General features: G+C 31.8%; 17 protein-coding genes across 23 annotated transcripts; 7 read left to right on the forward strand and 10 right to left on the reverse strand.

Moving 5' to 3' along the window:
• Positions 1–1491: 1491 nt before the first annotated feature.
• LOC124533511 (pre-rRNA 2'-O-ribose RNA methyltransferase FTSJ3) lies at positions 1492–9237 on the reverse strand. The gene is made up of 10 exons (XM_047108848.1): positions 9067–9237; positions 8229–8986; positions 7430–7588; positions 4950–5042; positions 4637–4798; positions 3690–3897; positions 2979–3239; positions 2506–2709; positions 2137–2336; positions 1492–1989 (listed from the first exon to the last, which is right to left on the reverse strand). The coding sequence occupies exons 1-10, from the start codon at positions 9131–9133 to the stop codon at positions 1558–1560; spliced, it is 2544 nt and encodes an 847-aa protein (XP_046964804.1). The 5' UTR covers positions 9134–9237; the 3' UTR covers positions 1492–1557.
• A 594-nt stretch (positions 9238–9831) lies between these two features.
• On the forward strand, positions 9832–11681 carry LOC124533758 (probable Bax inhibitor 1). Its single transcript, XM_047109241.1, has 5 exons — positions 9832–10136; positions 10504–10730; positions 10826–11052; positions 11177–11347; positions 11522–11681. The coding sequence occupies exons 1-5, from the start codon at positions 10090–10092 to the stop codon at positions 11552–11554; spliced, it is 705 nt and encodes a 234-aa protein (XP_046965197.1). The 5' UTR covers positions 9832–10089; the 3' UTR covers positions 11555–11681.
• Positions 11682–12560: 879 nt separating this feature from the next.
• Positions 12561–14582, reverse strand: LOC124533920 (palmitoyltransferase ZDHHC11-like). The gene has a single exon (XM_047109508.1). It carries the CDS (start codon positions 14430–14432, stop codon positions 13392–13394), a length of 1041 nt encoding a protein of 346 aa, XP_046965464.1. The 5' UTR covers positions 14433–14582; the 3' UTR covers positions 12561–13391.
• Positions 14583–16668: 2086 nt separating this feature from the next.
• LOC124533759 (tRNA-dihydrouridine(16/17) synthase [NAD(P)(+)]-like) lies at positions 16669–19832 on the reverse strand. 2 transcript variants are annotated; one of them, XM_047109242.1, is made up of 7 exons: positions 19513–19832; positions 19282–19441; positions 18999–19194; positions 18250–18498; positions 17921–18176; positions 17006–17179; positions 16669–16842 (listed from the first exon to the last, which is right to left on the reverse strand). In XM_047109242.1, exons 1-7 carry the CDS (start codon positions 19726–19728, stop codon positions 16690–16692), a joined length of 1404 nt encoding a protein of 467 aa, XP_046965198.1. In that variant the 5' UTR covers positions 19729–19832; the 3' UTR covers positions 16669–16689. The 2 variants fall into 2 exon arrangements, with proteins under 2 accessions (XP_046965198.1, XP_046965199.1); XM_047109243.1 differs by having other exon boundaries at positions 16675–16842; positions 19282–19422; positions 19513–19774.
• A 280-nt stretch (positions 19833–20112) lies between these two features.
• On the forward strand, positions 20113–25562 carry LOC124533674 (sphingomyelin phosphodiesterase 4). Its single transcript, XM_047109094.1, has 13 exons — positions 20113–20391; positions 20477–20776; positions 20851–20953; positions 21279–21495; positions 21656–21827; positions 21909–22201; positions 22399–22579; positions 22874–22986; positions 23067–23284; positions 23579–23709; positions 24116–24226; positions 24310–24432; positions 25199–25562. The coding sequence occupies exons 1-13, from the start codon at positions 20374–20376 to the stop codon at positions 25523–25525; spliced, it is 2307 nt and encodes a 768-aa protein (XP_046965050.1). The 5' UTR covers positions 20113–20373; the 3' UTR covers positions 25526–25562.
• A 2048-nt stretch (positions 25563–27610) lies between these two features.
• Positions 27611–33845, reverse strand: LOC124533349 (DNA-directed RNA polymerase III subunit RPC2). Its single transcript, XM_047108572.1, has 11 exons — positions 33626–33845; positions 33145–33476; positions 32919–33031; positions 32641–32816; positions 32376–32563; positions 31916–32300; positions 31466–31829; positions 30933–31391; positions 29870–30664; positions 29485–29785; positions 27611–27998 (listed from the first exon to the last, which is right to left on the reverse strand). The coding sequence occupies exons 1-11, from the start codon at positions 33695–33697 to the stop codon at positions 27782–27784; spliced, it is 3402 nt and encodes a 1133-aa protein (XP_046964528.1). The 5' UTR covers positions 33698–33845; the 3' UTR covers positions 27611–27781.
• A 315-nt stretch (positions 33846–34160) lies between these two features.
• LOC124533350 (mitochondrial Rho GTPase) lies at positions 34161–38546 on the forward strand. Of its 2 annotated transcripts, XM_047108575.1 has the most exons (12): positions 34161–34552; positions 34636–34844; positions 34916–35068; positions 35142–35273; positions 35351–35547; positions 35649–35838; positions 36352–36487; positions 36584–36714; positions 36928–37155; positions 37270–37463; positions 37808–37846; positions 38238–38546. In XM_047108575.1, exons 1-12 carry the CDS (start codon positions 34360–34362, stop codon positions 38362–38364), a joined length of 1929 nt encoding a protein of 642 aa, XP_046964531.1. In that variant the 5' UTR covers positions 34161–34359; the 3' UTR covers positions 38365–38546. The 2 variants fall into 2 exon arrangements, with proteins under 2 accessions (XP_046964531.1, XP_046964530.1); XM_047108574.1 differs by lacking the exon at positions 37808–37846 and having other exon boundaries at positions 34164–34552.
• Positions 38547–40669: 2123 nt separating this feature from the next.
• On the reverse strand, positions 40670–46490 carry LOC124533346 (RNA-binding protein cabeza). Its single transcript, XM_047108554.1, has 7 exons — positions 46308–46490; positions 46053–46232; positions 45632–45974; positions 43582–43613; positions 42355–42503; positions 41187–41896; positions 40670–41077 (listed from the first exon to the last, which is right to left on the reverse strand). The coding sequence occupies exons 1-7, from the start codon at positions 46315–46317 to the stop codon at positions 41050–41052; spliced, it is 1452 nt and encodes a 483-aa protein (XP_046964510.1). The 5' UTR covers positions 46318–46490; the 3' UTR covers positions 40670–41049.
• A 2203-nt stretch (positions 46491–48693) lies between these two features.
• LOC124533727 (polymerase delta-interacting protein 3-like) lies at positions 48694–52920 on the reverse strand. The gene is made up of 8 exons (XM_047109179.1): positions 52537–52920; positions 51943–52117; positions 51408–51489; positions 50309–50428; positions 49978–50137; positions 49682–49853; positions 49046–49230; positions 48694–48944 (listed from the first exon to the last, which is right to left on the reverse strand). The coding sequence occupies exons 1-8, from the start codon at positions 52599–52601 to the stop codon at positions 48854–48856; spliced, it is 1050 nt and encodes a 349-aa protein (XP_046965135.1). The 5' UTR covers positions 52602–52920; the 3' UTR covers positions 48694–48853.
• A 1039-nt stretch (positions 52921–53959) lies between these two features.
• Positions 53960–56035, forward strand: LOC124533696 (nuclear cap-binding protein subunit 3-like). 2 transcript variants are annotated; one of them, XM_047109141.1, is made up of 4 exons: positions 53960–54104; positions 54194–54327; positions 54403–54697; positions 55030–56035. In XM_047109141.1, exons 2-4 carry the CDS (start codon positions 54226–54228, stop codon positions 56019–56021), a joined length of 1389 nt encoding a protein of 462 aa, XP_046965097.1. In that variant the 5' UTR covers positions 53960–54104; positions 54194–54225; the 3' UTR covers positions 56022–56035. The 2 variants fall into 2 exon arrangements, with proteins under 2 accessions (XP_046965097.1, XP_046965098.1); XM_047109142.1 differs by having other exon boundaries at positions 53967–54104; positions 54136–54327.
• A 4261-nt stretch (positions 56036–60296) lies between these two features.
• On the reverse strand, positions 60297–72840 carry LOC124533529 (MICAL-like protein 1). 3 transcript variants are annotated; one of them, XM_047108875.1, is made up of 14 exons: positions 72405–72840; positions 72136–72320; positions 71984–72048; positions 71503–71851; positions 70359–71026; positions 70154–70281; positions 69989–70069; positions 69717–69912; positions 65535–65676; positions 65018–65188; positions 63990–64104; positions 63758–63857; positions 62583–62721; positions 60297–62130 (listed from the first exon to the last, which is right to left on the reverse strand). In XM_047108875.1, exons 1-14 carry the CDS (start codon positions 72554–72556, stop codon positions 61955–61957), a joined length of 2667 nt encoding a protein of 888 aa, XP_046964831.1. In that variant the 5' UTR covers positions 72557–72840; the 3' UTR covers positions 60297–61954. The 3 variants fall into 3 exon arrangements, with proteins under 3 accessions (XP_046964831.1, XP_046964830.1, XP_046964833.1); XM_047108874.1 differs by having other exon boundaries at positions 65012–65188; positions 72405–72839; XM_047108877.1 differs by having other exon boundaries at positions 65012–65188; positions 72136–72335; positions 72405–72543.
• Positions 72841–74885: 2045 nt separating this feature from the next.
• Positions 74886–76757, reverse strand: LOC124533631. Of its 2 annotated transcripts, XM_047109034.1 has the most exons (4): positions 76499–76755; positions 75936–76046; positions 75736–75840; positions 74886–75172 (listed from the first exon to the last, which is right to left on the reverse strand). In XM_047109034.1, the coding sequence occupies exons 1-4, from the start codon at positions 76678–76680 to the stop codon at positions 74962–74964; spliced, it is 609 nt and encodes a 202-aa protein (XP_046964990.1). In that variant the 5' UTR covers positions 76681–76755; the 3' UTR covers positions 74886–74961. The 2 variants fall into 2 exon arrangements, with proteins under 2 accessions (XP_046964990.1, XP_046964991.1); XM_047109035.1 differs by lacking the exon at positions 75736–75840 and having other exon boundaries at positions 76499–76757.
• A 4088-nt stretch (positions 76758–80845) lies between these two features.
• LOC124533877 (uncharacterized protein DDB_G0283357-like) lies at positions 80846–83104 on the forward strand. Its single transcript, XM_047109425.1, has one exon. The coding sequence runs from the start codon at positions 80981–80983 to the stop codon at positions 82565–82567; it is 1587 nt and encodes a 528-aa protein (XP_046965381.1). The 5' UTR covers positions 80846–80980; the 3' UTR covers positions 82568–83104.
• Positions 83105–84535: 1431 nt separating this feature from the next.
• Positions 84536–87364, forward strand: LOC124533812 (G-protein coupled receptor 143-like). The gene is made up of 7 exons (XM_047109331.1): positions 84536–85019; positions 85106–85217; positions 85300–85394; positions 85500–85678; positions 86050–86209; positions 86532–86699; positions 87073–87364. Exons 1-7 carry the CDS (start codon positions 84867–84869, stop codon positions 87277–87279), a joined length of 1074 nt encoding a protein of 357 aa, XP_046965287.1. The 5' UTR covers positions 84536–84866; the 3' UTR covers positions 87280–87364.
• A 5129-nt stretch (positions 87365–92493) lies between these two features.
• LOC124533717 (A-kinase anchor protein 10, mitochondrial) lies at positions 92494–95149 on the reverse strand. The gene is made up of 3 exons (XM_047109169.1): positions 94941–95149; positions 94765–94866; positions 92494–94050 (listed from the first exon to the last, which is right to left on the reverse strand). The coding sequence occupies exons 1-3, from the start codon at positions 94963–94965 to the stop codon at positions 92564–92566; spliced, it is 1614 nt and encodes a 537-aa protein (XP_046965125.1). The 5' UTR covers positions 94966–95149; the 3' UTR covers positions 92494–92563.
• Positions 95150–100933: 5784 nt separating this feature from the next.
• On the forward strand, positions 100934–102596 carry LOC124533707. Its single transcript, XM_047109155.1, has 3 exons — positions 100934–101305; positions 101578–101936; positions 102447–102596. Exons 1-3 carry the CDS (start codon positions 101153–101155, stop codon positions 102517–102519), a joined length of 585 nt encoding a protein of 194 aa, XP_046965111.1. The 5' UTR covers positions 100934–101152; the 3' UTR covers positions 102520–102596.
• Positions 102597–102726: 130 nt separating this feature from the next.
• Positions 102727–104006, reverse strand: LOC124533706 (malectin-A). Its single transcript, XM_047109154.1, has one exon. The coding sequence runs from the start codon at positions 103777–103779 to the stop codon at positions 102982–102984; it is 798 nt and encodes a 265-aa protein (XP_046965110.1). The 5' UTR covers positions 103780–104006; the 3' UTR covers positions 102727–102981.
• Positions 104007–118226: the final 14220 nt, after the last annotated feature.

Genomic DNA, 118226 nt, shown 5'->3' on the forward strand with positions numbered 1-118226 from the left:
TCGTCCAAATAGGAACCCATTTAGAATTATTTTACAATCTATCGAAACACGAAACCATTATCATACTTCTAATTTTAACTTTGTTAAATAAAATAGGAGGTATGCCTTCCATTATTTTATTAGTCTTGGTAAGTAAGTAACATTTTTAAATCGTATAAATTGGCCGTTTCTCTTCCACTTCCCTTCTACACAAAATTTAATGTAAAATTGATTAATATAGGTTCATTATTAACACTATCGATAAGAGATTAAATAGAATACAATTTACACTTAAATCAGAACGAAAACGTACTCATTGTAGGTAACGAGATGTCCGATGATACATACCAATACCTATACTGTTTCTGGCATGGAAAGGCCTGGAAGAGTACCGAGTGGGGAGAAACATGGCGTTTCAGTGGAACGGCTCTTGTGACCTTGCGAGGGCGAGGTCACCCCCGCGCCCTGCACCTACCTGTTCGCGGACGTCACTAACCGACATGCCTACCTACCGATAACATGTACACACAGCTGTGTCTAATTTATAGACATTAGTCATATTTGTATGCTAAAATATAATACTGCTTAAGACTAAAAAATTGCCTTGTATTGTTTCTGAATGTATAAAAACCTATATAAAAATGTTTTGTTCGCATTAATAATTTTGTAAAGAAATTTAAATTTCAGTAGTAAAGAAAAAAAGACCTATTTAGTAACTTACTGTAATTAAAATAACAGAACATTTTTGATTTACAGGTGGTTAGAAAGCGTTATATAATAGAAGGTAAATAAAACTTTAACAATATTCAATAAAATAATATATTGGATGCGGGTATCGCGGATACGGGTGACGGCGCACAGCTTGGGTCGGGGCGATGACGGCGCTGCGGCCTTGGCCGTGATCGCGCGCTCGATATAGCGCCAACCGCCTCGATCCGCCTACCTACCTAACAAACTCCCTCCCCTACCCCCAACAGTTCTCACTCATACCTACGTACTAAATTTCTGATGCTCTCTGGCTATTTCCGTAATGATAAAGATAACCTAAGTAACCAATTTCTATTGAATACATTTATGACGAAATTCGTATACAGGAAATATACCAAACTAATAAAATTAATCAGCTAAGAATATTTAGAATTCATTCAAAAACAAACGTCAATTACGTTTGTATATATGTAGAAAAATGTTAGTGTATTCAGTAAAATCGGCTTTAAGTCGGTATTAATATACACAAAACCACTTAATAGGCAGACAACGTTGTTGAAACGAATCAGAATAAAACACCAAGGTCGAACAGCGAATGATATCATTTATGGCCTTTCTGTCCCTGAACTCTAGCGAGTGACGCACGAGGACTCAAATATCGCCGACCCTGAACTTATATAAAAATATAGCTTCGGTAATGTCAAACAGCACCCACGCTCAATACTTTACCAGGTCATAATAGTTTCATAGGAATTAATTTCTGTTAAGATTTGAAAATGTTATGATTAAAATTAAATACACAAATTTCATCACATATTTATTTCTCTCAAAATTTAGAATTCTTACAGTAAAGTAAATGATATTTAATAATTATTTTGCTTTTTTGCCCTTCTGCTTAGGGGGCCTTGCTTTATTTGCCTTGCCTTTCTTGCCACGACCTTTTGTTTTTTCCTTGGCCTTTTGCGCGCGTAAATCTTTTTTCATACGCGGATCGACTACCTTATACTGACCCTTTACTCCTGTGGGTCGTTTCATCCGCTTAGCTGTTGTATGCTTCTTGGCAACTACGTACGTAATCTTCTTTTTACCATCAGATTGGGCCTTTTTGTAGAGATGTCTTACCTGTTGCGCCTTTTCTCGTTCTGACATGTCTGCATTTTCCATAACAGCCTCAACCTTCTTCTTTGCGCGTTCCATTTTCTTAATCATACGTTTCTTCTTTCTCGCCTTGGCTTCAATCACTTTCTTTATCGGTCGTGCGTTAATGTCTTGCAATCTGTTCTTGTACTCCTCTGCATATTTCTGTAATAAATATATCGTATTTTAAAGAACATTTTGTATATAATGACTGTTTCATTGGATATATTAATTATTCATTAATACCAAATAAAAAACATTTTAGGATATAAATTTTCAGGCTTCTATTTTTAAAAGCAAATATTTTTTTACCTCAGGCACTGCTATTTCTTTATTCATATGTTTCTTTTCATCTTCAACGAACCAATCTGGTAAATTTTTATCATTAAAAGCATATCGATTCCAGGCATCATCAATTAGATCCCGCTTAAATTTCTTTGAAGTAGCCATCATTGTTCCTAAGGCCAGAGTTTCAGCATCCATTTTAAGTGTTTTCTTCAACCTTTTCAACTCTAAAATTAAATAAAAAAACATTAATTATGATCACATATCAAAATCGTATTAACACATGCTTTATTTTTAACTTTTAACTAATATTATATATAATAATTGATGAAATTAGACTTTTCTGAAAGTATTCACTATGTATTACTTTAAAAGTTTATTAATATTATACTGTACCAGGATCTTGCGACACAACTTCAAAACCATCTTTTTTACTGGTTTTTGCCCCAGTTTTTCCCACTGTAGGTGCAGCAGTCTCTTCAACATCATAATCACTATCAGATGACTCATCATCATCATCATCATCGTCATCATGTTTTCTTTTCGACCCGGACTTTACCTCCGTAGATGGTTCTGAACCACTATCTTTTACTTTCTTGCCTATAAAGTAATTTTCATAAACTAAATACATTTATAAATTTTATTAGGGATTAAGGATTCTCAAATGATTCTTAGTAAGCTGAACACAATTTTTATACAATTATAATGACCATAACAGTTACCTGATAAAATGTAACATGCATGTAACATTATGATATCCATGGATATTTCTATGCTTATGGTTTATAAGCACAATGAAAATATAACATTAAAATGGATTGCAAATTAACTTGTATAATAAATAATATAATATTATTTATTGCCCATACCTTTTTGTCTGTAGAACTCCGCCAACTTGTCTAAATCAACACCTTCATCATCTTCTTCATCAATATCTTTGAAACTATCCTTTTGGAACCAAAGTTCTGCTTTCATTGATCTCTTTGATACAGGGTCAGTATTATCAAGATCAGTGAGTAATGGATTATTTTTTGGAATTGATGGTGTGGTCTTTATCTTGCTGTTTTTTAATGTATTTAATTTTGTTATTTTATCTATTTTTTTAGATTCATTGTCCGAATCTGAGAACGCTAAAAAATATATTTTATTTTAAATTAGGATGTTGGAATATACCATAAAAATGTAAAATCAAAATTATTGGAATACTTGTCCCTAAGACGTGAATGTGACAAAACATTTTTTTTTTTTGTATTAGTGTTGGGAAGATAACTCTAATAGAAAGATGTAGTACGCCACAACTTAGATGTAGAATCGGCAAATTCAAAAAAACCGATTGCTGCCGATTTATATAACCAATAGAAATCCTATCACGCCATTCGACGCTATTTGCCGATATAGATTCTCGCGGCAGTTTATCCCGAGAGCGCAAGTGCATGTAATATGATATTACAAGTTAATATGTATGTGTAGAGACCATATTCACATAACAAATAAGTATTGATAATTTGGGAATTTTAACAATTTTGCCGATGCTACATCTAAGTTGTGTTGTACTATACTTATCGTTAAATTTATGTTACCTAAAGATTCTTTTGCTTCTTCATTGTCGGAATCCGATTCCATTTCTAATTCACTATCTGAATCTTTATAGTAAAGACCAGAAGAATCCAATTTCGATGACTCTACATCATATTTGACATATTTAGGTTTCATTTTCAATTCATCATCAGAATCTTCTTTCTCATCCACCACAATATCAGGTTGTTGATCAATGACCATTTTCAATTGCTGTAAGGGAGACAAAATTATAGAATAAAGGATATCTGTATCGTGAGAAAATAAGTTTTACATTCGATTTAATTGATTTTGTTTAATTTAATTGTGAATTATATATCTTTTTACATTTCAATGACTATACAATTTATTCCACTAATGTTTTATTTATGGCACTTTAGACTATGTGTACCTTATAACATTCCTGTTGACATACATATGCAGGGCCGTATTTAGGGGAGGGCAACCGGGGCAACTGCCCTGGGGCCTCCACATGAGTGGGGGCCGGCCTCCACATGAATGGGGGCCACATCAGTTTTCAACGAGTTAAAAATACCGAGATATAGTCAAATTTTAATAATGTTACTACTTAATATTTTAAAACTTACCGATACAAAGTAATTAAATAATAGCTTACTGATTGAAATAAAAAAAGTAATTAATATAATTATTAGGTTGTTCACGCTACTGTTTGTCTAGGGCCCCCACTGCTTTGTGGCCCGGGGTCCTCCAGACCTTTAAATCTGACTCTGTACATATGGGGTTTGAAATGTTGGCTGGTTGAACCTGTACTTTCATTGTACTAATACGAATTTAAATATAATATTTAATTTCATAACAGTGTATGTAATAATTACATTATTGGTAAATGTATTATTTTATTTCAGGGATCATATATATGTATATCATTTATTGCCTCCTAATATTAAAATTCCCTAGCAGGAATTACATCTTTATTAAAACTTTGTCTTACCGCACCATCCTTGATATCAGCAAGTGTAAACATGTCATGACTTTCCAAAATAGGGCCATCATCACCTTTCAATACCATCTTTAGATTCATTTTTTCAGCCAATTTTTGTCTTTGTTTATTTAACTGTTTCCTTTTCCGCTTAAGTTGCCTCTTTTCTTCTTCCTACATTATAAAAAATATATTATTATCTGATAATGAACTGTACAATTACTACTATTTTTCAGGTATAAAAAATTATATGTGCATTGAAAATATAGTTATTTTGTTTTTGACATGTAAGAGCTTTAATAAATTAAAAAAATATATATATAACCTGTAGTTCGTTGACTTCCGCATCAACTTCATCATTTTCATCTGCTACCTCTTCTTCAACAACTTTTTCTTCTTCCTTAGTTTCAGTTTTGTCCTTTAACATAATTATTGGATTTATGTTTTATTAATTTGAAAATATATTGTAGTTAATATTATAATATAACATAGTTTTACATAGTTTTCTTTTTACCATTATATATACATGTAATTTAATTATTTATTTATTTATTTATTTATTTATTTAAAAGACACACCATCGGCATACACACAATAAAATAGTAGTTAAGAAAAGAACATCAGACTTATTCTGTATGGTACACCATTGCAGGCGTGTACGACACTTGCTACAATAAGAATACAAAAATGAAAACAAACATAAATTAAACACAAATTTTAACGAAAATTACAGCTAACTAATCACACTAAAATAAACTTAATAAAATATAAAAAAAAAACATACAATTGAATTAAAAAAAACTAAATGAGATAAAATTTAAATTAGACTAAGACTAAATAACAGAAATAATTTTTTTCTTAAACTTAGGTAATGTATCGTGGAAGATGTCAACATCATTTGTAGTACCAATTTCATTGTAGGTATTTACTATACGGTTTATAGGTGAACATTTGCCAACATTTGTTCTAACTCTTCTCATTGAAAATGGTTTGGAAATAGGGAAACGGGGGTTAGTACGCGGCACAGATAGGCAAACTTCTGACAATATATCCGGTGCATCTAAAGATCCATGTAAGAGTTTATAAAGTAGCAATAAATCTAAATAATGACGACGACTTTCCAGTGATTTTAATTTAAAGTGAGATAGGCATATTTCATAGCTAGCACGATATGGACATTCCCTATCTTTAAACGCTAGAAAACGACAAAATTTGCGCTGTATTTTTTCCAATCTATTGATGTTTACTTTGTAACTGGGATTCCAAGCTGGGGTAGAATATTCAAGAAGACTCCGTATTAAAAAATTATAAACTGTTAAAATAGTTTGAGTATTTTTAAACTGTTTGCAATGGCGTTTTACGAAACCGAGCATTTTCCAGGATTTCTCAGAGATACTATTTATATGTTTATTAAACGTTAGTTTACTGTCCATAATAACTCCTAAATCTCGGACTTCGGAAACTTCGGTTAAAGATACACCATTTATTAAATAAATGGAAGAAATATGATTTCTTTTCTTGGTAAATTTTATATGGATACATTTATTCACATTTAAAATCATTTCATTATCTTTACACCAACTATTTACAGCGTCTAAATCACTTTGGAGTAGTTTAACATCATCAACACTTAATATTTGCTTATATATTTTCAGGTCATCAGCAAACATTAAACACTTGCTATGCAAAATTTTATCTGTAATATCATTTATGAATATTAGAAATAGAATAGGACCAAGATGGGAACCCTGCGGCACACCTGAACTGGCTACAAATGGACTAGAGCTAAAACCATTGACAATTACTTTTTGCACTCTATTATTAAGATAAGACTCAAACCATTTTAACAGAATGCCATGAATACCATAACTTTGTAATTTTGATTTTAAAATAATGTGATCTACCCTATCGAATGCGTTACTAAAGTCTGTATATATGGCGTCTACTTGTGTCCCATCATCTACATATTTTGAGATATCTGAAACATAACTAACAAGGTTGCTTACTGTCGACCTATTCCTACAGAACCCATGTTGTTTATTTGCTATCATTTTATTTACGAAGAGGGTGAGCTTGTCGCATATAACTTGTTCAAATATTTTTGAAAAATGATTTAAAATGGAAATTGGGCGATAATTACTGACTAAATTCCTATCCCCTTTCTTATAAATTGGTACTACATGCGCCTCTTTCCATTCGGTAGGAAAAGTACCAGTAATTAGGGATCTATCAAAAATTTGTTTTAATGGTAAGGTTAGATATTTATAAACTTGTTTTATGAAGTATTTATGTACTGGTAATATCTGAATGACTTGAATTAATTAATTTACTAAAAATTACTAACTTTAAATCAAATGTAGATCAAAGACTCAAAGGCTTTTTATAAAAGTAATAAGGAGTTCTTACATTACTCAGAAAAGTATTTTTCACAAAACAATATAAGTCCCTCTAGGTGCTGAGTATCGAAAACATGAAGAATATTTTCCCACTATAAATATATAAAGCATTATTCTAAAAATGTTAAGCTACCGAGGACTAAGTGTTGTAAAAGCCCAGATAAGCATATTATAGCCAGCAAAATATTGAATTTCTAAATATCTGTACAACAACATTTTTATAGAGATCCTTTGGGATCTGATGATAATATTAACTTTAAAAAAATGCACAAGTGACAAAGGCAGTCACATAATAAAAAAAAGGCCTTTTCATCCTCTTTTGTTTTAACAGATTTCTACCTAACTAAACCATACAACCTTTTGCTCAAAGGTAAGCATATGATGACTACTATAATATTTTTATATTTACCTCAGCAGTTTGTGATGTTTTCCACTCCTTAATATGTTTAAACCAGCTGAGTAATGCCTTAACATCCTTCCTTCCAAGAACTTTTATATCTTTACAGCATTCCTTTATTTCAGTTGTAGTTCTTGGATGATTTGCAATCTCTTCATCATCCAATATTATCTGAAAATAAAAAAAACAATAATTAAGAAAACATTGGATACATTAAGTATGATCACACCATTTGTAGAATAAATGTAGAAGTAAAATTACAACAATTGTTTTTATCACGGAATTAAGACTGGAACTACACAGTTTTATCCAGATTAAAGAAAATGTTGAGAAATGTACATGAAGAATTTTTTTGATATATATAATGAAGAAATATTTACTATAAATATACATATCTTTTTTCCTTGTTTATTTATTTTATTCCATGCATTAATTATCTTTAAAAACAGTTATATGGTTGAACTACGATAAGTCTCAATATATTATAACAGTCATCAAAAGAAACACAGATCTAGTACTGGCTATACTACATAGGCTAATTAAATTATAGCTTGTGTTAAGGGTAATCAGTTAATATACCTTTATCTTAATTTTCAATAACAAATCTAACATGAAAGAAGACTTAAATTTTAGAAAATTGACATATAGTAAGAAAACACAAATACCATTTTATTATGTAATTGCATAGTGATAGATAGTTTGATAAAAATTTGACAACTTTGTTGGTAACTGTTAATATTGATGGTTAAAGTTGTTTTAATAGAATTTTCATAGAAATAAAGCTCTACTAAATAATGAAAGGCAGATTTACCTCGGAACATCCTTGTAGCAAGTCAATTGGATCATCTTTATCTAAAAATTCAGAAACTGAAATACTATGAAAGGTTGTGTAATCATTTTCTTTATATCCTTCAGCTTTAGCCTTCTTCTGTTTTTCAGGATGTAATATACTGTTGTGTTTCTTCTTCATTATTTCCAAATCCTCAAATACATATTTAGGGTCCAACAATTTAGGATCAATACTATCCGGAGCAATGTAACCTTGGCAGACAACAAAAATTTCAGATGACTCGTTACGAGAGGCTTGAGGCTTTGTTGCATGGACTTTTTTAAAGAACTGCTTAAGAACCCAAAGTAGAGCATGGTAATCTTTAGATCTGAAAACTTTAGTCACAAACCAGCCACCACTTCTTAAAAAATGTGATGCCAATTTCATGGCACTTAAAGTGAGACATGCTTGCTGATAAGCATCATGGATCCAATTTAGACCAACATTGGGTGCACCGTCATGTAGAACAACATCAGCTTTCCATGTTTTTATTTCCTTCTTAATTGCAGTTTTGCATTTCTCAGTCGTGATATCTTCTGTGAGGCTTATGCAGCCAGGGACTTGTTTGATAGGAAATAAATCTACTCCGATTACTACACTGGATACAGGCATATTTTGATGTGCAACCTGCATCCAGCCACCGGGAGCTGCACATAAGTCTATGCATACTCTTGATTTTTGTAAAAACCCAAATTTTCGATTCAACTGAATAAGCTTGAAGGCAGCTCTAGAACGAAAACCTGAAAAAACATTACAATTTACAATGCACATTGTGATATTTCTACATTTATAGATTTAAAAAGTTTTCTTCTAGGCTAACCTGTTTCTTTTGCTAATTGATAATATTTATCCTTCCGCTGCTTTCCTACTTTAGTCTTTTTACCCATTTTGTACGATTTTAGTCTACGACAACGTTCTATTTAACATTATTCAGTATTCACCATGTTTCAAAACTATCATGTGTGTTTTGACAGTCTGAGGGTATGGTCAACACTCAACACTCATTGCTGACTTTTACAGGTTATATTTTTTTTTTTTTTTCGCAATATTTACACAGCCTAACAGCCTTTATTTTACATCCAATGCCAATTGTCAATTAACTATTTGTAGTTATCTAGATTTTAATTATTGTTTACTAAATTTAGTTAATTAATAAGCTATATTATGTTTCTATATAATTTTGTTAACTTAAAAAAATAATACAAAACACAAAAAAATGAATTGCATTTGGCCAATGGCCGTGATCACTTAACCCGTGTTACTTTACTATTGGTTAAAAAATGTGAAAATCGATTTCAAATAAAGATTTAAAAATACTGCATTAAATTCATATACATCATAATATTTTAAATAACTTTACATAAAACGGTAATTTTATAAACTAAGTAAAACTTTTTATTTGCTAAATTTAAAAAAAAAAAGAAAACTTGAAAGAATATTGCTAAAAATTACAAAATTTTAAAATTTCTGTATTTTTTGAATTATTGAATCGTGGGACAAGAATGTAATCTTGCAATAATCGATAACATAATTATTCTCGATTTTCAGTATTCTAAATGTTACTAGTTCAATAATGTACAATTTATTAATTACCTACCTCCTTGCGGAAGTCACAACTCTCAAGTCGTGGATGTGATATATAATATAACAGCGTACTATAGTGTCAGCCATTTGTTCTATAAACCATTTCTAAATTGATTGCATCATACGATATTAAATTTACTTATTGCTCAGTTTTTCTTGTGAATTGTGTTAGATTCAAAGTTTAAGCTTTTTAATTGTTTTTAATTATTGTAGTCCAAATAAAAGTTATTGCTCTAGTTTGGTCAGATCAGTTTTCACCATGACTCCAAATATTCAATCTTTTATCAACAGCTTTCAGAACCGATTGTAAGTACTTTATTTTCATTGTTTTTGATTATTGTATGACGATCTATCTTACATAAAAAAGGCTTAGTTCACAATGCTAATGAAAGATAATTCTAGAACATGTACGTCATTATATTTATAAAGTACAAATAACAAGATAACAACCATCTTAAGTTGTTTTAAAATATAATAAAAACTATAAATTTAAATCAACTAATATGTTTTATAACATTGTAAATCATTTGATGTATATAATCGAAATTTAATTTCGCTCGAAATTATGCCTTGTCATGACTGCTTCGTAAATAAAACTCTAGTAAATAAAGTTTGTCTATAATGAAACTGTATTATAAGTATTGTAATTTATAATAACAATTAAAACTTATAGAGAACCTCCGGTTCGTCAACATCTCAAAAATGTGTATGGAACACTCATGATGACTTGTGGAGCAGCTTCAGCTGGAGTATATGTTGATATGTTCACAAGATTCCAAGCAGGACTGCTTTCAGCGATTGTCGGTGCAGGTCTAATGTTGATGTTAATTGCTACTCCAGATAATGGGAAGAACACAAAGTTAAGACTTGGCTACTTATTAGGATTTGGTTTAACTTCAGGTACAAACTAAACTTTAATGTTCATATAAAAATGAGTAAATAATGATATGTATGATATGAATGCTAAAAACCTCAATTTATTAATTATTTTCCAGGTATGAGCATGGGGCCTCTTTTGGATTATGTTAGCTTTGTTGATCCATCTATAATTGTGACAGCTCTTCTTGGCACAACAATAGTGTTTGTGTGCTTCTCCATTGCTGCTATGCTTGCCGATCGAGGCAGCTGGTTGTTCCTAGGTGGCACACTCATGACATTACTTAGTTCCATGTCCCTAATGACACTTGTTAATATTTTCATGCAGTCTCAATTTCTTTACCAAGTAAGTTACAATTAATATTATGAAGAAAAAAAAATAACTGAAATCAATTATTTTATATGATGAATCAATTATTTTATAAAATGTAGGTTGACGAAATAAGGTAACATGCTTGTAACTATTTCAGGCTCATCTATACCTGGGATTAATGCTGATGTGCGGTTTTGTTCTGTTTGACACTCAACTCATCATTGAGAAGCGTAGAATGGGTAATAAGGACTTTGTGCAACATGCTCTGGAACTGTTCATTGATTTCATTGGAATGCTCAGGAGACTTCTTATTATCTTAACACAAAAAGTAAGTTTTAAATTAAATCAAGGTAATTTAAAAAAGTCCTTTGTTATAAAACTATTTTTAATTTTTACTTCCTTATAATATTATTATTTTTCTATTTTTATTTACTAATATAGTAACAGATATCTATGTAATTAATAACTTTTTCAAATTAAATCTATTTTGTATTTATTTCAGGAGGAACAAAACCGTCGCCGCAAACGTGATTAAATATTTCATTATTTAGAATTAAGATGTTTAAATTACACTGTATCTTGTAACATTTTCTTGTATTTATTTTTGTTATGGGTTCAGAACTTTATAAATTTCATAAAATGAAATAAATTAAAACATATTATATTTGTTTTATTTAGATTTATAATAAACCTTTAAAAACTTAAGTGTAAGAATATGTATATAAAATAATATATTATATAGGTATTAAGGTATAGTTATTCCAGTTGCAGTATATCATTCTAATTTAATAATTACTTGTGACATACTTATTAATTAATTTAAAAGAAAATGGGTGCATTTTCAGAATATTAACGAAGAGGTAAGGATATTATGTTAGGTCAGATTAATTCGGTTTGTGTTGTTTATTAAATTGGTTTTTCTTATAATTCTTGTTCATTCATAAAGAATAAAATAAAATAATGTAGCATTGTTAGCTTTTGCAAATAGGCTATTTGACAATGCGAAAAATTTAGTGTCAATTATTGTAATCAATATATATTATGAGTTTAAAAATGGTAAGTTGAAAATAATAATACAACAAATAATATAAAATAGATTTAAAAAACCAATCAAATAGCCTATTGTGTCAAACGTATACTATGTCGGTGTGGTTAATGGTTGCCTTCCTTCCCCTTTTCTCACTTGAGAACGTATTTACGACGAATAATTTAGTAAAATTGAGACAAAAAAAAATATACTTTTGAATAAACCTTCAATATTTAAGGTGTATAATGCATTTATATTTAATTTTTTCAAACTATAACAGATGAGCCAATGACGAGTAAATTAAAACCATATCTTTGGTTGAGAGCTTGATTATCCTATGATATTCACTATGGATTTGCGAAACAAATTTGAACGTCAGCGAAACTGTTGTCGAAATTTTGAAAGTAAAATGGAACTAGAAATAATTAGTAAAGTGTAACAGTGTTGTACTATTATAAATAAAGATATATTAAACATAAACTCTTAGTAGAGCACAATTGCACAATATACCTGAGTTATTAGCAAATCGCATAAAATACGTAAATCGAAGGTTTGTTTACCTTTTTTCCTACTTCCATTGGAATAGGCTATAGACCCTTATGTTACACCTGCAAAATTAAAATGGGTAGTAGTTGGTAAAAAAAATATTGTTTCTGGAATAGGGTGATTAATGCCGAGAAATGAAATAACCAAATTCTTGCGTATTATATATTTTAAAAAAATAATAAATATATATAAAGTAAATAAGGCACAGTTATAATTGATTTAAATAAGATTGTATATCGTAGCGATTAGACTAAATATTAAACATATTAGACGGTCCTATTTTCTTAATTTATTTCGATAATATTTGATAGAACATTGTACTCATTCATGCAGTTATTATGAGCCGACTTCATGCAACAATCAATGTCATCATAAAAAAGTTCTTATCAGATTGACCATTTTTTTTTTGTATCTATTAAAGATTTATTCATACTATAGTCATATTTTTACATCCTTCTGTTAATTTTACTCATTGTAATCTGGTTTAAATCATTCAACTGAATTTTAAGCTACTTAGTCCCACTGAATATTAAATAAATAAATATTTATCTATCTTTTGGTACTTGTGTTCAAAATATACTCCGAATAAAGAATTATTAAAAAATATTTTGTTTTGTATTGCTCGAAAAATAAACAATTTATGGTACGTTTACAACCGAAACCTAACTTTCAAAATTAGCATATAAATAAAGCTATAAAACAATTAAATTAAGTATGTCAGCTTTCAAAACTGAAAAATATCCTTTTTACATCGTTGTGCGTTTAACAATCATTTTTAACTTATTTGAATATTCTACTGTTAGCTTCTGTCTTCGTTACTAGGATGAATTTTACTTTTTTCGTATAAAAATAATTTTCTTGCTCTATTTATTTCATCGGTAACCAAAGTATTTATAAAGTTTTTCATACTTATTTCATTATCATGTTCTCGCGTTATATTTTCTCTATTTACCCCAGTTTCTGAATTAACAATTGCATTCGATTTTAGTTTGTCCTGATTTATTATATAAAGTCGTCTTATGTTGATTCTACAAGACTTACAACAAACTGATTTAGTGTGAGAGTTTCTCATTATATATTCGTATGTAGATACGCCTAAAATTGAGATATAAATGTGAAAACATAATAAATGCAACAAGGCACAAGCTATCGCTAAGGCTATTGTACAAAACGTGACAAGAAATATTAAAAAATATATAGAACTCTTACAATATTTTTTAGTCACATAATTGTAATCTTCTAATTCTGAACAGTTAATAAAAGTTTGAGCCGCAGAACTTAATTTCTGAGGACTGACAAGGAAAAAATATATATCTATTAAACACAATATCACAGTAAACAGAGTAATTAATAAAGCTGAAACGACGCATAAAATGAATACGGTATAATTTCTTCGACCAACACAGTTGTTTAACCATTTACAGTGATGATCAAATTGATACACGCATTTATTGCATATCCCGCAATGTTTTGTTTTCCTGTCTGTAGTATTAATATTACAGAGATGACATCTTCCATTTTCAATAACATGGGCATGAATTGTACGATCAAACTCTGGGAGTATATATATGTCTCGTTTTCTTAAATCGTCTTCTCCTGGATCCACTAAAGAAGCGGCAAAATGGGCAATCACATAAACTGCGTATATAAAACTATAAATAATGAGTGACGCAAACTTTAAATCTTCAAATTGTGTCGGAGTAAGTAAGAAGAAATTAACTAAAGCAGAGATCACGCAAACTATCCACCCAACAATTTGTTGATAATTTAGAGGAAGTTGAAATCCATTTGTCCTCCTTTGAGGGCTCCGTTTTAGGTGCAGCGAACAACATTTATGCATTTAGATATAAATCCAATAATAAGTATGGTTACCTTAACCACTGAGGCAAACAAATAAATCAAACAGCACAAGGTACGGCTAGATACAATGCGCGCGCAACATTGAAATTATCCAACCTAAGCAAGGTTGGTTAATTTCATGGTTTCTTCATCGACTATCTCATATGTATATCTATATAAATAAAATATAAATCAATAAAAAAAAAAACAATATTAAACAAGGATAATTATATCGTCGGCTTACTCGTGACAATAATAGTTCCTCATTTTATAAAATAATGATAGATAGGTATTCATTTATTTTATATACAATATACCTAATTAATTTAATTCAAATGGTATTCGACATTTATTTAATTTAGACATTCATTATTATTCAAGTAAACTGCATCTTTGAATGGTCAATATTTTACCTATACAATCGTTTCGAAATGTAGCCTCCAGCGAGAAAAACGGAACTGACATAGATGCTCTTTCAAATAAGTAATAAGATTTATATTGATGTTAGTATTAGTGTTCATAATTATTTGTTTACTGGATAAACGCCTGAGGCGTCCTAATCCAAAATTATTCTCTACAGGGGATTACAAGTTTTTTATTATCTTATACTAATAATAATAAACTAAATGAAAATAAGACACCACACTCCAACGGAATAAATACGTTCAGTGACGTCACTCCTGTTATAACTACTTATTTGAGGTTATAGTTGTAAAAAATGGGACATTAAAACTAAAATTAATTGCGTTTTTCGAATTAAAATGGAAGTTGGGTTTATCAAAGCAGACTCCAGATTCCTCTTTTCAGTTTTAAACCTCTTTTAACTCACTTTTGCATCAGAAGGTCCAATCAAAAACCATTTATTTGAAAACTTAATTGAAGTAAATCAACAAATTGGCACAAAACATACGTCTACGAAGCTTTTTTTTCAGAGTATCGATAGTCCGTTTTAAAATTTTTCAAAAAATGTATCTCAAAGGTCTAGGAAAAATCCATAATTATGAAAGCCAGTGAGGACATTTACGATCATAGAGGTAGTGACAGACAGCAGTGACGTCATACAAAATATAGATCCGTTTTTGCGCGAAAATTGAAATTGAAATTTTGAAACCGCGTTTTTTGCAGTAAATTAAGTTATTTAAATACAAAAATAAAAATATTGCATCTTCTCTATTTACCTCGTGGTCAACGTTGAAGGCAAAAATTTTGAAGAAACCCACTTGTACTTTTACTAAAACGTGATACATTAGTACAATATAACTAAACTAACCAAACCAAATTTTTTCTCAAAAGAAAGAAGAAAAAGAGCTTGCTTTACTGTGTATACTTACACATTTTAACATATTTTCATAATTATTTCTTGATCATATGATTACAAAATAGTTATGTGATCGTTGAAATGACTGAACTAAACCATTCAAAGTATATATTTTAGAACTAATCATGCATATAGGTACTTAGTTAAAAATAATTGAAACTAAATCTCATATATTTACACCAATCGCTTATAGAAATATACAACGAAACGAAATATAGCCAAGAAACGATCTTAATATAATTACGTTATTATATGCAGAAAACATTACATATGTTTTTCGTTGGTGGTTACAGTAAAAAAAAACAATAATTTTGTAAACCCATGACTTTATTTTAAAATACCCTTGTCAATTTTTGTTTAAAATATTAATTTTGGTCAATAATTATATTGACCAATGAAACATTAGTTCTTGATCATAAATGCTGTTAAAAAGACAATTTATAATAAATTGATTGACATGCAATGTTTTAGTAAACAGATATGTTATTAACGCGCAAAAAGTGAAGAAGTTATTAGAATATAATTGTTGACATGTTAATTATTTGTTTACTTTGGACCATTTCCAAGATGATATTATTATGGTAAAGATTAGAAAACATTGATTAATGGGAACTCTATTTAACTTAATAAAAATTGTACTAAAGTATTTTACATATTGCGTAAAATTATAAAAAAAACATTTATTTGGAAATATTAACGAATTTTGTTTAATGTCACAATGGTTGCTAGAGTAATGGCGCTGACTCTATTGCAGTCTCACAATCTCTTAATTGCTTTAAGACTACTAAATGAATTCACATTTAACTCTTACATTAGAAAGTACTACAATATTTTTACTTTAAAATTTTTTGATAAAAGATTGTATACAATAGAATCGGCACCAACATTAACTTAAATGTACTTTTAGTTAAATGTAAACTTAAATACACTATGCCATTCTTTAACATACTTCTTGATCTTTCTGTAAAGCAAATTTTTTTGCCATCTCACGTCGCGTATGTACCAATATTCTATGCCCTTTGCAATCTAAGTCTTCTTCATAACATTTGTTTTTACAACATTTCTTACACAACTGATAAACACATTTGCCTCCCTGAAAATTCAAGAAAATCAAAATATATTATCTTTGGCTTTTTACTAACTATTTTATATTTATTATTGAAATGTTATTAAGTTGTGCAATTTGAGTAATATTTGTAAATAATTGAAAAATAATTAAATAGTAATATTAATGTCTAGAATAAAAAGAATATTACGAGAGGATTAGGGCAAGTATTATTGAAACAAATTTCTCCGTTTCTTCTATTATGTTGCTCAAGATCAGGTTTCACTGGCCTTCTCATTATTTTTCTCAATTTTTTCATCTTTTTCCTGGAAATCTTTTCGTCTTCTATGTCATTGCTTGCTCTTTTCTCACCATTATTATTGTTCTAAAACACGAAAAATAAATTTTGTATATAAATAATAGAGCACAAACTAACAAACTAATTTATATTTTTTCAACAATATTTGACTATGTAAATATTTGGATTTGCAATTGTCAAATGTCTTTGTTGATTTTACAGGGCACAAAATGTAGATGTGGATGCTACGACAATCAAATCTTCATGTAAAGATGAAAGTTAAAGAAAATATCTGATTTACTGTTATTATTAATCATAGTGCTTTTATTGCAAAATGCTCCATTCAACACCCAGAAACAATAATAAAAGAGTAGACACTAATCACTTCATGGAAATATGCTATTCATATATTTAATAACCTTTTTGGGCTAGAATGATGACTAACAAAGTGTAAAGGAAATGATTGGTCATGGCCCCTGTTATAAGGCACAAAGAAGTCTGCTGAACAATGCAAAAGCAAATAATATCTTTTTATACATAAATATATCTTCAGATCCCTTAATTAATAGAATGAAATTCAAAAAATTTATGACTATAAAATATTTATTCGCATTTTTTCCTTTTATCTACATTCTTGCATTAATTTCTCTTAAAATGAAAACAAATATAACAAAATAAACATTACATATGTATTCCATAAATATAATCTATTTCTGAATGTGTATATGCCAACAACTCTATATTTATAACTTTGCTGATTGAACTAGTTTATTGTGTTGTTATCTTTTTTCACATTACCTACAAGTTGGAAGCGTTTAAAACAATTACCTGTTTACTACTAAGCCTCTCCATCTTTTGAGTATGTTCCTCGGGTGATATTCTTACATACGGTTGACATATCCAAGGAGGCAAGATTAAATCAAATGCAATCCTCGTTATTCCCTCATCATTATCAAAATTTAATTCACCTTGATGATATAGTAAATATTTATCTCTTATTTTAGTACAAACATTTTTAAAATCTTCTAAATTTTGTGCAGTAGCCAGTAATTGTCTTTCTTCATTATTTTCTTCAAATGTAAAACTATAAGAATAGAATACCTCAATTATATTTTGTTGGTATTGATCAACTCTCTATTGACATATGTTGTACTTACATTTTATGAAATATTTTGAACAAATGACCTCTAATAAAAGATGTAGGGCATGGGTATTTCTCTACTAAATCCAAATACTCAAATGCCATTTCCCATGTAACTGGATTGACTCCTTGAAAAATTGCAGGATTTGTAAGATTACCTTCAGCACTCATAATGCCATCAACATGCGTGTAATCCAAGCATCTTTGGGCATCTTGTAAACATTGTATATTACCATTTGCAAACATGGGTATGGATATAGCTTCCCTAAAATAAATTTTCTTTTTTATCATATCACTGATATGGAGACAGGGAAAACAGTAGAGCCCTGATTATTAAAGATTAATTCTGTCCGAAGTAATGAAGAATATAACATACTTTCTGTTATCTATATATTTATCTTAACATAATACCATATATTATGCATACTATGTTAATCTGTCTATAACTTATTGTCTTTGCTATTATTATGTTATTATTTTTCATAATTTTATATAAGCAATGTATTGAGAAATTGATATTTACATATAGATGTTAAATTAAATTTAAAAATATTTTTCAAATTTAAATTTTTCTCAGAAAATACACATTTTGTTTTTATGATGCAACTTAATTTTTTTTAAAGTCGATTAGTTTCAAACATTCAATGATATGGTATACTTTCATTATTCCTATTGTTCTTTAAATTAGGGATATTTTATATTTATAAGAAAATCAAAGCTCTAAATTAATCAAACATATTTGACGATTTTAGTGCACAAACCAACCTAATAGCTTTAATATGCTGCCAACTGGCTATACCTGTCAAAGGGCCTTTTTGCTCTCTTGTTCTTCCATGTACTGTCAATAATTTGCAACCAGCTTCTTGTAACATTAATGCATATTTTACAGATTTTTCAATACTCTCAAATATTCTCACCTTACACGTAATTGGAATGGAAACAGCTTTAGACATTTCTGAAACTGCAACATAAACATTGCTCTATAAGATTGTTTTTCAACGATGCACCTGTAATTTTAAATAGCTTATTAAGGTAAAGACAGGATTACCAATTTGATGTAAGAGCTGCCAATCATCTTGTAGAAAGGAACCATATCTGCCACGTTTTGCAATAGATTGTGGACAACCAAGATTGATATCAATAGCATCGCAATCTTTTTCCACGAATTTTGCAGCAGTTGCCATTATTTCTGGATTATTACCACAGAACTGTTAAAACAAGGATACAGGTATTGCAAATAAACATTGTAGCGAATATAGCTAAAAGATTTTGTAAATACCTGAACGATTAAAGGGCGATCTTCGGGACAAGTAGTAAAATTTTCTTTTCTATACTTTGGGTCTTTTGTAAATACATTGCTGTGAAGCATAGGAGTATAGCATAATGTTGCACTATGTCTTCTACATAATAATCTCCAGGCCAATTCACTAGCGTCGACCATAGGCGCAACCACATAACGTGGACGCCCTATATTATCAAACCACTCTGAAGCCATTTCACTTTTATCTAAAAATATGGTAAATAGTAATGGTAAATACTCAAATAACCTTAAAAAGTTCAAATGACACAAGTGACACCAGTCACCAGTGGTGACTGCTTGATCTGTCAGACCACAGATTACTGTCAAAGAGTTCTAAGTCAGTGTCGTAAGTTTTGTATATTTATCATTTACATTGATACACTTACCATATCTTACCTATGTAATAATTATTTAATATACTAAATTTTTTTAACCGTATGCAGTGCACGGCTGATCTAAGATATTAAGATAAATTAAAATTAAGTACGTTATATCGTGGCCGTGTGTAGCAGCCATTAATAACAGCAATAATGTAGTTTTAAGACTCTGTGAACTTTATTTTATTGGATTAAAATTTGACATTTTTAAATTTTATTTATATCAAATGAAAATTTAAAAAGTTTTATTTTAGTTGTTGACTTGTAACTTTTTCACCTTTAATGTATAAAATATATAAAAAATTGCTTTAAATATATAATATAAGCATTTTACTCGTATTATCGTAGAAGTTGTAAAATTGTTGTAAACATTTGTAAGATTTATTAAAAAATTTTAAGGTTAAGAGTTAGGCAGTTAGTAGTTTAAAACTAGAAGACAACATCATTTACGAGCTCTAATAAAATGGCACATGATATCATGGTGAATTTAATCTCATAATTCATAAATTTAGACAAATTATTACTTAGTAATACTCATATGTAATTTATGTTTATGTTAATTTCAGAGTCAATTCTATGCTTGCTTAAATTTACCATTTCAAGAAAAACTAATGGAGCTTACTAGACTTATTGATCAGACTGGCCCAAATAAGGATTTACAAGCTTTATTTCCTCAACTTATAAATAATATATTTGCGCCTCTTCATAATGGCTGGGGATTACGACAAATTACTTTTGAAGCTAATAGATATGAATTTGAAGCTCTACTAAGTTTTCTAGAACCGCAAGGACCCATGTTTCGTTTGTGTTATAAATTATTATATGATCCTCAGTTGAAGTATAATCTTCCATTAAACACTTTACCAGTAAGTATAAAAGTATCAAACATTCTTGTTTTCAATAAGTCTTCTTTTATCTATGCTGTCAATTATGTTTTCAGCTGGACTTGCAGATGACTCTTGAAAGAGGGAGATGTCCCCAATTTTATGCAGATATGCTTACAATGGATTCTAATTCACTGAATATTGTTGCTCTAGCATTGAGTATCCTTTAAAACCACTCTACATAGTGTTTGGTTAGGCTGCACACATTCATGGTTAGAAGGTGTGAGAAGACTATCTATTATGGTAGTCCAAATATAGTAAATATATATGATTGTCCAAAACATGACCATCATTGGTCAGATGCCTGAATTAAAGCACTAATGCCTGCTTAGTAAGCCATTTTAATATGTGAAAAAAATTTACAAAAGCTATAAAGCATCTTAGTTATTTCTTTAATAAAAATAAATGTGTTATATATTTAGTATTTACTGTGTTAACTGCTTATGTTTGATATCAATATAATTTCTTACAACAATATATTCAGATCCCTTCGATTATTACATATTCAATTTTGCACTATATTTAATAAACAATAATCAAAATAAAAGCTCTTGGGACAATTGGAATAGTGTATATTTTGCATTAGCTTGTGATTATTTGATGCACTTTCTTCCATCTGACCCTAATGTTTCTGTTTTGCCACACATTCCACATTATACTGGTAAGGTTCCGATGGCTGCACCACTGCAAACAGCAAACAGGTATTTACAAAATGCAAATACCTATTTATTAAACTACTGTATCTTCTTGATAATTGTTGAATTAATTTAAAACAAGAAAAATTACAGTATTATTGTTACCCTTCTGTAAAATTTAATAAGTACAATTAGTCAATAAGATATCCCTGTAATTTTTTTTCAGACCATTGTGTTCACCATCATTGTTAGTGTTGCCAGATCTGTCTGGTATAAGTAATCAGCATAATTCACCACAGACACAATCAAGGAATGAAGTATGGAGATCAGAAACAGTTTTGCAGATATTTATCGATTTGTGGATGAGTGTAGAACCATTTAATAATAGGAGTATTGAGGTAACTTGTAAATAATTGTATCATAAATTCAACTTTAAGTGGCAAAATTGTGTTTTTTATGAATTGATTCTAAATTTTTAGATGTATCAGAGGACCTATAATAATGTGAGCTCAAGCCCAGAAAGAGTTAGGATTGTTCGAGTATTAGTGAAACATATACATTCATTTTCTGCAAAGTATAACTCTGATCCTGCAATTAGGTCTTCAACTCTTCGTAAATATGCAAGACAAATCATGTGTTCACGGGCATATCATTATGTAAAACATTTAGTTATGACTTGGCCCCTAGATGCATCTTTCAGACTAGTAATGGAATTGTGGCTGAGCCTAATACAACCATGGAGATACACAGATAATTCTATAACGCAAGACAGGTACATTATCCATTGTTTTTATTATAAAAATTATGCTGCTAAGTCTATCCTAAGTTTATATAGAAGATATAATTATTCCAACTTTATTTCAAATTTTTAATAAAAATGTTTATAGTTAATAAACATTAAGTAACAAATATATTAAGTTGATATTTTTATGCTAAAAGTAATTAACATCTAATGTCTTCTTCATGAAGATTTCCTAGTACTCAAAGAAACCAAGAAGAAACAAATACTTCTTTAGATGCCAGTTTCACACAATTCATTGCCGAAAATTTTCCATCTTACACATGTATTCTTCAAATGATTCTGCCGAGATTTACAAGATTGGATCTGTCAAGTTATAAAAATGCTGTCATGTTATTTCGTGTGGGAAAGGTAATTATTTATATCCATGTGCTATTGTTCTCTAATATCAGTTATAGTAACAAATATTTGCAGCAACAAAATAAAAAAGAGGGGAATTTATAATGTGACTAGCAGCTTCATTATTAGAAAATTGTAAAATATAAATTGATCATATGTAATTACATATTTTGTTCAAATTTTTTTGTAAATATTATTCCTCTGTTAAAATCTGGTGGTTAAAAATGGGCCCATAGTGTCAGTATCTTTGGGACTATTTATCAAAAAATATCATATAAAACAATTTTCAATTATTGTGTTTTCTAGGTCTTTTCCCAGCAACATCTTGTTCCTATACTGATGAATTTGGAGAAAGCTATTACTGATAGTGTATCTGGATTACAAAGCCCAGATAACAGTGGTGTCAATCTTGATCAAAGGTAACATTGTTATACAACATTAATAATTAATACAACATTTTTTTTCTGAATAATAAACATAAATATCTCTATTCAACCAGTTACACTTACAATGGCGTTGCTTTATCCAAATGGGTGGCCATAGCAAAACAATCTATCTCAGAATTGAACATGGCAGCAACTTTCGAATATGACCCAATATGGAGTGAAAATAAAAATAATTTTATGCTGGAATTTGTCAAAAGGATTTTGTCTGCAAAACATACAGCTGATAAAAATTTAGAGAATTATTTAAATAAATTGAATCAACAAAATCAAGGTTAGTGTAAAATGTATTAACTGTTATTTTTCATTTATTTCTTTTTTACTGCTTTGAATTTATTACAATGGTTGTATGAAATTTTACAAAATGCACCTTTAGTCATTTTAGATAATTTTTACTTACTATAGCATAATGATATAAACATATATAGATCAATTACAGGATCTCTTATCTGATATTGGTATAAATTATATTCAAACAATTAAACTTTACAATATCTACATTTCTTACAACATTTCTTAGTTTCAGAATTATGTTAGGATTTATAATAGAAATATAATATATTTACAGGTTTTTGGAGTTCCATGAAACAATGGCTGATGATGGGGAATACTGAAGAAGAAACAGCATTGTTGGAAGAATATAAAAAAGTTCCTAACTATTTGACCAGTTGCATCCATTACTTTACAAATATTTTTGGAGTAAGCACACCTTTTTATATTATATGTGACTCGCTGGTGCCCAATAACCCGATACCGAGCATACCCTGGTACATCAGAAAACCTACTATAAATCAGCAATCCTCCGTCACTTGGGCAGGCGTCACGGGATAGCTTTCGCACGGCTACCGTGACGGGAGTAACACAACCAGTATAAATAGATTACAGACATTTTATTTAAAAATAATATAAATTGCTACACATACTTGTTTTATGCAAAGCAAAAATATCAGATAAATATTGTATATGCCTCTTTAGTCTAGTTAGCTTAGTTAACTTTCGAAAAATTTGGACAGCCTGAAATGTGGAAGATGGCAGTACCTCAAAAAACTGTTGAAATTAGTCAGGTGGAAATTGTCATAGTTACAAAATCATGTACTTTTTTCAGGTTAGTGAGAACATGTTACTGCCACTAGAAACTGAATTGCTGGACAATTCTATTGAGCATTCTTCCTTTGCAAATTCAACAAACAACTTTACTCTTTCTATCGCTCAAAAAGTAAGTTAAAGATTATAAAATAGAAAAAAAGAAATCTTGTTTCAATATATATAATTTTATGTAATGTTTAACTAAAATTTTAGCTTCGAAACACACCAACCGGTGTTCAGTACATGGGCGATCCAGATCTCACGCCGATAATGTCTTTTGAAAATACAATTTTAGTAAGAATGTTGTACCAAATAGCTTCCAGACTTAATGATATGGTGAGTGTTTTGATAGCTATTCAAATTAAATAAAATCATGTAATTGCGTATGTTCAAATAATATTAATAAATAATTATGCAGCCTAACGTCCGTGTCCTTTTATGAGAAAAATTAAATTCAAGATTGTCACGTCTCAAATTCTCAATTTAAAGGGGACGAACAATGATTAATAATATATAATATATAATTATATTATATATTATTAATCATTATTAATAATTATAAAATATAATTTCCTTATTATGCTTTGGTCCTTTTTTGTAGTAAACAGATATGTTATTAACGTGCAAAAAGTGAAGACTAGAAAACGTCCTAATTGGGACGTTTGCCTATAGTCGTTTTACGTAGTAATACGTTATAATACATCATAATTACGTAGTAATATAGTTTTGTGTAATTAAACATCTAGTTATCCCTTTTCTTATTGTTTTTATCAAGCTATCCTTTTTACTTTTAACGAAATGTAAAAATAAACTAAAATAAACGGTTCCCGGCGCGGTAAACTTATTTCTGTTGTTTAGTACGGATATAACATATCTGTTTATTAGAATATCATTGGGGACGAAAATGTTTCTTATATAAGAACGTTACAGACAAATTATCCGAAACGCGTTGCATTTTGTCATATGAATTTGGTATTATTTAGAAATTACATACGCATTACTAAAAAATCTTATTAGATACTCTCGTTAGTATAGATAAAATAGTAGACGAGACGAAAATATGTCTGTGATTTATTTACTACAATACATATATTTTTTTCAGTATGGAGAAGAATTTTCAATGTTATGGAGACGAAATGATTTTTGGGGATATGTATCTCGTGAAATACTACAGAAACCTATCACAATACACACATATGTTAAGGATGCAAGCTACCACCAGAATATTGTTAATCAAGAGCTACCTCCAAGGTTGTCCCTGCGACGTCTCGGATCACATATGTTTGTTGTGTGGATAAGCTTAGGTTATGTTTTATTCAGGCTATTTTCATATAGTGGTATTATGTATGTTTTTTTCCTTATTATGCTTTGGTCCTTTTTTGTATTATGTCGAGCATCTTTAAAGATATTGAGAATCATAAAAGATTAATATAATAAGAATAATAAATCAATTTTTAATTTTTCAATTTTGTATTATTTTATAGATTGATTTATAAGTTTTTCAGTGAAATTGTGACTGAAAAACTTTAAAATTAAATTCCCTACATAATTTAGTGTCATCTTACACGCAATCTGACAAATATCTCATGAGTTAGGATGACTTGTTTAAGTATTACTTGTATAAAAACCTATTACAAATATATATTTCACACTAAAATAAGTAGGCGGACAAAATTATGCCATGTAAAAATTAAAAACGTAACTGTCCCGAATAAATGGTTTAATTAATTACCACTATCACTTGGAAGATATAAGGATTCTATTAATACACTATATAGCCAAATCTGTTCTATCATTAAAATAATATAGTTGAGAAACTGAAACTGAAAAAGAAACTGAATTATTTGGACATTCTAATAAAAAAATAGTTAAGTATTATATGTCGCAGCCAACTGATTAAATCTGCCCGTTAATTAAGCAGCTAGCCGCTTAATTAAACTCCGGCTCCTAGTTAAAAGGCTAGCCAGCTTGTAAAATGAATTGTCGTCACGAACGTCCAATCACCCGGCTGATTGAATGGTTAGCCCGTTGGTTTAGTCCAGCGGTCGGCAAAACGCGGCCCGCGGGCCGCATGCGGCCCGTGAATATCTTCCTTGCGGCCCGTGAATATCTTCCTTGCGGCTCATCTCAAATACAACCTCAGATATCACACTAAAATTTGTGTAAAGTCGGTTTCGTATTTAGGTCGTTTGTAGCTTTCAAACATATAAACACAATGTAAGTATTATGTGTACGAATTAAAGTCTGTATCTTTTAACAATTTTCAATAGAATTTTTATTTTTTTCTATGGAATATGACTAATTAACACTAATTATATTGGGCTTGTAAGGTTAATATCATAACTGCGGCCCGCCTATTTATTTTGCCATTTTGTGGCCCTTGCCTACCAAAAGATTGCCGACCGCTGGTTTAGTCTAACGTTAAGTCAGGCGGGTGATTTGAATTTAGTACTTTTATTTTTCACCTGCAGCGCTACTGTCAACAAAAACAATATGACGGAACAATACGACCTTGCAGTTCAAGTTACATTATTTTATATATTATTGTTAGGGTGACCATGAATGACAATCAATAAATGTCTGCAATGGAATATTATTGGACGCACAAGTATGAGGTCATGGTAGTTAGGAATGAAGAGCATTTGGTTGCGGTTTAGTAAATTGCTCCAGGCGGTATATGGTGGGGACTATCCTCCCTATACTCCAGTACCATTCCCATCATGCCAATTTTCTCCGTTCTTGAGATATTAGTAAAAACTAATCTTATAATTCTAACCTTAAAACTATATCAACAATTTAGAAACTCAGTGGCCTTCGGCGCTACGGGATGTGCAGCACCCGCCTGCTATAACAAAGCACCAAACAACCACCAAAGCACCACACAAACAGGCACATCGTACCTGTGCTTTGTTACGAAAGGCGAAAGGTTTCATGCCTTCGGATTATTAAAATGCGCTAGGGGTAAGGCCGACGAGACCACATAGAGTCGGAGTAAAAATCGAAACTTATCGAACTTGAAAAAATATGTCACTTAGCCTGCTCTTACACTGATATTACGATCTATTTCACTTATTTCCGCGTGTATAGGTTATGATAGTTTTTCTTAATTTTCTCGAAAATGGTGGAATTTCGCAGGGCACGAGTGGTATTTTGAAATCAGTGACCAATCCTCTAACATATATAATAATTTATTTGCCCAAAGTCGTGGAGGAATTTTCTAAACCCACCCCGAGCTTTTAATATTTAAAAGAAAATCCCCCAATGATCACACGGTTTACACGGTTTAAATTTAACACAAGTGATTATTTAAAATTACTTGGTTTTTTTTCATGCTGCATAAAATCTCATAGTCACCGAGTCCTCTAGATAACCAGACGGCGATATCACGTTCAGCCAAGTGACTGGACCTTGTGTTCAACTGAATGGCTGACTGAAGTTTAGCCCTTTAGTAGGAGCCGGCGTTTAATTAAGCGGCTAGCTGCTTAATTAGCTTATTTACAAAGTAAAAATCACACTTGGTACAAAAACATTTATTCAAAGTAAATTGAATGTTTTTCATATATTAAGAGTGCGCATCACTGTATGTCCACGTTATGACTTAGTACACATTAATCTTACATATTATTTCAAGATTACGAATCGATGAAGTTCGAAGAACTCCATCCGGAATCCCACATTTCCAACCCTAACAGTACTTCTTAAGAGTTAGTTTAGGCACGATGTTCATGGCGGCTAGCTCCTGGAAGAGCAGCTTGCAGGCGTAGGGCATCTCCACGGCGGACACGGCGGCGGAGGAGCGGCACGCGTGGCACCACGCGCGGCTGGCCAGGCGCCCGCACGCGCCGCAGATGTCCGCGCTGAACGCGTCCGACGCCAGCATCAGGCGCTCCATTAGCAGCATGCTGGAACACATTTAGTAATCTATTATGATTTGATATCAGTATTATTACATACTAGCTTTTGCCCGCGACTTCGTTCGACGGACTTCAGGTTCGTCCCGTCTAGTCTAGTAATCGCTTAAAATCGCTTCGTAAGTAAGTCATTATTTCTCGTACAAAGTAAAGGATAAAAAATGGTTATTGTGGGTTATTCCTAAGAGATAAACATATACCATTTTTGTAGACCTTTTTAAGTTGTACAATACTGTAGTACATCGTTTTGATCTATCTTGTAGGATTTAGTCAGCGTTTGCAATGTAAGCGCAAAAAATGAGTTTACGACCTCACATTAGAAACCTCAAAAATTGTAGCCAGTAGTAATGTGTTATTCTGATGTATAAGCTATATTGTGGTAAAGTTTCATTCAAATCCATTCAGTAGTTTTTACGTGAAAGAGTAACAAACATCCATACATCCATACATACAAACTTTCGCCTTTATAATAGTAGTAGGAAGTGATCTGTAATTGTATATCCAACGCCTAACAGAGTTAGCAGAGTGTATTTTCTCAAATCCGGATCAGAAGTTTGGGTTTGTAAGAATTTAATTGGTAGCGTATCCAACGTACCGCACAAATGCCAACATACGCCATTCTGATTTATTCTTTTTTGTCAATTTGTATATAGGCTAATTGAGACAACATCACATACATTACTCTGATCCCAATGTAAGTAGCTGAAGCACTTGTGTTATGGAAATCAGAAGTAACGACGGTACCACAAACACCCAGACCCAAGACAACATAGAAAACTATTGGTAATCTACATCGACTCGGCCGGGAATCGAACCCGGGACCTCAGAGTGGCGTACCCATGAAAACCGGTGTACATACCACTCGACCACGAAGGTCGTCATAATTTGTGTTAATGATGCACTTAATTCTCCCCGATACTATGATGTTACATTAGTAATTAGACCGTCGGCAGTGTGAGTAGATATTTTGTAATGTTTTGTATGTACGGAAAAATATTAATGTTTTTATGAGGAAATGTGATTCTCATAACATTGGTACAAGGAACAAACACAATCTCGTTACTCCTGTTACTCGACTGCATAGAGTCAGTAACTCTTTTGTGGGGCAATGTATACGCTTCTACAACAGGATCCCAGAAAGCGTTCAAAATGCTTCTGTTGCCAAATTTAAAAAAATTGTTAAGGAACGCTTGTGTGCAAAAGGTTACTATACAATTAGCGAGTTTATGTTTGATAGCACACCTTGGGAATGAAACGATCGCCTCCTGGCTATTTCTAATCATATACTACTATGTACCTTATAAATTTGACAAAAAAAAAATAACAAAAAAAAAGACCCGCTGAGTTTCTTTCGCCGGTTCTTCTCAGGTCAGGGTGTTCCTTTTTCCGAACTGGTGGTAGTGTTTATTTGACAATCAATAAGTAAGTGTAATGCTTTTATATTGAATAAAGGAATTTGAGTTTGAGTTTGAGTCACCTGGCCCCGTAGCCGATGAGGCAGTCGCGCTCCATCTCGCCGAGGCGCAGGCCGCCGTCGCGCGAGCGGCCCTCGGTGGGCTGGCGCGTGAGCACGGCGCGCGGGCCGCGTGCGCGCGCGTGCATCTTGTCCTGCACCATGTGCTTCAGCTTCTGGTAGTACACGGGCCCGGAGTATATGTACGCCTCCAGCGGCTCCCCTGTCAAACCCGAGTAAAATATATCCTTCCCGTGGTAATTGTAACCGTGCTTCTCTAACTCGCCGCAGACGTCTCGGACTTTAGATCCACCGAAAGCCGTACCTGAGTAATAAATATGTCATATTTATTGTATCAGAAAGAGGCAATTTTCATGATGCGAAGTTTTTTTTTTTTTTTGGGACATACCGTAATGAAACTTTCCCTCCATCAATCCAGCTTTCCCTGCTAAAAGTTCAATAGTTTTGCCAACGGTCATTCGAGACGGAAATCCGTGGGGATTCATAATCATATCTGGACATATTCCGCGGTCGTTAAAAGGCATATCTTCTTGTTGTACGATTAACCCGGTTACTCCCTTTTGTCCATGACGGGAACTGAATTTATCACCTATCTCTGGCACTCTAGTTTGTCTTAGTAATATTTTAATAAGAAACGCATCTTCCGAGTTTGATGACACCATTACTTTTTCGATGTAAGATTCGACTGGGCCCTTATATGTGACTGGAACATCTTTATAGTCTATTTGTTGCGGTTGACCTTGACTGATCGGATTTAAGGTAGCTGGAGGCATTTGTTTATTGATCAATACTTGACGATTTTCGACCATTTCTCCTGGAGCAGCAATACCATCAGTATCTAATATTTCGTGCGCTTTTATAACTTTCCCTGTATTGGCATCTCTAGATGGACCTAGGATTCTATCCGATGTTTGATTACTGTAACGTTTCATTATTGTTTTTGCACTTTTATAAACCAGACACCGACCATAACCGCGGTCGATAGAAGCTCTGTTTAAAATTAAAGCGTCTTCTATATCATAGCCACTGTAACTCATTACTGCTACGGTCGCGTTCTGGCCGGCCGGTAATTTGTCGAAGTTAGTTAATTCTATTGTTCTAGTTTTTACCATGGGACATTGCGGATAAACTAAATTGTACATCAATGTGTCAATTCTATTTTTCTGATTATAACCAATTGTGCCTGAAAGTAAGAAACATCTATTTAATTAAGAGAATAATGAAAACTTTGTCTGTATAAATATATTTTTTATAAATAATTACTGTTATTGAAAATGTCTTGACATTTACACTTAGGGTACTTATAGATATTAAGATTATTGTGATACATTTTCAGAGTAATTCTTGGTGTTCTCATAGTGGCTGCTGGTAGTATATCATATTCTAATACATATATACCATAAATTAAGAAAATTTTATATAGATATTTTGTTGATAGACATATTACATACCCATAGCTTGTTTTCCCATAGCACACTGGTAGGTGTTTCTAGGACTCTGGTTGTGATGGGGATAGGGTACAAGGCCAGCACAGACACCCAAAATTGTAAAAGGTTCAACTTCCAGATGAGTAGTGACATAGGGATCAATCTCTGCTTCAACGGTTGCAATGTGGCTGTCATTCTCTTCATTCACATCTAAGTATTCGATAAGACCATCTGAGAGAAAGTCTTGGAACTTCCTAATTCCTCTGTTGAGTTCGTTTATATGAGATTGCTGGACTAGCGGATATCCTTTTTCTACTATAATATATGGCCGGCACAGTCTACCCCCGTCACTGCATATATAAACTGTTCTTTGATTATGATTTGGGTAAATGGATACAAAAGCTGATATTAAGCCGCGGCGTCGAAACATTCTAAAAATTTTTATAAGCTTTTTGTATTGTCTAGTTACACCCAATATATTACCTGCAAATTTCATTATTTATTAGTTATATTAGTTATTATTGAATAATTAAAATAACATATAATGTAGAACTTACCGTTAAGAAATACCATATAAACTGCTGGATGATTAATTTCTTCACCTCCTAGTAGTTTTACATCCTCCACACCAGCATTACAAGCCAACCTTGATATAGGTTCCTCAGAACACTCTGTTGTTATATGTGTCATAAGTGCCAGATTCTTAACAAGGCCACATGCTTCCCCTTCAGGAGTATCTGATGGACACAGCATGCCCCATTGTGATGGTTGTAGGGATCGTGGCCCGGAAACTTTTCTGGTTTTCTCAAACTGTGAATTAACTCTTGTCATCATACCCAAAGCTGAAATATAACTGAGTCGACTTAGAACCTGTGTGACTCCATGTCTTTCCATTTTAAATCTCTTGATAGTCCAATTTCCCTAAAAATATATAATGCAATAATTAAATGTTCTGGGACCCATTATATTGTTAGACAACATTATTATTAAAATAAAGTACTACTAACACTAGATATAGCTGTAAAGAGGCCATTAGCAATTAAATCTGGCCTCATATGTTTTACCACATCAAATGGTGCTGCTTTTACTTTGGGTATAATTTTGTCTGCAATGGACTTTAATTCCCAGTTGAATCTTTTGAATAAATCTTCAAACATAAGAGCCAGTAATGACCCGGCTAACTCAAGTCTTTTATTGCCATAGTAATCTGGATCATCAATAGCAGCTTTACTGTTCTCTGCTTCAATAACTCTTTTTACCATAATTGCCAAGTAAATAGCTTTTACATAGAAATTGTAATTTTCTACAGCCACATGAGCAAGTATTGTTGTTGCTAAAAGGTCTCTAGCTTCATCGACAGGAGTTCTGAACTTAGCATTGGGAGTTTGAAATCTTAAAAAGAAAAATATATTTAGTGATAATACAAAAATATATTTCTAGTAATATTTTAATAACTGAGTATATTACCGTTTCACTTTAAGTTTACTGCCAATGTAAGACAGAGCTTGGTTTTGAGTAAAAATCTTCAAATTGTGACAGTCCATTATACATGGAGCCATTTTCTTTACAATTGCATCATCCGTACCCACAAGTTGCATTATTTCTTGATCACTACAAATACCCATAGCTTTAAAAGCTATTGCTATTGGTATATCCTGCAAGTTATAAAGTATTTTTAATTTAAAATTTATAAATGTAATTGAAATTCAAGAATTATTAATTTTTAACATACATCCGACAAGGCATTATGTCTCAGGACATATTTTCCATTTTTCACAATAACATTTGTTCTAGTTTTTTTTTCATGAGTCGAACTTGTAACTTGACACTGAATTGCTCCTTTAAACTCATCCACGATCATTCGGTTCCGAGACAGTTGTTCTTGAATTAAAATAACTTTCTCTTGTCCTAAGTAGAGTATAATATTTTACATTATTCAATGAAAACAAATATTTATTTTAAAGATCAAATAAAACAAAAAATTTTAAATTAATTAAGTATATTTCATACCTCTAATAATGAAGTAACCACCAGGATCATGGGGACACTCGTTCAACTGTGATAATTCAAAATCTGATTTGTTTGTTAAAACACAATTAGAAGACCGTAACATCAATGGCATCCTAGAATAGTTTTATAATTCAAAGTAAAGACTTAGAAAGCATTAAATTTCAGAATGTAGAGATATAATATACATTTATAATGCATATATTTTTTGATTATTTGATGATCTTACCTCCCAATTAACTGTTTATTTTTAATGACCCTTTGATTCCCTCTAATGTATTCAATATCAACTGTAATTGGAGCTGAATATGTCATGTCTCTAAGCCTACACTCATGAGGAGTAGTGGGCTTAGTTACATTGAATCCTTCTTCTAAGTCAGGTGTTCCAACATAGGCATTCAAATATTTAATGTAGAACAAAGGATCTGAATCACAGAACACTTTCTCATTTGCTTGGACGATTTTCTTAATTTCGACATTAATGAAATAATTGAATGAATCAATATGCTGTTTAACCAACCCCTTAATTTGAAGAAATGATGGAACAAGTTTCCATTTGTCCTGTAAACAAATTTCAGTTCGATAATTCTTTTTTTTTAAATTGTTGTAAAAATAATCTCATTGTTAACAGCGATTTTGTTGGTCTTACTCTATGATTTTTATATAAAAAACATAAATCTTAATTTTAAGTCAATGTAAAATAACCTAACCTCTAGTGTCTTTATCGGCTCTCTTAGGCCTTTTGCAGTATCCCATTCGGGATGTTTATTTATTTCCCCCATTATTGTTCAAACATATTAATTATAGGAATATTAAAATATTTTATTCCAATTGATATCAGTCATAAAACCACGTTTGATTACTTTTCATTTTGTAATTTCCAACTTCCAAGATGTTTTGAAATATGAAATTGTTTTGATTTGACATTTGCGTTTTGACATTGAAAATCGGTAAAAAGTATAGCATACACAGACTTTATCACTATATGAATATGATGACCGATGCCACACGTGCAATAATTATCACGTTTGTGTACAATGGATATTGATGATATTTTGAGATAGCGTAATAGATCTCAATCCCTCATTTTTTCAAATTGTTAATTATGATTACCCGATACCAATATTTTTATAACAGCCAGAAGCAATTAAATAATAATATCTTATATGGCAATATAATGGATATAAAGTTTTACGAAGATATCATAGAGTACACTAGAGAATAAAATAAATATATTATGTGATTTTATCTGTTTTATTTGAAGAGATATTTTTTTGTCTATGTGATTATAAAATCTGAAATCGGCTTTTGAGTTTTGGCTAATTTATATTGTACCTAGTTTTTAAGAAAACAATACAAAAGTGAAATAGAAATCGGACATGCGAGTCTTGTACTCAAAAATGTTTACATAATGATTTGAAATATCTGTAACATTAAATTCAAAATGGTTTATGAAACTATTCCCCGAACTGTTCGGATAATCTTGCTTGGTGAACCATCAGTGGGTAAAACATCATTAATACTTTCATTGGTTACTGAAGAATTTGCAGAAAATGTGCCCCCCAAAGCTGAAGAAATAACAATCCCAGCTGATGTTACCCCAGAACAAGTACCGACGAACATCGTCGATGTATGTCGTAAGTACATAAAAATGACGACTATTTGTAATAATTTATGATTGTGCGACCATCATATGTATCTAACACCCCTTTTTTTAAAGTAACCGAACAAACAATTGAACAAGTTGCGGAAGAGATTGAAAAGGCACATGTTATATGTATAGTTTTTTCGGTGGATAGACAAGAAACCCTTAATAAAGTTGCTTCTTATTGGTTACCATTTGTAAGAGACAACTGCCCAGATGACTACCGTAAACCCGTTATTCTCGTTGGAAACAAAATAGACCTAATAGATTATTCCATCATTGATGTAAGTTTGTATTTCATTAAACCTTAAATGTAAAATTAACTCTGGAGATATTAACTAATATAACATTTTAGAACATTTGGGACATTGCTGAAGAATACCCGGAGGTAGACAGGTGCATAGAATGTTCTGCAAAAACACTAACAAATGTTTCAGAAATGTTCTATAATGCACAAAAAGCAGTATTACATCCTATTCACCCTATTTACTCAATAGAAGAACAGGAGGTACAGTAAATAATATACATATATTGTTTTTATTTACACTGAATTATATGTTACACAATTATTTAATTTTTAGCTTACAGAGAGATGTAAAAAAGCTCTAACAAGAATATTTAAGATTTGTGACATTGATGGTGATGGTGTATTAGACGATTATGAAATAACAATATTTCAAAAGAAATGTTTTGATACACCTTTACAATTACAGGTATGAATAACAATATGGATTTAGTTATGGTAAATATGTAGTAATTATATCAATGATTAATTTTAATGATATTTCAGGTTTTAGATGAAGTAAAATCAGTAATTGCACAAAATATAGCTGGAGGTATAGAGAATGAATGTATTACTATGAAGGGTTTCATTTTCTTACATTGTCTGTTTATTCAAAGAGGGAGAAATGAGACAACCTGGACAGTCCTCCGTAAATTTGGTTATGATGAGAGCTTAGAATTGATGCATAGCTATTTATATGCTAAGTAAGTTTGTAATTGCTATTTATGGTGTGCTTCATAATTAATTTAAATGTTTTAATATTCTGTTCAAACTTGTAAATCCATAAGTTTTTTTTATTTCACAGCATAAAAGTTCCTGTTGGTTGCTCTACAGAGCTTTCTTATAAGGGGCAGCAATTTTTGACACAATTGTTTGAAAAATATGATCGAGACAGGGATGGTATGCTAAATCCAACTGAAATAAAAAATGTATTTTCTTGCTGTCCCCGTATACCATGGCACAACTTACGTTATACTGTCCCAACTAATGATAAGGTACTTAATTAATGTTCGTAATATTAGGGTTCATAATCAAGAATGATAAAATTATTGTATAAAGGCCATACATCTTTTTTCAATAGCTATTTTTTTTAACTTTTAATGGTGTCTATAATCTTATGGCATTGTTTATAACAATTGATTAGCTCATGTATGGTGCAATATGATTGATCAGTTTAATTTTGGCAACCACTAACAAACATGAATTAACTAGGTTGTTAGTTTGACGAAATGGTAAGAAGTTGGTAAAAGAAATGAGGACCTAAAAAATATATGAAGCTGATTGCACAACTAATAGCTTATTTCATCATACATAGATTGCATGCATGTTGAACTAAGTTATATATTTTACAAAGAATACAAGGTAATCAAGGTCAAAATCATTTAAACATTCTAATATCATGAAGAATTTGCAATAAAAATATTACATTTTTTATTTTTGGCTTGTGTTATACCGGAAATGCACAATAGAAGAGTAAGCTAGATATCAATATAAATTTTATTTTTCAGGGTTTTCTAACTCTACAAGGTTGGATGTGTCGTTGGACTTTAATGACTTTACATGATTTGCAGAGTACAAGTGCTTACTTAGCATATTTAGGCTACAATTTTCTTGAAAATGATACCCAAAAGTCAGCCATACATAGTAAGTATTAAAACAAATATGTATTAAAATGTATTATTGGTTAATATAACCCTGAAGCGAAACTGATACTAGCTTATAGCTTATGTTTCTTTTCAGTTACTCGAGACAAGAAAGTTGATATTGCTAAAAAACAGTCAAGTCGAAATGTATACCAGTGCCATATTATTGGTCCGAGATCATGTGGCAAAACATCCATATGTCGAAGCTTTTTAGGCATAGCACATAAGGTATGTATTAAATCATTATTCTTTAAATATTAAAATGTGAATGTAGTTTTATATGACCATGAATCATTTTAGGACACCTGAATGCTTATGTGCATGTCTACTATAAAATTATGATCTATAATATGATCAGTTTCTATGTTCATAGCCCCTGTTTGCAAATTAAGCTTTCGTTTTTTCAGTTTATTTCATTTCATATAATATAATTCATTCCAGAAAATAAAACCAACTACATATGAAAGAGGAGACAGTAACACGGAAAATAATTGTTGCATAAATACGGTACAGGTGTATGGGCAAGAAAAATATTTAGTTCTGAGAGAAATTCCCATAACCCGCGTGTCGGATCCACTGCAGCCTCATGAAGTTAACTGTGACGTGGCTTGTCTTGTTTACGATATTGCAGCTACTAGATCATTTGAATATATTGCTAGAATATATATTGTAAGTATTTAAAAGTGCTTGTTGTTTCTTTTTGTTTCAACAGATATTTTATCGTACATTTCTAAATTAAGAACATATAAAATATTTCTTTCTATTTAATGTTTTTTTTTCTAGAAATATTTTGCCGAAAGTCACATTCCTGTTTTAATTGTTGGAACTAAAGGCGAAAATTTAATGATGAGACAGGAATATATTTTACAACCGGACGTGTTTTGTAACAAATATCAGCTTCTACCTCCGCAATTTTTTAATATCAAAGAGAACAAACATGATGTTTTTGTTAAGTTAGCGACTATGGCTGCATTTCCGTAAGTAATGTCTACATACATAAAATATCTTTTACGCTAGATGTGGTCACCCTTGTCCTCTTGGTCTCAGTCTCTAGATTGTTTGGGTCCCTTATGCCTGCAAAATAAATAACTAACTCACCCCTAAAAATAGAAATAAATCTCAGACTGCAGACAACAATAACTGATGTATTTGTGATGACCATCAAGATAGGTCTTTGAAAAGTAATAAAAAAAAAAAAACATTTTTATATAGGAAAGGTATTTTGAATTTCTGCTCTATCTGAATACCTAGAATACGCTTATTTATGTAATATATATGTGTTAATACTTTTAACCTGTTATTTTAATTGTATCTTGGTCAGTCAATTTCAAGCAGCTTGGATTTTATTCAGCAAACACAGGTTGGTCTTACTTTAATTTTCAAATCAACTATAAATATTAATTTGATGTATTAAATGCATTGATTATTTATTATCTTAGTGGCATTTTGTATTCTGTAAATAACTTTAATTTACATTATGGTACAATCTTCTAAATTATAACAAAATTCGTAAGCAGATTTTATACATCAGTATTATAATTTATATGTTTTTTTTTTTAAATCGTGTTTCATTTTGAGTAATATTAATCTAGGAAAACACATTATTCATGAAAAGGCTTTTGCTAATGAGAATTAGTTACCAAATCATATATAATCAAATATAATAATATATCATAATTAATTATGTTAATAGTACTAATATTTTAGACCAACACTACTCATTTACCTTAATGAAAACTTTTGCTTTGCAGACATCTAAAGCATTTTGCGAGTTTGGCGGGAGAGAACTCGTCATGGTGGAAAGCTGGTATCGGGGTCGCCGCAGCGACCATTATGGGCTTCATGCTTCTCAAGATGTTAAATTTCCAACGAAGGTAGATTTTGAAACATGTATTGGATATATTAAAACTTGCCAGTAAAAAAAATAGGCGTGTGATACGTGAGAAATATCTTTAAATAAGTAGATCTTATGACTATCCAATACAAACCAAAGATATGTAATGCAATGCGTTCATAAATTATTATTACTTTTTTGTTGTAAATAAAATGTTTTAATTTAATGGATCTTTTATTTTATCTTTAAGAGGTTGTAATTTAAATAATAAATTTCGTGAAATAAATTAACAAAATTTTAGAATGATTAAATGACAATAGGCTATTTGACAATGCGAAAAATAAAGTGCTAATTTAGTCCAAGATTTTTAGATATCCGCTCTGCATAAAATCCTTCTACGTGATTTTGCGATTGGATTATGTCGGAGGGTGCCCCCCCCCCAAGTATAAAACCTAGTTTCTGTCGCTCGAAACTACGAGCGTTAGCCGCCATCTTGGATACGTGTTTTTGCATATATCTCGGAAATGGTACCTAAGTTCTAGTTAAAAACCGAAGAAATCTTTTTTGTAGAGAACAAAATTTCCCTTTTTTTTATACCCAACTTTTCCCCCTATTGTTGATATTTTCCGATATATTTAAGTATTTAAAAAAAAAAACAATTTTTTTGTTTTTGTAAAGACGATGAAATTCGGCACATGCAGTTTTCCTCACGATGTTTTCCTTCACCGCTGAGCACTAGATGACATATATAGTGGTGCTTGTCTGGGTTTGAACCCGAAATCATCGGCTAAGATGCAGCGTTCTAACTACTGGGCCATCTCAACTAATTAGACGTATCCTTAAATCTACTGGAACATTAATTGATAATATATTTACCAATTGTATACCGTTTTTCTTTGTTAAGTTGCGATAATTTTGTTCAGATATTGTCTTCAAAACCATAATGAGAACTCAAACCGCGATCTCGTTTTCTCTTACATTACATTTTCACAAACCCGAGTTTCTTGCCTACATAGTTACGGAAGAGGTCTGTCTCACTTATATCTATAAAAATACGGCAAATATAAATTTCTTTTGCGATTCTGTTTTTAAATTTGTTGTGTGTCTTTAAGGTATTTTTCGAATATGGATTGATTAACCGCCGCATATTTATAAAACTTGTGAAGCGTCTCCAATACCTTTAAAGTTTCTTATTTTGTTGGAATTCCTTCCAAACTGAAAAAAACACAAAATCCAAAATGTGTGATTAGCTGACTTCATTTTCTCTGTCATTTCCGTCAATACACCATTTCAAGCTATTTCATCGGCTTTATAAGTATTGTTCGGATCATACTCTTAAAGATAAGGCAACTGTTCTGTCTATTGCTTACATACTACCTGGTCATCATTAGCCGTTACAAGTCACTTTTCTATTTTTGTGTCGAAGTCTTTAGATTTTTGTTTCAACAGTAGTTAAGGAAATGTTCTTATCCAGGATTCGTTTAATCAATTCTAACAGGCACTTTTCAACGTTGGGAAACTCAGAAAACCTCGCTTCTCCTCATATTTCTGTTTCCCTCAGAGCACAGAGGTGGTACAATTTTATACTAGATGGATTCTGCTAAGCCAAATTCAGTCCGTATTTGATTTCGTAATTTTCCAGATTCAAAGCATACCCAAGTTTTAGTTTATTACTTAAAGACAACACACATTGAGTTTTCATTTAGTCATTCTGTGTAATTACAGGTATTTTCTTCGTACTTGCATGTTTATGAAGTCACATAAATGAGTTTGACGCGCACCGAGCATATTTGGCTTTCTGAATCGAATGATTTCCTCGAACTATTATAATTACATAAAACATGCATCAGGTCATTCAAATAATGTTAAGTATGTAAGTTGATATATAAGTAATGTAAGTTGATTGAAAACTATAACAGTCGAAAATTTGGTCTGAATTAAATAAGAGTCCCTCGGAACTTAAAATAATTCATAAATGTTCTATGAAAATACTGTAAAAATGGTTTGTCAAACGAGTGTTATAAACAAGCCAAGCCAGCTTATAAAAAAAAAACGTGAAGATTTAAGAGGTTAGAATAACACCTTATACATGTTGAAGTGCAAAAGTTTACAAGTCAATAACTTCAGATTACGATGTTGATGTTATTTTGAAAAATGGGTAAATATGTCAAATCAGGGTACCATACATTTACATGGGACACCATTCGTTAATGATTAAAAACAAAAAAAAAATTGGACCACTTTTGGGCTGCACCATAAAGAACTTAATCTGTTGAATTTGACTTGTTGATATATATTTGACTGTTGGAACAATGAGAAGTTTCATATTTTTCCAAAATAAAACATCGCTTATTTGATTACCACTTTATTTTGTTGACATATTTATAGAAGAACACCACAGTCTAGAAATATTTTAAAAGTAGTAATAATTTTTTTCTTTTACAGATTCATACACACTATATTACTATTCCTATTTTTAAATTATATGTTTTAGTTTATGAACTTTATTTATTATGTATAAATATAATACATAATTATTTAGTAATTTTGAGGTAAAAAAAAGATAAACCCACTTTATATGAATGACTGCAGGAATGGATACATTTGTAATGAAAATTAAAAATATTTTATATTTGTGAACATTTTTGTTTGTAATACGTCAATACATTTAGCATCAGTCACAACAAAATATTAAAACCTAAGTTCAGATTAACACTAAAATAAACTATTTAATAAGGTCTCTGGCGGTCTCTGCCTCTGAAAAATAAAAGAAATCGTTATAAGATATAATAATAATAATAAAAAATATTAGGCTACCATAAAATTATTTAATTCATTTTTAATAAAATTGATTCATAAAAATTACCCTCCATCTCCTCTCATTGCCCCGCCGCCTGCACGGTCTCCGCCACCGCCGGAACCGCGCCGGTCACCGCCACGGTCACTACTGCGATCGGGACGGTTGCCCCAGCCGCCTCCACCTCCGCCGCCGCCTCCGCCTCGTCCACCGCCACGGCCTCCACCGCCACGACCGCCCCTCCCTGGTGGTCCACCTCCACCACCACCTCCGCGGCCGCCTGATGGAGGTCCACCACTACTGCCCCCATTGCCACCACCGTTGCCCCCGCCACCCGGTTTCTCTTCATTGCATCGGTTGCAAGCTTTACGCCACGAGAAGTTAGTATTTCCACAGCTTGGATTAGGGCATCTCCAGTCACCAGCGCGATTGCCTGATGGTGGACCACCGCCTCGACCACCGCCCATGCCGCCGCCACCGCCCCCTCCGCCGCCGCCACCTCCGCCGCCATCACCACCACGGCCGCCGCCACCACCACCTCGGCCACCGCGGAAGCCACCACCGCCACCGCCGCCTCCTTTTCCACCGCCCCAAGTATTCTGTCTTTGTGCTAGTGACACTTTTATCGTTGCTCCATTAAAATCTTTTCCATCAAACCACTGTATAGCAGATGAAGCAGCATTGGAATCCTCATAGGTCACTGTTGCTTCACCCTTAGGTTGACCTGTAGCCTTATCTTTATACATCCACACTTTTGGTCTTTGTGTTTTTTTGTCCGTCTGTAAAAATATATAACACAATAAATTGACAAATTTAAAACAATATTGAAAATACTAAACTTGAACTATGTAGAAACAGGTACGCAAACGTGTGAGCAAACAGAAATCTCTCTATCCTCAGTGTAATAGTCGAATGTGCAAATTCATCCAGACCGATAATAATTTTAACTTCAGGACTACAGGCTCTTACGAGATTTTTTGACAGAAACATCAAAAAAAGTTTTAATTGTATATAGAAAAATTATTGTATACAGGTATAGTTAATAATGTATTTAAACTAGGGCTATATGAAATGCTTAACCTTACTTTAATATTGGAAAGCGTGTTGCATATAGCAATTTAAAAAAGGCTCAATTATGGTATACAAACAATGGTGTGAAAAATTTATCACAGATAATAATTGCACTTGAATTCAATAATTTATTTACATTTTATGTAGCTTAAACTATCTTATTTACCTTTATGATACCTATTGCACCAAAAAATTGACAAAGTTCATCTTCCGTTGTAGATGGGTTCATTCCCTGTATGAAAACAGTATCTTCTTGAGTTATCATATCTCCGCCACCACCTCCTCCTCTATCACCGCCGAATCCACCGCCGCCACCTATAAACAATATAAAAATTAATCTCAATTGCACTACAAAACAAAATATATATGACAATAGACCATTTTCCTATTTCCTTCCTATTTCTAGCGAAATCACTTTTAACTCATACATAACATTATCTTAATGTATGACAAAACCCAATATTGCATGTTGCTTGAGAATTTAAAAACGACAATATGTTGTTGAACATGCAGTTCATTTAAAACTTTTTTTTTACAGTCACACTATCAGAAGAATTGAAGTAATCCACTAAACCACTGTTTACTTTACGACGAAAAACAATGTATCATTCTATTTTAGCAGTGATACATTTAATGAAGTTATTTTAAAGCACAGGGCTGCCAAAATATATACAGTGTTTCTGGTATACTTTAAAGAATACTGTAGCCTATGTTTTCGATATAAGTTCTAAAAAGAATGAAGCACGACAGTATTTACTTGGTATATAAATAACCAATGAATATTATTAAAATACGAAAACACTTATCCAGCTGCTGACAGTTGTAGAACACTCCAAGCGTAAGCTAAAAATTACGTTTGTTTAGTCAATTTTACCTTGCACCCATTAATAGTACATCATAAGTAATACTTTTATACCTTAACTTTAAACCTGACAATAAAATACCCAAACTAACTCATTATCCACCTCTAACAGACCACTTGCAAGTGGAATATTATCAACTTATTTTAATCACCTTAATGAAATATCCTGTGTTAATTGACACTTAAATAATCTAGTGAAGAATTTTTGTTAACAGTAACATTAACTTTATATGCGGGTGTACAATCTAACACTTTTCTCCATGTAAATACCAGAAAATCTGTTTCAAATCCATAGAATTATGGTATATTTAATGACCCATAAATTACTGGGCTTAAAACCTGATGAGTTACACTTACTGTTTTTATAAAACCCACTTTAAAATTATATACTAAAAGTAGTGAAGGAAGACAATTTGTCAACAGCCAAGAAGTGAAGTACATAACATCTAAATTAATTTATTTGGCAGCCCTTAAAATTACAAATTAAAAATATGACAACAGCACCAATCGCTCATAAGCGAGGAGCTTTACCTTTATTATAACCACCCCCCCTGCCGCCGCCACTAAAACAACAAAAACACCATTTAGTTCACACTGGGCAGGCTGGGGGCACACCTTATGATGCACGCAGATTGAAACTAAGGCCATTTTTATGATTGACCATTTTGATGTTGAATCCTTTTCTTTTGCATTATGTAATACCTTGATACCTTGAAAATCTTAGAACAGTTTTTGATGTCAAACACATTTACGCATTCTTTGTAAGTCATGCACATGAAAAATCTTAAAAAAGTGTCTAAGAAACTTAATGAAGTCATTGAAACAAAGTCTTTAATAAATATTTTATATATAAATTCATATTAATAACACTTTTTCAAGATTTATGATTAAGTGATATAAATTCTAAGATTCAACAAGTTTTTATAAATAAGGAAAGTAATGTGTTCATTAACGCACCACAATTTAGCTCAGACAATGTTTATATCAGGAGAGGATACTAGCCATTAATAATATTCTCTTATCTGTAAAAGTGTAAAATCTGCCATTTAAATTTACATTTGCTGATAGTGACAGACATAATGAGGTAAGATGTGACATTAAACCCTATTAAAATGATTTAAAAATTAGTACAATCTCATGCCAATGAAAACAAATAGAACCATAAAATCATAACATTAAATGTACCATATGTCTCATTTTAAGAAGGACAATTATCCTTTATAAGTCCTAAATAACCAAACAAATCTGACACTTTGTAACAGTTTATATAAGTAAAGACCAGAATGTTACTAAAAAGGGTTTTTCTCATTTCCCTTTGCACAAAATTTATCTATAAATAACTTAAACCCACATTTGATATTTATAATCATACCATGTACAGATGTCCCACTCTGATGAATAAAAGAAAATCAGGTTTTATATGCATCAATAAATGCAGGTAAAATAATGATGAAAACAGTGTTGCCTATGCCTAATAATATATTTGAACACCTAATTATGTGAAAATAATGTATCTGCCTAGGCCTCTTTACCTCAAAGATCAATTTATAGAATGCTCCAGACTAAAAAGTGTATCCCAACATTACCAATAAAGAAAATCGTTTACACAAACAAAGTAATAGTTGATATGTTTGTGTACCAAAACCTTTATAATAATAAACCCAAGTATAAACTTTGAGCATAGTAAAACAAATGTAAAATTGCTATTGAAGTTTGCATTAGGTACTATGTACATCGATAATATATTAAGCTCGATCCGTGTCTAAACATTGTGATAATGAGGTGGGCTTGTGACGGTAGCAACATGAAAAAATTAGTAGCATAATTACCATAATTAAAACACACAAAGAGCCCTACTATTATATTATGTGTATAATGCAGTATCACTTAAAATATCTAATTTAACATGTAATATTTCAAATATTACAACAAGTTTTTAGTTACCTCTTTCAATATTAAATAGCAAATCTTAAATAAATTAATGCAATAAGCAAGCCATTTTCAGTATTACAAATTATTTAGATATTCTTAAACATGCACATGTATTTTTCTGATAGTAGTTTGGTTTTTGATAAGAGAAATAAGAATTTCATATGAAAACACCATTAAAACAAAAAAAAATTAATTACATCTGATAACTAAAAAAATTAATACCTTTATTATTATTTTATATGTTAATATTACGATTTTGAAAAATAGCTTGAACTACTCAACTTAATTAGTTTTCATATATAACCATATTCGAAATAAAAGACAGCATTCTAAATTACAATAAAGTGCAACGCCAAGTACATTGTAATTCAACCATAAGTATAATAAGTTTCAATATTCACTTTAATAGTAAATTAATTTTCAAGTGAGTATTGTTTAATTAAATTTTGGACCCCTTTATGTATGTTTTTTGTCTTAACTATAACATTGTTAACCTACTTAGTTCTATAAAGAATTATTGAGACCCTTATGTCTAAATGCTGCTGCTTGTAATTGTAAAATAGTTTTATTTTATTATATCTGTGCTTTTTCGATTTGATAAGTGTTTAATTTAAAAATAAAATTATTAATAATTCAAGAAGATCCTTACCCATAGCCACCATCTCTATTCCCCCCGTCTCTATTGTAGCTTGATCTATCACCTCCACCATATCCTCTGTCACCCCCAGAGTAGCCACTTCCTCCTCTGTCTCCTCCATAGTTAGAGCCACTACCGCGATCACTGCCGCCGTAGTTACCGCTTCCACGATCACTGCCCCCATAACTGCTTCCACGATCGCTGTTACCGTAGCTACTTCCTCCACGGTCATTTCCACTCACGTTGTAGTTGTTACCATTATTCCGGTCGTAGCCCCCGCTTCCATAATTGGACCCAAAATTTTGACCGAAATTGTTATCTTGTTGACTTGCGCCATAATTACTTCCACTCCCACCTATCAGATTATAAAAATATTAAAAAAATATCGTGATAATTATAATAAACGAGTTTATTTACTAATTACTTTACTCACTGCCTGAACTTTGCTGGTTCCAGGTAGGGCCGGAATTTTGCCCAGAATAGCCGCTTGGGTTATAATTTCCTTGTTGCTGTCCTGAATTGTAACTACTCTCGCTCGAGCTTAAAGTCGGAGGCGGAATCGAATATTGAGCGGGATAGCCGCCTCCACCACTATAATCACCAGACGCGTAAGCTAAAAGCAACATAATTGTTAGTTAAAAATGTTTTGTTTTCAATTAAAGTTATTAAAAAAGTATGTAATGCTTACGGTCGCCCATGTTGCGATTTCACTTTCGGTGATAAAAATTAATATTGATACTTTGAATGCATAAAATTAGTGTACTTAATACAAAAGACTATAGAACCAAATCTAGTGCGGTGCCGCACACGAAATCGAAATACTTAAAGTAATGGCCGACGGAAACACGACGGTGACAGTAGTATAGCGTTAAGGAAAAGGAAACGAATGGTAGAAGAATTGTCTATGACTGATAATAAAAAAAATATAGAGGGATGCGGAAGTTAGTAACTATCATACTGTTTTTCCGTACGAAGATTATTTAACATTATTATACTGTTTGAGATTAATATAATAAGTAGTGCGATTTAAAAAGTATAATTATAAAAGGGAACATAGTTTGTCGGCATTTTTAACCATACCAGTCTTGGCACTTACATTGAATCCGTCACTGCAGCAAGAAATTATCGGTTATGACTTATAGGTATACTACTTTACTTTTTACGGACACAAATAGGTGGAGGTTCTCAATTCGACTGTCCAGATTAATGATATCCATAAGCAAACCATATGTCTTAAATTTGCATTAAGTATGAGCGCAATAAATGGACGAATAATTCAATTTTGATGATTAGCTGACACCGGAACCATTCTACGTGCGTGCCCCATCTGGAAATATTCTAGTCTTACCAAACAAATCGATGCCTTTAAAGCTTTAGAAAAAATTCTAAATTTATCTTTAATGAATATTTTTGGACTCAAGCTACACATCCATTCCTGGAATTGGTGGCATCGGTGTGAGAAAAATTTCAAGGGTTTATTCTTCAGAAATTTTAAAATCAAAATCAGTTAAAATAATGAATGTTACTGTGGCGATAGAGACCTGGAAGGTAAGATATCCCCAAGGGAGTTACAAAACAAATACTTTGGAAGTTGTCAATGGCCCACGCTATACTACACAGTTTGACACAAAATTTAACAAATGCCTAAGACCGTGCCAGGCTAGAAGCCTTACCGTTATCTTCTAAAAAGTCAAATCACAGGTTGAATTCATTACTGATAATGAATGTTTCCGCATATCGATTGGTCTCCGGAAACATCGCTGTGCTCTGAGCACAGATTCTCGTGTGAAATGGAGATTGACTCTTTCGGTTTAGGTACATGGTCTATCTTGCTCAAGGAGTTGAGACAGGCTTCTCCGCCACGGTTCTCTTAATGACACAATAAAAAGGGCTCTTGCCACCATTTCTGTTTTTACTGAGCCTCGAGGAATAAGTCCTGATGAGAGGATGATTGCACAGAGGATCGGAATTGCGATACAACGGGGAAATGCTGTTAGCATTCTTGCCACCATTCCACGCGGTCAAGATTTACCCAGAAACTAGATTTAGTTCATATTTGTATATATTAAAGCATTTAATGTTATAAGTAAAACATGTTTTTTTTTATACTTCAAAATAGCTTTTAAGTATTCTAATATTTTTCATTTCATTTTACTTAGGAAAACTCTAAAAAATATTTTACACGTAGATACAAATTAAGATGTATTTATAAACGGGAGTTAAGTTTGTACTTAGAAGGAACGCACTAATTTTCGGTAGAGTCCGATCCGCCTTAAAATGGCGCTATTTACATTCTGGTAGTCTAATTTAGAATTTTTTTCATAAATTGATCTCGTAATAGAATTAGACAATGCGAAAAATAAAATGACTCATAATGTAATCAGTATATACTTGTACGCCTTTGAATATAACAAAAAAAATATTATTGTAGCCTAAGTTACTCCCTATTATATCTGTTATCTGCCAGTAAAAGTCCCGTCAAAATTGGTCCAGCCGTTCCAGAGATTAGCCGGAACAAACAGACAGACCGACAAAAAACCGTGTATAAATACATATCCATTGATTAAAAAAGGGCTATTTTAATATTACAAACAGACACTCCAATTTTATTATATGTATAAATTTAAAAATGGTTATTCATTAACGGAAGTTGAAAATTGGTCACGTAACACTAAACACTATTGATTGGTCGGATTTATGATGACGTCACTTGCTTGATAACCTACTGGATTATATGTACCTCAGACTACAATACAGGCAAGTAACGTCAACGACCCCATTGCAGCGCCATATTGTCCAAGTAACATTTTCCCGCGCTATTTAAACATAGAATCTTTGATTTGTTATTTTTGGGAAAATATGTACTAGACCTAACTAACCTAGCTGCTAAATAATATAAAATGGATATTAAAAACCAGTCAAATAGGATACTTCAGGTAATGCCCTCTACCGATAATAGCAACATAATTACATTTTATTATGACATACATTTGAAATAATAATAATAGTATTTTTCATAAGTAAAATAATAGTAATGGTATTGTAGGTAACATTATTAAAGTAAAAGATGGAAAAATATTTAAGTTTTTATTTATTTTCTTGCAGTTAATATTGATAATTAAATGGACAATATTAATAAACGATGTCCATTGAAAATTTAAATTCTCAGTTCAGTAATATTTAACATGTTTCTTGATTCTTCTTCTTAGTCAAGTATTTCATGAGATACACTTGTTAAAAGTTACTAAATAAGACCTTATGAAATGTTGATATATCTGGTTCCACATTTGAGTTTGTGCTGTACAGTGCAGGCTTGTTACTGTTCCTAAAAATATTTATCATGATAAAAACCAATATACTACTAAGTAAAACGGAAATTCTGGATTAAATTCACTTTTAGTATATTTTCAATATATTATAATATACCTAGTGGCAGCAGAAGTTGAACGAGGTGTGACAAGAAGGCAATTCATTGGCTGTCCATCCAATTGCCTATTATGATAGAGATCTACAGCTCTCTGGGCATCTTCTACACTTTTATAAATGATTTCTGCTGTTCCTGGTCTAACCAGTCGTGATTCTATCATACCACCAACATCACCAAATAATTCCTAAAATAAGTATTTTTTTCATTAATTATTATATTACACAGGTATATTATTGAAAATTAAATTTAACATTATTTGAACAACTGCATTCATATTAATAAAAAAGTAAACATACACATATTTTGAAGTAAAACTAAAGTTGTACTGTCTACTCAAGCAGTTGGCCAGTTTTTATTGCGCATTATTACTAATGTTTTAGATAAATCTTATAAAGTTATGACTTCTTTGATGTTAATTTAGAAATTAACTAAATTTGAAGCTAAGACAAAGTAATTGACAGCATGCATTGCAATATAGGAAATACAAAATGTGAAAAAATGCTTAAATAAGCTCTGACTGTAATTGTAACTACAGCGTTGACTGATTTTTATTTGTGTTGTATGTTTACCTATCTGGTTGTTGCATAGTAATTTATATTTTATTGGGTATCATAATGAGAACACTAAATACTTACTTCAATATCTCCACCTGTCACTGTGCTGCGTAAATTACTCACAATAATTCTGTATTCATGAGGTTTATCAATTTTTTCAGTTTTATTTTCAATTCGTAAGGCTGCCATAGGTCTCTTTTTCAAAATTGATGGGGGTCTTGGTGGACTTTTCTCTTTGTCGACGATGGTAGTTCTTAAATTTAAATAATAAAAAAAAACTATATTTTTGGGTCAACCACATAGTTTCATAGTCATGAGCAATTCAATCTTACAAATCTAAAAAAACTATATATTATAAATATATAAAAAATATATACCTGTGTATTTCATTGTTATGGGTAACAATTTTGAGTTGTAAACTTGCTTTACGGTTAGAAAATGATTTTCTCAATGGCTCATATTCTTCCTCCATGTTATTGTCAATAATTTCTAGATCATTTTCAACTGTACGAATTATTGGCTTTAGTGAAGATTTAGCTATAAAAGCAGTCCGAAAATGTTATGTTATCTCATCTATTTAAATTTACATCTTTAAAGTGAATATATAATCTCAAATGTAATATTTATCTTAACGATAAATTATATTTTATTTTTTTACAATGCATAAAATAAAGATAATCTTAATATTTTTAATAAAAAAATATATACCAAAATTTCTAGCTTCAATAGATCTATCACCAATATTCTTTTTATTATTAAGAGTTTGCTTTCTCAGAGGTTTTGCTGCAAGTGGCTGTGAAACAACATGTCTCGAAGGATCTGTGAACACTTAGTAATACAATAGAAAATGAAAAATTCTATATATTCTTTGTTATACAACAAATATAAAAATCTCAGTCACAGTTTTAATGGATATTAAACTAACATTTCAAGTATGTACCTATACCTATATATGCTTGAAAGGTTAGTTTAACATGTTATAAATTAGATTTTTCAAACAATAATGCTTGATCAAGAACTATTTACTTCTTTCAGTTTGTACCTATATGACTATAAGATTTGCATTTAATACAAAGTCATGACAATAAATATATCAATACCTCCAACACATTAAGTATGACAAAATTTGTGATTTTTCAGGAGAGTTATTTTTAGCTTTCATCTTTGCATTGCTCAACCACCAAATACAGTTTGTGAATAATTTATGTACACATCACAGATTGTATGTTAGAGAGTATAATAAAGCTTTTCTATTCAATGAAAAATTCATATTTTAATGAAAATGGGTAAAAAATAAAACTTTACGAATTTGTTCATGTCACAAAGACTTTAATACTAAACGATGCATATAATCGTCAACCACGAACGTCGACCACGCATAGTCGCAACTCCTGTTTTGCAACGTTTTGCGTCGAACATATGTAGCAATTTATGTTCTTTTTACATTATACGACGTCGGAACTGAGCCATGGTTCACTTGTGCGCGCTCTGATGGATCTATGCAAATATTTAAACTACCGCTCATATGAGCGGTAGTTTAAATATGATAAGTCTATTAGCGAGTTATAATGTCGTTATTTAAAAAAAATATGAAAATATGGTTTTCACTTACATGCAGTATTTATATCTTAATACATTATAGTACCAAAATCTCATTTTTGCCAAAAATCATGTTACAACCTAGTGCAAAGGAGGTCTCGTTATATTTAATGAAATGTTATTTTCCATTACCAAATCAGACACAGGTAAGCCTACCAAAAGCTTAAGAAAATAAAATAGCCTTATCTGCATAATGATCACAACTTACCTCTTTCCCGTTTTGTATGAAGTTTTATAAATTTTCCATGATTTTGGGCAGCTGGACCTCCACTTTGTAATTTTCCCATTGCCTGTTTTAATTTAAAAATAAAAAATTACATATTATACAACTTAAAGTACATTTTTAAATTAATAATACACATTAATAAATTAATTGCTGAATACTACATCTGTTATATATAACCTTGTTATCATTTTACCTTTTATGCTAATAAACAATTTAAGGTGTTTAAAAAAGAGTATGTTAATCTATAAAATAATGAATGTGATTCTGTAATTCTGGTATTTATATTAAATATAAAAAGTATCAACACAAATATATTGCTTTGACTTGCATTATAAGTTGAGTTATTTATTATCTTTTAATCACAGAAACAAGTAGCAAATATTAATTATTTTTTTAATGTTTTTAAATGCAAGTTAAATTATGGTTATGTTATATGTTAAATATCTTTTTAACATATAACATAACAAAGCATATTGTATGGATTTTCTTTTCAAATTGAAAAACAATTGTTCATTACTCGTTTTGCTCTCATTTGCTCTAATCTTAGGCGTGCATCTTTCTGCCTTGCAAGCTCTGCTAATTTTTCCCTGGCATCGGTGATTTGAGTTCTCTTTTTTGAAATAATTTTGTTCCTTGCATCAACAATTTTTTGTTTAACTGGTACAGATTGGTTCTTCATTTTTGATTTAGGCCTACAAACAAAAAATATTGTATTTATATATGTCCCATGTTCTTGGAAGCTTTGGGTTTAGATGGTTTTAGAATTAAATATTTTCTTATGATTCGTAAACATGAAAAGCTGTGACCATTTCAAGTTACTACTGAGTTATTAAACAGACACTGTTGGTAAGATAAATATATCATTGATAATATGATACTGAAAAAAGTTAAAATCACTCCTTGCATGGTATGCACCGCAAACAAACAAGTTGTGTTGTTTTTTATTTGTCTGTAATGACAAATAGGATTCCACTTAAAAATATTTTGATCAACGTGATTAGGATGTTATCTAAAAGTGGAAATAAATTCTAATGTAAATAGCAAATCCTAAAGTTACAATTAAAACCTGAATATAAATGGTTAATATTATTATTTAAAGTTTTGTTATTACCTAGAAATTCCCCTCTTCTGTTTTTGTATTATATCATCCAGACTCATATCAACATACGAAGCCATATTTATTGATAGTTCAAGATTACTTTCTCTAGAATATGATTTAGTTATGATATTAAATCTTATAGTATAATAAATCAAAATTTTACACTTTTTTAATTATAAACCCTTTAATGTATTCAGTTAGAATTCAGAAAGACGTCTAATAATCAAGTTAGTCAAATAAACTGTCAAAAGTCAAGTAATAGCAGTGCTGCCAAGTGAAAGATTATAAAACCTACTCAGCGAATATTAAAAATTCTCAAACATTATCTTTTAGAGAAAACAATGATGCAAAAAGGCTATGTAGCACTTAATGAAGAACAGGGGTTTCATAACGGACAATATTAAGCATTTATATTTATTTTCAATTAAAAACAAACTAATGATTTCGGAAATGCAAATCTCGAGAGCATAACTATTATACTGTATGTGATAATTTGTGATATGTAAGTTAGATTTTACACAGGTATACAGGGGTTACATATTAATTATATTCTTGGGATGCTATTTATGGTATTTATCTTATACGGGCATTACGGAATGTACAATAATTCTTATATTCTTCATAAACAGGGTAAGTCTATGGAAATTAAAAATCAATAAATGTAGACGCAGTCGCAAAAATTTAGTTTATTTGGTTAGTCACTAATTTAATAGCTACTTAAGTCAATGTATCAATTAAAATTTAGCTTTTCTTTTTTGATAAACAAGCTTTTAAATAGACAAAAAATGTAGGTAATTTATTGTTCTTAAGGTTTATAACTTTATAGTTTTATAGTATAAGTTAAACAGCAAAAACTTTCATACGTGCAGCTTTTGATTGAATTATATACGCGATAATCTTATAATTATTGTATTATTGTACATTGATATACTCATAAACCTTATTAAGGTTTTTAAAGTCCTTTTTCTGCTTCTTTTCAGATTGTTTATACGCAATAATGAAACATGGAAGTACAAACGATATGCTGAACTCGTCAATAATTTAAATATGGAAAATCCACATTTTGAATACTAAGTGTGGGTCTACATAATCTGTACACAATATTATAAAAACCTACCACCCAAAACTCATATAGCAGGAGCTTTAATGTAGCAAATTTATTTACCATAAAATAGTGAAGTACCTTTACGGGATATATCATTATTATTAGCACAATGTGGATTAAGAATATCCGATCCGACCCAAATGATGTTATAGTGACGCAAAAAATTAATATACTTTTTTGCATTTGTATCATATTCTGGTTGAGTAGTAAGATTAAGAACATTTGCATTATGTTGTGAGACCAACAAATATGTTTGTGGTGACTGGTGAGTGGTGAGCATAGATTTTAAGAACTCGGAGCTGTCTAATATAATCTGTGGCCAATGACCATTCCTTATTCCATTCACCACTATGCTTTTATTGTCTTTGGTAGTGTGTACATTGTACAGTGTCTTTCTTTGTTTAATAATTTAATTCTACATTGTAAATGTTAATGTGTTCAATTATATATTTCTCTACTACATGTTGATTTTAAGGTGAATAAACTAATTAAACAATCAATCAAAGGAAATGGATTGTTGAGTTGGAATTCGGACCAAATATTCATGCTATTTGTATTTGTAAGGTGACATATTTATCGATCACTGAAAAGTTATTATGGAGCAAGAAAGAGAAGAAGGTGAAATGAGTGATGATACTGAAATGCTTGTTGATGACGAGCAATTGTCGCACAAATTGTTGGATAACAAAAGTACCTTGGTATGGTTTTTTGTGAAGCTTGGTTTGACGTTAAGTATACTTGTATGTCATAATTATGTGATCATCTGATTTCAGTTTTATAGAGCAGAAAAGGAAGGGCTTTTTGTCGAACAGTTAAATAAAATCGATGCTTCAAAGTTGGAAGATAGAGCTAAAAGATTTGGTTTAAACTTAGCGGGGAATAAATTGGTGACACAGAATCAAATTGATGAGCTATACAGTAACTTTGGAATTGAAAGTGGGAACGAAAGACATTTCCGATTTGATACATTACATTTAAACGGAGTCGGTAGTTTGACGACGAAGGAAATTTTTGAATATTTAAAAGATTATAAGCCAGTGTCTTTGGAATGGGTGGATGCCAATTCATGTAAGTTTTTGTTTTTAAATTTATCTCCCACTACAGGGTAAGGTTGTCTTTGGAGAAAATAAGTTAGAGTTTATTCCTCAAGTTGCTCCACTGCTGATGGTGGATATACATGTATAATTTCATTTGACTAATACAGGTTAGTTTAAAAAGTTTTACATTTACTGCTAAGCATAAGAGGAAGTATAAACAACAATTAGTGAAATAAAATAAATAACTAGATTAGCGGGATACTTTATTTTAAATAATGCATTTGGTTCTTGTGATTTTAGTTGAATATTTCAATTCAAATGTCAGACTTTATAATAGCAGTGTTTTATTTTAAAATTTTCCAGGTAACATAGTTTGTCAAGATAATATATCTGTTGCATTAGCACTATTAGTGCATTCCCAAGAAATAACTAATGATGATGTCAAGAAAATGTTATTAGAGAAGTCCTCATACCATTGGCGAGAAGGTATGCCACATTCAAAAAGTGATACAATTTTAATGCGTTTTGCAACAAATAGTGATAAAAAGGTTACAGATAAAATACCAGAAAGAAAAGTTAGAGATACTCAAAATTTCGAAAGTACTAATAATACTAGTAAGAATCCATGGGGTGATTTATGTAGATCTTGGGGTGTTTATGACCACCAAGAAATATTTCAAAGAAAATTAACAAAATCTGATTACGAGGATAAGTCTGAAGAACCAACTGAAACATTACAGTTAAAAAATAAAAGGTTAGCAATGAGACTTGGAAAGAGAAATTATAAAATTGAAGTTGAGGATGAAAGTAGTGATTCAGATTCAGAATGGAAAAAGAAAACTAAAACTCCCAGAATGAGAATGCATGCTGATGATGAAGAATCAAAACAAGTCAAACTTAATCATATAAGTCAAAACCTTGATGAGGAAAATGACAACTATGCGCCATTATCTATTGAGGTTATGAATTCCAGAAGTACATTTATTCCTAAAGAAACAAAAATAGTTTCTGAAAAATTCAAATATAAACAAAGACCTGTAAAAAGTTCTCATAAAAATATTCAATCACGATTGGGAGTAAAGGTGGTACAAGATAAATCATATTCTAGTGATGAAAGTCCCTCCAATGGGTTGGATAGTAATATGATGAGCAGGGTACAGAAAGTAAGCAGTAGTGTAAAAAACTCTGTGTGGTCTAGATTGGAAGTTAATGCTGCCAATGCACCACAACAAAGTGATTTAAGACAAATTTTGACAACACGCAAACAAAAATCTGATGACCTAAGGGGTAAACTTAGTAAATCGAAGCAATGTAACTTACGAATTGAAATAGATAATAATTATGTTAATGAATAAATTAATGATGTAATTTTGTTTTTATTTTACTTTGTTAAATAAATTAAAAAATAACACTTATTAAATTACCATTTAAAAAATTTACTGTGAAAAATTTTGATGTCAATTATTCATAGCATTTCAATTATGACATACAATAGGGAACATTTTGTTATTAAAATGTTAAAATAATATAAAAAAAAGGGTCATTGCAAGGTTTATAATTGATAATTTTGTTTTTTAACAATTACGAATTAATGTAACGTAAAATAACGTGTTTTAATAGCAACATTTTCATAAATATTATATTTGCATGTTCCCTATTAGCATTAAATGACGTCACTCCAGTTATGAGTGACGCTACTTATTTGAGGTAAAAAAGTGAACATTGAAACGAAAATTAATTGCGTTTTTCGAATTAAATGTAAATTAAGTTTGTCAAAGCAGACTCCAAATTCCTCTTTTGAGCTTGAAACCACTTTTATTTCAGTTTTGTGTCAGAATATCCAGCCAAAAACAATTTATTTGTAAACTTTGTTGAAGTAACGAAGTGAATACATTGGCACAAAATAAACGTCAAGAAAACCTTTTTTTCGGAGTATCGATAGTCCGTTTTAAATTTTTACAAAAAAGTATCTCATGGATGGAGAAAAAACGCATAAGTATGAAAGCCAGTGAGGACAAGTATGATCAGAGCAGGGTTGCCAATGCCTATTCACCTAATTCCCCAAAAATCTTAGCGAAATTCCCCAAATTGGAAAAAAAAAGTCCCAATTCCCCACACACAAATAAAGGAAGAAAATCATGTTATTGTATGTTTGTTTTTCATTTCCTAACAATAATATAAAATTTTCGAGCTAAATTTCGTCAAGTCAGACTAATCATGGTTACTGACGACCTTTTTTTTTCTTTTCGTTGAATCAGACTGGTCATGGTTACTGACGACCTTTTTTTTGCATTGAATGTGACTAGTCATGGTTAATGTCTATTTATAATGTGTTTTTGCTACCATGCTAACTAATAATCGACTACAAATTCAATTTTTGTACTAACTAAAAAGCGGGTAAACATCAATTACCGTTCCCTTTGGTATAAAACACATAAGTATAAATTCTCCTCATTTTCCCCACATACGACAATCCTCACACCAATTCCCGATCGACTTGCGATTCCCCGCAATTTGGGGAATTCCCCACACATTGGCAACACTGGATCAGAGGACCAGTCATAGACAGCAGTGACGTCATACATAATAAAGGTCCGTTTTCGCGCGAAAATTTAAATTGACATTTTCAAATCGTATTTTTTGCTGTAAATTACAGTGTTTTGGACTTTTAATACACTTATGGTCTATCCTATATGGAGTTCTTTAAAATAAACACAAAAATAAAAAATATCGCATCTTTCCTGTCAGATGGTTGCCATATTGGCAATGTTGAATTATCAAGAGCTACATTACTATAGCAAAAACTCAATTCTATTCAAAAATAAATCGGTTGATTTAATGAATTCTTTGTCGTTAGCAACAAAAACATACATTTATTTTAAATAAATAAATAAATAAAATAAGAACGAAATATAAGTACCCGTTTGAATTGCCAAGAGAAAGCCCTACTCAAATCTGATTTGGAATCAGAAATATATCGGTTTGCGTAAAAACGCCCATGTCTAGTGCATGTGTCAACGGGAATCTTCTATCAGAATCTTTTCCTAAGGACCTGACAATTATAACGTACTGCAAACAGTATACCGCAATAACAACGGTGGTTCTGGGAACCATGTATGAACACACCATAAAATAAACCATGACTAGCCCACTGCCACTTCAGCTTACTAATCCGGTGGGCTGACTTTGGTTCTTTGACGGATCACCTCATTTCTGATGCGATCCCTCAGAGAAACGCCGAGCATAGCCCTTTCCATAGCACGCTGAACGACTTTAAACGTGGACCAGCCTTGTCGTAAGTGTCCACATTTCGGCTCCGTATGTCATGACGGGCAGGACGCACTGGTTAAAGACTTTCGTTTTAAGGCACTGTGGGATCGACGATGTAAAAATTCGACGTAACTTCCCAAACGCTGGCCAACCCAGCTGAATTCTTCGGTTCACCTCGTCCTCAAGGTTGTTTCTACCTAATCGCAAAGTCTGCCCGAGGTAGACATATTTTTGAACAACTTCGAGGACGGTACCGTGTATCGCAGTCGGTTCCGGTAGAACATGTTCATTGAACATGACCTTGGTTTTGTCCAAGTTTATCCGTAGGCCGATACGCATAGAAGAATCAGCCAGCTCGTTCAGCATTTGTTGTAAGTCCTGCTGCGTTTCTGCCACGATGACGATGTCGTCTGCGAATCTGAAGTGAGAGAAGTATTCGCCATTGATGTTGATGCCACGTCCTTTCCAGTTCAGCGTCTTGAACATATCCTCCATTGCATTAGTGACCAATTTGGGGGAAATAACGTCCCCTTGTCTCACTCCTCGATGCAATGGTATGAAATTTGTTTGCTGATTCTGTACTCGGACGGACATGGTGGCAGTTTCGTAGAGACATATCATCACTTGGATATATCGGCAATCAACTTGGCAACGCTGCAGGGACTCCAGAACAGCCCAGATTTCAACCGAGTCAAAGGGCTTCTCATAGTCCACGAATGCAAGACACAGGCGCCGATTATACTCGTGGGACTTCTGTATAATCTTCCGCACTGCGTGGATGTGGTCTATGGTGCCGTATCCGGTCCGAAACCCGGACTGTTCTGGGGGTTGGAATTCGTGGTCAGCTTCGCCAGGTAGGAGCCTCCAAGTGATTGTACGAACACTTTAGACCCCCGATTTTACTCAATCGCTCTTGCAATTGCAAGAGTATTGGAGCACCGAAGGTCGTGTCAGACGCGCCTGCTGATCTCTTGGTTTAATTGCCGTTTCTCTGACGAAGTGACAGGTGGGTTTTCACGTCGTTTTTTCATGAGCCCTAAAGTCTCTTCCCGAAGTTTGGACTTCCAGCCCTTACGCTGCATGCCACAACATCTTGTGCCTTCTTCCCTGATAATTCGAACTACCTTTTCAAGGTTCTGGTTTACGTCTGTTGTGGTTTTCACGGTAGCGAATCGGTTCTCCAGGTTTGACTGGAATGTTTCAGATCCCGCAATCGTTTGGAGCAGCTTTGGTCGGAGCGTGGACTTCATCAGACGGACGCGCTCGGCCTTAAAATTGATATTCAGAGAGCCTCGGAGAAGTCGGTGATAACTACCATGATTATTATTAGAAACAAGTTAATAACAGAACCAGAAAAATACGTATATATACGTATACTTTTGACAAGACTTATTTATTATAAAAGTATTTATTAATTATAAATATAGATGACTAATATTTAACACTGATTGGCAGTTATTTATCAAAATTTAAAGTAAATTATTTCATTTACGATAAGTTGTAATATCAAGCGGTAATTTACTGTTAACATCACGTATTATTACAAAGAGTAATTGACTTTCGCTGATTTTTATCTCAAAAGTAGTATTGAAACTGATGCTACATATCGATAGTCCACTATCGATAGACAATCGATAGACTTATCGATTATTAAGGTGTTAGCAACAGTATTGGAGTCTTTGGATAGTATTGTCATGTGTATGTCTATCTATCAAATCGATAGTATCAATAGCTCCCCATGAGCAAATACTATTAAAACTATTGTAACAACCATTACTTTTAACCTAAACTATCGATATGAAGTTATTTTTCGATATTATTATTTTCTATAGATAAGTTATGTAGTAGGCCAGATTACGACACTATATTATAATAAGTTTAATTAAATTTGCTTCAGTAAAAAGTATCAGAATAAATCGATTTATGCAAAACATTAAATTTTACCTCAAATTTTAAAATTGTAAGTCTTCTTGTAGAAATGTACATTTTACAAAATTACATACGACCGCCTATAACCAAAGACACGTTTCAATAAAATAATAATAATTAATGACAAATCACGGCATGAATTCAAGAAACATTAACGAGAACTTTAACTTTGTCACTATCCTTTTTTCAAAATTTATTCACTGCTATCAATAGTCCAAACCCATTGTAACAACTATTGCTTACGAAGAGCTACGATTCGAATATCACAATCACAATTTTATACTAATTTTAAATATTAGAAAAAAATAATAATTTAGTCCATGTCTTAATCACTAGTTATAAATTATGAAATAAGTCTTTGATTAGTATAGATATATAAAATTTGAAAATATGCTATTTAATATAATATCACAAAAAATAAAACAAGGTCAAACTTAAAAAAAAAGTATATTATCTTTGTGCAATAGTGTTAAGTTCCATGTTAAGTGCACTTACGTAAGTTAAAAAATTCATCGAGACTATTTTTAATATAAATTGTAATATGTAAGTGTATAACATTAAATATTTATAACAAATGTAAATATTATAGAAAAAAATATATTTAGCAAAAAATAAATAAACAGAGTATTATACAATGTTTAGCGTGCTCAACATATGTAAATATAATTAATTTAGAAATTAACTTTTACACTGACTATAGTTTCTTAATAAAAAAATTGTAGATACCTGAAATTACATTTAATTGTTTGATATTTTTGTGAACAGCACATGATTATAAATAAATAATTTATTCTATTTTATATAACGCTTTCATAATCAATATTAAACATATATACATACATTAACTTCTGTTGATGTGTGGAATATATTTATTATTTAAGAAAAAGTAATCATCACATAGTCATTGGTACTACTAATAAATACCTACTTAAATCAAAGATATGGCATGAGAAAAGAATAAAAACTGCTTTCATCGCTTCCGTTTCAACAATTTCTAATGCAATAATATATGCTGAGTTTGAATATAACATTTTTAACTGAATAAAATTTTTATATAATATACTCGATACAATTATTTAAGCAATTATAGTAATAGTAAAAATTGCTTTAACTAACATAAAAAATATTGAATGATGTAATAGTAAGAAGACATAAGTTAAGAAACAACGAAGTTATTTTTTTTTTGAGCGGTGTTATTAAATAAGGTATTGTGGAAAACCTTTTTTATGATGACAGTTTTCTAATAATATAAGCTTATAATTAAAACTATACCATCTGTCATTTTTCATTTATAATAATATAGAATATCAAATGGCCGTATAAATTAGGACAAACATGTTGACAACATACTTCAGTATTTATAATTTAAACCAATGGCACTGCTTTATTTTAAAAAGCATTGAAATATTGAGTATACCTTTAAACACTTATTTCTATGGGTTATTTATATAATTCGTTCGTAATTTTAATGAAATAGTGAGATTCTGATATTGATAGATTAAATTGTTCCAAATAGTGAACTGCTGTTTTGTAATGATACAAAGTCTAAATTTGAATTGATATACTAAATGGAAACACTTTCTAATATTAAAACGTAATTATAATTAATTGTATGTAGAACTTTTTACTAACTAAACATTATAATATATTTCTTATATACAATACATACAGTAAAAGTTTATTATTAAAGTATTGCAAATGTTATTGTGCTGTGTATACCACCATATAATATTATATTAGAATCTTGTTATTTTAGAATATTTCAATATTACTTTCTTAAAATTTAATAATAAAAGTTTGGGCTTCTAAAGAAAGCCTGAAAGCTACAATGACCGGGTTAGATTATTTAATATATTTGACCTAGGTACTTGTTCTGTTAAAATTATATTTGAGTATGAAATGTTAATCATGATTTTTATAAAGTATCCCCATGACAACTTACAAGTTCAGTGGAATGTTTCAGTCTTCTAAAGTACTTTTTACGCTTTTTATACAATTTTAGGGTAAGATCTTTTTTAATACGTCATTTTTACTTAAAGGTCTATGTTAGTCGTTATTAAAATATTAAAGACCATAAATATATACAAATTCACTTTGATTTTTTTTCCTTTTCTGGTTTGTCTTCATCTTTTTTCTTGGATATTAACGTGTGCTTTGCCTTTTTTAGCTGTTTCTTAACCTTGTCTTTCACTTTGTTTTTCTTTACTGGTGTTATTGCCTCCGTTGATTTCATCGAAGAACTATTTGATTCACTGTTCCTTTGTGCTGTAAGAAATCATATGTATATTATAGAAAAAAATCAAAAAATATTAATAAACAAATATATTACCCCCTGGTATAAAAAAAAAGCAAAACAATCGAGTTGCGTCCCCGTGGGGTTTTTGTGATAGATGATAGAGCAGAGATGGCCCAGTGGTTAGAACGCGTGCATCTTAACCGATGATTGCGGGTTCAAACCCAGGCAAGCACCGCTGATTCATGTGCTTAATTTGTCTTTATAATCCATCTCGTGCTCAGCGGTGAAGAAAACATCGTGAGGAAACCTGCATTTGACAAATTTCATAGAAATTCTGCCACATGTGTATTCCACCAACCCGCATTGGAACAGCGTGGAATATGTTCCAAACCTTCTCATCAAAGGGAGAGGAGGCCTTTAGCCCAGCAGTGGGAATTTACAGGCTGTTGTTGTTGGGGTTTTTGTGATGTGCCTGAGGTACCTCTCTTGGTAGCGATGGAGGCTGCGATGGCGAGGTCCTCCTGGCGCTCCCGGCGGCGCTCGGCGTCCAGCTGCTGCACCAGCTCGTCGCGCAGGCGCACGATCTCCACCAGTCGAGACACCAGTTGTTCCTCGCGCACCTGCACAAGAACACAGATCTAGTAGCTTTCAAGTTTAAAAATGTTTATTGTTCCTGAAAACTGTTACGACATTCACTTACGCGCGCAATTACTGCTTATCTTTTTTTTTTTTTTGTTTTTATGGAATAGGTTGGCGGACGAGCATATGGGCCACCTGATGGTAAGTGGTCACCATCACCCATAGACAATGACGCTGTAAGAAATATTAACTATTCCTTACATCGTCAATGTGCCACCAACCTCGGGAACTAAGATGTCATGTCCCTTGTGCCTGTAGTTACACTGGCTCACTCACCCTTCAAACCGGAACACAACAATACTGAGTACTGTTATTTGGCGGTAGAATAACTGGTGAGTGGGTGGTACCTACCCAGACGGGCTTGCACAGAGCCCTACCACAAAAATCTTATTAATTATAATTCGTATATACATTAAGCGTACATTGGATAAGCGATGAAAAAGCGTGGAGTTAATACCTGTTGACTTCCAAGCAGGATACATTAATTTAAATAATTGTATTTAATTAACATGACGTTGTATTTTTTAAATGTTAAAAAATAGTAACTACTGAGTTTCTTGCCGGTTCTTCTCGGTAGAATCTACTTTCCGAACCGGTGGTAGCTTCACTTAATTGTAAAATGACGATTCAAAAGTGCTTGTAAAAGCCTACTTGAATAAAGTTTATTTTGATTTTGATTTTTTTGATTTTAGAAGTTGAAGCAGAAGAAATTAAAGCATAAATATGTAGTTGAGTGCAATAGTGTTGTATTATAAATAAATATATATCAATCATAAACTGCGTATTGCAAAATATAACTGTGTTATCAATTCGCATGTAATACGTAAATCTAAGGTTTGTTTATCATTTTTCCTACTTCCTTAATACTCATTCAATTTAATAAAAAAAAAATCAATATCCTTAATGTGGCTACACGGTTACATAAGTGTATTTATATAAGAAGACGTACATAGTAGCGTTATATTGCATGCTAAAATTTATGGATTCTATTGCCTCAATTGTTTTATCTGTATTTACCTTATCTGCATCTATGCGGTTGACGGCTGGGCGAGATTGTATGACCCTAATTTCATGCTCAATATCAGCTTGTTCTTGTTCCAGTCTCTGTTGCCTTCGTCTATAAAAATAAATACAAGTTACATTGAAGGTCTTATTATATAAAGAAACATAATATCCTGTTGCTCACACTATATGCACATAAAAGGTAATATATGCTAATCGTGAATAATTTAACGATTATGTTACTCACATGTACATCAGCTCGGTTTGTTTCCTGAACAAGTCATTCTTCTCATTGACTAGTTCGCATAGTTGTATGACTAAATCTTCAATTTCCTCTTGCGGAGCTGTAGGTCCGTCGTCACCTGAACAAGCGATCATAAATTTTTAATTAACAGCTCTGTCGCGGCTATACTTGTGCCATTTTTTTATTATGTATGGTATACAACAACAGTCTGTAAATTCCCACTTCTGGGCTAAAGGCCTCCCCTCCCTTTGAGGAGAAGGTTTTGGAACATATTCCACCACGCTGTTCCAATGCGGCTTGGTGGAATACACATGTGGCAGAATTTCTATGAAATTTGTCACATGCAGGTTTCCTCACGATGTCTTCCATTCACCGCTGAGCACGAGATAAATTATAAAGACAAATTAAGCACATGAATCAGCGGTGCTTGCCTGGGTTTGAACCTGTATTCATCGGTTAAGATGCACGCGTTCTAACCTCTGGGCCATCTCGACTCTTCACGTATGGTATAATTAATAATTATAAAATTTACATATTGGTCGAATTAAAAAATACTGTTTTTACATTTTTAATTATACATTAGGAAAAAGCGTACAATAAGTAGGTAAAATTTCCTTTAATAGCGGTGAATAAATATGTAGCTTAACATTAAGTTGTTATATCTTTTCAATGACTACATCGATATTAATAAATGAAAAATAAACTTATCTAGGAATATTGTTATCAAATTAAGACTTTGTGATGGCGCTGTGCAGCGTGATATCGATCAGTGTGCGTCTCTTGGACATAGATTAGCTACTATTATTATTTACAAATCATAGATTAAGTCATAATCGTAGACCAAGTTATAGCCTTATATACAACGTAACATAATCTTAATTAAATGTTTGTATAAAACATAGATTTGTAATTAATAATCAGTAAGCTTATGTAAAGTGTATCATTTCCTTACACCAAAACATTTTTCTAATATTTAATAGAAGAAAAGCGTGTAATAGCATAAGTAGTGCAGAAATCGAATTTACCCTCACACTTGTCGCGAATCATCTGTTCAATGAGCACGCCCTGTCGCTCCAAGCCCAGCTGCTGCGTTTCCAGCATGTCAAGCTGCACCTGCAACTCCTCAACCGTAATCTGCATCTTCACCTCGCGCCGCTCCGGCAGCGGCAGACCTGGAGCTGGTCCCTTCACTTTACGTGCACCTGGACGAAAACAACTGGCATTTAGAAATAACCAACATTCAAAACGCGATATTTACGATTAATAATATTGATATCTCGTTAATTTTAAGTCAAAATTGTTTACTTGGCTTTATTCTTCTTGTATTTGAAATAGGTTAAATCTTATGATATTGCATATGAAATCTATTAAAGAATTTGTATAGTAATAGATATTTAGAGTACCATTCGTTCCATATCTGTGACTCAGAATTTCATGAAACTAGTTGTTTGGTTATGGGTATCTGATAACAATGATATTTTGCAATCTACATTACTAGTGTAAGATCATCGTTGAGATAGGTAGGAAATACTTATGTATATAATTTACCATCTGACGTGTTACGAAGGCCAAATGAGTCGATCCCCTTTTCGGCTGATCCACCAAAACCCGACGCAGTCGACAGACTGTCGGGAGGTGTGGGCGCTGGGCGCTTCTTTTTCGATTTTGGTGTTGATAAACCGAATGATTTCTGTAAATTGATTGACTCTAAATACATACTATTTATTTAGCTTTAGCTGACAAATCATATTACAAAAGTTACATTAGACAATCATTATCATTTACATAGTATAAAAATAAAATAAAGTGGTTTGCTCCTGGCTGTCCCTTTGTATGCTTAGATCTTTAAAATTATACAACGGAATGCTTTTTTAATATATTGATTTACGAAGAAGGTTTATGTGAAGTTTCTAAGGTGATGTAAATAAAAACAATTTTTGCGCTTGCATTGCAAACGCTGGCTAAAGCCTACGAGAAAGATCAAAATAATGAACTACAGTATTGTACATTGTTTTATATATATATACAGCTTTGCTTTTTACGGGAAATAAGGGCTGATTTACGAAGTCACTTTAACACATACATCAACCTATTTAATTATGTACTTTAAATTCATTGTGTATATAATATATATCAATATGACCCTTTACACTGTGTTATTTAAATGAATATCTTTGAGGACATTACAAATTTGAAAGGCAGGGTCATAGCCATTTGTATTGTCTAATGATTGAAAGATATTAATTATGTTTACTTTTTATCTTGTAGCCACACTAAATTATTGGCGATAATCGTTATTTTATTTATTACTTGTTTATATCATACTGATTACGTTACAGGAAATGCCAATACTGGTAATACATGTTGATACTGTTTAACGATTACTGTATTTTATCACGTCTAATCTATATTATATTTTAATTGTATTAGGAGTAAAAATAAACAAACCGTAGATGTAATTTTCCGTGAGATTTGCTAATAGATCTGCTACATTATGAAGTTTTTTTAATAATAAAATATTAACATATTTATTGATATTATTATAGATATGAGATGGCCCAGTTGAGCCGAGTTGGTCCAGTGGTTAGAACGCGTGAGTCTTCACCGATGAATTCGGATTCGAACCCAGGCAAGCAACACTATGTATATATGTGCTTCGCACTGGAACAGCTGCGTGGTGGAATATGTTCCAAACCCTCTCCTTAATGGCAGAGGAGGCCTTAGCCCAGCAGTGTGAAATTTACGGGCTGTTACTTTAACAAATTGATTACAATACAACACTTTGACCGTTTTAACATGGTGTTCAATGTACATATTAATATACATTTCAAAATAATCCAAGAATTCGTTGCAATCTTCATATATATTTAAATAATTAAAACACACAGAACGAACTTTAGGAAGATTGCGTCACAACATTGACACTGAATCTACAATAAGTTGTAAGAAATCACGTATATCATTTTATATTGTCGTTAGAAATTATCGTTAATTAATCAAAATCGAAATAATGTATTCGTTCTTTGATCCGTCAGACTTCAAGTTACTTTACTTGAATATTAATGTTACAAATATATATATACATATACAAATATATATATTTAAACGGAATATATATGTCGGCGCGAAACCACGAATTTAAGAAATCACGTGTCCAGAAATTATTATTTTATGATTATTTTAATCATTTAAAACTGTTTCATTGTTAAATGAATAATTTTTAGTGAATTTTGAAATGTTAAATTACTCTGAAATATTTTAATGTTTGTAAACAACTGTTAACTTGAGTGAATAAGTCTACCCACCTATTTTTGTTATAAAAGATCAAGCGCCCGCCGGTATCGACAGACTTGGTCGAGCCGCCGGAGCGATCGGACCGTCTCATAATGGAATAAATCAGAGAGGATTATTTCCTGAGTTTTATTTCATACCATCGAAGATGGTTAAAGATCGAAACTCTGACACTCGTGACGTCAGCTATGCTGACGTCATGTTTTTTAAAAACGCGCTCGGGCATGCTGCTCCGTTATATATTTTTAATATCATCTGTAATTCATATGCAAACTATCTGTATTAATATTATAAATGTGACTCTGTCTGTCTGTCACTCTTTCGCGACCAAACCGCCGCCGCGCCGAACCAAATTTGATGAAATTCAAGAATTCCAAGAAAGAACATAGGCTACTTTTTTGCCTGACACATGATACAACCGACTTCCGAGAACGCAAGCGAAACCGCGGGCCATTACTAGTTTTTTTTATAATTTGGTAATATCTTATAATTAATTAGAAATGAAATTAACATTATTCCTTCATTTGTTTCAGATGCTATTATTATTGTTACTTCTTTTGAATTTTCTGAACGAAGCAAAATTCATGCACTTTAACTAATTTTACTTCTAAAGTTTAGTTAACAATTTCACCGACTTTCAAATTCCTTTTTTCACGAACCTATTATGAATACCGTGAAATATTTAGAGCTCGAAAAGTGACTGAATATACATTTTATAGGTCAAAGTTGTTTATTTATCTCTACTCAATGATATTCTAATAAACAGATAGGTACGTTATACCAATACTAAACAACAGAAAAAAGTGTGCCGCGCCGGGGACCGTTTATTTTAGTTTATTTTTACATTTCGTTAAAAGTAAAAAGGATAGCTTGATAAAACAATAAGTAAAAGGGATAACTAGATGTTTTAATTATGCAAAACGTATTACTACGTAATTATGATGTATTATAACGTATTACTACGTAAAACGACTAAAGGCAAACGTCCCAATTAGGACGTTTTCTAGTCTTCACTTTTTGCGCGTTAATAACATATCTGTTTACTAAAACATCATTGTCTCTAATCATGTCATTGAAAGCTGCTAAAGATCCGATTTGGTCTAATGGATGTAAACACGTGATTATTAAACAAAGTCGCGATTACAATTTAACTGCAAGCGCAACTGAGTTTTTTATTTAATAGACAAATATGTAATCGCATTTTATAATTCATTTTCTACTTAAAGAATAGTTAATGAAGACACTTGCATATGTAATTTCCGGGCTGTTTCTTTACTATTTATCTTTTATCGTGTTTCCTTGGTCAATTAGCGACTAGTACTGGCTTCGCATGAGTGCATATTAATTAAAGAAAATGATATGATATAAATATTGTTTATATTTGCAAATTGTGTAACTTTCTAAGATTATTAATAAATATAAAGAATTAGTTCCTTATATTAGCAGTTGTATACGTTCAATCAATTTTCTTCCTTTTTATAAATTATATCACAGTATGTTCTATTTTTCAGTATGTTTTATTTAATAATTTAAATGGCGTATCAGTGTTAAACTTAATAGTTCTACTTTTAAATAAAAAAAAATGTATGAAATTTTGACGGATATGTGTGGTTTAACATCACAAAAGGATATTATGTTGTAAATACTCACTTTCCATTTAGACATATTTTTAAATAGCATACCTAGTGTGAGTGTAACAATACTTAAAAGTCTATACACCTCAAACTTTCACTTCTCATGTTTGTAATCACTATTGCAAATAAGGAATGCTTTCTAAATAGAAAATCATATATTCATTTTCGTGCCTCTCCTAGGTAATTTATAATATATAAATAATTATCTTATTTATTATATAGTTTTGATATTTTTCTTATATTATATTGTTCTGACAAAAACTTATGTATATTTATATACCATTTTTTATACCTGAGTAAGGATACGTATTCAAATGTGGCATTAAAGTATTTAGTAGAAGTACCAAGATTTCAATAAATATGTTTGTGTATTCCCTTGTTTTAAGCATTAACTCTTTGATGAAGCCTAATTTTTTTACTTCTTACTAATTTAAACATAAGATAAATAAACAGTTGATCAGTGAATTGTTACTTTATAATTAACCACCAATTGGAAGAATAAACGCCACTTTTCGACATATTCACTTTTATACACTCTTACATTCTTTAGATGTAGGGCTCAATATTATACATTTGAGGCAGGTCTGTCGGTGAATAAATCAGGATTTTCATTGATTTCCTTTTTCTTTTTAATCAGGATTGATTTTCTTAATAATCATTGATGTCCTATAACTTTATAAGTTGAAAGCAAAAAGTTAATAAGTTTTTTTTTATTATCTCCGTTCCTACTTTTTTGGATTTATTTCCTTCTTCCAATTGGTGGTTCAATTATGCTAATAAAGCTAAAAGCATGGTCAAATCTTACCTGATCAGAGTGTATAGTGGATGTGTGCGAGCTGAATGAGGATATGCTAGCGACGTCGTCCATGGACGTGGAAGGAACACCTAAATGCTCGGCGATAATGGAGGGCGGCGGGGGTGCTTTCGGCTTCCTCCGTCTGGGCAGACTCGATGGGAGGTTCGGTGTGCTTGTTGTTATTGAAGATTTGTGCATGTTCGAACTGACAACAAATAATTTCCAAATATCACTAAAGGTTTATTATACATATATTTAATAGAATAATAATAAAATAATACCTCTTCTCTTCTAATTCTTCATCAGAAGAGGGTTCTTCACCATCGGACCAAAAAGGATTGTAGGCCTTAATGTGCCGTTTCCTGCAATTAAAAAAATTGTTTCATTAAAAAGCAATATAAACAAAGCTTAAATTCATGCAATATATAAACAGGGTAATAACATACAAGGGTGTTGATGTCTGAGCATTAGGTACTATTGGTGACGGTTGGATTGAAGGAACTTCTTCTTCTTCATCGTCGCTGCTACCAAATGGGTTTGTGCTGACTTTATGGGGTACTGCCTGTTGGTCATGCTAAATAAAAATTGGAAAGGCATGCATTATATCCCATATCATCGCAGAAAGTTTTTTGATAATAATTTTAGACATACCTCATCTTCATCCTCGGAAAAAGGGTTTAAGTGATCAGGATATTGTTTGATTGTTTTAGTTGTTACTTTACTTTCAGTTAATTTTTTTTCAGTCATATTGTGCTTTTTTCTTCTAGGTGGTACACTTATGGTAATTTCAGGTTCTATTTTATCAGGTTTGCTTAGGTCTAAAGATGAAATGTCTAAATTTATCGAAATACCATTGCCTTGAGCTATTCTGCTATCGTCAGTTACATTATTTTTAATTTCTATGTCATTTGATATGCCATTTGTATCTGTACTCAAAGAAGTCATTTCAGAGCCGTCTTTGATATGTATTGAGTTACAATCTTTTATTATATTTGTAGTATTATCAGGATCTGGAGTATCATTTGCTAATTGTGTTTGTAAAAAATTGAATTTATCTTTATTACTTTTATACAGTTTTTCTGGAGGATTTTTATAAATATTATCAGATTTTTTATGATCATCTTCATTTTCATTTGATTTCATTTCTATACTACTTGCATCAATATTATGATTCTCTATATTAGTTGGTTTATCAACCTCATCCAATTTTGTTATATCTTTATACTTATTACTAAAATTTTCTTTTAAACTAATATTTCCTACTTTATCTTCAATACTTGAATCTTTTTCTATATTCTTTTCAAACATGTTTATTTTTTCTGTAAAATGAAAACATATAATAAATTGTGTTTTTGTAATCAATAAATAAACATATTATGTATTTCAAAAATTATAATTAATAAAGTAATGAGACCCTATGTCCAAGTCGAACTTAATGTTAATTTTAATGTTATTATTACATTTAAAAAATGCATTGATAAGTCACTTTTTAATATTACTTAATTATTTAGCAATGCAATACAAAGATAACATACCTGAAAACATTGACACATTTAAACAATAGTTTGTACATTATTTAAAAAAAATGTTTGAGCTACAACTATGTGTTATTGTAATGAAATTCTTGTAAAATAAATATGAGTGCTCTTAGATTGAATATATCTAAGAAGATTTTTATATTAATTTTAAAACACATACACAAAGAACAGTTAACATATGTTTTAAAGAAAATAGATACATGCAAAGTGAAATAAAAAGATGTAGTAGACATTTAAAGTACTTGGTTTATTCTCACCTAATATTGACTGCGGTCTTGGTTTGGTAACTTTAGGACTTACTGGCTCTTCAGTCCTCAGAATCACTGGGTTTGAACTCATATCACTACTAAATGCCAGCATTCCTATTTGGTCATTGTTATTTACTAATTTAGGTAGGGTCTTTTCATTTTTGCAGGAGTCACAAGAAAAATTGGACGAATCAACAATATGATAATTTTTAGGATTTAAATGCCCAGAGCATTTTGAGCACCGGAAACATCTCCTGTGATAGAGCTTCTGTGACACCATCAGTCTCTGTGCCAGATATACAGGCAAACCACAGACGGCACATTTATCTAAAGCCACTTTTCCAAATTTGATTGGTGTCTAAAAGGGTGAATATATAGAGTAGAATTGAGAATTAAAGATAAATAGTAACATCACAAATAGAGCAGTGCTGAGTAAAGCCAATAACATTCAAAAAGATTTGCAAGCATTTAATAAAGAGTCAATACTAACTGATCCTTGATTCGTTGTTGACGATGATGTTACTTTAGGATCACTTTCAGATACTTTTGTGTTTACTGCAAACAAAATTTAAAGATTATACCATACCATTACATATTAAAATATAAAAGTTAATGTCAACCGTACTCTCAACTCAAACTTACCCGTATGACCAAGTCGTTGATAAAACTGAGATAAATATGTTAAAACTGATAATCTGTCTGGAATTTCATTTTCCACCATATCTTCTGGGTCTAAAAGAGCTGGAATTCCTAAATGTTTTTCCGCAATACTATAGGCCAACTGATTGTTTTCATATATATTTTCGGGCTTTAACTTTGATACATCTCTGAAAGATTAGGAGCTTAAGAGTCTAAACATTTTTTTATCCAGATTAGTAAATAAGGAAAAGATAAATTCATAATAAACTTACACCAAATCAGGTCTAAAATGGTGAACTAGAGCACAAAATGCCATGCCATTTCGCCAGGAAGTCGTCATATTATCTATTTGCACATTTGGACAATCTTTGACTAAGCGTTTACACCATAATTCCAAAGCCTTAGTTCCTTTTACTTCAGACATCGCGGGGTTCTTTAAAGTTGTTTTATTATATATTAAAAGATTTTTATAAAGTTGACTTTTAAAATATACATCATTTGATTCTAAACAATAGTTGACTGTAAATGAAATGATTATTTCATAACGATACTGTGTTTGAAACGTTGCATTATAGCTAAGAAGTATAAACGTTTTTTAAAAATTACAAAGTTTTTGATAAACTATCGTCTGAAAGTGAAATTGTTATAATGAAATGATGTGTCAAAATAAATATTTCTTGGATAAAGTTTGTCGATGGTAAATTTGTGGAGAAAAAATGCAGACTTTCTGAGTGAAGTAACATTAATCTGTGGTGAGGTGACAATCTACGATTACGTTATGTTTCGAAATATTTAATCTGTAAAGATAATTTAAAATTGAACTGAATATTTTTGAACGTGAACCAGAAGTTTATTTAATTGCAAACATTGCAAAATTTTACAATACGTACCGTTGAGTAGTGGTCTTATACGACTTTTTTTTTTTTTAATTGATTCTTGGGTACAAGAACTAGAACTGTGACTTATTTGTACAGTAAAATCAATACAAATAATAATATATTTGTTAAACAAATATTATTGTTTTAATCATGTTTTTTACTTCTGTTATTTATTTTATTTTAAGGAAATAGATACATTTGTTGAAGTTATTCTTTCTTAACCTTTAAACTATACGTTTTGAAATGGCTCTGCACTAGACTACATGCGGTTAACACAGAAACGCACTTAAAATATCACTCTTATATAAATTATATCTGATTTATATTAAATATATAAGAATGATCAAAAACATTCATAGGAATATATGAATTAGTAGGCAGTAATAAAATTGTCTATGCCCAAAACTCATTTTCTTTCATTGTCTTCTCTTGGTGTATAGTTCTTTGGAATTTAACTGTGCATTAAGAGTATTAACATTTTTAATATCCATATTCTATCATATTTACGCTTAATATTTTGTTTAAGCTAGAACGCAACGTATGAGTACGAGTAGGGTACCGAAGGACTCTAATAATAATCAGTACATTGTGTGATTAGTAGTTAAATAAAACCATAACTCAATACTAAAAACAAAATAATCATGAAATTGAATGCTGTAAGCTAAATAATCCAGTTATGTTATGCAGATATATTATTTAGGATCTGTATAATCTTTAAATTAAGATAATTCAACAAATTAATAACTTCCAAAACTTCTAACTTACAAAAAAACTGTTTTAATTTCATTAAATTCTGTCAATACTTTCGTAAAATCGATCTGCACTGATAACGGATGTTGATAGTGGGGTTCCCCTAGTTGATTATGCAATGACGCTATTTCTTCAACAACATTCAAACAGTGGTGTGGTACCACAACTTTAAATCTTCGTACGCATTTAGTGTGAATTTATCAGAAAAAATACGAAACCAAGTACAGCCACTCATAGATTTAATTTCTGATAAGTATACCTAGTTGAGCTATCATGTCTTTCTTTGTTTTCAGAATTGAACATGAGCTCAAAAATAAATACTTTTCCCGTCCCACGTTAGGAATAAAATATTCCCACTTGTTTATAAAAAACTATTGAAAGCTTTCATTTTTTTAAGACAAAAAAAATATCAGTCTGTGATGACTTCTGTAAAAACAACAACAGGCTGTAAATTCCCACTGCTGGGCTAAAGGCCTCCTCTCCCTTCGAGGAGAAGGTTTTGAACACATTCCACCTCACTGTTCCAATGCGGGTTGGTGGAATACACATGTGGCTGAATTGCTATGAAATTTGACACATGCAGGTTTCCTCACGATGTTTTCCTTCACCGCTGAGTACGAGATGAATTATAAAGACAAATTAAGCACATGAATCAGCGGTGCTTGCCTGGGTTTGAACCAGCAAACATCGGTTAAGATGCACGCATTCTAACCACTGGGCCATCTCGACTTGACTTCTATAGGCACTGCTTTATTCTTATACCAAAATATATGATATACTAAACGAAATTATCATGTGAGACTGAGTAAGCATGTAGCATTTATGTCTAAGAAGCAGAAACAAAATCTATTATCATGTTGTTGCGAATATTAAATGCCTCCGATGTATAAAACAGGCCAAGACTGCAACTACACTAAATTAATTGTTTTTTAATGAAATAAGCTTAACAATTACAACTTAATTAGTTTTTAACTATCGACAAACTAGACATATTTTAAGGACGATCGCCACTCATACGAATACACTTAAATATCTAATAATAATAATTTAATGTGGGAGCAGCTTTGTAAGTGAATAGATCTATAGACACACACATAGTTACATAAATTTAAATAATAAGACATATAAGTCTAAATGGTTGTATTTTCATTCATATTCATTCGTTAGTATGTATTCCATCGATAATATCAATTAAAATATATTAAAAAATTCTGCGACAAATTCCAAGAGCGTCAGGTCTATATCCTTCAGGACACTGAGTCGGGACACTTATTATATTTCTTAAAGTGTCATTACTTTCAAGAATGTTTTCATTTCCGTTTTCGTGTTCTTCGCGCTTGGAGATTTGATTATTATGAGTTGCCGATCTTGCCAATGGACTTTTTAATAACATTTCAAATAGCCTCGATTCACTGAAAAGTTTAAAGTATAATTTATTTTCTTAAAATTAGTTAACTATTCATACATTTATTATAATTTTGCTACTTATATTATTAGTTGCTTTGCTATCAGTCGATAACAATTAGTATGTTGTGTTGCAAATAAGATGTAGATACTTATATGTAAATATTTATTTTTATCATGGTTATTTGACATTGTTTTATCATAAGTATTTAAAATTTGTGATTATATATTTTTTTTACATTGATTAGACATACAATGTGTATGAAAATTTATTAATGACGCAGTTTTTATTTTTCTTTTTTTTCTATATAAAAACATTATTATTTTAATATAGGTAAAACAAGACTACAAAAAGGTTTCATTCTTTTGATAAGAGTTTTCGTACCATTCGTCTACCAATAACACAAATATCGAATGAATAAAGAGTGCTTTAAGGCATTGTTTGATAAAACTACAAACAAATGTAAGGAAAGTTTCTAAAGATAAATGTAAAATTGCTTAATCTCCTGTGATTATATATGTAATTTTATAGTAAAACGCTTTCTATTTCGATATAAAACTTAAGGCTTACGCTAAAGCTCCTTTCCAAACATCACGGCATTGTCCATTTATTAATTGTTGACCTGGAGGGCAGTTTGTAGGAACGGTCACCATGTTCATAGGGGTGACATTTTTCCTAAAGATAAACGTAAAATTGCTTAATCTCCTGTGATTATATAGGTAATTTTATATTAAAACGCTTTCTATTTCGATATAAAACTTAGTGCTTACGCTAAAGCTCCTTTCCAAACATCACGGCATTGTCCATTTATTAATTGTTGACCTGGAGGGCAGTTTGTAGGAACGGTCACCATGTTCATAGGGGTGACATTTTTCCCGTATCTAATAAAAATATAAACATTTTTTTAAGAATATAGTAAAAATAAGAGAAATATAATACAAAGCAATTAAAAGATTTTTTTAATAGAATAATATACCACATAGGTGGATCCTCTCCTCGGGGTAAAAAATGACTATTATTTAGGCATTTTTGTTGGTTCATTATTCGTGCAATGAGGTTAAAAACACTGTGTAGGTACTCTGCCTTGCGTTTAACTGTGGTATTGGTGTATATAATATTATGAAATAAAATATTACGCAAATCATATGATTTTAACCATTATCATATTTTAATTATAATTATATTAATATTGGTCGTAACAATCTAATTCATAAACTTTCCCATAAAAAGTCATGAATAAAAATCAATTATCTTTCGTATAATAGTATGCATTGTTATTGGTAATCAGTGCCAAAGGGTAAACAACATTTTAGTCCAAATTATGATTACTTACATCAGTGATCTCGGTAATGGTGTTGTGAGTCCACTTTTCCAAATGTCTCTGCATTGTCCATTTATCAATTCTTGACCCTCAGGACAATTAGGCGGTACGGTAATGACATTCTGGGGAATATTTCCATTAGGCAGTGCTAAAGAAATATTCAAAACACTTAATATTAGAAGATAAAGAAACATCTTCAATAAGGATACAAAAGTTAAGGACAATTAGGTGGTAACTCTTCAAGAAAATATGGCTTACTAGTGTAAAACAGAGTACTCATTTTATTAGTAGTTTTATCAGTTATCTATAATTAATATTATAAAGATAAATCAAAGAAAAAATTGTGATATGCTATCTGTGACGTATCCATTGTGTGGTTATAAAATCATAAGAACAAAGGCATGTAAGTGGTAAACGAATTTATGTCATGTATACTTACCGATGATCAATTCTGATTCGATAATAGGTAGTTAATTAAGTTAAAAACAAAAATTTTCGATGTTTAATTTAAATAAAGTTTAAGTATTTTCGTTGTATTATATTATCATCAATACCTACATATTATAAAACAAATTATTTTCCCGTCTGTATGTCCTTGTATATGCGTAGATCTTAAAACAACGCAAGGAATATTGATGCAGTTTTTTTAAATAAATAAAGTTGTTCAAGAGGATGGTTCGTAATACATAATAGAAAAATACTAATAATTATAGAGCTATCTAATGTGATGTCGTAGTTAAACAAAACATTTTTTGCATTACCATTAAAAAGGTTGGCTGAACTCTATGAGAATCAAAATAATGTAGTACGTACAGTATTGCACACCTTAAAAATAATCATTTTTGTGGATACAGCAGTTATTGTGCCGATAGTTGTTTCAGCGAATGGCCTAATGGCCAAGAGCCTCGACCAACATCTTAAGAGGCTCTCGTTAGGCAGCTGGGTCAAGGGCCTGATGCAGAAGGCAGTACTCCTCGGCACGGCGCGTATTGTGAGGAAGTTCCTCTCTTTGGAGCCCTGACCACCGCACCGGTGGCTTAGACCCTGTTCCCGCCACTGGTTGGCCTCTGTTTTTTATATTTTTAAATATATTTTATACATCTGTTTGTATTTTATATTTGTAAATGTATTTGTAAAATGTAATATTATATGAGTAAGAATAAATAAATAAAGATCATTTTTTATTCTTTACTTTTTACGGGAAGTAATACATCAATAATACTTATTTAATTATGTACCTTAAATACATTGCATTTAACATAGATCACCCTTTACAAGATGTAATTTGAATATTTTCGAAGATATTACAGATTTAAAATGTAGTGACAGTCGTTTGTATTGGTTATGGCAAAAAATTCTGAATGTTCTATGAAAAGGCATTTTATTGAATACTAGCTATGCCCGCGACCTTGTACGCCTCTGAATATAAAAAAGAAATATTATTGTAGCCTAAGTTATTCCCTATTATATCAGTTATCTACGAGTGAAAGTCCCGTCAAAATCGGTTCAGCCGTTTCAGAGATTAGCCGGAACAAAAAAATAACAGACAGGCCGATCGATAAAAATTGAAAAAAATATTATTTTGGTATATGTACCGTGTATTAATATATATGTGTATGTATGTATGTATAAGCAAAAAGGGCTTTTTTACATACGAACACTCCAATTTTATTACATGTATATGTAGATGTAGTATCAGTATTGCACCGGTGCCAAATTGGGTGGGTAAAATACTCATTTTTAGAAAAATGTTAATAGGTCTTTTCATTTGTTCGTTTGTTTTCTGTTTGATTTAGATACATATTTTTCGTTTTAATTACAATTTTCTTAAGTTTAGGTCAATCTCCCGACACTATGAATCATAAACAAAAACAAAAAAGAAATCGAATTGAAGCAAAAACATGAGTTGTTTATTTTTTACGTAAAAATATTTATAAAACTTATGTATTTGTAGGAACAACTTGCCCTGGCGACAATCTATTTCCTTTTATTGGATTTTAAGTGTTTACGTGGAATTAGCAATCAATTACTTTACGTTTGATAGATAGCTTATACACTTATGATTCATAAGAAGACACACAATGTACAATTTTATAAGGTCGATTACATGAGGGACGTTTCTAAGTATTATTAATTAATCAAAGTTTTTTGAATCCATACAATGACTACGGGTTGCAGCCGAATAGGCTTGTCCACTGGGGAAGTATCTACTATCTCACTAAAAAGTGGTAGCTAAACTTCTGTGTCTCCGTTCGGTATGTGAAAGTCCCGGAATCTTATCTCCTTCCTCTCCTAAAACATCATGGTTGAGCAGAGTTCAGTACCTTCAGGCATTACGGTGGAGAATTTCTCTCTTAGCTCAGGATACCTAAACATTGATGCCCAGGCTGCTTTCCGAATTCGCGGGACACATTCTCTTCTTTTTGGTCCTTTGCACAGCATTGGGGTCAGATTTGTTTTCAATTGATCCAAACGTTGTCCCTTATTCACCGATGTGGTGCTTCAGGGTATGGGTCTATATATTTTGCGATAGTGCCCATCTTTGACGACCTCCATGGTCGAGTGGTGTGTACACCGGTTTTCATGGGTACGCCACTCTGAGGTCCCGGGTTCGATTCCCGGTCGAGTCGATGTAGATTACCATTAGTTTTCTACGTTGTCTTGGGTCTGGGTGTTTGTGGTACCGTCGTTACTTCTGATTTCCATAACACAAGTGCTTAAGCTACTTACATTGGGATCAGAGTAATGTATGTGATGTTGTCTCATATTTATTTATTATTTATTTATTTGGCAATTCTTAACCTTGATAGTGGTTTTGGCTTGTAAGAGGGGATGCTATCAAGCCTAGACGAACGCGTCGTTATAAAAATGGGAACGTTACCGGGTCTGGGCTAATAAATAAGCGTCTCGTAATAGGTATAAATACCAGCGTATTGGAAATACAACTTTGTATCTAGGTTCTTGAAAAACATCACTGCTAAGGCGAAGACTGAGCACGTTAGCAAAATTACTAATTGGTACGTCTTTGGGAAAGAAAAGTTTTTTTTTGTAAGTAAGTCTAATCATAATTGATCACTATATTAATCGGAAAATATGAGAAAAGTTATTTAATTGCATTAAATAAATCTCACAATTTTACTGCATCAATTTTGAACTCCGTTTTCGCATAAAAATGCAACCCAAAACTTTTATATGTCGATAGATAATATAGCTTATACCAGCAGACCATAGGCTTCCACTGGTACAGGTTTCCTGAAACAACCTTTATTTTATTAATACATATTATATAGGTATTCTATAATACGTATTAATTAAAATAATGACCTTATAAAATTACAAAAATTGACACTCAAATTACACACATACTTATAATTTAGAAACTTTTGTCTAGAGATCTTTAAACTTATATTTCCATATAATAAATAAGTTGCGATCTTGTGATATGTGATTGAGTAAATTACATTACGATATATGGTGCATTACACCGTATTGCATAACATGGCAATATTTTTCTTAGTTTTATATATATTAAAGGTACTACTACTATTAAGATTAACATACAATAGGTATAGAAATACATAACAGACATACCATACCCTCATGACAAGGCAAAGTCTAATTTCCCAATTGAACTATAAGAGTTGTTTCAAAATTGAATAAGCACAAACATTGTAAACAACTTTGAGATTTGATCTTTATGCCAATGGCATAAGGACCTTTAAATTTATCCTCAATATTTACAGCGGTAACAAGGGCAAATGACATTTCCGCTGAAGATGAAGAGTTACTATTGAAACACACCACGTTTTAGAAGATTTTTTTTAAATAAAAGTATTTTCTTAAAATAGTCCAAAATGACTACAGAACTTCATGTGTAATTCGTAAAAATATATTTCTATAAAAAAATGTTTCAAATTGATTCAATATTTGTACCAAGATTTCAAAAACATATAAAATGTAACCTATTTGCTACATGATTATACTTATTGGTACATATGTTTCTAGTCATTATCGATGCTAAATAATTATTGATTTTAAGATAAAAAACAAGTAAGTTCTTATCAAATTTCTAGCTAAATTTATAAAATAAACGAAGGATTTCGTTTCTTACGTAATTTTAATAAAAATCAACAATAAGATTATTTTATATAATATACGATATTCAATAAATGACGGATATTTTTATTAGAGTTACCTACTGAAATTTTTTTCCTTACTTTTTATTAAAAGATTTGTTTTGTTGTAGCTACCACGGCAACTTTATTGATTCGATGAAAACAGTTGTTTGCGCGTGTCAAGTTGTAACCTCGATGCAAAGGTAGACCTCCTCACAATAATAACATATATTAGCTCACCTAGGGTGGGTGACCAACTATAACGTTCCAGAAACACATTGCGTTGAACAATTGCGTTGATCACACGTCGTTAAAGTGTACGGATAGTAGTATTTGGTTTGGTTATCTCTATATAAAAGTATATCTATAATTCGTGAAAATGATGAAAAAGACGTTATATTTGACATTTATTGTGCTTCTTGTGGTAGTGACTAACATCGAATCCAAAAGAAGCATGTCTCGAAGTCGAAGTTCGGGGTCTGGCCGCAGTACAGGTAGAAAAACGAATACAAATTCGCAACCAGCGCCTACTCCCTTAAGCCACTCCCAAGCTTCCGCACCCAAACCGTCTTTGTTTGGATGGCAAGAAAAACCAGCTCAGAAAAGTCATAACCAAGGTCACTCGTATCCGCAAACTAATACTGGCCTTTCTGGAAATAATCAACCAAAAACACCTCATCAAGAAAATATTCAAAGGAGCAATGTACCTCTGCAACAATCTGTTAATCCAGCGCAGACAAGTCAATCAGGTCATTCATATCCACAAAGTAATACTGGCCTTTCTGGAAACAGTCCACCAAAAACATCTCAACAAGAAAACATCCAAAGAAGTAACGTACCGTTACAGCAATCTGGAAATTCTCCGCAGAACAGTCAATCGGGGGCTTCATATCCAATTTCAAATGGTCTATCTGGAAATTCTGGTTCTGGTACCGGATACCCACAAGGATCAGGGTTATCAGGTTCCAACTCTGCACCTCTTTCTAATCAAGGAATGAACTCACCCAATAACTTCAGACCTCAAGCATCTCCTACAAATAGTTTTAACAATAATAACCAACCCCAACATGGACCACCACCGCCACCATATTCAAGCTTAGGAAATAACTACAACAATCATCATCAAGGACCTCCTCCACCTTACACAAATTACGGAGGTCATGGAGGTTATGGAGGACATGGAGGCTATGGAGGACATGGAGGATATGGCGGATCATACGGACCACAGTCACCTGGCTATTTTGGAGGTTATGCTAATAATGGCAAGAACTTCGGAGGCGTAAGTCAAACACGAAGTGCTTTAACTGGAGTTGGTATTGCTGGTGCTGGAATAGGCACTGTATTAACAGGCTTGGCTTTATGGAATCTGGCTAGATCGACTGGTCGTCATCATCACACAGTAATTTATGATAACCGAGGGCAACCGATTGCTGTTGCCCCTGAAAATAGCACAACACCAGTTTCAGATCCTTTCTTAGCCAATTTAGTTAACTGTACATTAACTATAAATACGGATAATGCGACAGAAGTACTTGCAATACCTTGCTCTATTGCGACTTCATTCACTCCGGATGCTGATGTGAAGGATTTAGGTATGGATAACATTAATAAAGAAGATAATACAAAGTGTACGATTACCGTTGTTACAAAGGAAGGAAAAGAATTTATGACCACTATACCTTGTTCTACCCTTCTTAAATCAGCAGCGGAAAATAATGTTACGGAACCACCAATTGATTTAAATTCAACGAACATAGAAACCTTCACGACGGCTCCTGCTGAAGATAAGATATCTTCTGAAATTCCGACTGCTTTAAAACTTTCAAATATACCTGAAAACACCAGCAGCGAACATGCTCTACCTAATTGTACACAAGAACCAGGAGAAATCAGAGATCCGATTAATCCCTGTTACAGTGTTAAGCATAATCTTACTGTTATTCCTTTGCAACCAAATGAAAAATAATTCCTTTTTTAATGCTAGTTAAAGTACTAAAGTACTGATTCGTTTAAATGATTTGTCGATTATTATTATGGTAAGCCTACAGATGAAATATTATACTATAACAATAAAATAGAATCGGACCACTCTTTAAGTTGTATAAAATTATTAAAATGACTTTTAGTATAATTTTCGACTTGGAAATATTATATGACATAAACTTATATATAAGTATTGATAACATAATAATCGAGTACCATTAAATTTTGAGATTATGAAATATTTTGGTTGTATTTCGAAGCAACTTATAAAATTTTATATGTATCTATTACTACAGTTTGCCAGAAAAATACTGATTGTATCTTATGATTAGTTTTGAATGTAACAGTTACCACTAATATAGTATTTTTGTAGAAAAAAATCTATGTAGAAGTCGTTGGATATTGTAAAGTAAAACTTAGCCTACATTTTACCTACTTATAAAATGTATAGTAATTAAATTATAACCAATAACACAATGATGTAAATTCTGAATCAAATAATATAAAAAGTTATTCTCTTTATTTTTTTTTATTTTAGAACACCTAACATTAATTATAATGTACTATTAGCCTTGTCATTTTTTATGTATTTTAATGTTCAAAAGTTGTCTCTATTTATATCTTTAGAAATATTAATAATTACTTTTCAGGTTTTTCTATTTTACATTTTTAATTTCGTTTTACTTGTATCGAAAACTAACTGTTGTAATTACAACGTATATAATTATATAATCAGCGATAAACTTAAGAAATCTGGATTTTATCATTAAGGACTAACATTCAAAGAGTGTTTATTAAAGGATGGGAAACTTTTACATAGAAAATGTAAAAGAACTTTTAAAGTAAATATCATCATTAGTAGTAATCATTTCTCAAAATGTATTAGCCATCTGGGTAGTACAAAGTACTACGGAATGGGTTATTTATTTAGGATTTTGTAGGTATGTAAAAAATACCAATTAGCAGAATTATTTCATGTGATTGATTTTAAATAATCTTATCACAAAACCTGTACATATTATACATATTATACTCTAAAAAAATATTAACAAATCACGAGAAGAACAAGTACATATATGTAATAACAAATCAGCAACGTCTCATGAGTCATTGATGCGAATTCGCCGATAATTAATTTTAACACTTTACATACATTTCAAAATGTAAGTGAAACGAGAAGGTTGAATTAAAGAAGATAATCCGCAGTCAGACACGCAAAAGCTTAATTTAAAATTGTCAACCAATCTTGGTATTATAGTTATTAGTATTTAATGAGATTTGACAGTTATTTTGTTATACAGGTCTTTTTTCCATTGTTTATTATTATGATATGATAAAGGTAGTCGGTAGGTAGCGCATTGGTGATATAAAAAAAGTTTAATATCTGATTACTGATATCTCCTACCAATTACAATCTCCGTCACGATACGAGATTATTAACTATTTTGTTGGTTTTGTTGCCCTTAACAATTTAGATTATATTTTAATTTTTCATCTACTGTTGATGCCTTTGATGATTTTGTGTAATGTCTATAGAGTAAAGACTTTGTTTCCGGTCTAAACTATAACGAGAAAGTATAACCTGTAGAAGTCATTACCAATAATATTCACTTCACGCACTTGTCTGTTTCACGTAGAATTTAGGGAATGGTAAAACCGGGTCTTTTAGTTAGTAGGTGCATTTGAAACTATTTTATTTCTTTCTTGATTTAGAATCTGAGTAAAACAAATTTAGTATTACAAAGGATAATTTCTAAAAAATATAATAGTTTTTTTGTAACTTTAACCACTTAAGTAATGAAAAACTTATGAATTTCCTGAATTTTTTAGCCACTTGTATTGAAGGTGGGCAACACTACTCTCCAGGCCCCAGTCGTCACTCAGTGATGCCAACTTTGTAGTTTTTGTACTTTATGTTAATAGCAGCAACACTTTGTAGGAGTTGTCATTTTTGACAAATTGGCAATGACAATTACAGTAAACACGCAAATCAACGCAACTGTATATTGCATACAGTTATTGGTATTTACATAAACTGCTCTATTTACTTAATCAGTTTATTTAGTAGCGCAAATTCTAGATAAATACAATGAACGCAACTTAAAAATTAGATTATAAAATTCATAAAACATAATAAAATGTATTGTTTTTATATCAATTCTCATTTGGAAAACGTGTTGCATTTTTAAAAAACACAATAAATATTGAATTATACGTTCATATTTTGTGTCTAAATTAATTTGTAAAAGGTAAACAGTGGAAACTCTGTACATAACAAAAATATGTCGGACCCTACCATTCAGACATTCTGCTGCCACCATACCGGAAATAAAGAAGATTTGGCAATTAGGATTATGGATGAATTTAATACCGAATCATATAACATAGTTTGTTTAGTGTCTTCGAGTATTGGAATTCTTGGTTCTATGTATCAGGTATAAACTTAAACAGTCACAAGAAATAGAATTGGTATTTGATAATGATATTCTATATTTTTTAATGCACCTTTTAATGTTAATAGATTTTTCCAAGACGAATACCCAGTTTCTTCCAAAGATGGCATAGCTTATCTTCTAAGCGAGGACGACATATTATAATTTGGTTAGCTGTAGCAGATTTGTTTGCTTCTCTTGGTAAGTAATTTAAAACAATAATAAATATTTTTATGAAAATCTTGAAATGTTTCTGAAGACTATTTTCTTCACAATTTTATAGGAGTCCTCGTCCGATCTTCCCTGTGGTTACAATATAAAAACATAATGCCTATGCCTAATGATGATGTTAGTGTTTTGTTTTGCAGCATAATATCTGTAAGTTAATTACATTGTATATTATTTAGTAACTGAAACATTGCATTAAATACAAACAATTCTTGTGCATCAAACTTTCTATTAAATATTCAAAATATGTTTCAGGCTTGGACTCAGTATTTCTACACAGCTACTTGGTTTTGGACGTTATTCTATGCAATAGACATATGGCATTCTATTAAAGGTCACGAGTCTTATCCAGTACTTTATCACTCCTTGGCTTGGGGTATACCAGCTGTAACAACAAGCATTGGCTTGTCTATTCTCTATATTCCAAATGCTAGGTAAATTTATTTATTTTATTCTCCACTGACAAAATTTTCTAGTTAGATCAATTGCAATGTACAATCATTCTACATCATATACAACATCTTATTTGTATTTTAGGATTTTTCCTAAGGATTGTTGGGTCTATAACTCTAGTAATCAAGAAATATACCTATACATTACATTATATAAAATTTTCTATAAACCATGCATGCTTTTCTTACCAAATAATCAATATGCATGTATGCAAGTAATTGAAGAATTTTATTGAATGCAAGAAGTTTATCTCAAATAATTTCATTTTCAATATTACAGTTTCTAAATTGTAATATACACAATGCAATAGTATAAACGTGTTATTTGTTTTTCAAATTATTTAAATTTACAGATGTCATAATATAAAATCAGTTTCAACTGCATTTTTACGAATTCTTCCGAACTACTGTGCAACATATTTACCCATTGCTATTGTTATGGTGGTCAATCCTGTTATCTACCTTTTAGCTAGTAAAAAAATAGAAATGGCTGTTGCTCTACCATTGGCTCAGGTAACTTTTCACTTTTTGTGTTTCATATTGTCTGTCATATGTTAGACACTAATAATGATAGATTTGAGTTTCATATATGTAGTTTGTGTTATTTATTATGTAATGTGTATTCTTATTAAGGTTTGTTATATTATGATTGTCCTTAGGGATTTTGTTTAATTATTATCATTATTATAATTAGTTTTCTAACTAAAATAAGAGTTTATTAAATTATCTTGAGTTAATAAACACACAAATTACACTCTGAACAGTTTTTATGCATTGAATTTTATGTCTTATGATCTTTTTTTAAAAATGATTTTTTTTTTTTATCATTTTGCAGTTTACAAGCAAGGAGAGGAGGGTAGTTGATACATTAAGATTAAAATTCTTTTTGATAAACGCAGTATTTTATATATGTTGGTTACCAAACTTGGTAAATGGTATCTTGGTATGGACAATGTGGTTTAACATGCCTGTTAAAGTCATTATTATAATATGGTATATTATGGTAAGTGACACATTAGTTAAATAAATACTGCTATATATTCCATTCCAATGAAATTAATAGTAAAGATAAACAAATCTCTTTTAGATTACACATTATTAATAGTAATAAATCACTATTCCAACCTTTTATCCAAATGATATATGTAAGTGACTCAACCCTCTAATAGAAGGACAACAAATTATGGTAGTATTATTATAGTGTGGATAGTAATTATCCTGATATTAATCTATATATATATATAATCTAAATAGGACCAAAAAAACTAAGAATACAGCTGTTTCATTCTAACGGCTGCAGTTTTTACGATTACAAAACACATTTATAGTTTTATTTAATATAAAATATATACTTAATACATATTCTTTGTTTCCAGGCTTTTCTGAATCCCATGCAAGCTTTATTGAATGCTTTGGTATATCGGAAGTGGGCACCTATCGAGAGTAAATTCAGTCCGACGTTAGTAAATTTACAAAAAGATTTCAGCTTCCACGATGAACAGTCGCCACTTCTCGGCTCGGAACCGCCAAGATTACCAATGTCACCAATACCTCCAGCTATAAATAATTATGCAACTTTGTGATTTGTTTTTTGTTTTGTATTTGAATACGTGTGTATTGAGTGCGTGTGTATTTTTGTGATAATTTTATTAATACATTTTGCATTTATGTACTTGTTTTATGTTGTTACTGCCATGACGTAGTGTGCCAATAACACATTAACAAAAGATTTACCGTAAAATCTACTTTCCGGTAAATCTTAAAACCTAATATTACGTCAAAGTAATGGTGAATTATAATGAAAAATAATAGAATAGAATATATTTATTTGAAACACAGGCACAGGTATTACAATAAAAAAGGATCAAGAGAAACAAAAAAATCTACGAACTAACTAAAACTAAGACAATAAATCCAAAAACAATTATGTGCGTAGACATGTACACATGGAATGCCTGCAAATATGCCGTGTCCCAAACAGGCGGACCATTCAGCGAAATATGGGTCCTAAAAAAAAACCCAATGTTGATTTTCAATGGTCACCTTTTTGTCGTATTCATCGCTGTGACGGGCAGCGACAAAGACAGCTAACGACGAAAGACTAAAGACAAATAGCTCAGCTAAATAGAAACTCCTCTGCATGGATGGCTTAAAAACTCACGATCTCTGATGAACTATATGATGCTCAGTTGCAAATACAAATTCAAATGCGTATTGACTAAAAATAGTTTTCTACAGTATTTACTATTTTAAAATTGACCATATTGTTAATCTCTCTCTATCATTGAATTATTTAAGCATTTCTTACTTCACAAAACGATATTCTATAATTAAAAACTAACACAAATGACAAGACAAAAGGTCACATGTATGTAAACACTGCTGGGCTAAGCCTTTCCCTTGAGGATAATGTTAGGAGCTAATCCCATCATTTTGCTGCAACGCGGATTGGTGAATACACATGTTGCAAAATTTCGTTAAAATTACATACATGCAGGCTTCTCCTTCACCGCCAAGCATAAGATGAATTATAAACACAAAGTTCATGTAAATTCAGTGGTACTTGCATGAGTTTGAACACGTAACCATTGGTCAAGATGCATGCGTTCTAAACAAGGCCATTTCGGCTCTTCAGTATGTAAACAATACAATATAACCACGGCCGTAGGCAGGGGGATGGTTTTGGGGGTTCAAAAGCCCCCGAAATTTTTTCGCTAAGTCAAGAAAAGTCGCGGTTATCGTACTATCAAAAAAATGTTTTGCGCTAATTAAGCAAAAACGCAAGTATTTATTAATTTCTTCAAAAAGTTAGGCCGTCTAGCCTTTAGTCTAGTTACGACAATAAATCTAAACATAATCAATTAATTTACGCACGGACTAGAGGCATGATAATAATCATACAGCATTCATTTTTGATTTTATTAAGGTACTATTTTTTATGTCATAATGTCATGTTAGTAGTTTTAGGTACCAAAGAGGATAAACCTTTTACAGAGTACCATTACATTTTGAAATGTGTAAGACTGATTGTAATATTTCTGATACATTCTGTATATATTTTATGGAAGACTGCTTTGGTGGATCCGTTCCCTAAATAGGGTAATCGCTCAGACCCCTCCAATTATAGGCCTATAGCCATCACCTTCTTGTTCTCCAAGTGGAGTCAATTATAAACTGCCAGCTTTTGCGATTCCATCGGGGTCGTTCAGGCGGTGATCTTCTAGTTTACCTTAATCACAGATGGGCTAAATTGAGAGCAAGGGGGAGGCATTGGCGGCCAGATTGGATATAGCGATTGTGCAAATGGATCACCAACTTTTGGCAGATCGGAGCATTAAAGTCGTTATCTATTGTGCATATAAAATTCTTCAATGCTGGTGTTCCACAAGCCTGCGTTCTATCATCCAAACTGTTTTTCCTGGATATCGATGACTTGTAAATACAAATCTCTAACATTCACTGCTGTGCAAACGAGAGCACCGTTGATGTTGAAGGCGGGCTAAACTTAATTCACTTCAACTCCAAAATAAGGCAAATTTGCGCGTTAACCACTAAAAAATTACGTTTTGTCGTATCTCCACGATTTCAGAACATTCCGATAGCCGCCACAGCTATTATCGGAATGCTTGACGTGGATATTTCGAGCCTCGTTCAGTTCCGCAGTCAATCAAAATATCAAAATCAAAATAAACTTTAGTCAAGTAGGTTTTTTAAGCACTTCTGCAAGCTTCAATTAAGTGAAGCTACCACCGGTTCGGAAAATAGATTCTACCGAGAAGAACTGGCAAGAAACTCAGTAGTTACTCTTTTTTAACATTTAAAAAATACAACGTCATGTTAATTAAATACAATTATTTAAATTAATGTATCCTGCTTGGAAGTCAACAGGTATTAACTCCACACTTTTTTATCATCTATAAAATCTTGTATCGAATAATATGCTTTTTCTACCAATGTATTTTTTACAAACGATTTGAATTTACTAAACGGCAAAGTTAAAAATGTCTGCGGAATTTTATTACAATTGAAACGCAAAGCCAAATTGGCATAAAAAATCTGGATGTGGAATGTGTAGAAAGACATTATTTCAAGTCGGCCCATCGCCTAAGATATATAAGGCGCAAAATCTGCCCCACATGGAATACTGCTCTCACCCTTGTGTAAGTGTTCCTCACTACCAGCTCTTTCCATTTGAGCGTATCCAATGCAGATCGGCTCGAATTATCGACGATGAAGCCCTTTCCGACCTGCTTGATCCTTTCCTTTTGCGTAGAGAGGTTGGATCACTCTGCACCCTCAAGATATTTTCTACCTCGCACAACCATTCTGTGGAACCAGCTTTCGCCGCCAGCTTTTTTTTTTCAAACTCAAACTCAAATTCCTTTATTCAATATAGAAGCATTACACTTACTTATTGATTGTCAAATAAACACTACCACCGGTTCGGAAAAAGGAACATCCTGACCTGAGAAGAACCGGTGAAAGAAACTCAGCGGGTCTTTTTGTTTTGTTTTTTTTTTTTTTTTTTGTCAAATTAATAAGATACATAGTAGTATATGATTAGAAATAGCCAGGAGGCGATCGTTTCATTCCCAAGGTGTGCTATCAAACATAAACTCGCTAATTGTATAGTAACCTTTTGCACACAAGCGTTCCTTAACAATTTTTTTACATTTGGCAACAGAAGCATTTTGAACGCTTTCTGGGATCCTGTTGTAGAAGCGTATACATTGCCCCACAAAAGAGTTACTGACTCTATGCAGTCGAGTAACAAGATTGTGTTTGTTCCTTGTACCAATGTTATGAGAATCACATTTTCTCATAAAAACATTAATATTTTTCCTTACATACAAAACATTACAAAATATGTATTGAGAAGCAACAGTCAATATCTTAATTTCTTTAAATCTATACCTTAATGATTCCTTGGCTCCTAGGTTACAGATTGCGCGAATAGCCCTCTTCTGCAGCACAAATATAGTTTGGATAGCGGCTGCGTTACCCCAAAGCATAATACCGTAGGACATTATACTGTGAAAGTAACTAAAATTTTCCGAACCAATACGACTTCGGACCTTAAAAAAAGAGCGTACTCCTTCCTTAAGGCCGGCAACGCACCTGCAACCCCCCGGTGTTGAAGATGTCTATCGGCGGTGGTAATCACTTTTCAACGAAAGTGAGCCTCCTGCTCGTTTCTTTTTTTATAGACTAATAAATTTCTATGAATTATATAAATTGTTTCATACATTTATGTTTATGCTCATTTTAAAATAAACCTAGTACTTTTTATTTCTGGAGCTCGAATCCCCCCAAACTTCTGGCTACGGCCCTGAATATAACATAACTCGTCAGAGTATAATAACGGATGAGGTGAAGCTTACCATCATGAGCTTTTCTAGTATTCCTGTTTTATTTATGATTTAAAATATTCTTCATTCAGCTCAGGCTCATAAAAGCACTTTTGAATCGCCATGTTACAGTTTTGAATTAAATTTAAAGCTACCAGTTCGGAAAATACATTTTACCGGAAGAACCGGCAAGAAACTCTGTTAATTTTTCCAACATTTTAATCACAGAGTACGCGAGTGAAGACCAGATATTTTTCTGCCAAGAAGTCAATAATGAAGTCCAAGCTTTACGGTCTTTAATACAATTTTGTATTTGGTATTATGCCTTTATTTACTAATTTTTTTTGCAACGGCTTCGCACTTGTTTATAACATAATATTGTTGTTTTTGAAGATTCAAGCAAGTGAATTGGACTGATTTAACGGTTCTTTTCCGGGTACCCATATTGATTAATCGATCGACCTCGAGGCCTGTTTATAGTAGAGGCGTACACAATAAATATTTCAACAACAATAAAATATCTCAATTTTTACGAACAAACACATTTATAATTATAGCGTGGTAAAGTAACTATTAATTTGTTGATTATATTCTCTCATATTTTCGCATACGGCACGCTAACTAAACTTCATTCCGCAATAGTTGTTGCAGAAATGTAAACATTCCTTAATTGTTTAAAAGGCGTACTCTAAATGTCGCTTTAGGGCCTGATTCGTAGTGTAATTTCGTATGTTAAGTATAGCATGAAATTTATAAATGAATGTAATTATGATTTTTACTTTTGTAATGTTTTAAATGAATATAAAGTTTAACGTTATCCCGTATATACTTATCAACTAAGATAAGGCACAAGGCGAAATATTCTTACAGCTACTGAGTACATCAGTACTATCATCATCATTTTATGACGATTCGGAAGACATGTAATCTGAATCTACATATCTGATACACATCGGCTTAAGATTACGTATTCATTGACTCACATATTCTGATTCACCGGAATTAATCAATTCAACTTAACGATTTACAATTCTCTTATATGTTCCTATATTCATTTAGTTTGATTCAGGAATTACTTCGTTAAAGTAACACTACATTAATCACTGACTTAGCATTACTTAATAAGTGTCAATAATTATTTCAAGTCCTTTAGTTACATTCGTAGGTATTTCGAGAAAATATAATAGGACGTTTTCTATTCAATCATAGACAATGGCGCAGTGTTGTACTTTGATGCTGTGGCTGATTTGTCGTTTTTGAGAGAATGAGTGAGGATAAAAAATTAGTCTAGTAAAGCGATACATCTTATTATATAATTCTGAAGTAAGTTACCCATGTCGTGATTCAGTAGTTTATCAGTTCATACACGACAGCTGCACCAATATAAGAATATGGATTAAAAAATATGTTAATTGTATTTAAGTTTAATATATTTCTGAATATTTATTACATTATAACATTTTATTTACAAAATATATAATATATATGTACTTATATCATAATTATTTTTATCACACATTTATATATGATCATTATCATTATCCGGTGGAGCCATAGTTAAATCTGTGACATCTTTTACAATCATATGAGCAATTTGCCAAGCCATTTCCTCTTCAACTTTTGATGTATTCGCTGGTACAAACTTACTAACCATTTTTTTTAGAACTGATTTATCTCTTTTGTCTGGATCCGGTTCAAATTTAGATTCAAACCTTCCTAAACTATTAATTCGTCCAAGACTCAGACCATCATGCTTTTTTCTTTGCCACAATGCATCAGCATTGTAAAGTTGATTAGAATCTATAGACATATCAGGTACAGAATGGTTTCGTTTTTTTCTAAATAGAGGATCACCCATTGCTAAGAGAGTATTTCGGGTGCTTATGCTAAATTCACTGCTGCAATCAGAGTGTGATTTACAATTAGGGGACCATAACTGATCCACTGATTTTATCATTTCTGAAAGGTAAGTATAATATAGTTCAGATCCTAAGAAAGTTTTCACATGTTTACTGAGAGTTTGATAAACAATTTTGTAAGGTATGTCAAAGCAAGTGCCTCTTAAACCCACTTCACTACAAATGTCACTTTCAACTTTCAAACGAACGTCAGTCGAAAACCCAATAGGATTAGTTGCTTGAAGTGAAAAGTATTTGTCATAAAGCACTATAGCATCACTTTGAGCTGGTTCAATATTCGACTGATTACTATTGATGAGGTTGTCTCGAAAATGCATAATAGATATTAAAAATTCGAGCAATTTGCTGCAGTTTTCTTGTTCTAGAAATTCTGTAAAGTAAAAGAGTATTGCCTCATTGTAGAGAATATCTTGAAGAGTAATACATCCACTTGTTAAGATATCTATCTGAGATTTTATGTAAAAAGGGCTGTTTTGAAAAGAAGTAAAATAGTTTTTGTCAATTTGGTGGTATAAAGCATCCAGCACAGGCTTAAAACATTCCTCTGTTATTAGTCCTTCAGGCTGACATATATTCGATATAACTAATTTTCTTATGTTGTCTGTTAAATCTAGTTGATATGGGGCTTCTAAAGCCACATATTTTTTGAATAAGCTAATAGCTGTTTCGGTGATATCTGAACAACTCTCATGCATAAAAAGGTCATAATAATCTAAATGTTGAGTTAAATCTCCACAGGAACTTGTGGAACATTCGCCTTTGGTTTTTCTTAAACTGGTCACACTTGCTTTCCAATTAAATTTTTGAGACATAAATTTATCACAACTCTTTTCAAGCTCATTGTCGTTTGAGTGATCATCCAAACTTTTAGTGTGACTTATCTTGGAATGCTGACTTTTTACATTGTCTGTATCATTATTTTGTAATATTAACTTAAAATTTTCTAGTTCTAACCAACATTTAATGAGATATTGTTTGTTTATACCTTCCATATACATAATAAAATAATTAATAGCTGTTTTTTCAATAAGTATGTCATGTAAATTTATTGATAACTTAGATTTTTTTTCAAAAATATTTGAGTTATCTGAAAAAAAAGAAATTTTGTGTAACATCTGATTATTTACAAAGAGCATATCAAAGATAACAGTGGATTTCACTAAATTTCCCACAATGGTTACTGGTTTGAACTAGAAAATGTTAAAATCTGGTCATTTTTAACATAGAATAATATTTTCTGTTGTATAATATTGATTTACAACGAAATATTGTTATAGAACAATAATCAGAAAAATAATATGTAGGACATTTTATATCCTATTATTATTGTTAAGAGTATACCAAATATTTTATTTCATTCCCACAGAAATTACTACTATGTTAGCATATAATGTAGAAAATTTACCAATATTGGTACAGAATTGGAATTGTAAATCTGTGCACCTATACAAATCATACAATGGTCTGTGATATTAATAGATTTCTCAAAAAGTCTATGATAAAAAAATCTGCACTTATTAAAATGGACCAGACATAATATTTTCCAGTTAGGTTACAAGAGAATGAAGAGTCAGCATTACACAGTTTGTCTAGGGAAATATCAGATTCGTCTGCTATATGAATTTTAATTTTATAGTAATGAACCATAGAAAAGTAGAGAAAATAATATTGTATTTGTAGTAAACAACTCGAAAGTGATAGAGTTGTGAACTTGTATAACAAATTTAATATTTTTGTGACTTATAGTGTAAATAGAGAACATTTGTATTCTTTTCTCGGCTAACTATGTAAAAATAATTACCATCAATATAATTGTCGATTTCTGTATCCAGCGATAAAACTTCGATATTTTGGGTAGAAATCCGTTCTGGAGGTCGCACTGGGCAGCCAGACTTACCTTTAGCTAAAAAACACATATTACACGTAATAGGAAAATCCATAACAATAACACTTAATTTTGTTCAGTGATCAACAAACCTGCGCTTTTCCAAAACTTTATCATATCTTACAGTATTGTTTCTGTATACTATATGGTAGAAAATACATTAATTGTAAACTAAAAACGTAGTAATCTCCAATTACTTCCATAAAGACAACAAACCGTATCAATTATTTTGTAAATAAAGTACAACAACATACATTTTTTATTCCTACGTTACATTAAACACTGACATATATGACATTTGATTTGACAAAATCGGGTTTGCCGGTTATGAAAAATGTACTAACTACTAGCTCAAACGATGATGTTGATTTTAATTTATCGGTTTATTTATTTACTATTTTGATACTGCGCAATAAATCGTTTTTGAACATTCTGTTGGTAGAACAAATGAGAAAGTATTGTTATTTATTAATGGTATTTTTGAATGTGGAACATTTTTCCTGTCACAAAACCACACATGGCTTAGACATATGTAGGTTTCCCTACGACGTGTTTATTCACCGCTAAGTACGAGATGAATTACACAAGTCTACAAAAAAAAATTTTTTTTTTGGGTTTGTTATTAAATTGATATTTTCTGATTGTCTACAAGTAAAAGTAATCACAGGCACAATTCATAACAAATAACGTTTGCTTTTGTACATTTTATAATTAAAAATAAATATTTTAAGATTTTGACAGAATTCTTAAGGAACAACGAATTTAACACACCAGTAACGGGGTTAGAAGGGGTTTACGCGTATGAAACGGGGAGCGGCGGGTAGTCTCAGCAGTATGCGCATGAGCATTACCGAGAAATGACGTCATTCGTGTTGCGCGAAGTCCAAAATGGCTTCCAAAAAGTGTGAAAATAACATAAATTATTTTTGTTATATTTGTGGCGAATTCATTATATATACATATTATACAAGGTAGGGTTAAAAAATAGTTTTTCGTCAAATATAAGACTTTGTGAAGCTTATAAAGCTTATTTTTATCTACCTATTCGAAGTCACGATAAAATATGGGCACCTAAACTCCCGTGTGGTAACTGCAAAAACACATTAGAAGGTAAGAGAGTTACTAATAACTTTCAAGTATACTAATTGCAAAAAAATTACGATATGTAATGAACAACGTGTGTATCAACATATGTATATATTTATATACGTGTGTGTTATTTTTTCCAGCTTGGTATTAAGATGATAAAAAATGTATGAAGTTCGCAGAACCAATAATATGGAGAGAGCCCACTAATCACATAAATGATTGCTAGTTTTGTGTAGTTGATCAAAGCAAGCGTCGGGCTGGCAAAAATGCCAAGAAAATTCAGTACCCAGAACTACCATCAACAACCGCTCCAGTACCCCACAGAGAACATATTCCTGTGCCTTCTTGTTTAAAACCAAAGGGACAGCTGCCGCTATCACAAATGTCGAGTAGTAGCGGATGCCGCGAGTTCTTACCCGAATCAGTGTCTGTTGAGCCACATGTTATTAATTCAGAAGAGTTTAATGATAAATCATCTTCTGAACTGTACCTAAACTTAAAGCAGAAATAGTAGTTTCCCGGCTTAAACAGTGAAATTTGCTCAAGAAGGATTGGTGACTACTCGTGGAGCTTAATAAGAGAAAGTTCCTAATTACATTGAAAAAAAAAAACAATTTTTTTTTTATTTTTAAAATAGTTTCTGTTTTTTTTTATGTTTTTAGAGATTTACCTTTACTTTTCCTTGTAAATAAATATTATTAACAAATAAATAAAAGTTCTTTTTCTTAATTCTTAATTTAACTGAATTAAAAAATTACGAATTTCTAAAAATTTTAAAATTCGTTCTAGTTGCCACAAAAGCACTTTATTAGATAAAATTATTTTTTCCTTGTTTGGTTAGACATAATTAAACAAAATCAGCACCACAGAAGTCAGACTCAAAAACCGTGTTGACTTGTGTTATCAACACAAATTCAGGAAGTGATATTTCAGTTATTTCTTGGCTTAAAATACACAATGGTCGATACCGCTCAGCTCTCATACAAAGTGCGCATGGTTATTTGCTTATTTTATTAGGTCAATAATAGGCTATTTGACTGTTTTTTAAAATCCATTTTATATTATTTAGTAGAGGTTTAGGAACCCAGTAAAAGTAGATTTTTTTATTTTTAGTACATATTTGCCGAAAAATATTATTCATATCAAAATTCCATAATTAAATAGAGCGTGAAAACGCTACTTGGACAATAAGGCGCTGCAATGGGGTCGGTGACGTCACTTGCCTGTACTGTAATCACATTAAATAGGTAAACAAGGTTAACAAGCAAGTTACTTTATCATAAGCCCGGCCAATCTGGAGCGTTTTGTGTCAAGTGACTCCGTGTTTGATTTATGGATTTTTGAATAAATTAAGTATTATTTTCAACTTTCGTAAATAAATAACTATTTTTAAAGTAATAATAATAATATATACTTATTACAATTTATTTTTCGCATTGTTAAATAGCCTATTGTATACATCTGCTAAAATAATATTATAATTATATAGTTATTGATGAATGAAAAACAGTGTTAAAAGAGAATATTTCGAATATGTAGCTTATACACAGTGGATACGAACTTTTTATTCCTAACTTAACGTACTTATATAATGCCAGCATTGTAAAAATTAAAATAAATTGTTAAGTATTTTTAACACCAACTTTTGAGTTTCAGCCCACAATTAATTTATAAATTTTTACTCTTTTAATATATTTTTTTGTAAACGAAAATAATACAACATATATACTCGAAAATACCCAAATTTTATACCCAACTATACCTGAGCATATATTATATTCGACCTCAAACTATAAAATATTTGTGTATTTTGTTAAAGTATCATCATAACTGTATTGTTTTGTTTTCAATCATTTAAAGTACTGTACTGGATTTTATAATTGTTTACTTACATTGTCACTATACCTACGTGACCGTAGGTAGGTACTTCATCACAATATAGGCGTAGGACGGACAATAGTAAGGTTGTACTATCTTTAAACATACATCACTAGGACCTGGGGCCAAAATTTGTTGCACTTTCAGCTTTCCATTTTTTGCAATCGATTATAAAAAAATTGGGGCATGAAATTGACATTCTGATGTTTTTTTTTTCATTATGCGCACACTGTTTATTATAATACGAATAAGTAGTATTTTTTATTTCTTGCTTGCAAATAAAATATATATTGAATTATACCGGTCAAGAAGAACTTATAACTTGTAAGTATACACTAACCTTTTTTTATTTACCGCCACTGTTGAAAAGCCGCCCCCGACAAAGTGCCATACATAGTGAATCGTAAATGCTAATAATTATTGATATTTGAAGATGCATAATTATGGCAATAAAAATAAATCTAATTATTTTATTGAGCTTTAAAAAGGCTTTTGGATCATCAAGCTATACACTGTCCACGCCGCGAACTGTTGTCAATACGATCATTAAAAGAACACAGTTCCACTAAAAAAAATCGAAATTAATCGTGATTTTGATTTGTTACATACTTTATTTAATGGATAAATCGAGTTGGGTGATTTAAACATTATTATTTTCAGTCTTGATTGAGGTGAGTCCTCAGGTACCCCATTTTTCTTTGTTGTAAGTACAATATTATAATATGTCTTTTTTCAGAAAATCGCTTGTACATCACTCAGGATATACTTTACATGGATTTTGTTTTATAGCGGAACTAAATTTCTATTATATGTGCGTTGGATTATCATTTTTATTATAATTCACTTAAATTATATTTTTCATCTTTTCCGTGATTCAAAGTAGAAAGAGCATTTAAAATAGTTTTATTAAATCTCTCCATCTGACCATTGGCTGTAAGAGTTGTTACTGCATTTACTGTGTTTGATGCCATAAGATTTTGAAAAGCGGGGAGAAGATAATGAACGATTGTGCAATAAACTGGAAAATATAAATATTGTTAAGTATTTTAAAATATATATATATATATATATATATATATATATATATATATATATATATATATATATATATATATATATATATATATATATATATTATTACTATATATATATAATTACTATATATATATATATATATATATATATATAAATATAAAATATAACTGATCTTTTTTATAAGACTGCTTTACAGCTATTTGATGATGCCAAACCTTTGAAGAATTGGAAGCATTTATCGTTCATATATACGCGAGCCGTACCCACTACTCGCAAGCTATTAATATAATAATACAATTGCTATGTATCTACTTTATTTTAATTTTATTGTTTATTATTAAGATTTATTTTCATACCTCAGAGACAAACATAGTGCCTAGAAGGCTCGAAAACGATTAAAGACATTTATAAAACTGTTCGGTAAAAAAACCCAATCGGGTTATTTTTAAGGTCAGTTTATTTTCATTGACATATATGTTAATATATAAAATTAATGAATTACTGAATAAATAATTATTTTAACATGTGTGGTTGTGGTTGGAAATGTTGGAATATCAATATTGAATATTGATGGACAGAAGGACAGCTCATGGCATGCCGGTTATTTATATTTATACCAATATTTTACGTTTCGTAAAATTAGTGAATGGAAATGTATAGATATATTTAAAGTGTGTTAATGAATGTTAGAACAGTGAACGTTGGTTGTACAATAGTCAAAACCTTAAACTTTTGTTAAGTATGTGTCGGATATTAATAATTACTTTTCTAATAAATTTATTCTTATTAGAAAAGGCTACTGGCTTAGGAGAAATCATATATGCCATAAATGCAGGTGGTCCAGCTCATACCGACATATATGGCATTCATTACGAAAAGGATCCGTTGCAAGGAAGAGTAGGTACGGCTTCTGATTACGGGAAACAACTTGTTATGATAGGAAGAGTCAATTCAAAAGATGAAATATTATATCAGACCGAGAGATACCATCACAGCACGTTTGGTTACGACATTCCGGCCAATAAAGACGGAGACTACGTGCTTGTGCTCAAGTTTAGTGAGGTATACTTTAACACGCCGAATATGAAAGTATTTGATGTTGTTCTGAATGGAGACCACACCATAGTAGCCGATTTAGATATTTTCAATATCAAAATAAATAATAATACTTTACATGGATTTTGTTTTATAGCGGAACTAAATTTCTATTATATGTGCGTTGGATTATCATTTTTATTATAATTCACTTAAATTATATTTTTCATCTTTTCCGTGATTCAAAGTAGAAAGAGCATTTAAAATAGTTTTATTAAATCTCTCCATCTGACCATTGGCTGTAAGAGTTGTTACTGCATTTACTGTGTTTGATGCCATAAGATTTTGAAAAGCGGGGAGAAGATAATGAACGATTGTGCAATAAACTGGAAAATATAAATATTGTTAAGTATTTTAAAATATATATATATATATATATATATATATATATATATATATATATATATATATATATATATATATATATTATTACTATATATATATAATTACTATATATATATATAAATATAAAATATAACTGATCTTTTTTATAAGACTGCTTTACAGCTATTTGATGATGCCAAACCTTTGAAGAATTGGAAGCATTTATCGTTCATATATACGCGAGCCGTACCCACTACTCGCAAGCTATTAATATAATAATACAATTGCTATGTATCTACTTTATTTTAATTTTATTGTTTATTATTAAGATTTATTTTCATACCTCAGAGACAAACATAGTGCCTAGAAGGCTCGAAAACGATTAAAGACATTTATAAAACTGTTCGGTAAAAAAACCCAATCGGGTTATTTTTAAGGTCAGTTTATTTTCATTGACATATATGTTAATATATAAAATTAATGAATTACTGAATAAATAATTATTTTAACATGCCTGCATGTACGTTTTTACACGGGGATGTCCAATTTTGTCAGCAAAATTTAATATTAATACATCATTAACTTTCAAATTTTTCAAACTGCTATTAATAATATAGGTTGTCTGATGGTAGTATCAAACAATGTTTGCGGCGTTTACGCAGTTTGAGGACGCAGTGCACTAGCGGAGGCTATCGACCTTCGGACGGTTACTTGAGATAACTGTTATGTTGATGAAAATAACTTGAAGCACAAAGCACGCAGGGCGGCTGGCGATACGGTTCATCCAGTTGCGCAAGTTCGCGGGACTAGATCGGAGCGAACTCACCAAAGAACATACATTCAGATATTGTTTAAGTATATGTAGCATTATTATTTCGACAAAATGTTTACTTTGTATCTTCTTTCCCCACTCTTTTGGGTCTGTGTGTATTCGTCAATTATTGATCAGCGACAAACGGGTGATTTAAATGTACAGGTTGACTTTAAGGATGTACGAATATTTGCACTTATGAAAGGAGACAAAGAAGAATATGTGGTAAGTGTTTATCCCTCTTGTTACCTTATTAATACATAAAATTAAAACATATTTATTTTAAAATATTAAATTATAGAAATACTAGATTGGTATTTAAAAAAATAAAAGGGTAAATAGGGGTCAATTACTTAAGAAAACGATATGAAATTTTGCGTTTACGTTGGTATCTAATATAATATTATTACATTATTTTTTTGATTGATTACTAATTGTTACAATTATTGAAGTTATACGTTCTGCATTTATAAATACTTACACATTTTTATTTCCAGGACTATGATTATGCGTATGATTACTCGGAATTGACAATAAAACCTCAAAATCGAACAACGCCAAAACCGTTTAACGGTACGAGTTTATCCACAGAACCAACGATTGCGATAAATGATTCATCGATTAGTTCAACTTTGCTAGAAGAAAATACAACGGCGACTGAGGATTTTTTTACTGTCACAACAAGTCCCACAGATTTTAAAACAACGATTACCCATTCCGAAAGTACAAGTTACAATAATTCAGAGATCGTTATGAATAAACCGTCTACTAACACTCCATTAAAAAATTGCAAAAGAGGCTTTGTATTAAATCAAAGAGGCGATTGCCAATTTAAACTTAACAGTACAGGAAATGCGTAAGTAAAAACTAATTATGTAATAGTTAAGCGTTTCAAGAGATTTCCGGTTTTACGCAAAAATTAATACTAATCATTGGATACGAAACTTTCACTTTATTGAAAATGTAGCTGTAAATTTGTTATAATAACTTAATAAAAAATATTAAGTCTAACAACAAATGAATGTGTAGAGAAATTTTGATACTCTATCAAAAAAAAAAATGTTTTGTAGTAATGGCAGTAATGTGCAGTTTTAATGTACTTAATGAGGTTCCTATTATTTAAAGTCTTAAAAAACATATCGAGGATTTAAATGTTATAACATTAAAGGTACAAAATAAAAAATGTAAGAGGATAATTTGTTCCTACAAGTATTTCATCAAATTTTAAAGTATTTTTTAATGATATCATTTGAATCTACTGTTAGTAATTTTTCTAATTTATTTCAAGTTTGTTTAGAAAGTTGTAGGAATTGATTGTATATTAATTACAATAAGAAATAGGATAAAATATGTATTTTTTTTTCAGATTAATGAAGTTGGTAAAATTATCTCAAAAATTAAAATTAAGAAGAGAAAATAAAAGTAACGACAGTCCATAATTATATTTGAATGAGCATGATAAACTTGATTTTTTTTAAAAACTAATTTGATATTTCTTGGTCAAATATTTTTGTGATTTAAAGACTGCTTTAAATAATGAAATATAATATGATAAGAATTTAGTTTTTTATTTAGTCCTAATCAATAAAATATAGCCAAGTTATTAATAACGTGTATATTAAGAAATGGAATAAAAGAAAACTATACAAAATTTAAATAAACTTTTAATAATTATGTGCAAGTGCAATGAATTGTGCTTATAAAAGTGTTTATTAAGAAGTATATCTTATGTGGGACGGGCACTAGTTCTTTATGATTTGTACTATTTGGCTTGAGCTTTAATAGTTTAGGAAACATTATTTAACCTTCAAAATAACAAATAAAAAAGCAGTGAATTACATAAACATTAATTTACAGCATATAAAACATATATTAACAACAACACAACATGTCATTATTGGTTATAGTTTGCAGAGACAAAATAATAATGGTATAAAAGCACCAATTGTAATAAAAACAGGAATTAACACTGAGTTATCTTCCATTGAGTAAGGGTCAGGTTGCTTAGGACCACTTGCACGACGGGATTTGGTAGATTTCTCTTCTACTTCTTCCCTGGGTTCCTCGGTTTCAGTCTCAGGCCATACTATTGGAGGTAGTTTGGGCACTTCGTCAATTGTTCCTCTCATTACATACAAAGCATTAATCTTCGGGTTATCTCTGTAGCCTTTAATGAATTCAACTTTAATTTTACCCCCTCGTATATCTGACTCTTCATCATTATAATATAATTTTCCATTTTTTATAGAATATGGTACATATTCATCGTGTGCTACTCCACGCCCAACTTTATTGAAAATATCTAAATCGGCTACTATGGTGTGGTCTCCATTCAGAACAACATCAAATACTTTCATATTCGGCGTGTTAAAGTATACCTCACTAAACTTGAGCACAAGCACGTAGTCTCCGTCTTTATTGGCCGGAATGTCGTAACCAAACGTGCTGTGATGGTATCTCTCGGTCTGATATAATATTTCATCTTTTGAATTGACTCTTCCTATCATAACAAGTTGTTTCCCGTAATCAGAAGCCGTACCTACTCTTCCTTGCAACGGATCCTTTTCGTAATGAATGCCATATATGTCGGTATGAGCTGGACCACCTGCATTTATGGCATATATGATTTCTCCTAAGCCAGTAGCCTTTTCTAATAAGAATAAATTTATTAGAAAAGTAATTATTAATATCCGACACATACTTAACAAAAGTTTAAGGTTTTGACTATTGTACAACCAACGTTCACTGTTCTAACATTCATTAACACACTTTAAATATATCTATACATTTCCATTCACTAATTTTACGAAACGTAAAATATTGGTATAAATATAAATAACCGGCATGCCATGAGCTGTCCTTCTGTCCATCAATATTCAATATTGATATTCCAACATTTCCAACCACAACCACACAATCACAAATAAGTGTTGCTAGCTTAAAAAGGTTAAATTAACTTGAAATGCTATTTTAGGGCAAACTGCACTATCAATATTTTTATTTAACGAATTGTCATCAGTTAAGAAAATGACCAACATTTATTTGAAATAAAAAAAATACTAGGGAATTCATTAATAGCACAATGCAAGATTAGATAGCTTTTATTACTAATGAAAATATTTTTTGGAACTTTACAGTGTTGATTACATTTATAGTCAAAGTCAAGTCAAAATAACTATGCAAGTTCAGGTACACATAAGTATATTTGTAATAATAAGCTTCTTATTATTAACATTCCACAAGAAAATATAAATTTTAATAAAGTTACGCTTTTTTTAATAACTAAAAAGTCTGATTAATGTTTCGTATTAAATGACTTACCTTGATTTAACTACATCAAATGCCACAATTTTCATTTAATAAAGAGTTGGAAATATATCGCTTTTAAAAAATTGAATAAACGACATATTTAAAACTATAAAATTCCAGAATTCTAAAATTCCGATGTCTAATTCCAGTTCTGCGTATTATCGAAATATTGTAATACGAGTACGACATATTTCATTTCCTTCGTACTTTATTCACTATTTCGGCTACATTTCACCCATAATTGGCTATTCCGCATTTAGTTTGCCGCTTTTCGAACGAAAATTCGAAATATTTACATCGAATTTTGTAAACCCTAAACTACTTGGCTAGAAGCTTGGTTGGACCAGGAGGAGGATTTGAGTACATCTTTGAAAGCTGCGTTAAAATAGCAATATCCCATCTCTTTCGGTGGATTTTATCAGAGACGACCAAGCGACTTTTTCGTGGTGCACAAGCATCATATTCGGCAGGTACTTTTCGGAGTACTTGTCGACCATGACTTACCATAGACATAATGGCATTGCCGTATTGCTCTCTTGGTACTTCCCTGATCTGAAGAGTCGAATTTGTGATCGACCCAAGCAACAGGGGTTGTGCCTATTAGAACAATGGAGGAGGTAAGTACGTGCTCGGGTTCTTATGCACTTATATATTTACAACAATATTATGTATATTCTCAGTAACATTGATCAATTTGATAAAATCAGTGATAATAATCATTGTATATGCACTAGGAGTAAGGATAAGCTTATAACGCCAAGTTTTTGACCCCGCAAAGTCAATAAATCTTTCTTGGGGCAATGTATCCGTTTTTATAATAAAATTCCGCAGACAATTTTTTACTTTGCCTCGTCGTAAATTCAAATCGTTTATAAAAAATACATTTGTAAAAAAGGCGTATTTACTCGATACAAGATTTTGTAGATGATAAAAAGGCGTGGAATTAATACCTGTTGACTTCCACGGAGGATATGTTAATTTTAATAATTTATTAACTTTTTTTTTTTTATGGAATAGGTGGCAAACGAGCAGGAGGCTCACCTGATGGAAAGTGACTACCACCGCCCATGGACATCTGCAACACCAGGAGGCTTGCAGGTGCGTTGCCGGCCTTTGAGAAAGGAGTAGGATCTTTTCTTGAAGGTTCCCATGTCGTATCGGTTCGGAAAAACCGCCGGCGAAAGCTGGTTCCACACAGTGGTTGTGCGAGGCAGAAAATGTCTAAGAAATCGCGCTGTTGTGGATTTTCGGACATCAAGATGGTGCGGGTGAAACTTAGAATTTTGACGAGATCTCCGAAGGTGAAATTCAGCAGCCGGGATTAATCCGAACAATTCCTCGGAACATTCCCCGTGAAAAATTCGGTAGAAGATGCAGAGTGATCCAACATCTCTACGCAAAGCCAAAGGATCAAGGAGATCGGAAAGGGTTTGATCGTCGATAACTCGAGCCGCTCTACGTTGGATGCGGTCAAATGGAAGGAGCTGGTACTGGGGAGCACCCGTCCAGGGAGAGCAGTATTCCATGTGAGGCCGAATTTGCGCCTTGTAAAGTTTTAGGCGATGGGCCGACGTGAAATACTGTCTCGCCTTGCTGAGCACACCGAGCTTCTTTGAAGCCAATTTGGCTTTGCCTTCCAATTGACCGCGGAACTGAACGAGGCTCGAAATATCAACGCCAAGTATTCCGATACTACCTGTAGCGGCTATCGGGATGTTCTCAAATCGTGGAGATACGACAAATGGTGTTTTTTTAGCGGTTAACGCGCAAACTTGCGTCTTTTTGGGGTTGAAATGGCCTAAATTTAGCTGGCCCCAGTTCGAGACTTCGTTTAACGAAGACTCGATTTCAGACACAAGTTTGTTCCGGTTTTCTTCGACGTTTTCCCGAGAAATATTAGCGCGGCCGGTGTATAAGGTGTCAACAGTACTGTCGTCTGCATAGCAATGAATGTCTCCAATTTGCAACAAGTCATTGATATGCAGAAGAAATAAAGTGGGTGATAGAACGCAGCCTTGTGGAACACCAGCATTGACGAACTTTAAGTCGGAGCATGCACCGTCGACAACGACCTTGATGCTCCGATCTGCCAAAAAGCTGGTAATCCAATTGCATAATTTCCCGGGAAGCCCATAGGAAGGAAGCTTCGAAAGAAGCGCTTTGTGCCACACGCGATCGAAGGCCTTCGCTATGTCCAAGCTGGCTGCTAATGCCTCACCCTTGCTCTCAACTGCTTCAGCTCATCTATGAGTAAGGTAAACTAGAAGATCACCGGCCGACCGACCCCGACGGAAACCGTACTGGCGGTCGCTAATCAGCTGGTTCTCCTCTAGATACCGCAGGAGCTGGCAGTTTATAATCCATTATCTTGGAGAGCAAGGAAGTGATGGCTATAGGCCTATAATTGGACGGATCTGAGCGGTTCCCTTTTTTAGGGATCGGATGCACCAAAGCAGTCTTCCAGGAGTTCGGGACGACGCCTAATGCGTAGGATTGCCGGAAAAGACGCGTTAAGACCGGTGCCAACTCGGGAGCACATGTCCGTAGCACGATTAGAGGGATGCCATCGGGTCCACTCGACTTGTGAATGTCCAAGGAAAGAAGTGCTTTCCGAACTGCACTTTGCCGAAATTTAACCTCCGGCATCGTCGTATCACACCGCGGGATTGATGGTGGTGACTTTCCTTGGTCATCCAGAGTCGAGTTCGACGCGAAGAGAGACCCTAAAAGATCGGCCTTCTCCTTCGCGGTATGGGCCAATAACTCACCGTCCCTGTGCAAAGATGGAAAAGAAGGCTGACAGAAATTCCCTATCCTATGGTTTCTCGCTAAGGCTGGACAGCCTTAGCTAGAGACCATAGCTATACCAGAACGCACGTGTTCCTGATGGGAAGCGCACTAGTCTCTCGCCAATTCTGCCAATGTACTTCGACTTCGCCTCAGCTATCGCGTTTTTGAAGGACCTAGAGGCAGAGTTATATTCCTTTCTGAATGTGCTGGTGTTTGCATGACGAGACGCCGATGCGTTAGCCCAATCTTGGTAGCGTTCCCATTTTCGGCGTGAAGAAGTCTTACAGAAGCGACCAAACCAGGGCTGGGATTTGCCACCAATGGGCACCGCAGAATATGGAATGAAAAGTTCCATACCCTGAAGCACCACATCGGCGACAGAGTCAGCAACAACGCTCGGATCATTCATCGAGAAACAAACCCGCCCCCATGGGTAAGATGCAAAGAAGGACCGCATCCCATCCCAATCTGCTGACTTGTAGTGCCACACGCGACGACAGCCCGCGAAACGAGGTCGTGAGTACCGTGTAACTGGCACTGTACTCCGGACGAGACAGTGGTCCGACGAGCCCAGAGAGGGATCGACGACAATAGCCGTCCCTGTTATTCATTATAGCCGTCCGGATGCGAAGTCAGCAGAAGGTCCAACAGGGAAGGTGTATGATCCTCCACGTCCGGTATTCGTGTTGGCGAGGTGACCAGTTGTGTCAAATCATAAGCCAAAGCGAAGTCGAGAACAGATCTACCCGCATGATCAGTGGTGCGTGATCCAAGCCACTCTGTATGATGGGCATTGAAATCGCCCAGAATAATAATCTCTGCGGATGGACTCTGCTGCAGCACAGAATCTGTAGCCAATTGGACGTGCTGAACCAGTCGGTCGGTTTCGGCATTACCGCTATGGGACCTATAAAGGCACGCGTAGATTCGCGGATGCTCGTCGCAGTCTACGCGCAGCCAGATAATTGATAGGTCCTGCCCTTCAAGGCTGCCGAGGCGTCGAGAGCAGATATCATCTCTGACGTAAACGCACACCCCAGCTCGCAGAAGTCCACAGCGAGGGTGCTAGGGGTTGCCTTATGATGCCTGCTCCGCTTGCCCCGAACAGTGGCGAGCGCAAAATTACCCCCCCACCCCCCCCCAGAATTCGGAGGGCAGCCTGGGCATCCCTGCTCAGGTGTTGTAAGTCCTGAGCATGGATGCCCAGAGAGGGATTCTCCACCGCAGTCGCTGATGTTTTGGGGGGAGAGGGATCGGGCCTCCGGAACTGTCACTTACCGGACGAAACGCGGTAGCATAGCTACCACTTCACGCCAATTTTAAGTGAGAGAGCGGTACTTCCCCGGGCGTGCCGGCCCATTCGACTGCAACCGAGAGGTATGCAGTGTGGCACTACCACTTTAAACATGACTGTATTTTTTAAATGTTGAAAAAGAGTAACTACTGAGTTTCTTGCCAGTTCTTCTCGGTAGAATCTACTTTCCGAACCGGTGGTAGCTTCACTTAATTGTTAAATGACGATTCAAAAGTGCTTGTAAGCCCACTTCAATAAAGTTTATTTTGATTTTTGATCCTGCTGCCAAACAAGCTATGCCACCGGCCTTAAAATCGGAATTGTATGTATTGAGGTTTCGAATACATGACTGAAAGTTTTAAATATAGTGCCCGGATTGCGACGAAGGAAACTGGTGGTGGATGGTGAGCCGGCCGAGTCGAAACTTTTCAGAAGGACAGTCTTGCCCGTTTACTTTACTTTACTTACTACAAGTATTGCAGGCGATGATTTCGATGGCCTTTGAGATTTGGGTATTGGTGAAGAAAAGGAAGGTGACAGGTAACCATTTACATTAAAATATCTGGTCCTCACCCTGGAACGAAAGGGTGGCGGGTGCCATGCACAGAATGTTGTCAAATTTGGGGAACCGACGTTTGGGGAAACTGTTATCGAAATTTTGGCAGTAAATTAAAGGAAATAAGCGTCTTTATTATAAAAAAAAGATATATTAATCATTAACTCTTAGTAGTGCGCATTATAGCAAAGCGCATGAACCCCGTAAATCTCAGGTTTTTTTATCTTTTTTCATACATTCATTGGATTAGGCTATAGTTTGACAAGTTTGACAATCACATGATAGCCACGACGTCAAATATAAATGTTTTACAGTGACAACAAGGACATTATTTATTTATGTTTATGCCTTCCTATTTTGCATTTTTATATAGACCATATTGTAAAATAAGTTCTGTTTAGAACGGATTGTATCTATTCCAATTCTCTAATGTTATAATTTTGTATTATAATATATGACTACACATTAATAAACAATAAAATAAAACCAATGACCTATTATTATTTAGTATCATATCAAATTATTTAATGGCATCCACAAATATCCAGTAATAACAGCTTTGTCTAGAAATATTCGTTAAAGCAAATGCATAATATTCAATAGTATCCAAATTAAATCTAAGTTAGGCTCTCTATCTTTTTTATAAGTATTAAACGTTAAGTTATTAAGTGGATGTGTCAGTATGACATTGTGTTAGCATTATTATATATTATAAATAACTGAGGTTACTATTTGTTTACACGACGAAAACAAGTCTTATAACGCCATGACGGTTCATTGGTTCCTGTCAAATTATATTGTCCATCAGTATATCAGAATTCAGAGAGACAAATCACAATTTATATTATCTCATCGAAAGCAGACAGATACGAGTCCAAGAACTGGCGTGATCTTTATTTTCTCCTACCCTAACGGTTGAACGAGCATTGAGTGTATATATTTAGCACACATGTAACACTTACTACTTACTATTATGAAAAGACAACAATACTTATTCATTTGTTCACTGCAAGATGTTTTGAACTAAGTTTATACTTTGAAAATCAAAATACAATAACGTTAACTAAAGCAAAATATTATTTTTAAATTCCATTTTAATTTTTTTCTAGAATTTTTTTAGAATTATTTTGAATTAAAGTAAAAATACTTATACAATTTTAAAACGATTTAGTAACAGGCAATGAAGATAGGACTATTTTATTAGGTATGTTAAATGGAATATGAATACAATGTATGCAAAATCGTCATTTATGATGTTAAAAATGTGGATTTTGTATTTATGTTTCTGTTAAAGAGTTAAAGACAGTTGTCAATGCTTTATAGATAATTACTTTTTTAACCTTTAGATTGAAATTAAAGTAATGTTTGTATATAATTTAATCATTTGTAAAAAAATTCGGGAAAAATTGAGTTTTGTTAATAAAATGTCACAGATATTCAATTGAGTTTCTAATTATTTCTATGGTATTTCTGTGAGGTAGAAAGACAATTTCGCTTTAAGAAATATTAACAATACCTTAAATCGCCACTGCGCACCCACCTTAGCAAGTAAGCTGTTATATCCTTTATGCCTGTAGTTACACGCTAGATGAGCAGAATAAACAGTGTCGTCTTATGGACATCATCTTCGAGCCATCGACAGCGACATTTTGCTCTGGTCCTTAAAAAATATCTTTCTTATCTTTATTTTGGTACTTAATGTTAATGTTGGTTCACAAATGCAAAAAATCATATTTGTTGAAATTATTGTAACAGCATAATGTAATGTAAATGTACAAATTGTAAAAAATGTATGATGTTTATCACTTATTTTTATGTCCTTTTCAAAATAACCTTCCATACTCTTATCGTAAACCTTAAAATTAAAATACATCGCCTAGGAGGTTACGAAGACGATATTATGTCATAGAAATTTGTCTTATTAACTTAACAAACAACTAACTAATTATTTGTGTGTAACTAGTAACTTAATTATAGAACGTAAATAAGACTTAAACGTAATATAATATTTGGTAATGTTATAAGCTATTTATTCACCGTAACGGTTTAACATAATGACATCAATTTCGCACATGATGTAACTAAGTTGGTGTTCCACTCATCAAACTTCGTACGTAGAAAACGGAGCCTTTGAATTACTAGACTTAAATATACCGCTCGAGATTAGGCCGTAATTTATTACAGTAATATGCCAGATAATGTATGCATGAAAAATGATCCACATCTTTTTAATTTTTTTTTATACATGTTAGTCATCAAATAAAAACAACGCATAATTATTGATAACGCTTTGTTTTTTGCATCCAGTTCAAGTCAGTTAAGTTAGATTTGTTTACTGATAGGCAAAGATTAATCACCGGTTCGGACCCAAACATCAGAGGAACGGGCGAAAAAAAATCGATTGAATCGATCCCAAAGTGTGCAATTAACTAAGAAGACTTTAGTTTCGTAATGTCTCATAGTACACAAAAACTATATTAACGACTTTTTTTTAATTTTACAATCGATTTCTTTTGAAATTTTCTGACATCAAAAATTGATGTATTGTCCCACAAAGGAGTAACAAGCCCTGTGTGATTGGGTAAATGAAATAACAAGTTAATGAATAAGTATTTCTTTCTAGTAACTATAAATATTTTTTTTGACAAATCGGTTATATTTATGCGTACATTTGAAAAGCAACAGTCCTTTTCTCATTTTTTCTCTAATACAAAATTTAATTAACACCCATTACCCTAGATCTTAGTCCCACAAGATAATATTCTGTTAAGCGTGTTAATATTCTCATTTTTTTATTACGAAGCCTGCAGAGCTAAGTCTAGTAACCGATCTATATATAAAGAGCCCCATCAAACCATAGTCTACTGTGATACCAATGAACTTTTTCTAAAACGTATCATTTTCGTTTATAAAACGTATCTCCATTTAAATATACATTAAACGGCGAAGCGTTAAACGTTTTTATATCAATAAAAACAGCTTAAGTTATCAATGTGCATCTAAAAACTATTATGAAGCTCCTAAAAATTGTTTAACGCGCCATGTAAAAAGAGGCAACTTTTCAGCTATAACTGTATTTCACCAATTTATTATATTTAAGTATTGAGGTTCTTAGCGTAAGACAATTATTTGCCTTAAATTTATTTCTATACCAGCAAAAAAGGATTATATACACTGCTATTGTCAATGGACGAAAAATGACCTTTTTGCGTCGATGTTGCTCACAAACTTCGAAATTCTTTTTTACTAAACCGTTTAGTTATTATCTTGGTCCTAGCGTGTACTCGTATAATAATCAGAATGCAGACGATTCTATATATAATTTGCTACTAGATCAGTATAAAAAGAGGTGTTCACGTTCCTGCTAAAACAAGACTTACGATGAAACAGAAAATTACATTATTTCTATAACCTAATTTTAACTCAAATTCAACATTCATACGGACAGACCCTAAAATGAAAGTACACTCATGCAAACACATACAAATAAAAAAAGACACTAAAACATTCTAATATTTTATTTACCTTCAAACATTATTCATAAAATTACCTGGGCGATATTTCTAAAGTATTTCGATTATTTCAACTTTCAGGGAGAGGAGTGATTATCCTTAACACAGGTTATTTAATTAGCCTATCTTTGTTAGTCAGTACCTGGTCTATATTTCGTTTGATGACTACCTTATTACATCTCTATTGATTACCTACATCTTTTTAAAGATTTTTAAACGGTAATCATTATATATTTCCAGTATATATATGTGTATGTGTGTATTACAAGTTATGCAAAAATATGTTATCATATTTATTTATATATATTGTTAAACAACTATTAATACACATATTTCTTGAAAGTTTTCGTGTAATGATGTCTTTGAAATAATATTTTGGAGAGCTCTTTTCTGCAGAATAAATACAATTTCAATATCTGCGGCATTTCCCCATAACAACATTCCATATAAGTCATATGACATTAGACTATGAAAATTACTAAAATAATGTCTGTGACTTGCCGAAGCGTTCTTTATATTTTCATCTTTTATTCAATTTCGTTTCGCTATAGTATAATTGGCTGTAATTTTATATATAAAACTGGGCCCGTAGCAAATTGGGGTAGGTCGTTAGTTAGATATATGAATTCATTTTAAATTAATGACGACGACGGATTGTTACGGATTATGCAACATATCGTTATATTATAGAAGTATTATAGAAGTCGCGATATTATCATATCAGTTGGAACATCTATAAATATATAAATATGACGCAACATCACATACATTACTCTGATCCCAATGTAAGTAGCTGAAGCACTTGTGTTATGGAAATCAGAAAACTAGAAAACTTATGGTAATCTACATCGACTCAGCCGGGAATCGAACCCGGGACCTCAGAGTGGCGTACCCATGAAAACCGGTGTACACACCACTCGATCATGGAGGTCGTCGTTATTATTGAAGTCTGGTCTTTTATACATAAATGAAGGCGCTTCGCTAACATCATCTTTTTAATTACGAAGAAACAAGATGCGGCAGTTGGTGAAAATAGCAAAGCGTTATAATTGTGGAGCAGATAAATACAAACGCCACCACAAACGAATCCCCTTTTGTTCTTCCTAGGTTTTATATATTGTAGTAGTAACTTATTTAAAAAGAAATAAGTGAACGGTTTATCCTGTTCGTTGTAGATCAACCTTAACATATTAATGTCATATATTAATATCAAAAATAGATACTCGTATTTATAAACATTGCATGAAGCTTTGACGATAAATATATTCTAATAAAAAATGTTCGTGCTAGAAAAAAGTGTTGTATCAATAAATCGAGGTACTTCTTTCTGTCACGCGTCGCATTTTTCATATTACGTGACGTATCATTTGAATACGATGCTCTATATGACGACGCATCTAGAAAAATGAATCCACCGGCATAAAAATTAAAATTTTATTATGAACAAATACTGTTGATTATTTTCTTATGCGTACTAGGCATATTTTGATGTTTATGGGGGTTCAATTCACATTTTTTCGATTAATCATTTATGTATATATCAAGTACAAAGCAGAAATATTAAATTATTTCTATGATATGTTTAAAAATAAAAATCAAAGCTTTCAAGTACAAATACAATAAGAAAAAAGAAAAATAACATGAGATTGATACGACGATGCCTCCGTTCATCTCTAAAATACAAACAGTACTCGAGGGATCGTTTTTATTTATTTAATTTTTTAAAGTTATAAAATATATTTTATTAGCACAAAGAAAACTATGTGACGTGATCATGGATGTCACGTGGTAAGAAAAGGGCATCTTGGGTTGTCACGGTGATAATATAATTTGCTATGTAACTAAATAATTAATTATAAATTAAATTGTAATTAATTAAGAACATTGAAATAAGTATGGGCACAATTAAACGTCACGTAAACGTGAGCGTCACTCTATTTAATACTAATAATAATTTAAAGTTGAGGCGGCAGGACCGGAGGTATTTTCGAATAGCCACAAATCTCAATAAGTTACTAAACACTGAGCCATTCCTAGATAGTTTCCACAGCATCACGGCCAATGATCATTTAGCAACTGAACTGTAAGTACCTTGACCACTTGCTACTCAGATCCTGCACATCGTCAGCTATGTTTCGCTTGCGGTGATGGGGGATGCCTTACAACATAGGTATTAATGGAAATGTGACAAATATAAATTTAATCGGTTTAATAAATAATAATTCCTCTGTTATAAGAATCAACCTAGTGGTTGGACATTTTGATTTCGATGAAATACTTTCATGTAGCTCGAATAAGTTATGACAGCATTTCGTAATTTTCTAGAAAGTATATCGTTTTGATCTCCCGCACCTAGTGTATTTTTATATCATCTATCGTTTTTTTCCTATTTTTAATGTCAGCTACGATGTAACAATCTTGGATTATTCATTTTGGACTAAGTCTACCGCATTAGAGTAGATTGAAGTCATTACGCTGGATAATACCTATTTATTTTCTGAACTTGAAATAATTATAAGCACATGTAAAGTCAGTTGTGTTTACCTAATGTTACCACTGGGCCATATCGGTTACCCAGGGATCCTCTACTAAATGGACGCTAATACTACAAAGTGCCTTGACAGATTTATGTATGTTAGTTTACTAGATGGATGTTTTAGAGCAGATCGAAGTTTTCATGTTTTGTTATTAAGGAAAAAACTTTTTTTACCTCTTTGTAAAGCAGTTCATTGTCTGGATGCATTTTCGTGTAATTATTATTTAACTAGTAGATGTAACATTAATTTCAATGAAAATAGTTTGAAAAAAGAGATTGAAATGATACATGACTATTACAAACCAATATATATAATAGAAATTAAACACTTTTTTAATTGTGCGTTTAATATACACACTGCCACTTTATAAATGATACATTATAATTTTATTCTTTACTAGAAAATATTAGACTAAGTACAATATAAGAGTCGCTTTTCGTTGTACTAAAGACTATTTTTGTCTTCTACATCTACCTGTATAAGCATTGCTTTGTTGGTGCATGTCATAGGTATTATGAAGCACTTCTTTGTTACGAACAGTTGCAGTGGAGGTCTATAAGCTCGTTAAAAGCTAGATTTACATTTACTTCTAGATAAATTCATTTTCTTTAAAATGAACATTTAATTTTCTCTTAATTCCCTTGTCCTGTTACCTACGTTAGAAATAAACTATTGAAGCAATCGAGTAGTGTAATTTAGTTCTACGCTCTACATTTTTTTAATCTTCTATACATATAATAAAATGGTAACTGATCGAAATATGTATATGGTACATAGTCGAGAAAAATATAACTAAGAAAAATATTATATTATTAAAATATATCTTAGGCTACCTACGTTCTATATTCTTTGTTTTTTTTATTATTTTTTTTCATTCATGTGTTACGAAACGATTAAAATGTTTCACTTGTAAAGTACTCATTTTCAAATAAAATGATAAACGTACTTAATACACAAGGTAAGGTTAAAAATCCTCGAGTTGCCTAAAGAGAAGTTTTATAGGTTTACGAGTGAATACACCTTTACAATTTCATTCGTCCAAAAATCTGCCTGAATTTATGATCATAGGCCAAACAGAACACGGTTAAATGACTTAGTAGAGCTTTCTCCTACATTTATACATGAACCGTGATAATATCGAGCCCTTGAAGTCTGCGTCTCATTTAAAACCCTTATTTAAAAAAAAAATCGAAGCGTAAACGTAGCGATAGAACAAAATCGATTCGTGTTGAACTGAAATTTAATTACAATTGTTATGAAGCTTGAGCAAATTACGTACCGAAATGTTTACAAGCTCTCTAACAATTTGAAAATGTTGATAGTCCATCGAAGTCCATTGTGATTAGCAATTGTAATAGATGATTTATAGTGACTAAGAAAAAAAGTTAAGTTTTGTGAAAATCATTATATTACACATATATTCATTTTTGCACTCATAATATGATATTCTATTTGAGTTTGTAGTAGGTATTTGTTGTTTTAAGCATTTATGCGAAAAGCATTAAGATGGATCGATCACATGGGAATCGCTGTGCCTTCCACTGGCGAGTTATCTTAAGCCCTTTGTACTTACTGGAGTAGGTCAAGCGAGAGCTTTGCATAATGACATTTACATCCAGGCTAAGAAGCACTTGAGGATTTACACAAGCAATCATAATCCTAATTTCTTAAAAGTAGGAATTTTAAATCGATATTTTTTTTACGAACGAACGAAGTTTTAATAACAAGATTTATACTGTCATCGTTTGTTTTTCTTCGCATTATTCTTCATATAATTAATCAGATTAATTCTATGTATTATCAATAGTTAAGATAAAAACTCAGAGAGAGAACTAAATTTTCATACATTATGAATATGAGTAAACTATTAAAGAGGCCGTCGAGCTTAATTAAAATACTCTATAGAGTGTATTAATTAAACTCGTAAATTAATAATGAAAATTGGAACCAAATATACGTCGTATTATTGTTTATATAGTAAAATAAATGTATATATGTATACAGATATGTCATCTGAAAAAAATATTTCGATAGATGCAGGGCTATGAATGACGAATTTATAAATATGGTTTGGTATTATTATAATATAACAATTAATTTATTCCATCTGATATAACACCCATTTATTTAAGATACAAATATGTGTTTCATATACGGTTTTAAAAAAATGGGATTTTTCATCGCCCTGGCAGAAATGCAACAACCTGGCGCTCTTAGGTATCTGACAAAAAGTTGTTTTTTTACATGCTTTATAGTCAATCATGAATTTGGTTTAAAATGGGAGATTAAAACACGAATTATTCACTATTAAAAATCACCGATTTAAAATACTGATTTTAAAGCAGGCGTCATACTTAATATAACTTGCGCACTACGTTGAGAGCCTCTAGGGTTAGTTTGTATCTAAATCGTACCGCACGCCGATTTTATTATTATAATAATTTTTTTCAAAAGTATACAAGTAATGAAATTTTCGTGATGAAAAAATAGCACAGAATGTTGTTAAATATAAATTATTGTGTTTATTTTAGTTCTGTTTTGCGAATGTTTTATGTTTATGCAGCGTAATGGTATGGAAAACTCGGCCAGCTGAGAGAGTAAAAATATAATCAGACAAATGTATTTCGAATGACCTGTTAAATGACGCTTTTCATTTTTTTATTACTGTCTTTATAAGGGTTAGGTATTCACAAAAAATATAATTTATGCTGAATACTTACAAGTGTAAAAGAAGTTTAACGGGTTAAATTAAAAGAAAATCTTAATACCCGTGATTCACTTATCCTGTTCAATTTTTTTTGTGTTATAGGGGACAACGAGCGGGAGCTCACCTGATGGAAAGTGATAAACACCGCCAATGGACATCTGCTACAATCGGGGACCTTGCAGGTGCATTGTCGGCCTTATATGTAGGTACAGATATGTTTACCATTATTTAAGTATTACAGTTTGAACGGGGCGATTGGATAGAGGTTAAAAGTTAAACTAAATATTTTGTTTTGTATTCATTTAAATAACATACTTTGTTTATGACTTTTCAATCCTACTACTATTATAAAGGCGAAAGTTTGTAAGTATGGATGTATGGATGTTTGTTACTCTTTCACGTAAAAACTACTGGGCCCTGATTCTGTATGCCACCGAAAAC

The sequence above is a fragment of the Vanessa cardui genome, chromosome 11 (assembly GCF_905220365.1).
Source record: "Vanessa cardui chromosome 11, ilVanCard2.1, whole genome shotgun sequence".
Classification (NCBI taxonomy): domain Eukaryota; kingdom Metazoa; phylum Arthropoda; class Insecta; order Lepidoptera; family Nymphalidae; genus Vanessa; species Vanessa cardui.

What these genes read in the sequence shown, in the direction of transcription:
- LOC124533877 (XM_047109425.1), top strand. Translation starts at nt 80,981, where the DNA reads ATGATGAAAAAGACGTTATATTTGACATTTATTGTGCTTCTTGTGGTA.
- LOC124533696 (XM_047109141.1), top strand. Translation starts at nt 54,226, where the DNA reads ATGGAGCAAGAAAGAGAAGAAGGTGAAATGAGTGATGATACTGAAATG. An exon ending in TGGATAACAAAAGTACCTTG is followed by an intron (nt 54,328 to 54,402) that starts GTATGGTTTTTT and finishes ATCTGATTTCAG; the next exon opens with TTTTATAGAGCAGAAAAGGA. An exon ending in ATGGGTGGATGCCAATTCAT is followed by an intron (nt 54,698 to 55,029) that starts GTAAGTTTTTGT and finishes AAAATTTTCCAG; the next exon opens with GTAACATAGTTTGTCAAGAT.
- LOC124533759 (XM_047109242.1), bottom strand. Translation starts at nt 19,728, where the DNA reads ATGGCTTCAGAGTGGTTTGATAATATAGGGCGTCCACGTTATGTGGTT. An exon ending in ATCGCCCTTTAATCGTTCAG is followed by an intron (nt 19,442 to 19,512) that starts GTATTTACAAAA and finishes TTGTTTTAACAG; the next exon opens with TTCTGTGGTAATAATCCAGA. An exon ending in ATACTTGCCCTAATCCTCTC is followed by an intron (nt 16,843 to 17,005) that starts GTAATATTCTTT and finishes TTGAATTTTCAG; the next exon opens with GGAGGCAAATGTGTTTATCA.
- LOC124533706 (XM_047109154.1), bottom strand. Translation starts at nt 103,779, where the DNA reads ATGTGTCGGATATTAATAATTACTTTTCTAATAAATTTATTCTTATTA.
- LOC124533674 (XM_047109094.1), top strand. An exon ending in GGTGTCAATCTTGATCAAAG is followed by an intron (nt 22,987 to 23,066) that starts GTAACATTGTTA and finishes CTATTCAACCAG; the next exon opens with TTACACTTACAATGGCGTTG. An exon ending in CTTCCAGACTTAATGATATG is followed by an intron (nt 24,433 to 25,198) that starts GTGAGTGTTTTG and finishes TATTTTTTTCAG; the next exon opens with TATGGAGAAGAATTTTCAAT.
- LOC124533920 (XM_047109508.1), bottom strand. Translation starts at nt 14,432, where the DNA reads ATGCATAAATGTTGTTCGCTGCACCTAAAACGGAGCCCTCAAAGGAGG.
- LOC124533812 (XM_047109331.1), top strand. Translation starts at nt 84,867, where the DNA reads ATGTCGGACCCTACCATTCAGACATTCTGCTGCCACCATACCGGAAAT. An exon ending in AGATTTGTTTGCTTCTCTTG is followed by an intron (nt 85,218 to 85,299) that starts GTAAGTAATTTA and finishes ACAATTTTATAG; the next exon opens with GAGTCCTCGTCCGATCTTCC. An exon ending in TGTTTTGCAGCATAATATCT is followed by an intron (nt 85,395 to 85,499) that starts GTAAGTTAATTA and finishes AATATGTTTCAG; the next exon opens with GCTTGGACTCAGTATTTCTA.
- LOC124533758 (XM_047109241.1), top strand. Translation starts at nt 10,090, where the DNA reads ATGACTCCAAATATTCAATCTTTTATCAACAGCTTTCAGAACCGATT. An exon ending in AACAGCTTTCAGAACCGATT is followed by an intron (nt 10,137 to 10,503) that starts GTAAGTACTTTA and finishes TAAAACTTATAG; the next exon opens with AGAACCTCCGGTTCGTCAAC. An exon ending in AGGATTTGGTTTAACTTCAG is followed by an intron (nt 10,731 to 10,825) that starts GTACAAACTAAA and finishes ATTATTTTCCAG; the next exon opens with GTATGAGCATGGGGCCTCTT.
- LOC124533350 (XM_047108575.1), top strand. Translation starts at nt 34,360, where the DNA reads ATGGTTTATGAAACTATTCCCCGAACTGTTCGGATAATCTTGCTTGGT. An exon ending in TTTTAGGCATAGCACATAAG is followed by an intron (nt 36,715 to 36,927) that starts GTATGTATTAAA and finishes AATTCATTCCAG; the next exon opens with AAAATAAAACCAACTACATA. An exon ending in ATTTTATTCAGCAAACACAG is followed by an intron (nt 37,847 to 38,237) that starts GTTGGTCTTACT and finishes TTTGCTTTGCAG; the next exon opens with ACATCTAAAGCATTTTGCGA.
- LOC124533707 (XM_047109155.1), top strand. Translation starts at nt 101,153, where the DNA reads ATGTTTACTTTGTATCTTCTTTCCCCACTCTTTTGGGTCTGTGTGTAT. An exon ending in GAGACAAAGAAGAATATGTG is followed by an intron (nt 101,306 to 101,577) that starts GTAAGTGTTTAT and finishes TTTTATTTCCAG; the next exon opens with GACTATGATTATGCGTATGA. An exon ending in CTTAACAGTACAGGAAATGC is followed by an intron (nt 101,937 to 102,446) that starts GTAAGTAAAAAC and finishes TTTTTTTTTCAG; the next exon opens with ATTAATGAAGTTGGTAAAAT.
- LOC124533346 (XM_047108554.1), bottom strand. An exon ending in GAACCAGCAAAGTTCAGGCA is followed by an intron (nt 45,975 to 46,052) that starts GTGAGTAAAGTA and finishes ATAATCTGATAG; the next exon opens with GTGGGAGTGGAAGTAATTAT. An exon ending in AATAGAGATGGTGGCTATGG is followed by an intron (nt 43,614 to 45,631) that starts GTAAGGATCTTC and finishes TTGTTGTTTTAG; the next exon opens with TGGCGGCGGCAGGGGGGGTG.
- LOC124533631 (XM_047109034.1), bottom strand. Translation starts at nt 76,680, where the DNA reads ATGTTTCTTTATCTTCTAATATTAAGTGTTTTGAATATTTCTTTAGCA. An exon ending in CCATTACCGAGATCACTGAT is followed by an intron (nt 76,047 to 76,498) that starts GTAAGTAATCAT and finishes TATTTTTATTAG; the next exon opens with ATACGGGAAAAATGTCACCC. An exon ending in GTTTGGAAAGGAGCTTTAGC is followed by an intron (nt 75,841 to 75,935) that starts GTAAGCACTAAG and finishes GTTTATCTTTAG; the next exon opens with GAAAAATGTCACCCCTATGA.
- LOC124533511 (XM_047108848.1), bottom strand. Translation starts at nt 9,133, where the DNA reads ATGGGTAAAAAGACTAAAGTAGGAAAGCAGCGGAAGGATAAATATTAT. An exon ending in TCAATTAGCAAAAGAAACAG is followed by an intron (nt 8,987 to 9,066) that starts GTTAGCCTAGAA and finishes ATGTTTTTTCAG; the next exon opens with GTTTTCGTTCTAGAGCTGCC. An exon ending in AAACATCACAAACTGCTGAG is followed by an intron (nt 5,043 to 7,429) that starts GTAAATATAAAA and finishes ATTATGTTAAAG; the next exon opens with GACAAAACTGAAACTAAGGA.
- LOC124533529 (XM_047108874.1), bottom strand. Translation starts at nt 72,556, where the DNA reads ATGTCTGAAGTAAAAGGAACTAAGGCTTTGGAATTATGGTGTAAACGC. An exon ending in CAACAACGAATCAAGGATCA is followed by an intron (nt 71,852 to 71,983) that starts GTTAGTATTGAC and finishes TCACCCTTTTAG; the next exon opens with ACACCAATCAAATTTGGAAA. An exon ending in GAAGAATTAGAAGAGAAGAG is followed by an intron (nt 69,913 to 69,988) that starts GTATTATTTTAT and finishes ATTTGTTGTCAG; the next exon opens with TTCGAACATGCACAAATCTT.
- LOC124533349 (XM_047108572.1), bottom strand. Translation starts at nt 33,697, where the DNA reads ATGGGGGAAATAAATAAACATCCCGAATGGGATACTGCAAAAGGCCTA. An exon ending in TGGTTACTTCATTATTAGAG is followed by an intron (nt 32,817 to 32,918) that starts GTATGAAATATA and finishes TACTCTACTTAG; the next exon opens with GACAAGAGAAAGTTATTTTA. An exon ending in TCTTTACAGCTATATCTAGT is followed by an intron (nt 31,830 to 31,915) that starts GTTAGTAGTACT and finishes ATATATTTTTAG; the next exon opens with GGAAATTGGACTATCAAGAG.
- LOC124533717 (XM_047109169.1), bottom strand. Translation starts at nt 94,965, where the DNA reads ATGATAAAGTTTTGGAAAAGCGCAG. An exon ending in AAAGTTTTGGAAAAGCGCAG is followed by an intron (nt 94,867 to 94,940) that starts GTTTGTTGATCA and finishes TGTGTTTTTTAG; the next exon opens with CTAAAGGTAAGTCTGGCTGC. An exon ending in AATCGACAATTATATTGATG is followed by an intron (nt 94,051 to 94,764) that starts GTAATTATTTTT and finishes CTTTTTTTTCAG; the next exon opens with ATAACTCAAATATTTTTGAA.
- LOC124533727 (XM_047109179.1), bottom strand. Translation starts at nt 52,601, where the DNA reads ATGGCTTCGTATGTTGATATGAGTCTGGATGATATAATACAAAAACAG. An exon ending in AGCAAATGAGAGCAAAACGA is followed by an intron (nt 51,490 to 51,942) that starts GTAATGAACAAT and finishes AAATTAAAACAG; the next exon opens with GCAATGGGAAAATTACAAAG. An exon ending in TCAACTTCTGCTGCCACTAG is followed by an intron (nt 48,945 to 49,045) that starts GTATATTATAAT and finishes AAATATTTTTAG; the next exon opens with GAACAGTAACAAGCCTGCAC.